The sequence below is a fragment of the Panthera tigris genome, chromosome C2, assembly GCF_018350195.1.
Source record: "Panthera tigris isolate Pti1 chromosome C2, P.tigris_Pti1_mat1.1, whole genome shotgun sequence".
Lineage (NCBI taxonomy): Eukaryota > Metazoa > Chordata > Mammalia > Carnivora > Felidae > Panthera > Panthera tigris.
The window spans coordinates 15,561,605-15,670,976 of NC_056668.1; the positions used below are offsets into that span (position 1 = coordinate 15,561,605).

Genomic DNA, 109,372 nt, shown 5'->3' on the forward strand with positions numbered 1-109,372 from the left:
TTCCATGGAGACGGGGAAGCCCATCAGTATAACAGTCTTCCACAGAGATTTCTCTAAGCTTTCATCAGTTGTGGTGCCTAAAAGTAGACATTAATCCCTCTCCTGAAAGTATGCAGGTGTCGGTAGGTAAGAATACATAGCAATACAAAAGTCAACGGAGAGGGGCGCCTGGGTGGCTCAGTCGGTTGGGCGGCCGACTTCGGATCAGGTCATGATCTCGCTGTTTGTGAGTTCGAGCCCCGCGTCAGGCTCTGTGCTGACCGCGCAGAGCCTGGAGCCTGTTTCAGATTCTGTGACTCCCTCTCTCTCTGACCCTCCCCAGTTCATGCTCTCTCTCTGTCTCAAAAATAAATAAACGTTAAAAAAAAAAATTTAAAAAAAAAACAAAAACAAAAGTCAACGAAGAAACATGCGTAACTTTTTCTCCTTATTTGAACACAATAACTCACCTTCTATATTCATTATATTTAATATATATTATATTATAAAATATGTATTTATATTATATATATTTAACATATATTCATTTAATTCATCTGCATCCCACATTTCCCTGCCTAAAACCAAATTGATTTTTATTTTATTTATAATTTCTAGTAAAGACACACAGATGTTTAGGTTTGTTCTTTTTACTTGTAATGGTCAATACAGCACTCTGTGCTTTTTCAAGTAATGAATACTAGCACCGCCATTATTTTAAAACGGCATTGAGAATACAGTCAATGATACTGGAATAGCCATGTAAAGGCACAGACGGTAGGTATACTTGTGGTGAACACAACATAAGGTACAACCTTGTCAAATCCCTAAGTTGTACGCCTGAAACTAATGTAACATTGTGTCTCGGCGGCACTAAAAACAAACAAACGAACGGCCTTGAAACAGATGAATGGGTAAACACAAGGTAGTATATAGATACAATGGAATATTACTCAGCCTTAAAAAGGAACGGAGTTGTGAGACATGCTACCACACGGATGAACTATAAAAACATCATGCTCCGTGAAAGGAACGATACACAAAAAGACAAATATTGTAATGTACCACTTATATGAGATTCCTGAAGTGGTCAAATCATAGAAACAGAAAGTCTAATGGTGGTTATGGTGGCTGGGAGGAGTGGAGAATTGTGAGTTATTATTTATTGGGCGGAAAGTTTCAGTTGGGATGAAGAAAAAGTTCTGGAAATGGGGAGCAGTGATGGTTGCACAACATTTTAAATACACTTAATGCCACTGAATTGTACATCTGAAAATAATTAATATTCTAAACTTTGTGTTATTCATATTTTACCATAAAAAAAATAAATTGAGAAAAACAAACCTATTATAATATATAGAGAGTCTCCTACCTACAAGATGCCTTTCTATCATAACAGCACCATCAAATTCAGGTTCAGCCATATTTCTCCAACTAGATCATAAGATCTTGAACAATCTTGTGAATAAATCTTTACATGTTGTCAAATCACCTCTCAACTGATAGTGTTCATTCTTCACATACCTGTTGCCACTGATTTCTGATAATCTTTTAAATCCTTGACTGCCAAACTCTAGTTTTATTTCAGCTTCTTCTGTTAATTAGTTGTGTTTGAAGATCTTTTCACACATTTGTTGGTGATAGCAGAGCAAGTGTTCCCTACACACACTGTTTTTGCTTTTCTGCCTCCCACTTATCAAGTCCCTTCCTCCCCCTAAACTTGGTCATGGTCAAGCTCACCCTGAACAACTCGTGACCAGTGAAATGTCCAGTCCTTCCTAATACCCCTCTTCCATATTTTTCTTGTCTTCTGATTTTCCCTCTCCTCTGGTGTTCCTTCTAATCTCCTTTGTGAGTTCTTCTTTCCTAACCATCAATATTCCCTTGGGGTCTGCCCTCGACTATCTTCTCTGCTCCCTGTACACACTGCACACGCATGGCTTCAAAAATGGACCATAGGTTGGGGCACCTGGGTGGCTTGGTCGGCTACACATCTGACTCTTGATTTCGGCTCAGGTCACGATCTCACTGTTCGTTGAGTTCGAGCCCTGTGTTGGACTCTGCACTGACAGTGCAGAGTCTTCTTGGGATCTCTCTCACCTTCTCTCTCTGCCCCTTCCCCACTCTCTAAATAAATAAATAAATAAATAAATAAATAAATAAATAAATACTGTAAAAAAGCTTAAAAAAAAGTGGACCCTATGTTAAATGGCATCAGCGGGAAGCTTTGACACAAATCTTCCTCCTGAGCCCAGTCTTATATAGCGACTACCCAACGGACATCTCCACACACAGGCACGCTTCGTCCTTCATGTGATGTATACACTACACTCACCATTGAAAGCTGCATCTCATACTCAAACCTGCTTTGCTCTTGTGTTCCCTACCTCACTGAATCCCAACATCTCCTACACCACTATTCAAGAAAGAAATCTGGTCATTGTTGTCCATGATTCTTCTTTTTTACCAGTCCGTCTCCTTACCTGAAATCAGTCACCTCTTTCCTAAATGTTTCACGGACCTCAGTCACCTCTTTCCTAAATGCTTCGTGAACCTGGCCACTCTTTTACTTTCCTCCTAGCACTGCCACCCAGGCTGGTCTCTTGTCCGACAGTCACCACAGTCTATTAACTGACCTCCCCAACACCACTCTTTCACGCCACAAGCCATTCTCCTCACCATAGCCAAAGCAAACTTCCTAAAACACAAGACTGGTCATATCACGACTTTCAAAATTTCCCAACGTCTTTAAGGTGTATCCCAAACTTCACAATATACCTAAGAAAATCTGGACTCTCTCGTCACTTCTCCCAGCTTATCTCATACCACTCCGCCAACCTGGAGCTGTCGTCACCTGTCCGCATACACCTCGCATTCAATCATGCTAACCACCTTTCAGTTATACGGATACGTGGGGCCCTCTCTTGTCCCTCAGCTTTTGCACCTGCAATCGCCTCGGCGTAGAACGCTCTTCCCCAAGCCTCTTTCTCAGCTTCCTGCCTCATCACTGAAATGGCCACTGCTTGGCTACTTGCGATTCCTCCTCATCCTCTGTACATGACAGTAAATCTCAGTTTCCTCTTCCCAAAGCTGCCTCACTGCCTGGCAGAAGGCCTCTTGTATAGGATCCCTTTGGATTCCACGCTGAGTGGTTGGACTCCTACACCACTCCTAATTCCTCTTCTTCTCAAATGCGACTCTCTATTCTGCTATCATAGGTGTTCCATCCACCCTTCGTCTTGTTTTGGGTTTTTATTTTCAGGAGCTAGGCACCAGTCCCTTGTGTCCCCCAAACTCTAGGTGACTCACGTCAAGGCTTCTCTAAGGAGCTTCTCAGAGCGCCCTCCCTAAGCTTAAGATTTGAGTCTTAATACCATAACCGCTTTTTTCTAAAGTGATTCTCTATCTTCCTTAAAAAGCTCCTCTCAGCCTTTTCAACCAGCTTTGCTGGTGGGAGTTGGGGGGTCACCTGAGGATTCTGAAACCAGCTCTTGGTCAACTCCTTTTCAAGTGCTGCACAGGGGACAAAGGAAAACTTTGGCACATCAAAGGGACAGGGAAGGGGTCTGACTGGAAGAGAATAACAGAGGAGAGGAGTGATGAGAAATGTAATTGGTGGGCTAGGAAATGATGGAGAACCACAGAGAGGAGTTTGTGGCTTTTTATTTTTTTACAGAAGGGAAGCCACTGAAGTGGTTTGAGCAGAAGAGAGACATGACCTGTTCCCGTGTCCTAAAAGTCATTCCCTTTCCTTTGTGTAGAATGGAATTCAAAGGGCCAAGAGGAAAACCAGGAGAACAGTATGAAGGCATCTTAGAGGCTCAGTGGAGAGATGGAAATGGCTCAGATGAGGTGTTGGCGTCAGGCAAGGAGACCACTCAGTGGGATTGAAGCTCTGGTTTGCCTCTCTGTTAAATTAAAGCTGTGTTTTGTGGTCAAACCAACAGGCGTTGCTGGTGGATTGGGTATAAAAAAAAAAAATTAAGGGAGAAATGAGAGATGACTCCAAGGATTTTGCCTGGAGCGATGCTGTAATTTGCTGAGATGGAAACGGCCAGAAGGAGAGCAGGGTTAGGGTCAGGAAAGAGTACTCCCAAGTCTCTTGGGGGTATGTGAAGTTTGCAGTGATTGTTAGACGTGCACATGGAGAGGAGAAGGCATTTGGAGTCTGGAGTCCACATGCTCTAGTGTCCTGGTTGTCTATTGCTATGTAATAAACCACCCCCAAAATTTAGTGGCATAACTATAATTTTTCTTCATACTCATGGATTCCGTGAATCGGGGACATGGATGGTTTATCTCTGTTCTACAATATCTGAGGCCTCAGCTGGACAGACTCAACCAGCTGGGCATGGCTTAAATGATGTGAAGTCTTCTTTAGTCATATAATCTGGCACTGAGCCTGAAATGACTGGAGGGCTGGGCTCAGCTGGTACTGTTAATGAGAGTGCCTACACATGGCCTTTCTCTGTGACTTGGGCTTTCTTACAGCCTGATGGCGTCCGAGTTGTGGGGCTTCTTAACGATGACTGACGGCTCCAAGAGCAAGTGTTCTGGAAATTTGCTTTTTCTTCTTTAAGTGCGAACCGCATGGCCTTTTGTGGCCTGGGCCCAAAAGTCGCAAAGAATCCCTTCCATAGTGTTGTATCTATTGGTCATCTATTGGTCAACATAGTCACAAGTCTCCTCAAAGAGAGGAGACCCAGATCCCACCTTATAATGGGAGGAGTGCCAGAAGAATCTGTGGCCATACCTAGGATATCCCCAGATGCCCTGCTCGATGGTGGGGACCCACAAGAAGAGCACAGAAAGGCACTTCATTGTGAAGTGAATTGTATTTTTATTACTTTTCTAATATTTATTTATTTTTGAGAGAGAGAGTGCAAGCGAGCATGAGCTGGGGAGGGCCAGAAAGAGAGGGAGACACAGAATGCAAAGCAGGCTCCAGGCTCCGAGCTGTCAGCACAGAGCCCGACATGGGGCTCGAACTCACGAGCCATGAGATAATGACCTGAACCGAAGTGGGATGCTTAACTGACCGAGCCACCCAGGCGCCCCAGTAAAGTGAATTTTAGAAGTCAGTTTCCTGAAAGACGGACAGAAAGCTCAGACGACAAGACCTGAAATAGGAAAAAGAGAAGAAAATGTCCATGTTTTCCTAGCAAGGGCCTCAGTGCCGCCGGATACCCTGGAGCCTGAGAGAAAACTAAGCCTGGTAGTTACAGATGCGGCTGTTGTGTTCAATGGGCCAAAGTCAGGAGACGTGATCCAGTAATGGTCTGGTTTTCCTTTCACCACTTCTGATCCTCTGTCCATGTCTCTTCCCTACCCGCCGGTGGTAGCCTGGGCAAATCCCAAAACTTTACCATCTTTTCTGACTCTAAGAATGGTTTTATTTTCAGGTATTCACAAGCCCAGAACAGGATCTGTGTGAAGCGTATTTTGCTTTTGAAACTCAGGTAGTTTCGCACAAACACCCAGCAGTCAGGCCTCTTGAAACCTCGCGGTTTCGGGTCCTGGGCCCTGCATTGCAGCAACTGTCGGGAGCCCAGGAGCACCTGACGCTTGTGAAAAAGGCGAGCAGCCTGTGGCCTGCAGCCCGGCTCCTCCTGTTTCGTGAACTGGCCTCATCTGCTTAGTCTCCGGCGCTGGGATGGGCCCTGGGTGGATGGCACACGGCTTCCCCCTTCGCGGCCAGGCTCTGCATTTCCCCTCGTCATCTGCTCCCATTTAGAGTTCTTGCTTTGCTGTTGACCTTTCGTCAAGGCAGATAACCAACCGGGGACCTATCTCTGGGCTCCTCACCCACCACCGGGACGTGGGTGAGGCTCCTTCCAACTGACATCTCACAAGCTCCGCCCAGACTTTGCTCTTCACCACACACAGACTTTGTCCCTTGTCATAAAGGCAGGTCCACATATGGCTTTAGCCTACCCACCTGCTATGACACACACCCGGCACCATGGTGGGCCCCTGTGTGGTGGCCAAAAGGAACAGGGCACAGGCTCTTGCCCTGTGGCTGTCTCTCCCCAGCCTTCCCACCACTAGACTCCGGCATTGAGAAGCAGGTGCATCTCCCTTCACACACACACACCCTCTTGCTAATTCCTAAGAACGCACATCAGATTCACCCAAGAACCTTTTCTTAACTCACCTCTCTGAGCAGCAGAGGGGGGACATAGAAGTTTCTGCAGCTCAGCCACACCCAGCCAAGAGTGAGAGGTCAGCTTCCGCTTCCAGCAGACAACTCCATCTCTGTGCAAGGTGCCCTTGGCGTCCCTTCTCTGGACTTTAGGAGGAGAAGTCCCCCGCCTCTGCTCCCCACAGCACTTTCTACTTTCATGAAGTCACTTGGAAGAATCTAATCTCTCAATGAATCATAAACTTTCTCTTATCTAAGCTGGAAACCAAAGGTGGTCTGGTTGAAGGGCAAGTTTGACAACCTTCGGTATGCCCTGCATGGAAGTGTCCATGCTGTCATTTCTCTAGTATGTGGGAGCATTTGTCTCCTGTTGTCCTCAACTTAGAGGCTTGATATTTTTCTTGATTTATCAGTGTTAGACATTCTATTTAGCACTATCCGGTAGAATTTTCTACAATGATGGAGATGTTCTATGTCTGCACTGTGCAAAATGGCAGCCACTAGCCACATATGGCTACGGAGAACTTGAACTAGGGCTAGTGAGACTGAGAAGTTGAATTTTTAATATTATTTTAAGTAATATAAGTTAAAATAGCCTCTTGTAGCTAGAAGGTACTGAATTGAATGGCACCATTCTATAGAATAAGATGGCTAAAACTTACTTGATGCTAGCTATGTACTAATTAATAACCGGTCTTCTGATAGGAACTTTTCCAAACATTGTTTCATTTGATCCTACAACTATACAAGATGGACATTTTCTCCATTTCTGCTTACAATGTAAGCCAGGAATAATTTGCAACTCACTGCACCTCCTCCAGCTCTTTTGTCAAATGTCATTTTCTCAGATGGCTTACCATTGCCATTCTAGTTAAAACTGCCACCCTTGTCCTTCCATGCTATTTTTCTCAGGTCTCTTTTCACCATCTAACATACTATATGCTTTATAGTTTTGTTAATTGTCCACTTACCCTAACTAGAACATAAATTCAGCGAAGGCATAGATTTTTTGTCCCCCTCTTTCTCTAACGGATGCCTGGAACCCAGAACAGTGTTTGGTGGTTCCTCCTGGGGCGTACTAGGTTTTTGCTGAATGAATGGATGATTTGCCGTCTAGACAGACCAGGTCCTGCTCCATGAACGCCGTCTGTTCTGTGGAGCCCTTGTGTGGGTTTGCAAGTGAAGATGGTCAAAAGCCATCCTCAGAGGCTGAGACTGGGCAGAAATGAACTGTTCCACGTGTTCCAGAGAGAAGAATGTGGGTCCCTCGGGCAATCAAGGAGTAGAAGGGAAGAGAAGAAGGAGCCAGCGGTATGGCATGAGGCTGAGACACAGCACGAGTTTGGACAGCCTGTGAAAATTCCCCACTGTGGGGGGTGAGGGGAGGATCTTAAGACAGGGCTAATAGTGTTTTCTTTGCAGCCACCTGCATTGCTGTTATATAAATACAATATTTAATTAAAGCCGACTCTACTCATAAAAGTCTAGAGCTGTAGGTATATTAATTAACTATTTATTTTGGTGGAACTAAAGGAAGTCATTGAGTTTAATGGCTCCATTGACAATGTGTAAAACCCAGCACACAATAACTGATCAACTGAACTAATCTGATGGAAGCAGGCACCTCAGAGAGGGTAACCATGAGACCGACTCTAAGCCAGTCCTACCACGAGAACCTCACTGACACTCCAGAAATCCAACTCCCTCACCAGTTGAAGGACAGTATTTAAGAAATACGTGTTGAAGAATCGATCTGGATTTTCACAGAGGGTGAATGGACATTTGAGTCAATCTTACTTTGATCTCAAGGGCCAGAAGACCCAATATGGACGATGTACAGATAAGAAACTGTGTCTAGGAGAAATTAAATTCCTATGGCTCTACAGTGTTTACGCGTCAAAACCAGCCTTCAAAACTAGGTCTGTCTTCTGTCTGAACTCCAGGCCCATGCTCTTTCTGTTTGCCCCCACAGCACTTTCTGAAAGGACCTGGATTTGTGCCCTGAGTCATTGCCTACATTTGTGCAATTCCTTTAGTCTTTAAGTGCATACTTCATCTTCACCCTATTTAAAGTATGTTTGCAGCTGTCCGAACACAAGGCCAGTCTATTAAGTGCTTATCCTAGCCAAATTCTCCTACCTTATCTTAGCAACTGGATCTCCTTAATTTATATGTGCTCCACTCCTCATTCTTATAAATTCCAAACCCCATCCTTGATTCCACATTAAGCTCCCTGTCCAGATGCTAATTCATTTATCTATTCAGCTGAAAGACAGCTGTTTGAGCAGATACCCAGAGTTCTAGGAACAGTATGGAAGACTTTATGGCAGATTGGATTTTCCACAACAGACCCCTCAAATGCCAGATGCCAAGCAGAGTAGGTGGGGTCTTCTAGAAACCAGAGAAGAAGCTCGAAGAAGGCCAAAACAGGGCGTTTAAAAATATTTTCTTCAGAAAAAAAAAAAATGATTTCAAAGGTACCGGTAGTGGTTCTATTCCCTGAAGGTTATCAATTATATGCAACCAAAAGCAAGCAAACGTAAGTATAGTTATTTTACAAAGGACAGCTATTTGAGATTTACAGTGCAAAGCAAAAAGACAGCAAGTTTCTAAAGTGTGCAAAGAAGTATTGCTTTAGAAAGATTACAGTATAGTGGATAGATACTTCTATATTTAATATAAGTACTCTGAGTATTAATGGGATCTCCTTGCACGAGATTAATATCACATCAGACACCTGCATATCAAGATGGTAGCTAGAAAATTCTTTAGATGCAGTCTCCTGAAAGAAGGAAATTGGCTGTTTAGGAAAACAGCTGGCTTTCTAGACAAGTGATGAAGTATGAGCCCAGAGGGGAGGGGGAAGACAATGTCTGCTGAAAAGATGGCTGTGTTCAAAGGAGAAAGAAATGTGCTGTGCTCAATTCTTAAAATCTTCTCCATTATCTTTTCATTTATACTTCCAGGACAAGGTAGAAAATAGAGGTGAGGGGAAGAAAAAAAAATGTTTGTGGTTAAGCACAAGGTCACACTTTGTAAACTTGAACCTGTGTTCCCACAGGCGCTGAAGGGAAGGTAGGGGGCGATGGGTGGAGGGTCCGTGATATTCAGTGGGGATGGCTTCTCTGTTTGGGTTTCTTGCTGCTTCTCTTGTAAACCTTTCAAAGGCCCCAAACTCACTGCTTCTACATGATTTCCCCGCCCTACCCACCCTCCCCCCTTCCTCTAACCTTCTGCTTCTGAGAGACGGATCTTAACCTTTTTACTCATTCCATCCCTGGAGAGGTGGTGACCTAGTTGGGTGACCAGTTTGGGAATAACTGGTTGTCATCTGCTCAGCCTGGTCATTCTTCCTCTTGGGATATGCCCATCTCAGAACAGCAGTGGTTGCCCTCTGCCCCCCACACCCTCCTACTGATGAGCAGAGGTGGTACAGGTGGGTCGTCCAGTGCTGCTCAGGGAAAAGTCTCTCTCTCATGGGAACCAGGAGCTGTGGGGGTGGGGGCAGCTACTTCCTGCTAATAGCAGGAAACAAAACGTGGCAAACTTACCTCCTGCTGGACTTCCCGATAGGCTCTCACTCTAAGCTGTTCCTTCAACTAACTATTCTTGATCAGTAAATTGAGGCTTTATTCTGGTTTTCCATCCACTGTTTTTCATTTCATTGCTCTCATTGTCCCTAATTCAGGAAAAGAATATTGAAATGCTCCTCTGGAAACCTGTGGACAGCAATGTTAGAGACAGAGAAATCAAAATCAGAATAGAATGTGGGTGGTAAAATACGTGTGATCTGGAACGTGTGGACCCATGATATATAGTGGAGGCCAGGGAATTTTTGATGGTGTGTGGAGGCTTATATTGGGCCAGGTGAGTGTTCACAGTTGAGAAGGTGGCCTGGGTGAGGGGTTTTAGACCAGCCTGTGAGTATTTTGAATCCGGAGGGTCATGGACCTTATGGTGCTTTATTCACAGAATGTGACTTTCTGTGGAATCCCAACTGCCCTCGTTGGGCCTTTGGAAAGGCTGAGTGAGCCCTTAAGGAAAAGGCACGAAACCTCAGCAGAGGTGTGGGTCACTCCTCACAGACAGTGTCATTCCTTCAGGGACTCAGAAGTTGTACTGGCCCGATGCCAAGAGTCTAACTCTGATGACTCAGAGTTCATAACGAGACACACAAGACCATCACCGCATTTGCGTCACCTGTTTTGAAAGCCAGCCAATCTCCAGCCATTGGAGCAGATATCTCAAAGTTCTATTCCCAGGACACAGTACCCAGCATGCCCAAAGGCTGGAGTCCACACTCAGTGATATCTGAGATAAGCACAGCAGATGGAGAGAATCCTTGTATCAGTTCCCCCACAATGCCTGTCCGTCACTGCCCACTTTCTAGAATCTACCACCTGTGAACTTAAATTCAACTGGCAGGAACATCCCCAAGAAGGACCCCTTTGGTGGACCACAAGGAGCACGAGAAAGCGGCAGCAAGGTGGCATAAATTAAATGAAGTTGCCCGCAGCAGGCCTGTGGATGCCCTAACACCAGCAGCAGGCCCTCAGCCCAGTGGGCTATCTCCGGGCACCACTGGGCATTTCCAGGGGAAAGGACTCTTCACAGAGCTTGCAGGCATACCTGGGAAGAGTAGTACGTGTTGCTTTCCAGCTCTTTCAAGGCAGCTAGATCCCAATGCGCTACAGAATGCTAGCCAGGTTCCAGCTCTTCACCAGTAGTGCCTGGCCAACGTCACGGGCGCTACATGCGTTGCCCCAGATGCCATTCTGCATTGGGGCCCAGGGAGGAAATGGTGGCGGGGCCAGCCTCAGGTGCACTTGTCTACAGTTGGCGCTGGATAGTTTAAGTCTGTGTAAGTAAGCAGCCATCCCTCAGAGGTAGCTTTCTCAGGCCTAAAAATTGCCAAGTCTGCCTCACTTCAGAGTTCGCTTGTAGTAAATTCCCTGGGCAAAGCAGCTATAAAGCTGTGTCCCACAACCCGGCCTCCATCGGCAGTGTGGACTTCACCTACCACCTGTTTCTTTCTCACATGGTCCAGACCATGCTCTGGATCGCCGGTAGCTCTGAGCAGCTGCTCAAAGCTTGATTACAAGGTCTGGTTGAAAGTTGGATGGAATCTGGTAGACGTGACTCAGTAGATAAGTCTTTAAAACATAAGAACTAATAACGATGGTAACCCCCCCCCTTTAAAAAAAGCCCTACATGGGGCGCCTGCGTGGCTCAATTGGTTGAGCATCCGGCTTCGGCTCAGGTCATGATCTCAAGGCTCGTGAGTTCAAGCCCTGCGTGGGGCTCTATGCTGACAGCTCAGAGCCTGGAGCCTGCTTCGGATTCTGTCTCCCCTCGCTTTGCCCCTCCCCTGCTCGCACTCTGTGTCTCTCAAAAAAAAAAAATAAAAACGTAAAATAAAAACTTACAAAAAAAAGAAAAAAAAAAGCCCTACACCTCTATCCAAAGACTGAGATTAAGTAAAACAGTAGCAAGGCTAAAATCTGTGCCTCCTTAACCATCTGAGTGATGGGAATATTTTTCTTCAGGCATGATAAAATAGGAGAGATTTTCTCATAAGTCATACTGATTTTGATCAAAAGACTAAAATTAGTAAATTCACATGAGAGGTGAGAAAACGGATATGGAGTGTACAACTCTATTCAATTAGAAGCAATTTTAAATAATTTTATTTATCTGTCAATTTATCACCAATATCTAACATTTATGGTTTTGCTACATTTGGATAAGCACATTAGAAAGAATGTAAATTAAATACTATGAAAGTTGCCTTTTAATGAAACATAATCTTAACAGGATCAGGATATATAAATTTAGTGGTTTTATTGCATTATTAGAAAATTATGTTATGAAAGATACAAAAAAAAATCAATAGATGTTATTATTTCTGTTTATTTCACCATCAGTATGCCATCTTTTACCATTATGGCTTTGTATTTTCAATCTGCCCAATAGATTTCAAAGAATAGTTTATTACATGCCTAATAAAACACTTAAAATATTTACAGATTCAAAATAGATGTTTCAAAACTGAAAAAAGTTGACCTGAGAATTCAATATAGCATTGCCATTTATTTGTTTGACTTTTTTCCCCAAGTTGTTAATGTGGCAAAGTGTCCACATGCAACCTGTATCGTCTACTGCAACAAATATATTTAATTCCTTATTTAAAATTGGTTAAGCATTAAGCTACGTTAGGTTATAAAATTTACAGATGGAGAACCAAGGTTTAATTTATAACCATATTTGTTTTGAATGTAATAATTTAACAACAAATTATTTGCTATAGTTGTAGCATTCAAATAACGAAAACAATTTTAAGGTAATATTATTTTATGGAGTTAGACGTAACAGTTTTTTAAAAATCACCAATCATTGAGAAGGCCAATTCATAAAATAAGGAACAATGATCATGTAAATATGCAATATACAAACTGAAAAAAACCTTTCCAGAATTCTGCATGAAGGAAAAGATATACACTGTATATACATAATCCTGTCACTTGTCTTCGGCAGCCAAAAAAAAAAAAATCATAACAAACTTTCTTAGAAAAAAACTTCTTTAGAAGTTAATGTTAAAATAGGCATAAATGTGTAATGCTATGCAATATATAGAAAATTTCCCTACCTTATGGCTGAAAAACAAAGATAAAATCCTTTATCTCTCTGTCCCTCTGTATTACAATTTGAAAATCATGTAGGTATGAGGTAGTGTAGTTACTTGTATTACATGCTGGCTATTAAAAGTAATGCTGTATTTTACAAAATATCACACTTGGCCAATAATCAGAATATCATCAAAATAAACCCTTAATGCTAAACTATTTATATGTAGAGAGAAATCTAAACCAAGTGTCTAAAAAATCATATTTAAGTTCTGAGACAACTAGGATGTATCATAAAATATTAAGTAACCTTTCAAAGCAGTTATTTACAGTAGCAGTTAAAGCAAAAGGTTATGTGACATTTGCACATACACAAACTGATATGACAGTTGAGTGGACACTGAGGTAGGAAATCAAGGATTCCATTGGTTTTGTATAAGATTTTACATTTTGTAAACCAGAAAAGTTTTTATATTATTTTATATTTTGGAGTTAAAATTTTAAATTACAAGTATCAAAGAGCTAGCTACATGGGGATATTATCTATCTACCTATCTATCTATATATATATATATATAGGTATGCACACGCGATTCTTCTGTAGTATGGGATGCACTATCATAGAATTACCCTCCCTGACAAGTTCTTAAGTACTCTTATAAAAGCTTCTAGAAAATAAACAAGCCCAACTAGTTTTGTCTTACAACTAAGTCAATAACAGAGATAACATACAAATCACTGAAAACATACTAGCAATTATCTCCCCCGCCCACCCATCAGAAAGGGTAACATTTGATAAATTACTCTGAAATATGAACTCTGGTCCCCATATGCTGTCATGACTAAGGTCTACTTGCTAGACTTGCTGCTGTGGATGCTGGACTCCCACGGTAGCTACACAGGCCCTTCACCAGACTCGGGATGCAGTTGCTAAGCCTCTCTCTCAGGTATCTGATCTTGGTAAAATTAAGTACTTTTCCAATCCAAACATGATAAATTACTCCTGTGCACCCTTTAAAACTAGGTTCTACCAATGTGAATATATGCAATTTTTTTAAAACACTGTTGACAAGGTTCATACTCTGTAGGTTTACTGGACTCTCAAACACCAGAATGGCTGAGAGCCACTGCAAAATGTTGGGGGGGTAAGTGCTGGGACTATAAAAGCTTTATTTTAAAACGGGACTGAATGAACACAAAGACCGATCACGAAATGCCCAAGTCAAAGTGATTTGTGTGCCCTTATACACCAGACCCGGGGAAGGGAAAGAGATTAAGTCTGGTTTCCAGATCCAAACCCACAATGGAACGAGACTGAACTTCGTCCTGTTTCACAAACCTGCACAGCTGTGTGTAGATACATTTTCCTCTACAATAATGCTGTTTACAAGTAAACCACAGGACTTCGGAAATAGGATGAAAAATGAACTGCCGCTCCTGATAAACGTAAGCAGTTTTCTTTCCCCACGAGGTCTGCTTTTCTTGCAGGGGTCGTGACCCGGGGCGGAAAGGCAGAGCGCCTGGTGTCTGGGGCAGCCCTGCGGGAGTCCAGGGAGGCCACGACAGGGCTGCGGGGTGCCCCCTCATGCCTGTGTCCCAAGTGGTACTTCTTCCAGAAGGGAAAGAATGTCAGGAACCAGAAAGATCATGGTGGACCCAGATGTGGTAGAGACTGCAGAGAAAGAAAGGAAGGGGGGAGAATGACACTTGTCTACTGTTGATGCCGCCAGCGTTTCTGAGGTCGACCCTGAGGAGGGAGGAGCAGAAGCCTCTGCCCGGGCCGACCGCGTGCCTCTGTGTCCTGCGTATTCCCGACGTAGCTGAGGAGTCGCGGTGCAGGCCACGCCAGCCCTGGCGTCGGTGGGAGAAGAGCAAAGCTCCAGGATTCGGGCGAGACACTGTCTTCCTCACCCTGCAATTCTGCACAAGTCTTCAGACGGCTGACATCCCACTTCAACACACGGCGGGGCTCTACCGGCCTCACTCGGGGAGGCATTTTCTTTGAAACCGCCGTCGTGCGAAAGGTCAGGTTCTGAAACTTGTGCAGGCCACTTCCTTAGCAGGAACTCTCTGCAGACGCTTCAAGCTGTTAAACTTTTGACACGCTGCAGTTTTCACTGTCCAATTCACTTTGCATATGGGAAGCGTTACTACCAATAGTGATTGTTCTTTCAAACGGAGTTTTTAAAGCCTTACGACATTTTCACATGTGAGTTTTCAGGATCCGGGAGGCATGTAATTTGTGCATCTCGTGGGAATCAGGGGAAAGTCAGGGTTGCCTTCAGAGGAATTCCCTTAACAGCAGAGCTAGCGGGGGCCAATAACCAATACTGTTAAGAGTCAGAGGCTGTATTTTGCTCTTAAGACGTCAAAACTGCAGCGGAAAACGAGACGGTGTGCCGGAAGTGAATGCGAGTTTACTCATCAGTAGTACATTTATCAGTCATCTGCTGGCAGAAGTCCGAGATGCCGCCCCCCTGCCGGCACGGTTCCGAAGGCCCGGCCTGCTCGGGGGCGGCAGGAAGCCGGGACTCGCCGGGGGCACAGCCCGCAGAGCCCCCGCCCTTCGGGCCGGGATGGGGATGGCGAGGGCTTGGCTCCCCGGCAGGTAGTGCCGCGGGGGGCCCCTCAGGTAAACTCAAAATCGATGGTAACGCAAGTTCGCCATCAGGAGTACTTTTTTCTTTCTCGGAAATTAAAAATGAAAGTGGGCAATCTGAAGCAGAGTACTTGGCGAGTATCTGTATTTGTTCTTGACTTAGAGCTGCTTCTTTACAGACTTGCTGGCAAAGTCCTGTTAGGTTCTGCTTCGTCTCACCCAGAGTTGACAAAATGTGATCTCTTTCTTTCAGCAAGCTCTCCTTTTCATTTTGCTGTGAGATGGGAAAGAGAATACAAGGACTTGTGTTTAGTAGCTCAGTCGACATTTCTGAAGTAACCAAACATTCGTATCTCCTGGGTCTTCTCATTAAATGAGACCACCAGGGATTTCTACTTCCAACTCAATTCAAAATTTTTTTAAATAACCCAGAGGCCCATAATCCCTCATCCAAAACTCTGATGTATCTTGGGGTTCAGAATTTTTCAGATTTTAGAAAGACAATACGGATGCACATGTACTCCCTCCAGCAGGGCCTGGGGCGGTACCCCACGGTCAGACATCTTCATGTTTCTAAATAAAACACATTAAAATACCAAATAACGCACATAGTAGGAGAAAGAAAGACTTGACAACAGCCTGGCGTCAGTTTTTTTTTTTTTTTTCCGGTCAAAACAGTTTATGACAAACTTGCCATGTTTTCAGAGCTTTTTGGATTTACAGATTGTAAACGAAAGTGGACCATACGTTTGCGATGGAAAACAACCAAAAAAAAGTACGAGTACACCGGGCACTCCACTCCCTGAAGGATTCTAACCATGACCAACATTTGTTGAGCATTTGCTTTGTCCCAGATATTGTGCTAAATGCTTTCAAATATGCAGTCTCAACCACATCATTCACACCATGACTCTGTTGATTTAAGTAATATTACACCCATTTTATAGATGGGACTGAGAGCTTAATATGCCCAGAGTCAGAAAGCTACTAAGTGTGTGTATTAAGTGTGTACTAAGTATGTACTAACTGAGTTACTAAGGTGTGAAGAACCTGGGGATGAACTTCGTGTCTCTTATTTATTATTTTTGTTCCTGTTATGATTACTATTTAAAGTTTTTATCCCTGTAGGAACGCCCGCCGCAGGATGTTTTCAAACTTTTCCTGGTTCCTACATTTCTGTCCACTGTCACTTGCTGCTGCTGCGGCTTTCTGCATCAGTGTCCCACCTTATCCTTCCTATTCTACCGCTGCAGTGCTGCTTACCTAGGATGAGCTAGGAAACCAAATAATCAAGCTATTTATAAACAAAGAGTAAATAAATGTTGGTAGACGGTCACAGGTTTCTCCCGTGAAATTTATGACAACTCTCTTGGCTTTCTGCCCACTGACAGGCTCTGGAGGAGAGGTTGCAAGCTAACACTGAGACAGGTTGTCTCAGAATGATAATGCACAATGGCCATCCTTTAAATAGATTCTTTTCTGGAACAAAAACAGCTAAAAGGGTAAAAGGAAATTTGCTTTATATAAAAGTGCTGCTACTGTTTTACATAAAAGTTTTTCTTAAAAAATTGTATGTGAACCCAGTTACTGAGAGTCAGGTGTTTAAATATCTCAAGGCCATCTACTATTTTGAGAAAATGTGTGGTGAATACAGAGTCCTATAGTAAATTTTACCTTATCAAATATTCTCCAATCTGTTCACATCTTTATACAACTGTTCTGTTTTGAAAATACAGGTATAGGTCAAAAATATATACAGTTTTATATACAAATGAATAAATAAGTAAAACCAAGACCAATGTTCTTGGTAACAGAAGAGAAATATACTTTTGGTAACAGAAAGTTTGTCAGTTGTAGGCTTCTAATAAAATGAGTCTGCAGGTGCCTAGAGGACACGACCTGTGCTTACTACTACCTATCCAAGAAGGAACACATTTACTGGAATCGGCACCCACTTTTTTTTATGACCTCCTAGAAGCCAATCCAAATGAGGACGTAAACAAAGCTTCCAGAAGAAAATAAGTATTTTCCCTCAGTCACAACAATACTCAGCCATAGACTCCTCTATCAAAGTTGGGATGAGTTTCCGTTCTAAATAGCGACAGACGAAATTTTAACTGCTGACTGGTCTTTTAAATTAAACGTGGTTAAGCAAATTAATGAAAATCTGAACTTTTTTCCAGAAATGAGAACTGCCACTTAATCTACAGATACTACGAAGATGACAAATATTTTATAACTTCTATCTCTTTAAACACCGATCATCTTGGGGCGCCTGGGTGGCTCAGTCGGTTAAGCATCTGACTTCGGCTCAGGTCATGATCTCGTGGTCCGTGAGTTCGAGCCCCACGTCAGGCTCTGTGCTGACAGCTCAGAGCCTGGAGCCTGTTTTAAATTCTGTGTCTCCCTCTCTGTCTGACCCTCCCCTGTTCATGCTGTCTCTCCCTGTCTCAAAAATAAAATAAACATTAAAAAAAAAATTTTTTTTAATAAAAAAAAATAAAATAAACACTGATAATCTTAAACATTCTCCCGACTTCCACCCCACTAAATAAAGGGTGACATAACTATACTCCTCAAGTACATCCCATACAAGATGTCTTGCTTCTTTCTTTACAACAACTAAAACCAACAGGTACAACCCTGCAATGCCACCATGATTAGTTCTATAAATTAAATGCCCCCAGCTGTGCCTCTGCACTTTTAACTCCTACACAGGTAAGTTTGTAGGCAGTCGGCTGATTTTTCCAGGCCACTCTAATTTTAAAACACAAACTGACTTCAGTAGAATTCAGTTTAATAACTGATTATTAAGGGGCAGCTGGATGGCTCAGGCAGTTAAGTGTCCAACTCAATCAAGAGTCTTCGGCTCAGGTCACGATCTCATGGTTCGTGAGTTCAGGCCCTGTTGTTGGGCTCTGCTCTGACGGCACAGAGCCTGCTTGGGATTCTCTCTCTCTCTCTCTCTCTCTCTCTCTGCCCCTCCCCCACTCTCTAAATAAATAAATAAATAAATAAATACTTAAAAAAATAACTGGTCATTAAATAAAAGTAATTCAACTTAATCACTTCGTGACATCTTTAATTAAAGACACCTCCTAAACATACGACCAGCATCCAGCTACCTATCTCTACAATGTATTTTCATTTTCTTAGAATGCAATTGTATAAAGCACAAGTCTGAGGTTCTGTGGCTTTAACCACAGATTTATAAGAAAAATAAAATTGGTGTTCTAGTACCATTCTGCATTTTATGACAAGTTTACATCCAAATCCACACTTTCAACAGTTAGTGTACAACATTCACTCAAATGTAAGAACTTAAAAATATTAAAAAAAAATTTTTTTTCAACGTTTTTTATTTATTTTTGGGACAGAGAGAGACAGAGCATGAACGGGGGAGGGGCAGAGAGAGAGGGAGACACAGAATCGGAAACCGGCTCCAGGCTCCGAGCCATCAGCCCAGAGCCTGACGCGGGGCTCGAACTCACGGACCGCGAGATCGTGACCTGGCTGAAGTCGGACGCTTAACCGACTGCGCCACCCAGGCGCCCCAAAAATATTTTAAATAGAACTCACCCAATAAAGGTAACGAGTGAAAGAATTTGGCACCCAAAGGGCTAGCTGACAGTGACAATGTTTTAGGTCAAAGAGTACTCACTACTAGAAAATGGTGATCAGTGGTTCCTTATGATGTAAAATCTCTGAACACACAGGTCAGGGAACTATGCAAGTGGCCCTTAAAAATATGAATACAAATGCTCAATTTCACTCATAAGAGAAACAGAAGCAAAAGCCACCCCGAGATACCAATTCTCCCTATCAGCCTGTGAAGAACCCAAAGCGGACAATAAACTTCTTGCTGAGGCTGGGGGCAGACACCCACATAGCTGGCAGGAAGGCAAAATGCTACGACCCCAGCAGAGCAGAATTCATTAATATCTAACAAAGTGACATAGCTATTTACCCTCTTCCAGGGACCCATCCTAAAGAGACACCTCCTTCAGCAGGAAAAAACAATGTGCAGTTATCCACTGCAAGGTCCCAAATGTCCACCAATAAGAACCTGGTATGATACTGCTCTGCAGTCACGGCCTAATATACAGAGCTGTGAAAGGAATGACAGCCTCTTTGAACTAAGAAAAATATTTGCTGGAAATCACTTCTTAAGTGAAAAGAGTGAAATACGGAAAAGCGCATACATAATTTGTTTACATAGCAGAAAGGATCCGAAGAATAAACATAAAATACTACCTGTTTTCAGAAAAGAAACACAAGAAAAAAATTAGAGACTAATGAAAAGAGTTACCCATAGGGCAGAGTTACAAATAGGGTACAGGGAGAGTCTGAGATCAAGGCTTCTGGAGTACAGCTTTCTCTAAACAGTTCTAACTTTTGAGCCATATCAATGTTTTGTATATTCAGAAATTACACAAAAAAGGTGAAGAGTAAATCGTAGTAATAAATAAACATTAATTTCACTGTATATTAAATTGCTAGCATAGAGAAAAAAAATCACTTCAAATAACTTTTAAACTTTAAACTTCAATACTCTGGAATATATATTTCTTAAGTCTTTTTTAATGTTTATTTACCTTTTGAGAGAGAGGGAGAAACAGAGCGTGAGTGGGGGAGGTGCAGAGAGAGAGGGAGACACAGAATCCAAAGCAGGCTCCAGGCTCTGAGCTGTCAGCACAGAGCCCGATGCGGGGCTCAAACCCATAAACCATGAGATCAGGACCCGAGCCGAAGTTGGACTTAACTGAGCTTAACCGACTGAGCCACCCAGGCGCCCCACTACGGAATATATTCAAGGACAAAAAAAGGCAAAGAAATCTTAAATTTTACTTAATCTGTTTCTTGTTACTAGTAGTTCTGACATTGTGATTTTGTAACTATTATATATATGATTACATATTTTAACATAATTATTATAACCATAATAAATATATTTACTATTTGCTTTATCTCAGCATATATAATTATATTTACTATTACTTTAATATCATATTTACTGTTTGCTTTATACTTATATACAAGCAATCATTACATTACAAATATATATTCACACAAAGCAAATAGTAAATATATTACTATAACTGAGAGCTAAGATTTTCCCTGTAAAGAGATAAAAAACACACATAGAAGCAAAGACAAGAGCTCTATACTGCTGAAGTTTGATTGAAAATATCTACCTGGCTCATGAGTTCCATTATACTTTTTTACTTGTATTTATCCAAGGTGATGTATATACTGAATGCACTCGTGAGTTACACAAACACACATACATTTCCCACTCTGTGCCCTCAAAGAGCCCAGAAGGAGTTAACACCAGCAGCAAGCATGCTAAAAGAAACCAGGGAATTTTGGATAATGATTCCAAATCTTGGGACAAGCAAAGTACAGGGCGAGCCTGTGACAGATTATTCTAGGCAGCACAGAAGCACTAATGGGGTCATGTCAAAAGGACTCAGCAGCTAGCCTGAGGGGCCTCTCTCTGGCCAACTTTGAAAAAATACCAACATCAAAAAGGCTAATGACTATTGTGGTTGTGAGAAATTAAATGAGGAAAAAAATCAATCCCTAAGTCCACAGTGCTACTGAAGGCATGGCATGGCGGGAGGGAGGCAAACAGGAGGGAAGAAAAGTCCCCTTTAAAAGAGGAATACCAAACAAACAAACGGATGCAAATAAAAGAGGAGTAACAAGCATGTGTGTAAGTGGAACAACAGAATTAGGTCACTATTTTGCAACACCCATTGTGAAGGCCACCAACATGTGCTGGAAAACAAAACATGTAGGAGTCGTGGGGAAGAGGCTATTCCTAAAGTGCCTAAGTAACACGTCACAGATTACTGAGCAATTACAGAGGCAAAAACCAGAATCTCGAAAATGATGTGGCAATCCCCATCTGCTCAGGTAGGACACCTGGCAGTGTGCCCTCCACCACGCGGCGTACCATGAAGGACACGACACCAGTTCAGGTTTCGTCTCGATTCAACAACTTGCACTTTCACAGTTTGTGCGAAATACAAAGGATGGAGGAGTGAGTTAAAACCAAGTGGAAACAGTCAGGTAAACATTAGAAGTAGGACATTTTATGAGAAATCTGGCCTGGACTCTTCAAAAAGTTATCATGATTTTAAAAAGGGTTGTGGGGGTCTCGGGTTGAAAGACTAAAAAGGCACAACCAAATGTTCTGTGATGAAAAGGACCCTAGTTTGGAGGGGGAAAAAAGCATATAGATGAAATATATTTGGGAAACTATTAGGGTAATCCAATAGGGAGTATATATAATACTGAGGATCTATTAACTTTCTCGGGTATGATAAAACTATTGGTAAAGATATGAGATAAATACAAGTAAGAATGTCTATTTTTAGGAGATGCATGTTTTAGTATTTAGGGGTAAAATGTCATAATGTGGTAGCTTTTAAATGAATCAGAAAATAAAAGCAGAGCAATAGAGACCGACTGAGAAAAGACACTGGGACCGAGATCGACCAACTGTGGTTAGAAAGAGACCAAAACTGACCGACAAGGAGAGAGACAAAGACGGACAGACCAAACAACGAGAGCAGGGACACACACGTGGCTGGAAAGACCAACAGAGAAGTAAAGCAGATGTGACAAATGTAAATAATTGTTGAGCCAACATGAGGTTGTTCATTGCACTCTTAACTCTTCTAAAAGCTTGAAGCTTTCAGAATGCAGGGGAGGAAGATGAATCTCAGGAAAACATGAGAACACGTAAATCTCTCTCCCTGTGAGAATATGAGCATTTTATTGGCAAGGACTGTATCTCAGTCATCTTTGATTTCCTGGTAACTCGTACAACATCAAGTATGCTCAGCAGACGTTCACAGAAAGAAGAGGAATTTAAAATACAACTACTAATATTTATTGGGCCCAGAGCACGTGCTGAGCAGTATAATGGCATGTGATCTTTGCACCAGTCCTGAGGGAGATACTATCCTTATCTCCGTATCACCAATAAGGGAATGTGGGTGGGGATTAGAGGTAAAATAATTTCCCCAAGCCACAAAGCTACCAAGTAGCCAGGGACCATTTCCAGATGTTTGACTCCAAAGCCTCCATCTGACCTCTGTGCCCTAGTGCAACAGGCTCTCAAATTTTAATGTGAATGAAGATTTACCCCGGAAATATTTATGAAACACATGCTTCTGGGACCCTCCCACAGGTGTAGGGTAGGATTAAGGAATGTGCTTTTATTTTTTTTAGTTTTTCTAGTATTTTTTAGGAACGTGTATTTTCAAAGGGAGCCTCCCAGATAACTCTGATGCCAACTGCCCACAGACCACATTTCAAGGTGTGCTGCTCAACGATATCACAGAGTGGCAACGGGCAAGTTCCAGAAGGGCTCACTGGGTGTGTTTGGAGACGGCAGTGTGCGTGTGCGCAGAGCAGCCAGCAGCACGTGGCTAGAACAGATTTATCTTTTTAATATTTATTTATTTTTGAGAGAGAGACAGAGAGAGAGAGAGAAGAGGAGGGGCAGAGAGAGAGAGGGAGACAGAGAATCCCAAACAGAGAATCTGCTGCATCAGAGGATCTGCTGTCAGCATAGAGCCCAACACAGGGCTCAAACTCATGAACCGTGAGATCAGGACCTAAGCCAAGATCAAGAGTACTGACTGAACCATGCACCCAGGCGCCCCAAAACAAGTTTATTTTCAAGAAAATAATACAATCTTCACCACAAGATGTAAAATACTAAGGACAGATGAGGTCTTTGTACTCCTATACCATCACAATAGATAAAAGCAATGAAACAAAATGATGTCTATATACCTCAAGTCTGAACCAAGTGCTTTTGTGAATACTTCTGATCACTTACACGTTGATACCAATAAATATTGGATAACATCTAAGAGAAATACACTTTGGTAATTTTTTTCTTTAAAAAGCTAAATTCCCAGAGTGCCTGGGTGGCTCAGTCAATTTGAGTGTCTGACTCTTGATTTCAACTCAGGTCATGATCCCAGAGTCGTGAGATCCAGCCCCACATGAGGTTCCACACTAAGCAGAGAGCCTGCTTAAGATTCTCGCCCTCTCTCCCTCTGCCCCTTTCTCCCACTTGTGCTCTCTCATAAATAAATTAATTAGTTCAAATTAAATTAAATTAAATTTTTAAAAAAGCTAAGTTCTCTTCATTTCAGAGTTACCTTTCCTTGAGGCAAAAATAGTATGAGAAACATACTAGTTCTTAATTTCTCAAGAAATGTTCAAGAAGAAACATGGACCTTGTAAAGAATCCTTAAAGACAAGAGCTTTGTAAGCCAAACATAACAAAAATTGAATGATTCTTGAACTTTATTGGTTAAAAAAAAAAGTCATGTTATTGGTCTATAGATTATTCATATTCAAAGTCCTTATAGTAAATGCAATGACAAATCAATGCCTAACCTCTAATACACCATAAATGTTAAACGTAATTACCATCAATTTACCCACCAAATAAATACACCTCTTTCTTTTTCTTCAAAGGTTCTATTAGATTCTGACAGGACTTCTTGTTGAAAAATACAACTCATTTATTTATTGAATTTGAACTAACATCACCATTGTCTTTCATAGCACATTGAGACTATTAAAGTGTCCTTTATACATAATAATTATTCTACAAATCTACCGTGAAGACATTTTAGAATCACTATTCTTACCGTGATCAAAACACTGTTCTTCATGTGTTTTTCCATCCAGTCTATTATGCCATTACTCTTACGACAAACTGCAAAAAGTTTGCAGCCAATAGCCACAGACTAAAGTTTACTAAAATATGGGCCCTTCACCTAATCACCAGATCAGGGCAACATATACTGTGAATTCATTTATATGTTAACCTAACCAGTTACTGGCTATATCACCATGGCTGTTTCATTACGAAACAAGTAATTTCCCTTAAGTAGGTTCACTAAAATACCACCCAGAATATAAATACTGGGAAATACTGCTTGTCTACTGACCATGTTTCCAGAAAGTACCCTCTCAATTTAAAAAATACAAATCTGTCGCACTCCTCCATATTCTCCACTCTACTGTTGGTCCTTCTCTCTTTACAAAAGACAACAAGACCCAAAACATCACCCAATAACCAGGGTCTAAATTCCAAGTAAATTTCTTAATGTAATAAAATAACTTAAGGCTCAAACTCTTTTACATCTAGGAAAAGGGGCAGCTTTCTTATTCCTGTTAGCTAAGAAGTAAAACATTCTGTGCTTATTTTCACCTGAGAGAGACATCTGTGGCAGGTCTGAACTTTACAAGTGCCCCTTACACTTTGCAGCTAGAGTGTGCCTGTAAAAATCACTAGAACGGAGAGTAGTATGAAGGACGGGACAGTGAGTTCAAGGAAGCTAAAACATAATGCAAGACACTCTGCAAAAAAGAAAAAGAAAAAGAAAAAAAAGCTAGCATGTTTTCTCTGGAGATATTGGGAAGTGGAAAGAGACTGAGCTGAGCTCAGTCAGCCTGGTGCACATCTGGATGAGCAGATCCCTGGCAGGCGATCTGCTCTGCCTGCCCAGAGGTGGGCTCCTGGCAGCTGGGCTGTAACTATCTGTCCCTTCTCTCTTGTCACAGAAAAGGACACCTGAGCTGAAGTAAGCCAATTAGATGCTCACCTCCTTGGGAATTTAGAACTAAAACTGTAGTGTCCATCTGGACTAGATCCTGGAAGAGAGAGAGAGACTATTCAGAAGCCACACTGCAGCTACCCTTCCCATCCGCATCTAGCAGCACAGTGCAGAGTGAGCAGGTGCATGAAGATGGGGTGACACAGAAGATTCTCTGAGTTTCTGGTGGCAGTTTTCCACTTTCTTATTCTATACTGTTTACGATGCCTGCTTCACTCTTGGGCTTCTAAATGAGACACGCCTGTATCCTCACAACAAATTCATTCCTTCCTTCATTCATTCATGCTTCAGATGGTTTCGATTTCTTACAGCCAGTGTCCAAATTAATACAACAGGTAAATAGGGTACTGACCACAATAGATGAATAATAAATTTTTATTTTTCCATTTTTCTGTATATAAAGGCACAGACTGGTTTTTTATTCTTTTCTTTTTTTCTGATGAGGGCAAAGATGAACTGAATGGAGGAAAACACAACATTGTCATTCATAACAACCCAGTACAGCACAAAATAAGAATGCATTTCCCCAGACAGGTTCTTTTTTCTAAAATGTTGCTGATTGGGGCGCCTGGGTGGCTCAGTCGGTTAAGCGTCCGACTTCGGCTCAGGTCACGATCTCACAGTCCGTGAGTTCGAGCCCCGCATCGGGCTCTGGGCTGACAGCCCAGAGCCTGGAGCCTGCTTCGGATTCTGTGTCTCCCTCTCTCTCTGGCCCTCCCCTGCTCACACTCTGTCTCACTCTCTCTCTTAAAAATAAATAAACATTAAAAAAATTTAAAAAAATAAATAAATAAATAAATAAAATAAAACGTTGCTGATTGATTGCTGTTCATAGCTAGAATGTTTGTGCTTGAGAACTTGCTACAATCACAATTTCAAACTTTCACCAATAATTAACAAAGACTCCAAACTAAATATTCCAAGAATGTTTTTGCTATTTCTCGGTGCTGGTTCCCTGCTGTCTCTACAGCTGCACTCCCATAGTTGTCTCTTTCATACAATGCTTTCTTCCACCAACCACTAGGGGAACAGAGAAACCTGGGTGCAAATTAATCCATTTTTCAATTAATTTGCGTCTTGATGCTGGAATAAATAACAAGATTCAATAACGTAAGCATTCCTCTCCCTCTAGAGTCTCAATAAATCTTAAATTTTCTATTCATATCAGCAAATGAGTTCTTTCTCTTAGACGAAAGATCCAAGTTCGTTTATTGGTTCCAGTATCGATCAAAACAAGTTATTCAAGTCTACCGTCAATTTAAATGAACAATTGTAACATTAGCTTTTATAGATACTTAAAAGAGATTAAAGTGTTTCCGAGTTTCTTCAATCTCTACTCAACCACTAAGAATTAGGTAGACAGTTAAAAACACACACACACACACACACACCCAAAAATAGTTCTCAGTTTACATATTATAGCATATCACACTAAAGATGTAGAATACTAGCATCAGCAAAATAGTCTATGAAAACTCTTTTCGTCTCCCAAGCTTTCTAAAAACATCACGTAACTTATTTTCTTAAGATGGTAATTGGTGAATTTTGAAATTAACATGTAACTGAGCATCGACTCAGGAATTGAAACTGCTATTTCCTCTACAAAAAAAAAAAAAAAAGAATAACTGAATGGATGTGGTGGAATTTGAGTAACAAGAAACCTGCACACTTACCAGCTTCTCAATTTCTGATTCCAGATTCTGTATACAGTCCAGTTTTCTCTTGCGACAGCGCTGCGCAGCAATTCTGTTTTTACTTCTCCTTCGAATGTCATGGATGCAGTCCAGTTGTTCCGGGGTCAGCTTGTGCATTTTCAACAAGGATTGAAAATCATTTCGGGAGAGTGAGATTATTCGTTGTGCATTAAATGGCAGTTTTACCTAGAATGTAAAATAAACATTAGTAATTGCTGCTGAGTAGTTAGACTCCCATCACGGAAGAGGAAGAGCTACATCTATATTTTCCAGAGAACTTCATTTAGACTTTAAAAAACAAAAAACGAAAAAAAAAGCAGACCTCTATTCCCAGTTTCTATATAATCCCTTATAATAAAGACTGATAATTTGATATTTCTAGCCTATTTTAGAGGGTTCAGAAGACAAGTCCATTGAGAAACAGATTTTTTTAGCAAAATAAAAAATATGAACACAAATATTCATGTATCTAAAATTAAAAAACAGAACTTGTTTTACTCAGACATGTTAATTAACACGCATATCTTTAAGCCTCTTTCTAAAGTGTTTTTAATGTCTTTAACCAAACAAAAAAAAAATCTATTTTATACTTTGATTGATACTGATCTAACACTGGTATAACTACCTAGTAATTTCTCGAGCATTTTAGAAAATTAATTTTTCTGTCAAGAAACAGTAGTGTCACATAACTCAACTTAAAAATCTACATGTTTCACTTTTTCACTTGTCAGTATAGAAATGGTTAGAAAAACCTAATGAATATTTTAATGTCACCTTCAACATACTTAAATTCGGAAAAATTTAGGATAATTTTTTTTAATGACAAAATTGTGGGACAACTTAATTATATTAATTATTCATATAAAACACTGAGCAGTTTCTCTGGCAACCTACTTACTTTGTCTTTCAAACTTACAGAAATTAGTTACACAAAATGTCTTACAATTGCTTAAAAGTTTTATTTTTAACATTCTTTTCACAGTTCCATTAAATTAAAATTAAAATCCATTATATGGATTTATAAATGTCATATAAAAATCTGTAGATGTAACTCACGCACATATATTACTTCTTAAATTAAATCACCAATAATCTCCTTCCAAAGCTAAGGAGGAAAGAAAACCTGTCACTCTTTCAAACCCATCTCATCCAACAGCTAGAAAACCAAAGAAAATGATAAAGAACCAACAAGGCTTTATTATCACTGGAATTATGGTAATGTTTTACAAAAAACCATCTATCAAATACAAACAAACATTTGTACACAAAGTACACAAATCAAGCTTGGTAAAGTTAATCCAATACCAGCTAACTCATGCCAAATTATTAAGACATTAAATTAATGGCTGAAATGGCTAAGGGAAACTAAGAAAAAAATTAATGGCTATGAAAAACTAGGGCAAAGAAAACTCTCCCACATTCCTATACCTAGTCACTGCTAAATCATTGCCAAGTAACTAATCCCAAATCCAGAGATCCTACATCAATGACTAAGATTGGAACGTATGTTGCATTTTTCCAGGAGTTACCATGTAACGATCACAGATTCTTTTTTTCTTTTTTCTTTTTACCTTTTGGGACAGGGCATTTGATTTAAACAGCCAATGTGTGAATACACTCCATGACAAAAATAAATACACCCGCTTGAAACATATGAACACAGAAGGCCTTCAAACACCGTCACACTCTTTTGGTACTGATCACAGTTTTAGAACTGTCTCCGGATTTCCCCCTCCCTCCCTCCCTGAGCCTGCGCATATCATCTCTAAAGGTGCGACAGGAGCCGACCCAGAGTAAATCCCGATTAAGTGGTCAAACAAGGACTTAGCAACACACACGTTTTCCCCTCACCTCACATTCTTGTTCTCTGGCCGAACAGGGTTCGCTGTCACCTTCAGTATCCGTCTCAGAGTCATCTCCCAGGCTAATCACGCAAGCATACGGGCAAGGTTCCTGCTGGGGTTCGGAAACATACTCATCGTTTCCAATTTCCAAGCTACTAGAACAGCCCTCGGTACTCAGAGTACTTATAAAAGGGCAGTTGACAGAACTTAACGTTGTAAAAGTCCTCTGACCCGGTTCCGGGCTCTCGCTGATCCTGATACCTAACCAGGGACACTCAGACCGTTTCTGGGAGTAGATCTGTTCTGAACCATCTTTGGCCACCGCAGGTGATAACTGCATCTGGCAAGGAGAGTCCGTGCTGCAAATGTCACTCCAGAAGCCTTTCGCCAGGTGTTCTGCCACTTCCCGTTCCACACTGCTCCGATCGCTGGAGGCAAGGCTACCATCTTCCCTGGGGCCAGAGTCTGACTTCAAATGTAAATCCTGACTTTCACCAAACGTTTTCTCTTCCCGAACATCCGTACCTGACAAAGGCTTTTCCGTTAACACTGCTGTGTTTTGCATTCCAGCAAAACTCACGTCACCGTCACCGTATTGGTCGTAGGTGTGTAAAAGAGACAGAGAATAGAGCCCGTGAGGGGCTGCAGAAGAATTGTGGGGGAAAGGAGTCATTTCTGGCTTTTCTGATGGGCACTGAGAAGCAGGATCTTTCTTCTTGGTTTCTTCATGTTCCATTGCTAATTTACCTTCTTCACATTTTAAAATCACCTGCAGATCTGCACAGTCCTGGATTCCTCCCAGACATTCATTTTCAGGAGTCTCATTTGGCTGGGCAGAAGCATGAACGTCTTTGACACTGGATTCCGCACTACGGACTCTGTCAGTTCCAAATGCTTTCTGGAATTTTCTGTATTTGGGACATAGAGATGGCAAAGCCAGAGCAGCATCCTTTTCTAAGCACATGGATTCACAGGTTTGACTGGCACTGTCCTGGAGAGGAGATGATACTTTTGCATTTCCTTGATACCTATGCAGTTTCCATTGAGGAGTCTGGACATTTTTATTTTCCAAAAATTCCTCCACGTCGTCAATTTCTAAATCCCTCTGGTCCAACAGTGAAAACTTAAGGTCTGCTTTCTGACAGTGTGATGGGATGCATTTTTTCCTTAGGCATTCTTGCTGGTCTGCAGTGGAGTCCAAAAACTTAAATTTGAGAAACTGAAAGCAGGATTCCTCAATATCACGTACACCTAGAAATTCCACACACTTGCATACTTCATCCACATTGTCCTTACTTAAAATCAGTTTGGCAGTGTAGGCAAACTGAATTAAAGGTTCAAATCCTTTAACTGTCACCTGTTAACATACAAAATAAAAACAAATGCATCACTTGAAAGTGGTCTAGTGGATAAATAAAAGTAGAAGGGGAATAGAGACATAAAGAACTTACTTGTGATCATTATAAAATGGGCATTTTAATTTGGTAAGTAAAATCATCCTTCTAGAAAATGTAACGCTAATTAGGAGTCTGGAAAAGCATGCTTATCACACCTCATTCGTTGGACCTGCACCCTCCACTTCATGGATTTCACGCTTAATGACACATGAATTACGGTCTGACTCACATGAGGTGAAGACATCAAACACTGCCATTATGGGATGTGTTGCTAATTTTTAAAACCAATGCTAACCCATAGTTGGCCCTTATCGTTTCATTGGCATTGTGTTATTCGTGCTGACCTCTGCCACAGAACTGACAAGCTGTTGATGCTCCAAACTGTTGATACAAGTTCATGGAAGTATGGATGCTGGGATAAGCTAAACTGTAGACTTAGTACCCGTCACAGAGCAGCCCACACCGACCTGCCATAAACAAGCTCTACATACTTTCTCCAAACGCCTCTTAACTTTAAAGGCTCCACGCTCTTCTAGCTGCAGTCACTAACTACCTAAAAGCCAGCTATTCTAGGGGCACCTGGGTGTCTCACTTAAGCGTCCAATCTAGGCTCAGGTCACGATCTCATGGTTCATGAGTTCAAGCCCCACATCAGGCTAGCTGCTGTCAGCGTGGAGCCCACTTCGGATCCTCTGTCCTCTCTCTCTGCTCCTCCCCCACTGGTTCTCTCTCTCTCAAAATGAACAAGCTTAAAAAAAAAAAAAAGCAAACAATTCTAATAAGAGTTCAGTGTAACCAGCACCTCCCGGTCTTGTGAAAGGGCTCTTGGAGTCAGGATATAACAAGGACAGAAATGTTTAGATGCCTGAGCTCTGCAACAGGCTGGTGGGAAAGAGACAGGTAAAAGCAGACTCTATAATTGTGAGACCAAATCAATTTTTTTCTACCAATGCACAAACAGTCTCAAGAAAGAAAAAAGGGGAAAGAGAACACTTACGGAGTGTTTTCCTACTTTCCATGAGGCCCTGTCTTATTAAGATGGATGATTTCTAGAACCCTAAACCCACTCAGTTTCTCATCACAGGAAAAGGTCCAAAAGGAGAGAATGAGACACAGCGTGGCCGCTCGGAGCATGACCTCTCCCAATGCCCAACCCATTGGCTGTGCCCTCCCTGCTTTGGTCATTTTCTCAAAAAGTCACATAACAGTGGGTCAAGCTATTCAACTGCTCAATAAATATTGTTAACTGACGCCCAAAACTAACAATTCTATGTATGACATGTCATCATAATTTCTAGGAAAAAAGTTACAGAAATGAGCTCCCCAGGACAAGAAGGGAGACTGTTTTATTTTTAACTTTATCACGTTACCTTTTATAAAGGTAAAGGTAAAAATAAAGTCTACGGAAAGAGATTTAATTAGGTTCAATTCAATGAAAACCAGGGTAGCCTCCAGAAGCATGGACCTCTCTCCCACCTCTTCCGGCAGAGTGATGCTAAGCTCTGCATCGGCCTGGCCGACGATTCTCGAGTGGAAGTAGCTGCTGCATGCCGCCAGCACAGACCGGTGGGCCCGGTAGCGCTGGCCCTCCACGAGGACGGTGACGTCGCACAGCACGTCCTTCTTCCGCTGGTCGTTGAGGCCAAGCAGGACGTTGGTGCTGTGCACCGAAGATTCATAGGCAAACACCGCGTTCTCACTCAGAGACATTCTGCATAACAAATGGGGTCGGGAAGGCCAGTGAAAGCATGCTTCTCGTCGTCATCAAACCTGCAGAAACACATGTAAGACCTCACTTAAATAAAATCTTGTTAAAAATATTTTTTTAAGTTTTTTTTGTTTTGTTTTGTTTTGAGAGAGTGGGGGCAGAGGGCAGAGAGAGAGGGAGAGAGAATCCCAAGCAGGCCCCACATAGTCAGTGCAGAGTCTGAAATGGGGCTCAAACTCGCGAACCGTGAGATCATGACCTGAGCCAAAATCAAGAGTAGGATGCTTAACCGACTGGGCCACCCAGGAGCCCCTAAAAATATTTCTTTTAATGACAGTGTCAAATATAAATTTAAAAAGCCATCGCAAAAATAAAAATGAAAACAAAAGTCTCTAGAGAACCTAGATACATTTATTCAGTTTATTGCATTTAAAATAGGTTCTTCACGGCAGTTTTTAGTTAGTTTTTCTAATTTTAGGAAAAAGGGTTCTCAGGATGAGGGAGGGAAGAACTCTTTGAACCAACGATTTCATAGCTCTCTGAAAGTGAGACATTTCACATTGAGAAAACACCTACAACGAGCAAACAGACCGGGTCCAGGAAATTTCTGGGTGGCATCCCAATCCTGTTGTTTTATGATGCCAATGGGCGTGTGTGTGTGTGTGTAGTTCGCCAGAGGTCACCCTTTGGGATGGAACTGACGGGACCAGGCATGTGGCCTTCCACCATTCTCCATGCTCCGTTCCCCAACATTTGACAGCTGGTAGGAGCCTTCAGTGCTTTGTAACAAGGGACACATGGTACATAAGGTAAAGTTCCTCCAACATAAAGAAGAAAATGACTTGAGAAAAAGACAAAATTGTCGAGCCAGATCTTAACAAGTCCTTTTTATATAACAAGTCCTACTTTACACTACAAAATACGGGCAGTAAGTACAACTACATCGTCATTAAGAACATGGTTTACCATACATAGAAACTCTTTTCCCCAAATGTTCAAACATAAGTTATCAAAAATGTATATATATTTAAAATACACACCAACATATAATAACTGCCAAACAATTTTTGATCATGTACACATTACAAGCAAAAAAGGAGAGCCACAACAGACATATGTCTACCTATTTCAGTCATGTACGACTGTTCTTATATACTACATGTTATAAAACACACGGAGACTGAAAGTCAGATTAGAACAGTTCTAGTATTTTCTTCCAGCCACCAGTGGCCAGTGGTGAGTAGCCCCAAGGTGTGTGTGTGGACCCCACTATGGCGTGACCAGGCTGAGAAGCTCCTCACAGGCATCATCCCTGTCGTTCGCTTTTTGTCCTTCTGAACTTACTCACTGCCTGAGACAACAAGGTCCTCAAAAGTTCAGTGACTGAATAAACGTTATTGTTTCCAGATTCGCTCTACTCCACAAACAAAAACAAAAGGACAAATGAGAACTACCAAAGGTCAGACACACCAGGGCCAGATCACAGGTGACTTCTGCCTCAAAGACAGGCTGTTCTAGTCACAAACACATGAAATGCCATCTATAAATTCTATTCTACTTATGTGTCTATCTACTTATGTGTGTACTTATGTGTCTCAATTTAGCTAAAATGGGAAGTTCCTCAGAAGTAGTCCATGAAAATGAAATGTCCCATTATGTGGTTAAACTCTACCCAAGGTTACGGATCACAACCTATCATTTACTGATTTGGCATACCACATAAAATCATGGCAACTTCAAAATTACGTACTAGAACTAATTCGACTTTTGGGTTGTGCCCATTTGAAAGAGTAGTATATTCCCTTTAGCAATCGGTCTTAATATTTCAGTTATCAACACAAGGGAATTACTGTTAAGAACAGCAAGGAAGAACTATCAAAGGAACTATGCACCGTGTGTGTGTGTGTGTGTGTGTGTGTGTGTGTGTGTGTGTTACAGACCATTCCACCTTCTCTGTACAACTTCCCCAGCCAAGCTGGACTCAACAGTTTGCCTCACCACATCCCTGCACCTAAGTCCCCAGCCTCTTTATTCTTTCCTGGCATCTGCCTTGCAAACCCTTAAAACTAGACTAATCTTACTTTTACATCTCGTCATTCTGCCGAACACAGCACAGCCAGACAAAACTGTAAAAACACGTAGGCCGTTGTCACTATAAATTAATGGTGTGCAATTTCAGGGTCTTAGCGCGGCTTATCCATTCTTTTGTGTGCCCCAAGGTTCCGTTGTCCCCAAGAACCTCCCAAGTGGCCACTTCTCTCTTCAGTTAGTGTCTCTCCCAGCAGACAACTATAGCTGGGATACAATCTCAGAAAATATTACCCTCCCACCCACCTCCACAGGCTCCCTTCTCCTGCTGAAAACGACCCCTTTACAGTCTGCCCTTGACCTCATACCATCCTTGCCTCTCTGGAATCCAGTCCCTTCTCTTAACACCCTCTCTCACTTAGGTCCAAACTCTGTCTGTATGCTGGCTTCTTCCCATTAGACTTTGTTCATAAATATGTTTAAGTCTCTTGAGAAACTGTCCTAGAAACAGTTAACAGCTAACGGCAAGTATTTGTTACGCTCTCATTCTGCACCAGGCGCTGGGCTGAGGTGCTGACACAGTTGACCTCATCTACCCCTCACCACAGCCCTCTGACATGGATGCTCCTGTATCGTCCCAACCATACAGATGAGGAAACTGAGGCTCAGGGAGAAGTATCTCGACCACGGTCAAAAGACCAATCAGATAAAGAGCGGGGTTCCATAGCAAGCACCTGACTATTCCATATCTGTCTCCAGTTAGTATCTGCTGAACACACAGTACAGAAAATCACTGCAGTCTTGTGGGGAGCCAGGCCAGGTATTACTAAAAGACTGTGCGTGAGAATAGGGAAAAGGGCTTTCCCAGAAAGCCAGGAGCAAATGAACTGGACTTGAACTTCAAAAAGAGGACTCTGGACTGTTTAACACTGCAGCCTTGCAACCTAAAGGTTCTCTGGCTCCCAAGGAAACGACGGCAAAAACAGGTTCCATACCTTCACTCTGGAGCTGCCGTCAGCCCACATGGGTGTCTGTGTGACCCTCACTCCTCACCTCAAATTCCACGAAGAATTGATTCTTGGCTTAACCCTCCTGTTTAGGCAGTGTGGGGTGACAGATCACTTCCTAAGTTCACAGCCAGCTTACAGATTGGCCGTGAGATGCGGATTTGGGTGCTAGGCCAACCCCACGCCCCGCGAGCTGCAGCCACGAGAAGCCAGAGAACCAGGAAGTACAACAGCCACTCAGGGGGACCCCTCTAAGAAGGGTCTCACTAGCGTGGACTGGGCACACGCACACCACGACTGTTCTTGCTCCCACCAGAACCCTGAAACTCACCCTGACACCTCCGTCAGCCCCTCTATCCAATCTCTTACCGAGACCTGGTACCTCTGAACACTGAAACCCGCTTCTCTTCATCTGCGCTGCCATAATGCCAGTCCAAGCCACCGCTGGCTCTCGTCTTGACAAATGCGCCCAGCCTTCTGTAGTAGCTTACAAATGCATGTATGTGCAAATACAGGTATATAAAATAAAAAGCGAAATAAAGTTTCATACTTCAGCATTTTATCCTTACTTGTGCAAAGTACTCTAATTTCTACTCTGTTCTATTAAAAAGAAAAACTCCAGTCGTGATCCACTCAATTTCAAGAACCACTAACGGACCATCATCTCACGTATGGGAAACACATGTCCAGTGGCTAACACACAGAGTCTAAAATCACACACTGTCGGGGTTCACATCCCAGCTCCGGCATTTACTAGCCATGTGACCTCTGGGCAAGCTGCTCAACCTTGCTGGGTCTTAGTTTCCCCAACTGTAAAACACGTACAGCAGCAGCACCACACTGGGTTGTCATGAGGTTTACACGGACAGTGAGGGTAAAGGGCTTAGCAGAGTGCCTGGCCCATAGTAAACAAATAGTCAAGTACCAACTGCTCTTAGTAATAACAACAACAAAATCTTCATCCCCTCAAGCCCTTCTAGATCCCCTTCAATTTATACTCTCGCACAAAGTGACTTCTTCCTTGCCAAAACTCTACAATGTCTTCCCAGTTTCTTGAGATCAACTCTAAATCCTTAGCCTGTCCTCCAGACCTTAGCCCTACTAATATAACCTTATCTTAAGCCTTTGTCTCCCTCTTTTGCTGTTCTCCAGCCTCACCCTCCTTCCTTCCAGCATAAGGCACTAAGCTCCTTCTAACCTCAGGGCCTCTGAGCACGCTGTGCCCGCCCCCTGCACTTTTCCTACTCCTTAGCTGGCTAACTCCTCACCTTTTAGGTCTCAGCTTAAATGTCAAAACCTCGTCTGACTTGTTTTCTGCCCTAATTCAAGCACATAACATAACCGTACCTGACTCAATGCAGGAACTTGCTTCTGAATGACTTCATGTATTTACTACAAATCCAAAACCTAGATCATCTACATTTTCCTCCAAACACAGTGCAATCAGCTATACTAGTATATATGAAAACAATGCCACTGAGCCAAGCACTCAGAGAAAAGTCCTTGGTTAGCTTTTCCAGAATCAGGAGGAGCAAAAGGGAGCCTCCACCTCTGGGAGCTGGAAATGTGTCTACAAGACAACTGGCCAGAGAAGAGCAAGGCTTGGCAACTATAAACACAGCCAATACAATGGACTTGTATGCACAGACACCATGACCTTGGTCTCATTAGTATGGGGTACTAGACACAGTTATTCTGAAAATCAATTTTCCTAATTCTGAAAACCATCCAAGTGGTCAGTAATCCATCTGCACCCAATAACATAATGACTAAATCAGGTAAAAGTGGCACACATACTTCTAACATTTGTCAGTGACCTAACATTTCTCAAACCTACAAGGTAAGACATAAACACCCCCCAGGGAACCTTCCAGACCTAAAATTCTGTTAGTTTAACACCAAATTTAGATTCCTATGTTACATCTGAATTTTTCTATATTCTTGGAAATATATGTTATTGTTATCATTCAAAATAAAGGCTTGCTGACCTTAGCAATTTGCTGATTCATTCAGTAATGCTGATAAAGGATGAACAAGCATTTTAAAGCTTCCTGTACTTCGATTTGGAAATACCTTCTGCTCTCTGCTCAATACATATCATAATTTACATTTTAATACAGTTACCACTGGATGTTTTTGCTTTCAAAACAATAAAGAAAATAAATAAAATGCTATGGCTTTATCACATTTTAAGAACTTTAAGGGTAATTTACTTAAAAAAAAAAAAAACTTAAAACAAACTTTTAAAAGCCTAAGGAGAATGAATATCTGATCATGGGCCAAGTACAATGCAGTGCTTCCTAACAGAAATACAGAAAGTAACTGTAGGAGGATGAAGTTCCACACATACAAGAGCTGGAATTTTATTTCCCTTAAGTCTTAGAACTCTGCTGTTTTGTTTTGTTTTTTTAATGTTTATTTTTGAGAGAGAGCGAGAGAGCAAGCTAGTGGGGGAGGAGAGAGGGAGACAGAGATTCTGAAGCAGGCTCCAGACTGAGCTGTCAGCATAGAGCCCGACGCAGGGCCTGAACCCATGAACTGTGAGATTATGACCTGAGCCGAAGTCAGATGCTTAACCAACTGAACCACCCAGGTGCCCCTTTAATTATCAACATAGAAGGGCACACAAAATAATCTCACACCAAGGATTCACTTAAAAGAAAAAGACTATTATCCAAACATTCGTGATGTTCACTGAACAACGGTGAATGTCATTTCTACAAGTATACACCTGAGCTACCCAACAGGTTCAATGCCATCAAAACACAAATAAAAGGCAGTCCCTACATTCAAAAACATAACCTACCAATGTTCACAATGAAAATGATGCCTTGGGGCAAAAGAGATGACAATGATCAGTGTAATCAATTGACACAGGGGTGTGAACATTCGTGACGGTATTTACTTGCAGTAAGTCTCCAAACAAAAACTACTTTCCGGTCTCATTTAACCATAATATTCAATTAATGAGAACAATTATTTCCAAAATAGTTCTGTTATATCCAAAATATACCTAACAGAACTATGGGTGTGTGGGGGTGTGTGTGTGTGTGTGTGTGTGTGTGTGTGTGTGTGTGTGGTTGGGCACAAAGCGATTAGTAACCTTGGACAGTCAATACAGCACAAAAGGCAACTGAGCACAAAGGTCCTTTGCATAAAAGCAATACTCTCTCTGTAGCCTGGAAGAATTCCTTAGGACCTCCTCCCCCTGCTCTAGTGGCCATCTGGAATTTCTACCTTTTCCTCCTTACTGCTCTGCCTGCCACCAATCTATCACCCTGTCAATTACCTTTGCCTCACTCAGTTTCAGGTCAGGGTCTTCAAAGGCTCAGAAGACAGGCAAATTCCTCTTGGCCTGCCTTCTTGGCTCCCTCCTAAGCTTCAAACTGTCCTAAGCCAGTTTCTGTTAGAATTTACCCAAGATACCCAGAGTTCGAGTGTTCTTCTGAATCAGGCACACCTTATCTTCTGTTGGTCAAGTGGGTGGCAAAGACCCAACAGTATCGTGTGTGTGCACCTTTAGTTCTCAGTCTTCCCTTTCAGGGCTTTTTTATATACAATATAAAATGTAAACATACATAACTTTACATATAACATTATAACACCTCACCTGCAAGGAAGAGCCAGGAAGAATAAATAACTTGGTGACCAAGATTTGCTATTTTCTTTAGCTTTTGACAGATCTTAAATATCATGCTTGCTTAATCATCATATCTAATCATCACATTTAAAAAATTTTTTTAATGTTTATTTATTTTTTAGAGCGAGCGAGCATGCACAAGCGGGGCAGGGGCAGAGACAGATGGGGATGGAGGATCTGTGCTGTCAGTGCAGAGCCCAATGCAGGGCTTGAACTCGTGAACCATGAGATCATGACTTGAGCTAAAGTTGGACGTTTAACTGACCGAGCCACTCAGGTGCCCCAATCACATTTTCTAAATCCATTTCCCTCAGCCTTATGAAAAACTCCTAAGTATGACTAGAGAAGGTACATGAATAAATATATATCGAGAAAAAAAAGCTGAATGAAAGCAGAAAAAACAAAAATTTGAATTAAGTAGGAGACCTTACAGCAGCACCAAAAACAAGGACACTGTTTTGTAAAGGACTTGTACAGTGACACATGGGAAAATGACCTGGAAATCTATGTTAAAACTATGTAACTGAAGATGCCACATTCTTTTTTTAAATGAGGTGTGGGGAATGGAGAAGGTGAGTGAATCACAACAATTTTTGCAGTTCATGGTTCACTCCCTGTTTCCATACAGGGAAAGTTGGACTTTTTTACTTTTCCTGACATCAAAAATTATCCATTTAATCATGGATATTTTTATTTACTTGGTCTAATTCCATATCTGAAAAGATGAAGCCAAAGTTATACATAGAAGGGAGAAGTCTGAATGGTTAGAGAAGTCTGAAGAAGGTCCTTACAGATTCACCAACTAAGAGGTCAGAAACAAAAGGTTTTTTACTTCCCAAGTCAGTAAATCCAACTTTGATAATTCCGGGTAATAAGTTTAAGACAGCTTGGAAGGGAGGAGCACCTGGGTGGCTCACTTAAGTCAACTCTTGATTTCAGCTCAGGTCATAACTCACAGTTGCTGGGATCCAGGATCAAGCCCCATGGAGCCTGCTTAGGATTCTCTCTCTCCCTCTCTCTCTGCCCGTCCCTTGCTCAGGCTCTCTCTTTCTCTCTCTCAAAATAAGTAAAAAACATTAAAAAAAAAAATCTTTAAAAAAGATAGCTTGGAAGGGAATAAAGGAGGGAAAAAAAAGAAGGAACGCAAGAAACCCGAGCTCCAGAACCAAAACAAGAATAACGGATTCCATGATTATACCTTCTTACTGAATTGAAGAAACAATGAAGTCTTTTATTTGCTTACCATATTTGGCAGCTACCTGATCCTTAATAGGATTGTTATAACTCACTTGAACTAGATGTTATGAAAATATGAACTAGAAACTAGAATTGGTCCACACTAATAAAGCTAGTTTACTGAATATGTATTTTTTATCATGCACTTGTCACGAATTTATATATCAACACTGAGGTATGATTTACATAGAACTGCACTGAAGAGTACAATTCAATGAGTTCTAACACTTATATATGTGCATGAAACCACCACTACAATCAAGATAAAGAAATTAAAAAAAAAAAAAGATATAGAAATTTCATCACTCAAATTCCACATGCCAGGGCACCTGGGTGACTCAATTAGTTAAGCGTCCAACTTTGGTTCAGGTGATGATCTCACGGTTTATGAGTTCCAGCCCAGCATCGGGCTCACTGGTGTCAGCACAGAGCCCGCTTCCCACCCTCTGTCCACCTTGCTCTCCGCCCCTCACACACACACTCGCTCACCCACTCTCAAAAATAAACACTTAAAAAAAAAATTTCCACATGCCCCTTTGAGGTCTCTCCTACCCTTTTCCCCTGGCTCCAGGTAACCAATGATTTGTTTTATGTCAATGTAGATTACCATGCATTTTGTATGATTTTTTATATAAATGGAATCATACATTATGTCCTCTGGTTTCCAGTTTCTTTCATTCAGCTGAATGACAATCACATTGCATACGTAAGATGTTTCTCTATTGCCAAATAATATTCCATTGCATGGCTATATCACTTTATCCATTTAACTAACAAAGATAGACACAACTTCCAGGTTGGGATCATTGTAGTAAAGCTTCTGTGAACATCCATATGGACATATACTTCATTTCTCTTGGGTAAACCAATACGAAGCGGAAGAACTGAGTGATATGGTAGGTTTATGTTTAACTTCTTAGAAATTGCTAAACAGTTTTCCAAAGCAATTGTATCATTTTATATTGCTACCAGCAGTGTATAACAATTCCAGTTGGTCCACATTCTCAGCAATTCTTGGTAATGCCAGTCTTTTTTAATCTTAGTTATCCTAATAAATGTACAGGAGTATCTCACTGTGGTTTTAATTTGCATTTCCTGATGGCTACTGATGCTGAGCATCTTTTTAGGTGCTTTATTGGCCATTTGTAGATCTTCTTTTGTGAAAGATCTGTTCAATTTTTCTGCTCATGTTTACTGAGCTGTTTTCTTATCATTGAGCTGTAAAAGCCAGCAGAATTTTGATTAGGACCGCAGTGAATCCATATACCAATTTGGAGAGAACCAATATATAAATTGAGTTTTCTCATGTACAAACATGATAAATCTCCCCATTTACTTAAGTCTTCTTTCAGCACTGTTCTGATGTTTTTAATTTTTATTTTTGAGAGACAGAGAGAGAATGAATGGGTGAATGACAGAGAGAAAGGGAGACACAGAATCCGAAGCAGGCTCCAGGCTCCAAGCTGTCAACACAGAGCCCGACGTGGGGCTCGAACTCACAGATGGCGAGATCATGACCTGAGCCGAAGTCGGACGCTCAACCGACTGAGCCACCCAGGTGCCCCTTAACGGTAGGTTTTGTAAGATGAGCAACTGATGGGCAGAAAAGGAGGTACAGAAGTTACCCTCCCAGTTAACTTAGGGCTCCTACAAGAAACTAAGAGAGGAAAATAAGCAAAGAGTGAAAATACCCCAAAATGCCCCCAAAGAGTGAAATTCCCAAACTCACTCAGCCTCCTTCAAGGGAAGCCCTCACTCCTATACTACTTTGGAAGTATTCACCCAGGACATCCAGAGATCCCCCAATCAGGGGCAGAGGGCAGTTATCAGAGAGCACACCTCAAACCGAAAGACTGTCAGAACCGCACCAGCACAGCACCCAGCTGCTCCAGAGACCACCAGGGTGGGCGGCACAGATCAGCAGCTGATAGCATGACCACAACTCGGCCAGCCGAGCAAGGTCCTTTACACCTCCGACACGCCCTCTGTTTTGGGGTAAAGTGGGGACGAGAATAGTACTTTCTGTTGAGAGGATCAAACGAAAGTATATATACAATAATAATTTTAATTGTATACAATAATATAATATTATACTAATTATAATAATATTAAACCGTTTTCACGACAGTGCCTGGCACATGATGAGTGCTCAATAATTGTTAGCATTACCTGAATTTGACGCTAGAAGTGTTTTTTGAGGGGCACAAGGCCACACTGAAACTCTAGTCAAAGAAGTACAAGAGCACACTCCTCAGCTTTCAGGTGCCCAACACTGACACGGGCATAATAATATGGACACTGGTCATTGGTCTTCAACTTTCAGAATGGACAGATAACAGAAGGCTTAACTACAGTTCTAAAATGGAATGCAGACATTATCAATCTTGACAAAATGCAAGTAAAATTGACACGCTAGGAGATGGAATCAGAACTGAAAGGAAAGCTAGTATTTCCATGCAATTTATAATGTGGAGTCAAAAGATACTTAAAAAAAAAAAATAGTTCCTTAGTGAGACCAAATTAAAACAAATTTTGGGGTTGGAGAGGTGACCAAGAACAGAAATAAAGAGATTATAAATATAAGTGGGATGATGGTGGGAACAACAAAATCAACGTCCATGGTAAAAGGAAGTCAACAGATATTGTCTTAGGTTCATAAACTCAGGTATAACCATCAAAGAGATATAGTGGTAACCAACAGAAAAAGTAAACTGCAGAAATGAGTAAAGATGAATATTATCTATGAAGCAAAATTAGAGGTAGGATGATGCACAACAGATGGGGTTGCTTTATGATATATCTTTCTGTATTTTTTAAAGCAAAAACATGTACTAGACTAAAAACATAAACATAAATTAAAAGATATTTAAATAGTAAACAAAAATATTAAAGTTTAGTTAAGTATAAATTGTTGATAACTTTTGTGAGTCTTAAATATTTTGAAGATTCTCCAAATAAAAAAGAAATTTGATAAAGAGAAAAAAACAACCTTTAACATCTTACATTATTTTGACAAAACCAGGAACGGGGAGGGTAAAGAAATATAGTTAAGATTTCTTTATTCCCAATATAACACTTGGAACAATGTTATACATACTGTTTAATATTTTATATTGAAAGTGATACTACTCCAAATAGATTCTTTAAAAAAAGTGAGGGTATCTTCTAAAGAAAGAAGTTGTTGAACTGCCAAACCACTAGGGCATTGGTTCTCTGCCTTACAAAATCTGATGAAATCTATTGTATTTAACCAAGAAAACCACTCACATCATAAAATTTTGCATTTGCTTTTGGCAGAATTAATTCAACCACGAGGTGATGCTTTCAGAAGACCAGTAAAATTGACAAACTTCTGCAAAATCTCACCAAGAAAACATGAATACGTAGCATTCCCATTTTCACACAAAACAATACTGTAATGGCTCTTCTCCCCATACCCTGCATCTACAATAAAATTCTCTGCTCCCCTTTATAACAGAACTCCCAAAAAGAGCCATTTATATCCATACCATCTTCAGTCCCTTCTCTTCCCGAATTCACCTGAGCCCACTAAAACCAGGCCTTTCCCCCTCCACTCCATGGAAACCACTTTGTGAGGATCAATGACCTCCACGCTGCTAAATGGCAGATTTTCAGTCTCCTTCTACAGCTTCTCATCAACATTCAACAGGTTGACCATTCTCTCCCTGAAATCCTTTCATCACTTGGTATCCAGGATACCACAATCCTGATTTCCCACCTCACTGGCAGCCACTTGTCAATTTTCTTTGGTGGATCAACCTCCTCTTCCAAGTCTCTAAATGCTGGACGGTCCAGGAATTCGTCTTCGGGTCTCTCCTCTTCTTTGCACACGTTCCCTAGGTGAACTCATGCAAACTCATGAACTCATGCAAACTCAAGGCAAGGATAGGATCACTCATGGACTTACTGTACACTCTCAACATTATATTTGGTCTAATTCTGACAGCTCTCTTGAACTTCATATTCATGTACTCAACTGCATATTCAAATTACTAATTATATGTCTAACAGGCATCTCACATTTAAATGTCCGGAAGAAACCTTGGTTCCCCCACCTCTAGTTAGGATATATCAAAATATTAACAACGGTTACATCTAGGTAATTGTTGTTTGTTTCTGCATTGAAATTCTGAACCATAAATACATTTTATTTTATAATCAGAAAAATGTTAAAACAGACAACTATAAACAAAACAATGTGCTTTCATTAAAAATGCAGTTGACATTTATTGCAATTGCCTTGAAGGCACCCAAGGAGTCCATTTCCAAGAATGTCAAGTACTTTTCCCCCTTTATAATATCATCAGTGGTACTGGCTTATCACTATGTGTGAAATTTATGGGCAACTCTCAAACACGGTAGCCTCCACGGATATCTTCATAGTAATCGCGAAAGGAGAAATGAAACTGTGTAGGACTCTAAAAATGATGATTTAATGGGGAAAAAGAGAACTGTGTTACAGGAACGTAAGGGAGAAGGATCCATCAAGTCAGGTCTAACCATCCGAACAAGGGCAAGCGTGCATCCATTTGACTTAAGTGGGTAGCTCCTGATCTATTTCATCTTGCAAAGGCTTTTAAAAAGGTTAAAGAGCGAAACAAACACACAGAATTATGAAATGCAAGAGAAAATCCAGTTTAGGTTATTTTATCAACTACCAGCAGGATAACATTGGAAAGAACAGAAGCACTGAGACACAATTAGAGCTTAGCCAGTATTACGAAGTATGTGATCTGTGAGGTACTGGACTTCACGCTCCAGGTTTCCCACGAGAAAAACAACGCTGCTTTACTCTAAGGGACAACTGGGTGGCTCACTCAGTTAATCGTCCAACTCTTGATTTAGGCTCAGGTCACGATCTCAGGGTTCATGAGTTCAAGCCCTATGTCGGGCTCTGTGCTGACAGCGTGGAGCCTACTTGGGATTCTCTCTCTCCCTCTCTCTGCCCCTCTCCTGCTCTCTAGCTCTCAAAATAACTAAGCATGAGAAAACATTAAAACTGGACAAGTACACCCAAGATAATTGCTGGTTTCACAGAATTAAAGAATTTCTAATTAAAGGAGCACATCCATCCAGTATGACCCACTTCCCACTTGTTACAGATGTGGAAACTAAAACCCTGCGAGGATAACTTAAAGGTCGAAGGGGTCCTCTGCCCCCAGATCCAAATAATACATTTCAATTCACATGCATGACCTTAAGTGGCAGGTGTGCACAGGTTTGTTTTGTTTTTTTTTGGGGGGGGGGGCAGGTGAAAGTGAAGAGGCATGGAAGAATAAGGAACAGAGAGAAATGCCTCAAGTATCCTATGTGAGATGAGAACAATGTTAGAGTAAAAGGGCATTCAAGGAAGAGCAAACTTCCCTTTATTACTCAACATTTGGTTCATTAATATCTGATTAACACTTCTTGGATTACATAAACAATCTCGTGTCATTAAAAGGGATCTGACATTAAACTATGTTGAACTTAAGTCAAAGTCTATACTTATACTCAACTATGTATGGACAATTCAAGGACAGAATGCTAGGAGATATTTCACTCAAAGTTATTTTTTTTATTGTTATTATTTTTTTAATATGAAATTTATTGTCAAATTGGTTTCCATACAACACCCAGTGCTCATCCCAACAGGTGCCCTCCCCAATGCCCATCACCCACTTTCCCCTCCTTCCCACCCCTCCATCAACCCCCAGTTTATTCTCAGTTTTTAAGAGTCTCTTATGGTTTGGCTCCCTCCCTCTCTTTTTTTTTTTTTTTTCCCCTTCCCCTCCCCCATGGTCTTCTATTAAGTTTCTCAGGATCCACATAAGAGTGAAAATATGGTTATCTTTCTCTGTATGACTTACTTCACTTAGCACAACACTCTCCAGTTCCATCCACGTTGTTACAAAAGGACAGATTTCATTTTTCATTGCCAAGTAGTATTCCATTGTGTATATAAACCACAATTTCTTTATCCATTCATCAGTTGATGGACATTTAGGCTCTTTCCATAATTTGGCTATTGTTGAAAGGGCTGCTATAAACATGGGGGTACAAGTGCCCCTATGCATCAGCACTCCTGTATCCCTTGGGTAAATTCCTAGCAGTGCTATTGCTGGGTCATCGGGTAGATCTATTTTTAATTTTTTGAGGAACCTCCACAGTTTTCCAGAGTGGCTGCACCAGTCTGCATTCCCACCAACAGTGCAAGAGGGTTCCCGTTTCTCCACATCCTCTCCAGCATCTATAGTCTCCAGATTTGTTCATTTTAAACACTCTGACTAGCGTGAGGTGATATCTCAGTGTGGTTTTGATTTGTATTTCCCTGATGAGGAGTGACATTGAGCATCTTCTCATGTGCCTGTTGGCCATCTGGATGTCTTCTTTGGAGAGTTATTTTCAATACAAAGTATTAAGTGTCCATGTCCTACATTTAAATGAAGTATTATAGATTCTTTATATGTCATTTTGTTTTCCAACTATAAAAAGTATAACCATGATCCAAATTATTTACTTCTGATTGCCTAGAGAAAGTGAAAGTCCTAAAACTAGATCAAGGTCAGATTGACTCTAGGTCTAAGAGTTAATACATATAGTATGCAAAGTAACTGGAAGGAAAAAAAGACAACCAAAAAAGTGCCTTCAAATTCCCAACCCTTCCTTAAACATCATCTTGCTGCAACTCATAATAAATCTGATAAAAAAAAAAAAAAGGAAAGAAAACAAAAGAGAAAAAAAAATTAAGAGTAAAAACGTCAAGGAATACCTTTAAATAAGGAAGCAATTATATAGCAGCAAGTTGAATATTGCATGAATCACAGATCTGAAATTTTTTTAAGTATTAGATTGAAATGCTTTATTTAAAAATAACCTAATCCAGCAATCCCTGATAGCCACCATAGTGCTACAGCAGCTCAATACACATAGCTAAAACTAAAATGTTTAAATCCCTTTCTTGTTATTTATTAAGTTAACTTGGCAGTCAACATTACCATCTCTAAATGGGGATTTCCAAGCTACAGACTTTCCACCTAAGCCCACATAGCTACTTTCCCAAATATATTTATTACAAGATTTTGTCAAATAAGTAAATATGAGGTCTGTTAAAAAAGAAAAAAGTTGAAACATTTCTTAGTGCAAATATTATTTAAGGAACATGGAGTAGACAAATACTATTGCTTTTTACCCGAGTCAAAAGTTCTTTTGGCAGTATAGTCTTTCTAAATTCTTTTTTTTTTTTAATTTTTTTCTAATGTTTATTTTTGAGAGACAGAGTGCAAGCGAGGGAGGGACAGAGAAAGAGGGAGACACAGAAACCAAAGCAGGCTCCGGGCTCTGAGCTGTCAGCAGAGAGCCCGACGTGGGGCTCGAACCCACGAGGCATGAGATCATGACCTGAGCCGAAGTCAGGCACTTAACCAACTGAGCCACCCAGGTGCCCCTAGTCTTTCTAAATTCTATCCAAAAAAGTAATACCATTTTGAAAACCTACCCTAACCGTCTATCACAGCCTCTTAGTTATTATCAAATGGGAAAAATTATTAGCAATGAACTGCTATTTTGTGGATTTACAACACTGTTTGTGTTTATATTATTTGTCTGCCTTTCACATAGCATACATAGCACCAAAACCTGGGATTGAAAAAAAGCAACAAGAATGACAAGAATAAAAATCGTTTAACATATCAAAATGCTCTACAAAGTTTGGGAGGCTAGACACTTACTGCATAAACTTAAAGTGGCATTATTCTGGAAGTCCAAAAGACCACTTTTTCTCCTAGTAGGGGAATGTGTGTGTAGAGAGGATGTGATGCTCCTGTCTGTATGTGTAATTTAAGAGGTTGGGTTCCAAACAATCCTGCCCATCCAAGTCAGTGAATCAACCATTCTATTCAAGCCAGGCTAGCCTTCCCGCTCGGGAGAGCCACAGACATTGCAGGTGGGTATGCCCTGCAGATTAAGACAGGGAATCTCCTGGTATAGATACAATCAGAAGCTACAAAATATAAGAAATGGCAGAGAACTTTAGAAGCGTTGAATACCGAAACAGTCCTCCCATTGGTCATTTTTTCGGTAAAATGGGCATTTTCAATTTTTTAATATTTTTAAATAAAACATTTACATAATCTGACTGTAAAAGCAAGACCTGATCATGTTAGGAAATAGAAGGTAAAGGGGGAAAAAGTCACCTAAAATTCCAAACCCAAAAAAACCCATATTTTCACTTTCTAGTCAGAAGGGTGGGTCTCTATACAGTGGTGGTGTAAGTAGCAGGCTAGGATGACACTGTTGGCCACCCCCTACTTTTCTAACCAAACTCTGATTGTGCTCACAAACCTACTCTCTACCTGAGGTCTTGTGTTTCTGGGGAAGCGGATCCCAGTCCCAAATGAAGACGAATGACCATACATTTAAGCTAATCACAATGGTCTCATTGCCCTTGACACTGACTCATTTAGGTAAGGGCTTATGCAAAACGCTGGCCCATGAACAGAGAGGAGAGGGTCAGGACAGCATCTATTACAGAAGTTTGGGGACAGATTTTACTTAATAAGAGACATGCCAGGAAAAAAAAAAAAATAGTCCTCTCCCAAGGAACTTAGTCACTGACTCATGACACGTGAACTTGTGGCAGCCATCTTGCAACAGTAAGAGGAACTAGCTAAGCACAGAAGAATGACAGATCCAACCTTTTCCCACTGACCTTATTTTTAAATACATACATACACAAACACACACTCTTCCTGATCCAACTTCCCCCTACTAAAATCCCTCTTCTCTACTCTTCTTCAGTGCTAAGCTTCTCAAAAGAGAGGTCAAAACAAGCTGTTTCCTCTGCTTGACCATGCATTCATCAATGACATTCCTAAGACTTTCCTGATTTCTTAAAACTTAGGCTTCCCGCATTCTATGGTTCCAAGGCACATTTTACACGTTGCTATTACAGCAATTAATACATGCTATAGTAATGGCTTGTTTCTCTATTAGACAGTAACTTCTGAAATGTTTTGTACTCCCAATGTCTACAGAAGTTCCTGGCATACAAAGGCATAAATACTTGCTTCATAAATCAAACGTAAACCCAAAACCTAATACAAAAGCATACCACAAACGTTTAAATGAATTTACCAACCCTACCATTTACACACACCAAAAGCTGAATATGTGTTTGTGTTTAAGTTTGGGGAGAGGAGCAGCAGGCACAAGAAGATAAGAGACCAGAGCGCCTTGAAACTCAAAAACACAATTATTCTTTACTCTCCAGAGACCAGATAGCTGTTCACCGTTAACTCAGCGGAGGGGCAGGGCAAGGGTCTGGGAAGCAAGGGCAGGGAAGCTGGTCTCAGGGTCCCTCTGCCACGGGTGAGCACTGCTACCTACCCATTCCCGAGAGGAAAAGGTGTTCCAGCCCTCCCGGGCTAGGGAAACAGACAACAAACCAGGCCGATGACAACAGGCAGGCCAGGGGAGGCAAAACACGGGTTTTAAAACCCCAAAGAACTATATCCAGAGTTTGAACAGTGGTTACGACACTCCTTTACCACAAAGAGACAATGAAGCAGGCCAAGCTATAGGAGCTACAGCCTTATCTATCATCTCCTTTGATTCCCCTGGATAACAGCTGGGAATAAAGGCAGGTGACACTATTCAGCTGGGCAAAATGCTTTTCTCCTTCAAAAGTCTACTAATGTGGGGAAAATGATTAAAAGAGCCAATGGTTTTTTTTTTCCTCTCCTTCTAATTAAGTGATAAATCCTATCTAGAGGACAATTCTGAGCCACGATGGGAATAAAACAGAGTAAATAAGAAAATGTTACATTCTTTGAAAATAAAAAGTGTCTTGGGCCAAGATTTGATAACCACTTTACATGTTTAATAAATTGTATTTAAGTGCAAAACACACACTAATGAAATTACTGATCTTACTAAAATTACTGATCTTACTTACTCCAAAATGACAACCTAATAATTATAACCTCATAAATTTATTCAAAGACTAATAAATCTTTTATAGACATATTTTACAACAAACTCTCTAATGGATAGTTTTCTTCACTGATTTAGCAGACTTCCAAGAGGTGCTGGTGCACTTTAAGGAAGGAAGAAGGCATTAGGAATATGAAGACACCAGCAACAGGAAGCTGAGTGGGTGCATATATCCATTTCTTCGGCGGGACCCTAAGAGTTGACCTCCTTAAGCCAAAATACTTCCCCTTGGAATCCTGGAGGCAGACAAGTCAGTAAAAAGATCAACAGAAAAAAACGGTAGGAGAGAGGAACAAGACAGTTCCCTCACCACACTATTTTGTTCGTTACCATGCAGGTAGGATATTGTCAACTTCCAGGCTACAAAGGAATCGAAAATGGACTCCATATATAAAAGCACTTTTTAGTGTAATTCCGCTTTAATGGGGAATGGAGAAATGGAGTATACATCTGTCTGCTATGACTCTGAGCCAATCTAAGAAAGAAAAAAAAAAAAGTGGAAATGACTTTATTGGATAGAAGCTGGGAATAATACCTTTATTACAAAAATATTCTTTTGAATGAGTTTCCTAAGGCATTAAGAAAACCATTTCAATTTATTTTTAAAAGAACATGATTTACACACAGCTTCAACTGCATCAAGGTAACATTTTCTAAATTGTGCCAGCACTGAGAGAGGAACCAGCATCCGCCCAACTTCACGGCATGCCCACTGTGCTCCTACAACAGTCATTAACAACCAAGATCCTGGCAACTACTATTTCTTCCTTATGTTCGTTTGGGGCAATTTTTATTATCCTATTAATATTCTCTAACCTGTTCCTTATCCTAAACACAACAAAAGATCTGTTCTAGAGGACTTAGGATATTAAAGGAAAGTGTTAGATATATGAGCAGTCTAACATCTAGATAATCCAAATTATATTTTTACACAGTTCAATTCTAAATCAATTAAGGGTAAAAAAAAAAATCACAAGACAAATATTCTATCTCAGGAGATAAACTAAAAGAATGACTTAAATCCAACTGCCTCCTCAATACTCATACCAATTATGAAAACGGAACGCAGAATTTTAAATGATCAAAAGAGCTTCAACTTGGTACACATTTAACGTAACTTAAGAGGTACAGCCCATAATGTTCCCTCCTTCACTCTTTGAAAAATCCCCAAGTTTGAAGACCACAGAACTAAAATGAATCTATACTATACCCACCAGTGCAGCAACCAGAAGTTGGCAGGACAAACACAGCCAAGGTACACTCAATGTTCCATGGGAGATAAAACAGAAGATATGTATCTTCATCATCAAGAAACTCCCACTCTGGGGAGCCTGGCTGGCTCAATCAGAAGAGCATGCAGCTCTTAATATTGGGGTCGTGAGTTTGAGCCCCAGTTGGGTGCAGAGATTACATACATAAATACATAAGTAAATAAAAAAAGAAAGTCACACTCTAGCCCAAAGGATGGTCAGAATGTTTGACACAACCTTTCGGAATGACCTACAGGTCTAAGAAGCCATATGACAAACATATCCACTGTTTATTGTGGATAATTTTTCTGTCTTGGAGTATGCATGTCATTTAAAGAAAATGCAATACTTAGAAGTAATTGGCAGGTATATTTACATTCCAAATGTTCCCAACAAACTGCTTGGGAATGAAAACTAAGAAATGAGTCTGTCTTGATGTTAATATGCCAGGAGCAAGTGGACAGGTTACTAAACCTGCCAGACCACAATGTCCTCAACTCTCACATACAGAATAGACTAGATGCAGAATAGAAAATGTTTTTATTTCTTCCAAAGCCAATTCCAATTAACTGGTAATGACCACCTCTGGGGCATTTGCTGAGATGGTTAGATCCTTTAAGTAAAAAGCCATATCCTGTGTTCCTTGCCCTCAGAAGTTGGGTGTTTGAGTTGCTGCTACTGACTTCCCATCAGAATGTTCTCTGCAACTGTTTTTTTTTTTAGTAGCAGCAATCTGATGCATATCCACACAATCTCTTCGGTCTCTCTTGTGATCAGTGGCTGCAATTCAGTTCAAAGAGGCTACAAAACGTGGCTGTGTAACTGAGCACTTCCCTGAGTCTGAACAGATAATAATACCTAACATGTATAGTAATGTTTAAGACAGAGCCAATACTGTTCTAACCACTTAACGTATATTAATGCTTTTAATTTCCAAATAGTCTCTATTATATACGTTCTACCATTATCATCCCCATTTTACAGATGAGAAAAGGAGGCACAACTAGGTGAAATAACGTGCCCAAGGGTTTAAAGCGGGTAGGTAATAGAGCTAGAACTTGATCATCGACTGTCCGGCTCCAGATCTCCCACTTTGAACCACTTTGCTTACTGCTTCTCTGTCAATTGCACGCTGACCAAACCCACAACTTCAGTCCTGTTAAACTATACACGGAGTAAGCCAGAAGTCCAGGTTTCACGGTGGTGTAAGTCTATGTTTTATCTGCAGTCCTGAAATATTTACTCTCCAAAGGGGCTTGGATTCTGGCAAATAGTGTTTAATTTACCCATTGCCAGGGGCTTTGTTAGACTATTGGGCAAATTTTTTTAAATCAAAAGTTTCATAAATTATCTATTCCACCACAAAAAAAATGCACACTCCATTTAGTAGAACCCTCAGGAAATGAGAGTTTTAGGGTTAAAGCAATGCTCCCATTAACAGAACATTAGTCAGAAAATCTGCACTGTGAAGAGAATTTATGACAACTGGTCATTTTGAAGGGCTTTGCCATCACTATTCTAAACATCATTTCTCACAAGACAGGAGTACAAAACGCATATGGCCAATGGGATTTAACTGAATGGTAAATAATAACCATCCCTCAGCATGCCTTGATTTTCTGAATATACACATTCTCCTAAGGGTAAGGGGGGAAATCCCACTTCCCAAGTGATTTGCTAAATATGTAGTCTTATTAATCCTTACTAAAGGAGATGTAAACTTGGCTGAAAAAAATGACAGCACCTGGTTGGCTCAGTGAGTTAAGCGTCCGACTTCAGCTCAGGTCACAGTCTCACGGTTGTGAGTTCGAGCCCCGTGTCGGGCTCTGTGCTGACAGCTTGGAGCCTGGAGTCTGCTTCAGATTCTGTGTCTCCCTCTCTCTTTACTCCTTCCCAGCGCGCTCGCTCACTCACTCTCTCTCTCAAAAATAAACATTAAAAAAATGACTTCAAGGAGTAACAGAAAAGGGTAACTTTTAAAAAAATTTGTTATATACAAGTTACACTCCAATGTGTGGATTATCTTCAGGGGCTCGCACTGCACACTTTTTCATATTATTACATTTCATCGGATCATATACATTAAACCAACCAACCACTTGGCTGGTCTCCAAATTCAAAATGCATGGTATCGCATGTAATGGGCAACTCTGCATTTTCTGTATTTCCATTCCTGATATCAACAACTGTGATAAGAAATTTACACTCATGCTTCTAAATTTTAAAGTACAGTATAGGGGTGCCTGGGTGGCTCAGTTGGTTAAGCGTCTGACTTCAGCTCTGGTCATGATCTTGAGGTCTGTGAGTCTGAGCCCATCAGGCTCTCTGCTGTTAGCACCGCGCCCACTTCGGATTCTCTATTTCCCTCTCTCTCTGCCCCTCCTCCACTTGTGCTCTCTCTCAAAAATAAAATAAACATGAAAAAATAATAATCATGCAGTATAAAAAGAAAACTACATACATAATAAAAATTAAACTAATATTAAGAACATTTTGAAAAAATGCTAGTTCTTAAAAGGAAATCAGAAGTTTAAACAAAAATATTCCAGTTGCTGAAAGAACGTTATTGGCAGCGGTGAACAAATTCTTTGTTCCCCGACAGAAAAAAAGGAGCATATGCCCCTACATTATACAACAAGCATGTGCTACTATTAATCTGTACCTTGAAGCTTTATTTTACATGAAAGTAACATTTTAAAAATCAGAGTCTTAATATTTTCTCCCAAATGGATCATCTTGCACCCCAACTTAGAGACCCTAATACCTAAAAAAGTCATGATTTCGAATCTCCTATAGTCCCAAACTTACAGCAACAAAATTAACCACTTTTCCATGTATGAAATGTTTGAAGTGAATTGTCATCAATAAGAATTAGTCATTCTTTCGACCGCAGGTAAGGGCCAGTCCTCCCGGCCTCCACAAAGTTTGTTCACAATGGGGGCTGGCTGGTAAGCTTGGGTCATTTTTAAAGCAAGAAGTAATGAACTAAGATGTAAAGACACTCCATCACCATACCTAAGAGAATGAGACAGATATATACGGTTTGCCCTTCATTAGACAGCTCTTTCTGGGCTTGACCCAAGGAGACCTGTCAGTTCCACTCACATTCACCTTACCCTTGCCCCTGCCAACAGAAACTACTAGCATATGCATGCAAAGCCAAGGGCCAATGGAAACCAAGAGCGAGTCTCCTTCTGTGCTCTCATAAAGTTTTTACGAAGAACACATTAAGCTGGCTTTTGACATGCAGAAACCATACAACAACAAAACCGCAAGAGGGGAACCAAAGACGAAGTGCAGGGAAGGTAGTCAATATTTTTATTACAATCTTGTCATTAGGTTACTCCTGGCTGCGGATTTCTCCCTCGGTGTTCGCTCTCTCCAGCGCAAATCTATTCTCAGGCAGTAGGTCATGAGGCCGGCCGCTCTGTGTTTACACACAACCTCAGCACCACTTGGCCACTTCCTCGGGCTGCTGGAGCACTTGACCCACTGATTACCTGTATCAAAACAGACGGTGCCCGCTGGGTCCCGGTCAGCCCTCCGAAGCAACCCCTCTCGAGTGCTCCTTGGCCTTTTATGGTGGAGGCATGTGATGAGAGTATCTGCACCAGCTGTTCTTAATTACCTCTCAGGCTGGGGTGAATGACTCAGCAACCCAACTTTTTTAAGGAGTCATCCTACCTTGTTATCCAACCAACATTCTGAACAACGGTAAACCACTAGACATGGCCCTGTTCAACAACAATATACACGAGGCCATGCAGTCACCAAACCAAAGCCATCCCACTCAAGCTGACTCACCAAGAGTCCCTTTTTCCCCCAAGGCTCCTTGAGCCAAAGGCAGAAGTGGCCAAGTGCCTTGAAGCCCAACCCACCCCAGCCCTTGCACCACTAGCCCACACCAGGAAGAAGCAAGCTTACCTCTTCCCATTTCTCGGCTTGACCATGTGAAGCGCTCAAGCGCTCGGTCACCAACACGTCCGGCGTTTCCACCCCTTATCTTTCTGAACCGCTTTAAATGCACAGCGTCCAAATATAAGGAGTGTTAAAGCAGATGAACAGAGACCTAGCAGTGGCATCCTCCATAGGTTAACAGTCCCAACACCGATGCGTTTCTCCAAATAGAGAAGCATCCCTACAAAACAAGCCTTTGTTCCTTCACGCACCACCGAGAAGCCTGTTTTTCCCACACACGTCTTTCACAATTACTACTACACTATACCTTCATCAACCCAAGTTTAACGCAGAAGGCTCACTGCACAAAGGCATTCCGCGCAGGGCTGCTCGGTGACATAAAACCGCCGCGCAAGAATGAGAAAGCAATGGCACTCGAGTTCCATAAAACCAGCACAAAAAGCTGGTGTCTCTATAAGCGGCACCCACCCTCACCGCACCGTGGGAGTCTTAATTACGACGTGTGGGCAAAACTCCAACAAAGGGAGCTCTGGGATGTCCGGTCGTCCACACCGATCTTGGCTAAACCCAGCCCCGCAAGGGGGTATTTTTGCTGCAGCCACGACCTCGGCCATTCTAAACGAGACTCCACGCGCGACAGACACCCAGGCCAGGCAGACCGGAGGCAAGCGGCTCTCGGGACGCGGCGGGTGCTGAGGGCGGTGGGAGCGGGCGGGAGGACAATACCGAGCCGGGGCCGGCCGCGCGGGCGGTGCTGATGTGTCACAGCCCGGGCGGGCCGCGGCTAGGAGGGCCGGGCTCGGACCCGGGCGCCGCAGAGGCGGGGGCGGGGGGCGGGGGGCGGGGGGTGGGAGCCCCGGGACCCCGCCGCCGCGGCCACTTCCCCGCCCCCCACCCCCGCCGCTCCCGCCCGCCCGCCCGGGGGTAAAGTGCAGCGCGGGCCCGTAAACAAGAGCTCTGGCCGCGCGCTCGGAGCACGGGGCACAGGCAGGCAGGTCGCCCCTTCCGGCGGACGAGGCCACTTCCAGGAACAGGGGCCGCCGCCGCCCCCCGCCCAGAAGACCGCCGCCCGGGTCCCCCTCCCCGCCTCCCCGGACCTGCCCGCGGGCGGCCCCGACCGCGCGCCGCCGCGCGGACCCTCCCGGGAAGGGCGCGCGGGACGCCGAGCCACTCACCAGAGCCGAGGCGCCGCGCGGCCCGACTGACGGCAGCGAGCGAGCCCGGCGGGCGGCGCGGGCAGCGGTCAGGTGACTCATTCCCTCCCCGCGGCCGGCCGCCCCCTTCCCTTCGCGGCCTTCCCCTCCCTTCCCTTCCCCTCCCCGTTGTCCCCTCCCCTCCGCCGCCGCCGCGGCGGCCGCCGCCACCTCCCAAAGCCTAAAGCCCTCCCGCCCCCCGGAGGCCCCGCCTCGCGAGGCCCCGCCCCGCCCACCCCGCGGCGCTAAGCTCCGCCCCCAGCGGAGACCCCGCCCCCACCCGAGGCCCGGCCACGCCGCCCGCGAGGCCTCAGTCGGCGCGCTCCGGCCGGCGGGACTCCGGGCGGCTGCAGCGGTTGTCGTGGCTCCACCCGCCCGAGGCCCACGCGAGAGGCCGCGGGGTCCGCGCACTGCGCCCCTTTGCGAGCACAGCCAGCTGCATGAACGGAAAAGCCACCAAGGACAACCTCCTCCTTCCCAAGTGAGGGCAGAAAGGAAAAGGCTGACGGCCTCATGGCCCCAAGTGTTGCCAGGACGCTCGGGATCCAGCAAAACTGCCGCGAGCCCGGAGTCCCGCGGACAACAGGAGGTCCCTCCCCAGACCCTCCTCCGCCATCCCTTAGGGACGCCTTAGACTGGGCGTCCAGGTTCGGAAAGTAGTGTTTGAGCTTGCTGGTAGGATGTATCGAGTGCATCCAGGATTTTGTGGAAAGCATCTGGCAGCCCTACTTCTGTCTGACAAAGAAAACACGGGCGTCTGGCTAACAGGTGTTCCCTTCAGGCTGTGGCTGCCAGGAAACTTGGAGCCAGGTTCAGCGCCCAGTGGTGTCGGCCGGCTCAGCTCAAGCCCTGCTCGGGCTTTCCTCCTCTGATGCTTATCCTGGTGTTTATCCAATTGTCAGTTTTAAAATTATGTTCCCCAGCCATTTAGCACCTCTGGGGTGCAAAGCACTGTCTCTGCGAAAAGATGCCCACGTGTCAAAGCCCAAGCTTACCAATCTAGAGAGAGAGAGAGAGACGCTGAGCACACCGGGTCTGAGCCAGCCAAACCGATTGGAGTTAGGTGATCTGTGCAAAGGGATTTTGCTGTTGGCTTTGAGTTTAAGTAAAGAGGAGATGGAGAGAAACTGGTAGCCGAACAGCCTCAGCATCGGGGTGTGCGGACTCATTCTGGAACACGGCAAGGCAGCTCTGGAGCTCACAGTGCAAACAAAGTTACCGAGATAATAAAGTCAGGTGTTACCACTAACATGACTGCGTTTGCACTCACTGGTTAGGGACTTTTGAGTTACATGCAGGATATATGAGAAAGTGACCTAACTGCGAGGAGTGACGTGAATCACTGACCTCAAATCAGGGCAGGAGGCGATATTTGCATTGGGTCTTAACTGGGAAGAATGGGGCCCCGCAGTCCCTGGAAGGAGCAGCATATGCGGTAGTCCAGAGTTAAGAGGCAGATGGCATTCCAGACCGCCAGAGTTCATGTGGGGTACAAATATTCACTGAGAAATGAGGAAAGGACATAGACCATGAAAGGATTTGGGTTCTTCCACACGTGAGAGAGTTTTTGAGGCTTCACTCTCCTTCCACCCTAAGCCAATGAAATTATAGTATGCTTCTTTCCTCTCACATGTGTACAGTTTCTTCTAGATGAAGAATAGATCCTCCCATTTGGGAAGAACTCTTCCTTCTTTACTCTAGATAATGGTCATACTTTCTAGCACAACCTCTGGTATGCTTCGTTATTTGAAAAGTCTTATACAGGTGTTGGGAATACAAAGGCAGCTAGGAATGACTCTCAAATTTTAGTGTTTCTAAGAATCTCTGGGGTGCTTGTTAAAATGCAAATTCCTGGGTCCTGCCCCCAAAATTCTGATTTCATAGGTCTGAATGGTACCCCAAGGTCTGCATTTTTAATAGTGATGCAGGGGGTCTTGAAACCACACTTGAGAAGTACTGAGTAAGAGCTAATGGTGTAGAGTAGGAATAGGGTAAAAATTAGAGAATGAAATAAAACCAAGTCAGAATGGGCCTCGTACACTGTGCCTAGAGTTTGACCTTTATTCCATGGGCTGAAGGGAGCATATGGTCTCTAAGTCATGTGATTGGTTTTAGAAGCTAATTCTAGAGAACTTCATTCATGCCATTTCTGTTGGTTTAGCTCTTTGCATCTTTAAAAATTCATGAGCTATCCAGTCAACAAAATTTGGGGTGTCGAAAAAAAAGGCTTTAAACTGTGGGTGACTGCCAAGGTAAATAAACATAAATTTCACCAACTTGAAAAACTACCAGTTGATACTTCTTCCATCAAAAGGGACTATTATTAAAGCCATACCTCCCCTGCCCATGGTTAGATGATTTTCATGGGAAATGAACATATTTTATTAGAAAACAATGAGGACTTCCTGGAGCAGCATGGGCGAACATACCCTAGTGTTTACCGGATATCTGATATGAAAGGGAAAGTGAGGGGAATGTAACCTCCAGTTGGAGATGTGCACAAAGTCTAAGATCCAAAAAAAAAAAAAAAAAAAAAAGGCAGAAAAGGAGAAAAAAGAAGACAGAAGAAGACAGTATTGGAGAAGAACTCAATGGGACAAGGGTCAAATTGGTGAAAGCAGTGCTTTCCAGAAACCAGATTTAATGAAAACCAAAGTGGCTCTACGTAAAATCCAAAAACCAGTTGAAGGCTGTGGTGGACTAAAGACAGCTGTGAAATTTGTGTCACTCTCCTCATCAAGAAGGGGAGTTTCTTTTTCATCCCCTTAAATCTGGGCTGGCCCTGTGACTGCATAGCCAAGAGAACACTGCAGAAGTTGTGCTATGCCAGCTCTGTATCTAGTCTTTAAGAAGCCTGGCGTCTTCCACCTACTCTTTCTTGAAATGATCTTTCTTGATGCACACCCTCTCAGAAACGAGGCACCATGCAGTGAAAAGCCCAGTATGGACCTCTCCAGTCAATAACCCCAGCAGGGCAACCAACCAGTGGTCAGCATTAAGTGCATCCTGAGAGTGAGCCATTGTGACATTCTGGTGTAGTCTAGGTTATACGACTAGCAACCCCAACCAAAAGAACCTTGAGGCTGAACCCCGTCAACTCATAGAATTATAAGATAATAAAATGAGTATTGTTTTAAGCTGCTAGGTTCTCAAGTGGTGTGGGCAAAGAAAATATCTGATGGTGACATAGGGCCTGAAAATGTAGTTACATTTGTAAGAAAAAGCACAACCCCAACAATCAGGACTTAGAGGAAAGTTCAGATCAATAAAACAAAATACGTAGAGGAGACTTTAATTGTAAACCTGTGTCAAGTTCCCTGACCTGACACTTAAATTTTCCCCACAATTACAGGTTGGTGGCGCCCCAAATTCCCCTCACTCCTTTGCAAATATTCATATAATGAAGTCGAGAAAATGTTATTCTCCCAGAAGCTAATGCTGGACATTGTACTTAAAATAACTAACTAACTAAATAGCTAACTAAATAAATAAATAACTGAAGTTACTAAATGTTTGATGCAAGTGCCTTCCTGTGGAGGCAGTGATGTTTGTGCTTGGTGCTGAGTCAGAAACAGCACGTACAGAGCCTTCAGCCAAGGTCACATGTCTGCACAGAACAGAGAAAAATCCAGCCCGATAGCTTTGTTGCGTGTATTCGTTGATGTTTTCATCAAGGATTGTGTAGCCTGCAGTTGTTGATCTTTTATCTTTAAAATTCATGCAAGTAGTAAATTCTACCCCATAGTGTATTTGTTTCAGTAAAAGTGTTCTCAAAATTATATATTTATTTGTTTTTTTGTTTATATTATTTTATATATTTTATTATATATATAATTTATATATTTTTATTATATTATCTATATAATATACATATTTAGTAAAAGTGACATAATTGGTAGAGGTGCTATATTTTAACTCACAGTTTAGCTCACCTCTGGCCTATACCACTTTATTCATCTAGAGCAGTGGTCTTGACAGAGGCCAATTTTACCCCCAGGAAATATTGACATTGATAAGGAGGGGAGGGATAGCTAGTGGATAGGGACCAGAGATGCTGTTAACATCCTGCAATGCACAATACAGCCCCCATGGATAAAAAAGCTTTATGAATAAGGACACTTCATTCCCCCTACACAGCAAAGAATTCTCCGGCCCAAAGCGTCAGTAATGAGGAGGCTGAGAAACCGTGACCTAGATGTACTCATGCTGCAATACAAGAAATGTGTATACTTCCTTGATAAAGATGCACTACCGAATTTTCTGTAGCTTCCTAACAGACAGGTAAAAAAAGGAAATCTGATTGGTCAGTAGTGGTAACTAGGTGTTGGGTTGAAGTGACCCACGGTGTGAGAAAGAAGTAGTGACACCCTAGAGAAGAGAAAATGAGCACAGGCTGTGGGGACCCCCTCCACACCACCGCCCATCACAGCAACCTGTTCCCAGGGCGGGGCTGCCGTATGTAGGAAGTACTTTGAAATGGAGTAGAATGATGACTGACCTCTGAGATTTTTTTTTAAATATTTATTTATTTATTTTGAGAGAGAGCACACAAGCAAGTGGGGCAGGGACAAAAGAGAGAGGGACAGAGCATCTGAAACAGGCTCTGTGCTGACAGCTTGAACTCACAAACCGTAAGATCCTGACCTGACCTGAAGTCAGACGCTTAACCAACAGAGCCACCCAGGCGCCCCGACCTCTGAGTTATAAAGGCTATAAAAGGAGACCTATTGGATCAGACGGCAGATAGGCATGTCACCATAAAGAGAGAGAATTGTCACTTGGGGCTGCTGGATTTTCACTATTGGCCACTCCAGATTCCCTCCCTAGCCTTCTCCACCATGCTCTGTGCTGCAGGAGGAAAGTATAGCATCCATGGGTTCCTCCACTTCCTTACTTCTGGTTGTACTTGGACAATGGGAGGCATTAGCAGGAACACAGCTGTTTCCTTGCTGGGCCATACGTTGGCTGTAACAATATTCCTCTACCAAAGACCTCAGCTCTTGTTAGACAGCCTTCACCTAGAGCTACAGCCAAAACAACATCATTCTTCCCACCTTGGTCAGCCCCAGGGTACACCACTGTCGCTTGGCAAGTTACCTGTCCTCACCCTAGTAAGTGGTCCCATATATTTCTCACCAGCTCCCTGACTGATTCACCAGGCCAAGACTTGGGGGATAGCCATAATGAATATATTAACACATATAAAGAGAGAACGTAACTGTCAAAAAGGGGAGTTCTTCAAAATCTGAAGCCAAGAAGCGGGAGAACAAGAGGCATAAACCCAGGCATGCGTCACTTCTGCTGCCCCCAGGAGGGGGGGTGGGGTGGGGAGGATGCATTGGCCAAGGATTTTCTTGCTAAGTACCATTCTACTCCTGAGTTCATTGAGGAAGAGAGGAGCTACACGCTACTGTGACTTGTTCTATTAGACTGGCCATCAAGGTCACCCCACTCACATGCCTCTTTGACTTCTTTCTAATGATTTGGCTTCACATACATTTGCCTGAGACTGTTTGGTTAGTGAGCGTCAATATTTGGTATACTTGCTGGCAATATTCTCATTGTGAACTAATAATTATCTTCGCAGTTTTCTTCCTGCCTCTGCAGCTTCGGGTGAGTGTGCATCCGAAAGACGGATCGACACCGATGTGTCGACTGTCAGGTTTTTGCATCTGGAAGTTAAGAATGGGGGAAGTGTGACAAGGCAAAGCCCAATGTGGCTTGATCCAGCTGGTACCTACTTCACAGAAACACTGTGTATTTATCATTAGTGGCTTCAGGACTGATCTTCAGACCCAGGGACACTTTTTTCCCACTCACTTTTCTGTCCCTAAATCCCCTTTTGGCAGACACTGCTAGTTTCCTACCCAATATCTAATCCCCTTCTTCCTTTCTAACATAATTCTAATTGTGCTCAAAAATGCTTAACAACACCTCCCCAGCCTCCATTCACTGTGTGACCTAGCCCTGTTCAACCAGACATAAGCAAATATGCACTCGATGGAACTTCCAGGAAAGCTCTTACTTTCCTGATAACAAAAGACCAAATCAGCTGCTGTGCACTTCTCCCCTCTGCCCTCCCTGCCAAGACTGGAACTAGAGCTCTTTTCTTTCAATCTTGAGGATGAAAACCACAGGCTAAGAACAGCAGAACAGGAAGCTAGAGAGAAGCTCGGGTCCTTGATGGTTTCCCTGCACAGCTGACCAGCCCTAGTTGTGGGGTTCACTTTCTAATCATGCCAGAGAAAGAAAACCCTATTCAGTTAAGCTTCAGGAGTTCAGTTTCTAGTACATGAAGCCAAACACAGTCTCAACTGATACCCCTTCTTCATCTCAAGGCTTTGGCAGGTCCCCCAAATCATTCTGTTTAAACGCATGCGCTGAGAACCCTCCCGGCTTGCATCCTAGGTTATGTGGGAATAAATGGATTGTTATGAGCATACACAACCCAAACATATGACCCTGAAAGCTGGCAAATGAATGGCAGTGAATAGCAGTGTAATAGTGTTGGGTGTAGAGAGGCAAAAAATAGATCTTATTATGAAATTATGAAAAATATTATTATTGACTTCAGGATTGCCATCTCCTTAGATATTACTAGCTCACAAATAAGAAAACAGAGATGCAGAGATGTTAGTAATAATACTCTGATAAAATTCCAGGAAATGGCTCTTTGAAACATGGGCCAGCTGCCAAAGGGGGGAAAAAAGAAAGTTAAAATCTTTCAAAACAATTTCATGGATTTAAGCTGTGCAAAAACACTCGGAGGGCAGAAGAAATTGCGTGGAGTCATTCTGATCATTTAAATTCTTCCTCTGTTATTATGCATTTTATAACTGAATAATCAAAAATCTGCATCATAATGAATAGATTAGAGGAATTAAAAGAGGCAGATCCACTTAAAGCAGCCAAAATAAAGAAATATACGTCAAATCCACATCTATGCAGTGGGAGCATTAGGAATGAAGAGACGTTGGAGTCCATTCAGTAAAAAGAAATATATTCTGTGTACAAATCATTTAAAAATGTTGCCTAAATAGAAGTCGGCTTTAGAATTAATATTAAGCTTAGAGTTCTAAAACATCAATTCAAATTGATTAGAACACTAGAAAATTGCCTCCTGGCTAAATAAGATTTCCAGAAGAAATACCATCGGGAATGTTTTTTATATCCCTTAGGATAAACAAGGAAAGGAAACCGAGGGCATATCTCTAATTAGCTACATGTGCCCCTTGGGTTTCCAAAAACAAGCTCTAACATAATTCGATTCTTTGTCCTCAGCAATGAGAAGTCAAGCATAAAGCCATTTGCAAGCACCACATGATGAGCCACAGACAGGAACAAAAATAATCATAGACCTTTTCCATCAGTCTGTCTATTTAGTAGACAAAAATCCATGTCTCTGTTATCAGATCCAGACAAATCAGGCTTTGCCTTTCTTACTTCTCTACTTGGTGCCTGAAATCCCTTGGAGATTAATTTGGGGGCATGAAAGTTTTATAGGTTCACAAGTTCTCTGTTAAAAATTGAAGTTATTTCAAAGGACAAATACATGAAACCACATCAAGGATGCTCATAATCACTCTAGAGAGAATAAGTTGATAAAACTACTCATGGCAGGAGTGCCTGGGTGGCTCAGTCAGTTAAGCATCCGGCTCTTAGTTTTGGCACAGGTCATGAAGGTTCGTGAGTTCAAGGCCCGTATTGGGCTCCTCATTGATGGTGGAGAGCCTGCTTGGGATTCTCTCTCTCTCCTTCTCTCCACCCCTCCCTGCTCATGCTCTCTCTCTCTCTCTCTCTCTCTCTCAAATAAACTTAAAAAAAAATTTTTTAATTAAAAAATAAAGATAAAAATACTCATGGTGAATAGGGTTCAAATACATTTTAATAGGAACATGGAAGAAAGTATCTAGATTAGGAAGTTACTCCCAAGGGCCATGACCTTTGGAGGGTCTTAAGATGGGTCTGGGGAGGGCAGTAGAAGGGCAGTGACTGCTAACAGTACGATCCCAATAGAGACTAATTCAGAATTGTTGCCAAGAACTGACACAGCTTTTGGAAACAGTGTTATCTATTAAGTAAGATTTTTACTGAAAATCCATCTTTAAGCATGATTTTGAAAATAAGAGCCTCAGGGGCGCCTGGGTGGCTCAGTCGGTTGAGCGGCCGACTTCGGCTCAGGTCATGATCTCGCAGTCCATGAGTTCGAGTCCCACGTCGGGCTCTGTGCTGACAGCTCAGAGCCTGGAGCCTGTTTCAGATTCTGTGTCTCCCTCTCTCTGACCCTCCCCTGTTCATGCTCTGTCTCTCCCTGTCTCAAAAATAAATAAATGTTAAAAAAAAAAAGAAGAAAAGAAAATAAGAGCCTCAGAAATTATAAATTCATCACTATTAATAGAAAAATAAGGGACAAATACAAAATACAAGCATCAGAAAAGATTCAGATACATCTATTGTGATCATGGTACATCTATCTATCAGTCAATATGCTAAACATATGCATGTATTTAATACTTGATCATTTACAAAACCATTTTCATAGATTTTTTTGATTTGATACACTTCGCTGTAAGGTAAATAAAACAAATTATCCCATTTTTGAAATGAGGAAGCTGGGACGCCTGAGTGACTCATTCAGTTAAGCATCCAACTTCAGCTCAGGTCATGATCTCACAGCCCATGAGTTTGAGCCCCACGTTAGGCTCTGTGCTGATAGCTCAGAGCCTGGAGCCTGCTTCAGATTTTGTCTCCCTCTGTCTCTGTCCCTCCTCCTCTCTCTGTCCCTCCCCAACTTGTGCTGTCTCTCTCTCTCTCTCTCTCTCTCTCTCTCTCTCTCTCTCTCTCTCAAAAATAAACATCAAAAACAATTTTTTTAATAAAAAAATTGAAAATAAGTAAAATGAGGAAGCTGAATTTTCAGGCCAACAGCTAGCCAAGGTTGCCACACAACTCTTTGAACTGCTGACCAAAAGCCCTTTCCTCTATCTGAAACTGTTTCCCTGTGAATCGTACAAATAAGTACAGATAAATAAACTGGAATCCATGGATCTCAATACTGTCCTATGATATTGAATTATATGCATGTCGAAAGCTTCCTATTATATAAGGTACAGTGATATTCTTTATTTTGTAGTAAGTATGACTTGTGATGCTTAAGCACAAATTTCTACAAAATTTGTCTGTCAACTCTCTAATTGTGGTATAATTTGTAGGGGATTTTTTTTTAATCACTTTTACCTATAATGGTCAAACACGGCAAAATCTTGTCCTCTCTGGAGCCCTGCTGGGAGGGACTACGGAGCATGCCAGGGACGGCCTAGAATAGAAGCTGCTATCTGGATCACCAAGTCCAGGGACTAAGTGTTTATATTAGTCGTGAGTACTTATTAGTCCAATTCAAGTTGACAGGGAGTCATTGATAAGAAAGTGGAAGGAACACAAATTAACACAGGCTGCTTTGGGAGGGAACTTTGTCCTCTCAGACAAGCATTTCAGCACAGTGGTGACAAGTAGGGGCCCTAAAGCCAGACTGTTTGAATCCCGGGTCTACTACTTTACCATTTTGGCTTGTTTCTTCAACCATAAATGGGGGTTATGCTAATATTCATTACCAGCATAGTTGTAAATATTACATGACTTCATACACAGAGGGTTATTTAGAATGGCACATCGTATAAGTTACATAACTATTAGCTTTGTCATTATGAAAGCCAAGAATATTTTAGACATGTAGCCAAATTAAAAGCAATGGAGGGGTGCCTGGGTGGCCCGGTTGGTTAAGCGTCTGACTTCAGCTCAGGTCATGATCTCACGGTTTGTGAGTTCAAGCCCTGTGACGGACTCTGTGCTGACAGCTCAGAGCCTGGAGCCTGCTTCGAGTTCTGTATCTCCCTCCCTCTCTCTCTGCTCTCTCTCTCTCTCTGTCAAAAATGAATAAATATTAAAAAAAATTTTTTTTAATCAATGGAAAGGCAGTAATCAGGTTCTGCCCAGCCCCAACTTACTGATTCTGCGAAGGGAATAGAGAGCATGAATTGAGAAGATAACAGCATGGCAGAATTTGTAGTTTTGCCGTTATGTAATGGGAATACTAATCATTTATCCATGTGAAACTACCCAAGAGCTCTTTACCCTAATTTAAATTTCAATTTAAATCTTAGTTATTAACGTGCATGATGCTGGGTTGCAGAATAGAGAATATATGTGTGCTTTGAAATGAGCATCTTCTGAAGTGAAGACAAAACCGTGGGAACAGCTTGATGGGGAGTAAGTTGGGGTTAGAGTGGACAATGCCAGTGATCCACTCTGGCCCTTCAGACCCCTTTGACCATGTTTGTGCCCCTCTCTAACTTTCATGTGCTTTTGTTCCCAATGGCCAGCACCTGCAGCCCTTCTGTAGAAGGGCTTTGTTCAGTCTACTGAAGCTAATCCTCCCATCTTCACCGCACATGCAGATCCCAAAATGCCTGTGAACCTACCTGCCCTGGGTGGTGGTTAGTAGATAGGCACAGAAGTATAAGAGCCACTCCCTAGCCTCAAGTCAGTACAGTTCCAGCCTCAGCTATTCTCCAAGCTCCCCCAGGGGAATCAGGCTGAGTCTACCTTCTGCAGGTTCTTGTTTGGCTCTTCCCCTTCCCTATCCTTCTTCCTCCATTTCCTTCCTGACTTTTCCTAGGAAGAAATAGTAGAAGTCAGGGTTCCTGGGTGGCTCAGTCAGTTAAGTGTCTGACTTTTGATTTCAGCTCAGGTCATGATCTCGTGTTCGTGGGTTCCAGCCCCATGACGGGCTCTGCGCTGACAGCACAAAGCCTGCTTGGGATTCTCTCTCTCCCTCTCTCTCTCTGCCCCTCCCCTGCTGGGGCTCTCTCTCTCTCTCTCTCAATAAATAAAATAAACATTTTTTTAAATAATAAGTAAATCATTTGCACATGAATCCTTGTCTCAAAGTCGACTTCCGTGAAGCCTAATCTAAGACAGAAGTAAACATACTTTTTGTCTTACTTTGCAATTAATATTGGTAATTATGGCAGGCTCTGGGGACAGAAGATGTGAGTTCAAATCTTTCTTTGCCACTTAGCTGTGCCAACCTCTATGTGCCTCGTTCCCATCTGTGATTAATTCAATTCTGCTTAACACAACCACAAACTATCTCAGATTTTGAGTCACCTAGGTAGAGGAACAAACCAATATGTAGTGAATGCTGGGCACAGGGCTTGATATCATTCTTATTATCTCATGTAATCTTCACAACAAAAGGGGCATGTAGGGCCTATCCCTATGTCACAATGAGGAATTTGAGAGTCAGAGAAGTTATTTGCCCAACATTACACTAAATGAGTATTTAAATTCATGGAAGTTAATACAGAATGTAGAATTATAAGAAGGCAAAAATAAATAAAAACATTTAAAAAGGGGGGGGGGGCACCACCTGGGTGGGTCAGTTGGTTAAGCGTCCAACTTCAGCTCAGGTCATGATCTCAGAGTCTGTGAAATCGAGCCCCGCGTCAGGCTCTGTGCTGACAGCTCAGGGCTTGGAGTCTGCTTCGGATTCTGTGTCTCCCTCTCTCTCTGCCCCTCCCCTGCTCATGCTCTGTTTCTCTCTGTCTCAAAAATAAATAAAAACATTTAAAAAAAAAAGAATTATAAGAAGGAATCACCAGAAAAGGTAAAATTGCATAATGTCCTTAGTTCTATAAAGATGCTCTTCATTCTGTTCTGTACAAGATAAGTTCATTGGAACGCCTGGGTGACTCTTGATCCCAGCTCAGGTCTTGATCTCAGGGTCATGAGTTCAATTCCTGCATTGGGCTCCCAGCTGAGCATGAAGCCTAATTTAAAAAATAAATTAATATATATATATTATTAATATATTAATATATATATAATATATATATTATATATATTAATAATATATATATATATTATATATATATATGCACATTCTCATAGACTGCAATGGAAAGTTGAGTATGTAAAGATATGTGAAGTTGACCCTAGTGAACATGCTGTTGAGGGAAGAGAGAGAAAAGGGGGCAGGTGAAAACTAGTCTACTAAATATAACTGGCAGGAAGGATATCAGAGAAGGGACAGGGGGATTTCCATATTAAAATATGGTGGGAAATTGAGTGAAGGAAAAAAAGGAACCATTGGAGAAATGGAGACAGACTTCTGAGAACAGTGGCGATCATCATTTCCCTGAGAGTGGGGCCAGGAAGCACCTCTGCAGGCTGTGATTAGCATAATTACCAGGGTAAACAAAACAAGAACTCAAGCATGTTCAACCAGGTCCTCCAAAAAGGAGACACCAAGACAGGATTAAACATCTGATTAGGAGGAGAACCTATAGGAAAGGAAGTAGGAAGGGAGCCAGAAAAGACTGGCAGAATCATAAGACTCCAATTCAAGTCTCAAGTAAAGGAAAGAGGGAGAGAAGGTGTCATGGAAGTGTCCTAGAAATGGAGTGCAGGCTTGGGGTGCCTGGGTGGCTCGGTCCAGTAAGCATCAGACTTCAGCTCAGGTCACGATCTCGTGGTTTGTGGGTTCGAGCCCCGCGTCGGGCTCTGTGCAGACAGCTCATAGTCTGGAGGCTGCTCAGAGTCTGTGTCTCCCTCTCTCTCCCTCTGCCCCTCCCCAGCTCACACTCTGTCTCTCTCTCAAAACTAAACAAACATTAAAAAAAATCTCTTTGAAAAAGGAAAAGTAATGGTGTGCAGGCTAATGAAAGGTCAGCAGAAGCATCAGGAAGTCTTTGAGTCTACATTGGCACTGGTAGGAGTCCTATGGCCATGTGAGGGTCTCCTTAGTATCCCTCACTGTACTCCGTCACTGACAGGGAGCAGCCCATGAGAGGGGTAGACTTGAACAAAGGTACCTTTGAATTTCAAAGTTTAGCAGCTGTGACCTTTAGTCAATTACAATTACTACTTGTCATAGAAAGTCTAGGAGGTACATTCTCATGGCTGCTTTATCAAGTTCCCAAAAGTCTCTGAGTGTTACAAAGTAACATCCTTTCTCATTCTCAAATATTCTCAGTGTTTCGCACTCTCAAATATTCTCAGTGTTTCACAGGAAAGTAATGCAACAACTCACCTTCCACTGAGCACTTATGTGTAGCAATCACTGTGCTAAACAGCTCACATCTTTTTTCTCTTGAAGTTCTCACAGCAGCCCTGTGAGGGAAATACCATCACTCCCCTTCACAGACAAAGAATCCAAGTCTTAGAGAAGTTAAAGAACTTCCCCACGGATACAAAATTATTAAGGGTTAATGCCAAGATTCAACTCAGGCATTCTGACTTCTGGTGCTGATTACCATACTGTAAATTATAATAATAGTACCAACTTCGGTATCAGATAAGGTTGTCATGAGATTTTAGTGGGCCAGTCCATGTAAAGGTCCTTAACACAGTGTCTGGCCAGGTAGGAAAGAGCCCGAGGAATGTTATTGTTTGGTAGTTGAGCCAGGACTCACGTCCAACTCTGATCAATGCTCGCGTCTGTACTCTTGGCCACCGGGACTGAACAGTCATGCGTGTAAATTCAGTATTTCAATCAGATAGCATGAGGAGCAGCTGAAGAGGCATTGAAAGAAAGAAAGAAATTAAGAAAGAAAGAAAGAAAGAAAGTAAAAGGAGGGCTGTAACTAAATCTTCTTTCAAGAAATAGTATCAGTCACACAGATAGAATTCAACGATAGGAGATAATAGAAATGTAAGTTATGCTTCCTTTGGTTCCCTAGGGAAGAAAGTCACACAGGTGTGGCCTTATTACTGCCTATTCATAAATAAAAATAGGTAAGATTTATGAGACTGCCAATGGGAAAAGGTTGAGACAAGCAACTCCCTGCATTCTTTTAGAAGAAAGCAGAAAGGGCGGGGAGGGGGGAGGGCGGGACGGAACATTTCCAAGAAAAGACATCTGGACTTCTTATGACCAAGATGGGGTAACAGAGACAAGATGTACCCTCCCACCAGAAACAGCCAAAAAAAATCATGAAATGATAGGAAACAATGGTTTTTAGACATTGGATTGTGCCAACGTAGGTCAGTGCTCCCTGAGAGAAGGGAAACACACAAGATGGGTCCTGTGAGTGCTCCAGACTACTGCCTGGAGTGAGGGAACCCAGGTGGGGCTGGTGATCAGCCTGAGGTGAGGAGACAGAGGAGGAATGGAAGATGTTAGTCTAGGGAAACCAAGGCAGCTGGAATTCACAGAGCGGAATGCTGAAGAGAGGGAGATGCGCAACGAGAGAACTCCAGCAACTTGCAGAGGGCCCCCCTTACATCCTCAGTTCAGTAATGATCAGTGTCTGTCTGTGAGGAGAATGCTGGAAGATGGGGTAAGAACCACCCAAAAGGAGCAGAGAGAGCAAATACTGGAACTCCTGAAGGCTAGGAATAGTTCAGGTTTCTACAAGCCAGAGTGGAAAAAATCTCATCATTCATGGGGTATTGGGTAGAATTGTCAGAAGGTTATTACTTCAGTAGTGAGACAAAATTTCCCCTAAACTCAAGGCTGCTCCAATTTCACTTGACAAAGCATAAAGCAAGACTTGAAACAATCATACTGTTGCCATAGCTGCATCTCAATAAAACTCAAGAATATTTATGAGAATAAAGAAATACCCAGCACCCCAACAGGTAAAACTCACAATGAACGACATCCAATCAAATATTGCCAGGTATACAAAGAAGCAGGAAAATATGACAACCCATAAAGAAGAGAAAAGCCAGGGGCAACTGGGTGGCTTTGTCAGCTGAGCGTCTGACTTCGGCTCAGGTTGTGATCTCGCGGTTTGTGAGTTCGAGCCCTGCGTCAGGCTCTGTGCTGAAAGCTCAGAGCCTGGAGCCTGCTTTGAATTATGTATTTCCCTCTCTCTCTGCCCTCCCCTGCTCATGCTCTGTCTCTCCCTCTCTCTCAAAAATAAACATTTAAAAAAAATTTTAAGAAAAGAAAAGCCAATCAATAGAAAAATATCCAGAAAAGCTAGGTATGCAAATGATAGAATTAGTAGACAAGGCCATTAAAACTGTTATTGCAACTATATTCCATACATAGAGGAAAAATTAAACGTTTTAAGTAGAGATGTGGTTTTTAAGACCCCAATCCAGCTTCTAGAGAAAAAAATATGATGGCGTAAGTGAAAATTCCATCATTTAGACGGGATTGACATCAGATTGGGTATTATAGAAGAAACAAGTTGTTAATTTGAAGACACAGTAAAAGACGCTATCCAAGATAAAATGGAATAAACAACTGGGAAAAGAAATAAACAGAGCACCAGTTAACTGTGGGACAGCCTCAGCAACCTAACAGAAATGTAATTGGAAATCTCAAAGAAAAGGAAGGGGAAGGAAAACATTTGAAGATATAATGGCTGGAAAGTTTTCCAAATTTGATGAAAACTGTAAACATACACACCCAAGAAACTCAAAAAATCTCAAGCACAGAGAGAAGCATTTTAAGTGTACAATGCAAACAAATTTAGAATGGACTGATTGCACAACCATAAACGTTGCCAAGATAAGGAGATAATACCTAAAATCATGTTCAAAACAGCTAGGAGTTCTTTTATTCAGCAAGTCAGATAAAGTAAGAAACCCCCATCCAACCAATTCAAACACATGTGAGGTTAAAGAATTTTTTAATTAAAAATAAAATCTACTTTGATATCAAAAAAAACATATGAAGTTATATATAAGGAAAGAGTAAGTAGAAATGTCAGATAAAGTTTATATATATTAAAGTGTAGAATGAAGTCAAGATGAAATCTACTAAAAAGGATGGCTTAAATACCTCATATGATAATGGTGAAACTATCTCTATCCCTAACCTATTTCTTCTTTTTAAAATTTTTTTAAAGTATCTATTTATTCTTGAAAGAGAGAGAGAGAGAGAGAGAGAGACAGAGTATGAGTGGGGGAGGGGCAGAGAGAGAGGGAGACACAGAATCCAAAGCAGGCTCCAGGCTCTGAGCTGTCAACACAGAGCCCGATGCGGGGGTCGACCCCACGAACCATGAGATCACGAAGTCAGACGCTTTACCAACTAAGCCACTGAGGTTCCCCTGTCCCTGACCTATTTCTAAGCTTTAGGTCTGTGCTATGACCTCCTGGTATACTCATGTTCTCAAAGTTTCTTAACTCAGTACCTCTGTCTTATTACCATACTACCCACATCACCCCATCTCACTCCTCACCTCTAACTCCTCCACTGTTTATATTGCAATCTCCATTAATGGTATCAACCGTCTTCCAAGAGTTCTTGTCCTCACCTGTTTCCTCTGGCTTCCTCAAAACCAATCACCAACTTCTATGGATTTTACCTCTGAAATATCCTTAATATCAAGTAGCTTTCTCTGCCTCTGTCTATTCCCACTGTCTCAGGCCTTCATCATTCCTTTTATTTTAATATAATATAAACCTTTTATTGAACCAAACTATACAGGGGTGCCTGGGTGGTTCTTCTGTTTGGAACCTCTCTCAAAAATAAACATTAAAAAAAAATTGAAGCAAGGCATACAAACAAAAAAAAATGTACAAATCATAAGCAACTTAAAATTGTTAACAAAGTAAAATACACCTGTTTAACCACCATCTAAATCAATGTATAGAATGTTTCCATTCCCCAGATGGCTCCCTGCTATCATCTCTCAATAATTACCTGTTTCTCCAAAAGATAACCACTATTCTAAAACCTCACACAACAGATTAGTTTTGCCTGTTTCGTGAACTTCTGTGTAAGTGGAATTATACAGTATATGATCTTGTATCTGGCTTCTTTTGCTCTGTTATTTTTGCAAAATGCATCTCTGTTTTTAGGAGTGGCAACCATATGCACATTGCATTGCTATGTATGAAGAATGTACCACAATGTATGTATCCATTTCACTGTTGGTAGACATGTGTTTCCAGTTTGGGGCTGCTATGAATAAAGTTGCCATGAACATACCTGTAAATGTTTTCTTGTGAACTTACCCACACATTTGTATTGGATATAAAACTTGGAGTGGGATTGTTAGGTCAACGGGTGTGTAGAGCTTCAACATTAGTAGAAAGTACCCAACAATTTTCCAAAATGGCTATTGAGTTTACCTTCTTGCTATTGGTACTTGAGACTTCCAATTGTTTCATTACCAAAACACTTGGCACCACTGGCTTTTAAAGTTTTATCCGTCCTGGTAATGTGTGGTGTTAATTTGCATTCCTATGACGATAAACCCCATTTAATAAATTTATCAGCTATTTATTTTTGTAATTTTTTTAATGTTTATTTATATTTGAGAGAGAGACAGAGTGCAAGCAGGGGAGAGGCAGAGAGAGAGAGAGGGAGACGCAGAATCTGAAGCAGGCTCCAGGCTCTGAGCTGTCAGCACAGAGCCCAACGTGGGGCTCGAATTCACGAGCTGTGAGATCATGACCTGAGCCGAAGTCAGACGCTCATCCAACTGAGCCACCTGTCATATGAAGTCTCGTTGGAGTCATTTGCCACTTTCTATTGGATTGCCTGTATTTTCTTAATGAGTTCTAGGAAGATTTTCAGGATACATATACATATTCAGGATACATATACAAATTTCAGGATACAAATTCATATTCAGGATACGTGTCTTTGTCAGTTTTCTCTCATTCTGTGGCTTGCTTTTTGAATCTGTCAGTTGGTTTTGTTTTTGTTTAATCAACTTTCTAGTAATAAAATTTATATACAATTAACTTCGCAGATTGTAAGTGTACAATTTTGTGAATTATGAAAAATGTATACACATGTGTACTCCACAATCATTTGGGGAACTAATTACTGGAGGTAAAAGCCAATTCAATAGGACAAGAAACATAAATAAAAGTAATGATAAATGGATAGAACCAAAACCTTATATTATGTAGAATATTGTAATATTGTATTTTATGTAATATTACAATATGTAATATTGTATTTTATGTAGAATATTTTAAGAAAAAAATTAACTTATAAAAATTAGTAAATGAATTTAGTGAGGTCACAGAATACAAGATTCATATACAAAAATCAACTGTCTTGAACACATTTTCTTAAATTTATTCTTACTATGTTATGATAGTTGATAACATTATAAATGGTATTGTTTTTAAATTTTATTTTCTAGTCGTCTGTTGATAATACAGAGAAAATCAGCTCTTTGCTTTTCTATCCACGATTATCTCACCCTCCACAGCATCACACCCAAAGCCATCCATTTACCTCTTCTTTGCTTATTTCTTACTTTTAAGACCCAGCTCGAAAACTGTCTTCTGTTTGGAACCTTCCCCAACCTTCCCAGAAAAAAATGAATGGCTCTGTGCTACCTGCTTCTCAGAATATCCAACATGAAAAATAAATTTTTAAAAAATTAGGAGTATTTTGTTAAAGTTACATTGACAGTCTCAACCTTTAGAAATTATATAATGACTATAAACCAATTATAACATTCAATATAGACATATCTTTCTAAAAAATAGAATCATTCAATTGAGAAAATATAAATAATTAAGAGTGATAAAATGGTATTTTAAATTTTAGGAGGTAGATTCATCTTTTATGATTTTTTATTTTCATGATAAATTTGTTCACTCATTAGCCAGCATTAATTACCAAACTCCAATTTTATTATATACTATGCTAAAAAAAACCAAAACTTAACCTTCACTGTATATTTGAAAATGTTAACACTATAAAGATAATTTTCAAACTTAAACTACAAATTCCTTATTAAGGTGAAATATGTTTTAAATTTAATGGGCTTGCTGCTAAATGACAAAATATCTTAAGTGTTTCAATAAGAAAAATGAAATATGAAATAAAAAGAAATATTTTAATGAAGCAGTATGAATGTTCTTCAAAGAACCACCAAAAAGAAGGAAGACTTAAATAATGCCATTTTATATTTCTTTCTCTCTTATTCTTTTTATTTTTGGTCCTGGTTTCTGAAGAAAACCTATTGGTGGTGATTCCCTTCCTTTCTATAGGTCTAGCTCTTCAAATTATTTTTTTTAATGTTTATTTATTTCTGAAAGAGAGAGAGAGAGAGAGAGAGAGAGAGAGAATCAGCGGGGGAGGGGCAGAAAGAGAGGAAGACACAGAATCCGAAGCAGGCTCCAGGCTCCTAGCTGTCAGCACAGAGCTTGACATGGGGCTTGAACCCACAAACTGTGCGATCATAAACTGAACTGAAGTCAGACACTTAAACGACTGAGCCACCCAGGCACCCCCTAATTCTTTTAATTAAATGAAGGAATGAATAGAAAGGTCTTGGCACAATGTCTACCATGGTAAGTGCTCAAAAAAAAAAAAAAAAAAAGACAGCTATTATTTATTATATAAATAACTAGAAACTGAGGCTTCCAGTAAGGCATAGCCATGAATAATTTAGAGGTTTTAACTTAATTCAAAAAATGAGAAATACAAAAACCTTTAGAAGTACTCACTGAAAATACGAGTTCAACAGTTTGTAGCCATTCTAAGTATTTTGTGATTTTGTTTTAAAATAAAAGTATTACTATGCCTAAGGAAAAGCTACTTGAGTTATAGTTTAATGTGTAATCTAAACCCTTTCATTTCCATTATCTGGCATACTGAAACTGCAAACCTCATTGTCATACTGAGATGTTTGAACAATGTTTATATCATACAAACAGTGAAACATAACAGAAGGAAAGGGTTATTCTGAGACAATTTATTATTACCATGTGGATAATAAGGTGCTTAGTATGAAGAAAATAACCACTGGAAGCATGACTTTAAAGAACAATAACAATTAACTTTGTATTACATATCAACTACATACTACAGTAATCAACAAATTACTGTAAACTATAGAAGCTCAAAACAATAATGAGCACTTATTATCTCAAAGTTTGGTCAGAACATACCCATGTTGTGTTAATCTGTTCCTCTCAGCGTATCCATAAATATGTGGATTTTAAGAAGAACAATTTAAGAGGTACAGGTACAAGTGGTGGGTATATCTCAGATTTTCTTGCACAGTCTCAATGTCCATCTTTGAAACAAAATAATTTCACATTGGAAGTATTTTTAAGCAACTGTTGCAAAAGACTTCTTGCATACCGCACGTTTCTTTTGAAAAGTAGGTGCTTTCTTATTGTTGAAATGTCATATTTACTTTGAAGGGATAAGTTAAGTGTGTTCGTCAAAAATATGTGCTACCCAGCATGGCTGTAATAGCCATTTATCTTTACAAGAAGAGTGAGCAAATTTGTATTGTTTGTATTATGCACGCCATCTTTTAATACATCTTTTAACTACGTTGGTTCAAATAAGCCAGGAATTTCTCCGCATTACAAAATATCTTCGTGATTTAATACTTTCACCCCTGTGATTGCTTGCTAAGTAGACAAATTCCGCCTGTCCCTGCAGTGTGATTTTGCAGAATTTCCCATCAAAAGGCAAAGGATTTTTTTTAACCTTTGAAGCTAGGCTTGGCCATGTGACTTGCTCTGGCCAATGGGAGATTAGCCAAGATGATGCAAGCCAAGACTTAAAAAGTGTCGTGCGTTGGGCTTCCCCTCTCTTTTCTGCTCTTTGCTCTTCACTAATTACCAGATGTAGAAGCCCAGACCAATCTGCAGGAGGATCGGGACCATGTGGAGCAGAGATGGAGTATCCCTGCTGAGGTTCCCCACTCCCCAGCCTGCCAGCTTGTAAGCCAAGGTATCCTAAACCATCCAACCCCGTATGAGTCAGCTCAGACCAGAAGAACCACTCAGCCTACCCACAGAATCATGAGAAAGAATAAAGGTTGCCGTTTTAAACCACTAAGTTTGAAGTGGTTTGTTACACAACAAAAGCTGATTAATACACTCCATCTCAAATACAAAGTATTACACATTCTATACTCAAAGGTCTTATTTTTCTAAATTAACACAAAAACGACTTCTTGTTGCATGTAACTAATAATATGTCTCCAGATTCTCAAAAATAGACCAATGGTGATAGGAACCACTCACTGTTGACCCTTGTTCCCTCCAGGGAGCACACATTCTCGAACATAATGACCCTTTGAAGACACTAGTATTAACCTGTGTGTTTCATGTCAGTAAAGCTCAGTTTATATTTTTCAGTTTCAGTAAAGTTAAATAAAAATAAAGGCTCTAATATCTTCTTAATTTACCTCTATTTTGGAGCTCAGTGGTCTAGTGAATAATGAAAGTTATGTTTATTCTTCTGCTTTCTTTTCGTTTCCTTCTCTCATGATATTGAGAAAGGCTAGAAGGATGCGGAAATTTCTATTTTCCTCTTCACCAAATATCTGTTCCTTTCATTTGATGCTATTGAATTAACATCTGATGCTATTTGATATTCAGTTTGTACTATATTCTAGAGTTTTCATTAAAAGTAGCAAAGTAAAGTACACTTTTATGCTCACGATTTTGTGATAATTATGTTGAAACTCGTTTTTTCTTTAATTCATCTTTAGTGACCTAGAGTGATCAACCCTTCCGGTTTTTCCAGGGACTGTGACAGTTCCTGGCATTTAAGACTCCTAGTGCCAAGTGAGGGAAAGTCCCAGGCAAACAGGGACGAGTTGGTCACCCTCACTGATGACTGTTCAGCTGGCTTTCAAAGGACTTGAGCACTTTGGTACTTCTTTGGCCCAGTGACTTCCGTTTGAGCTTTTCTGTGGAGAGCTCTGAGGAAACAGAGAAGGAAGTGGGAAATGTTGGATAGTGTTCCATTTTCTAAATGATTTTAGTAAGAAACATGCTGTAAACCTTTACTGAAATAATACCTCAGTATTCTGAGCAGTAATTTCTTTAAACCTGTAAGGTAATTGGGATGATTCTGAATGTTACTTGTCATGGGGAACTTTCCTCGGAGAGAAAGCCTGTATAACCTTAAATAGAATTGGATGGTCTATTAATGTGACACAGACAATTATGAATCTTCCCTTCAAAATGCAAAGACAATTATTTAATTTAAATATTTGTTTAAATAATGCTTATATCTGCCATACTAATTTAGAGCAGATTTATATTGAAGTTATATTTTTATATACTATATATATTTTTGCAGCAAATTAAAGTTCCTTACATAATTAACTTTATAGTATATTTCTATTCATTTTATTGGTATTGAAGCATTAAATTGCCTATTTTTAAAGGGGACATAGAAATTTTACTTACATCTTTTCTTTTACAATGTTTTGGTCAGAGTTATGAATCATTTATGAATCAGCAATATAACCCCCAATTATATCATTAGTCCTATGAGAAAATACTGTTTTTAAATGATGAGAAACTGATAATATATTGCAATTAAAAGTGGGAATGTTTTTATATTATAATATGATGTTCAAAAATGCAACCTCCATTATTTTCCACTTACATACATTTTACTTAGCGTGTGTGTGTGTGTGTGTGTGTATGAGAGAGAGAGAGAGAGAGAGAGAGAAGAATGAATCCTATCCACTAGCAACAGAAACTTCCAACACTGAAACTCTGATTCTCAGTGCTTCTTAAACTTTGATGTGCACACAAATCACCTGGGGAGCTTGTTAAAGAGCAGGTTCTGACTAGGGGGTAGGTTTGGGGTAGTTGCTGAGGTTCTGCCTTCCTAACCAACTCTCAAATGACATGGACCCTCCTAGGCTGCTGACCTCCCTTTAAGCAGCAAGTTCTAGTAAGTCTATCTGAAGCAGAATGCACTTCCCCACAGCCACTCCTCTGGCTTTACCCCGTGGTATATTCCTTTTTAAAAAAAAATGTTTATTTTTTGAGAGAGAGAGTGCAAGGGAGGGGCAGAGAGAAAGGGAGAGAGAGAATCCCAAGCAGACCTCATGCTGTCAGTGCAGAGCCTTGATGCAGGTCTTGAACTCATGAACCCTGAGATCATGACCTGAGCCAAAATCAAGACGCTTAACCAAATGAGCCACCCAGGTGTCCCAACTTTGTCATAGATTCTTAATATCATCATTACCTACCTGAATAATCCTATTTCCTTATTTGGAGTATTGTCTGTCTCTCTACCAGGTCCATGAGGACAGGGACATTTTTGGTCTCTTTCTCTCCTATATCTCCAGTGTCTACAACATGATGAGCTATTGCTTCTAAAGATCTGTTGGTTAAATAACGTATTTGCATGAAGACGTGGTATATGTACAGAGTTGATTACTGGACACACACCATGTATATATCAAGCAAGGTATTGATGGTTAAGAGCATGGCTCATAAGTGCGCTCCTTAGCTCTGTGACACTGGCAAGTGACGTAACATCTCCTGCTTCTCTGTCCTCATCCATTAAATAAGGGTAATAATAGCTACATTTACACCACTGTTGAAGGGGGGATACTAAATAAGTTACTATATGTGACATACTTAGAAAGGTGCCTGGCATGCAATAAATATTATGTAAATGTGAGCTCATGAGCTATAATGTTTTACCATAGATAGGTATTTTTATTTATGAAACCTAGAAGCTTCTGAAAGCAGCAGGCATGTCCTGTATTCTATCTGGAAGAGGTCAAGGCTAGATGGATGGTTTTCAAACTGTGCTTCTCAGAGAAACAAGGGGTCTGTGTAATCTCCAAGGCTATCCCTGAGGCGTGGGTAGACCAAAAGGTGCACAGAATCCAGAAATCAGGGTTCTGCCTCCATCACCACCATCACTCAAGCAAGGCAGCCCCACCCTCTCTTTTATTACACACTGACATTTCAAATAGTCTTCCTAACTAAAGGGATGTGTTGTTGCTTTAAAAAAAATCTAACTTGAGGAGCCCATAGGTGGATCAGTCTAATATGCATCCAACTGTTGGTTTCACTCAGGTCATGATCTCACGGTTCGTGAGTTCCAGCCCCACATCTGACTCTGTGCTGACAGTGCAGAGCCTGCTTGGGATCCTGTCTCTTCCACTCTCTCTGCCCCTTCCCTGGTCTCTCTCTCTCTTTCTCTCTCTCTCTCTCTCTCTCCTCTCTCTCTCTCTCTCTCTCTCTCTCCCAAAACAAATAAATAAACATTTAAAAATAAAAACTAACTTGAGAGGCACAGCACAAGGTAATCTCCAAATTTTTATTCAGCTGTATAATCTTATCAATTCCTAAATATGAATTCTTAAATAGCACTGCTTATGACACAGCACTGTTGGAGGGTCTTCATGTAGATCTTTGATATATTAAGGTTTTTATGTATTATGTATTGATTAGACTATGTTATCACATTATTATATATAATGTATTATGTATTGATCACCTATTAGTATATATCAGAGGAATTACTGATTGAGTCTTAGTAAGACCAGTGTCAGGAGGGTGGAGACCATGCCTGATTTGAGATGGATTGAGATGAGGAAATAGGTTCTACTCTTCTAAGACAAGTAGCTATGAGGAAAGGAGTTGACCTCTCAGGAGGGTTCAAGATCAAAGCAAGATTCTTTAGTGGAAGCTGGACAAATGCGGGCATTGATTTTTTTTTTTTTTAAATCCTGTGTACTCGATTCATTTCAGCAAGTATTTATCGTCCAGGTCAGTTATGTGCTTCTGCCTTTTCTTTAGACCAAAATCTCAGCCATGGCTACCTAATAGAATAACCTGGGGAGTTCTCAAACAATCCCAATTCTCTGACAGGTTGACACTCAATCCTTGGAAGGGAATCCTGTGGGGTAGTTATTGTTGCTGTTGTGGTCATTGTTGTCTTACGGCTTCCCCGGGCAATTCTAATGGGCACCCAGGTTTGAAACGGCTATAGACTCTTAAGGTTTGTTTCAAATCAAAATGTCTCAGATATACATCAATGAACTTTCAACTCAAAATTTATTAAATCCATATTTGTTAAATTTGCCTCTTAAGCAGTTGTTGTCTACAGTTTTGTTGTTGTTTGAATATGATGTTTGTTAAATCTTGTGGTCGGAATATTTGATGAACAGATTTCCAATTTTATGATGAAATTCTAGGAAAGATATATTTAAAGATATAGGAATTTGCTTTAATAAAAACATACTTGTCTTCAGGTGGGGAAAAGATGTATATATATATAAACACATACATATAGGTACACATCTAAGTACATATAGTATGAACTCCTGGTTATTAATCAATTTACCCAGATATAAAACCTGGAAACTGGAAGATAGAATATTTTTCAACGGGCCCCTCATACTTAACTTTGTTCAGCCTCCTTTGGAAGCACAGCAAGCGAGGAGTGAAAAGATGTGCCGGAAAGGGCTCACCCTGGCTTAGGTGCTGGCTCCACCCCCCACTCTCTCCTACACATTCCCAAACTTTTCAGACCCCCAGTTTCTTCATCTAGAAGTGATGTCACCTAATTCCCATGGTTTTTCTGAGATACAGATGTGATAATAATTATAAACAACCCAGAAAAGCATCTAACAATATTGCAAAGGCAAATACCTCTTGCACTAATGATAACAGAACAAATAATGTCCATTTACCATTTTCTATGTGCCGAGCACTAAGCTGTGTGGTCTTTATGTATCACCTCGGTTAACTGTAATACAACCTAGTCCCTCTTGTAGGACTTGGACTCTTGATCTCTTAGCAGGAGATAGAAAGAAGAATGGAATTATAAAGTAAGATAAAGCTTATATAGGCTCCCAGGACCTGGCAAGGTCTAGAGTCCACCTTACTGCCTTCTGGGAAACTACACAATACTTGTAACATATCACACAATTTTAAAATAAGTCCCATACCTAAATAGCCCCATGCACTTTAAACTTCCATTAAATACGAAGAGATCTGTCACAATTATATAAAATTGAGTGTGTTTATTGCCTAAGCTTAGCATTGTAACTATAGCATTAGGGAGGTTGGAAGTGTTCTTGAAGGTCATTGGCTTGCAGTAGAACCAGGCCCCCCGGGCCATCAACTCAAGGGCACTTAACCCCTGTCCAGCTGCCTCAAGCAAGGGCAGGATCTCCTACTTGCTCATTCATATAACTGGTGTTACATTGAACACTGCCTCCCTATCCAAAAAGCTGTTTCCTAAATAATTAAGTCCAAGAAAATGTCATACAGTATTATTTTATCATTACATATATTTTTACATTACATATTTACATTACATATATTACATTACATTACATATATTTTTACATTGTACATTACATTACATATATTACATACATATACGTACATATATTTATCATACATGTATTTTATCATTACATATATCATTACATACATATTTATCATTACATTATTTAGTGAACATTTTTCTTAAAATAACAAAAATGTACCTTTTAACGAAGGTCACACTCAAACATCCGGTGTCATCTATATAATTACCTGGGTGTAGTCGTCTCAGTTACTAACCTCTAGCATTTCTGAATTGCCGCTCACTCAAATCCTGGTTTTTCCCCTGGTCGAAGTAACTTCAATTCATGCTAAATCTCCTAATTTGGAGGTTAAGTTTCCCAGAACTTTTCTGGTTTCTCAGCGCCTTTGTGTCCAAAGACCCTACAAACACTTTCAACTACCTTTGATGTCCTTTGAAAGTATGATTCATAGGGGCACCTGGGTGGCTCAGTCGGTTAAGTGATGCTTGATTTCGGGCAGGTCATAATCTCACTGTTCATGGATCAAGCCCTGCGTCAGGTTCTGTGCTCACAGCACAGAGCCTGCTTGCTATTCTCTCTGTCCCTCTCTCTCTGCCCCTCCCCAGCTTGCTCGCTGTCTCTCTCAAAATAAATAAACATTAAAAAAAAAAGTGTGATTTACAGCCAGACCTTATGATTTATGATGAAAAATATTTCTTCCAAGTTTCAAGTTTCTCTCCCTCTTTCCCTCTGCCCCCATTCTCCCTCTCCATCCTTCCTCTCCCTCCCTCCTCTCTGATTTCTCTCTCATTTCTGGACCCAGGAAAATGAGAAATATTAACCACAGCATCACTGTTGACTTGAATGAAATATGATCTTCTTCCAATTTATGAGCTCCCTGACAGCTTTCTTCAAAGTCTTAATCAGTGTTTTCTATTTGAAAATTTCTGTACCTTTCTCTAGCCAATTTCTGATCAATATCTCAAATATAATTTTTTCGAGAAAGACCTTTATTTTTGTTTCCATTTTTACTTTTATTTGCATTTATTTTATGCAGAATTTACTCCCTGGCCATAAGTTTTTGTTTCTTCAGTTTCTTCTGGGATGTCTTTTTCTTCTGTGGAACTTCCTCTTCTGGTTTAGAAACAATCTTCTCTTTTTCAGTAAGCATCATCTCAAGGTGGCAGGGAATGCTCATGTGTGGATTCATCCAACCCCGAGCCCTAGAAGTTCTACACTGCATCTTAAGGGTTTTGTTCACCAGGATGTTCTCAATGACCAGAGAATCTACATCTAAACCCTTAAGTTCAGAGTTACTGTCTGCATTTTAAGCATGTGCAGTAAAAATTCAGTACTCTTTTTGGGCCTCTGACCCTGTGTCCAGCCCCAGTGTTTGGCCTGGGCATACATACCTACTCCACCATTATAGCGACAGAATGACATGCGTTGCTTCTGCAAAGTGACATCTTCCAGATACTTAATGGTTTTTCCGATACGCATACCCCTGATGGCCTGAGCAGTTTAATGCGTGTTCTTAAAGTGAACACGAAGATTTGAACCTCTTGATATGCATGATTTTGTCGAGTTTCTAGGTCAAATGAATAGTGAACAACTTTCAGAGGTCATCTCAGGCCGTTTATGACAAGCGCTAGAGAAAGACCTTTAGTATAGTTTCCTTTCTGTCACCAAGACCGTTGCTGAAAATTCAGCCTACAATAGATTCTAATTCCTTAAAACCTATTTTCCCAGTACATAGTAAATCTTAAGCAAAGATATGGGACATATACTCCACAATGAAATTATAATATTAAATTATAATACAGAATACCCACATCACACCTTACAGCTAAAAATCATTTACAGCATTATTGTCGAAATCCAGCATTTTATAAATCAATTCTTGAGAATATTTTTAAGGAGCTGATTAGACAACTGCTAATAGACCACACCCAAATGCTATGCCTTCTGCTTTGGCTACCAAGGAACCAGATGAAAGTTCAGGCAATAATAATTATAAAAGTTAACATGAAATTAAACAATATCATGTGCAGTCACCATTCAAACTGTTCATGTCGATTAACATTTAATCGTTATAATAATCTAAATGATGTTTGCCATTATTATCTCCACTTCCCCGATTTAGAAACTGAGGGGCAGTAATTCGCCAACGGTTACTCACGTAGTTAAGGGTGGGGGCAGGAACCAGGCCCAGGCCAATGGTTCCTTACTCACTGGGCCACACTGCCTCAGGGCACTGTCTTCTTTCGCTCACTCATTAAACAAATACTTATCTAGCGCCATCTCTTAAGTCAGGGTCCCTGCTCTGATGAACAGTCATCTAATTGGCAAGAGTATGGTAACATGACGAACACAACATACAGGAGTGATAGAGGAGGAGACAGCCCAGTCTCGAGGACGTTGAAGAAGCCCCCCACTGCCACTCCCACCACGAGAAGGGATGTCTAAATGGGTCCCCAATCACTAGTGGGAGTAAGCAGGCAAAAAGAAGTTGTGGGGAGGAGCTTCCCAAGGCAGGGAGAGTAACAGGCAGAGGGCAGAAGAAGCTGGAGACAGAAAGATTTTTAGATAACTCTTGACTCAGTAGTGCAACCAGGACATTGGTGTTGGGGGAAACAGCAGATGAGGAGGCTGGAGGGACAGGCAGGGGCCAGACCGTGCTACCCAGATCTGACAGTGCCCTTGAAAGATACTAAGCAGATATGACCAGATTTTCTCATCAGAAAAAGATTGCTCTGGCTTCAGCGTTTTAGAAGACTAGAAATTGAGGGCCCCAGACACTAGACAGGAAGCCAATCTGGTTGCTGGGGCAAGAGATTTTAATTGTCTGAACCAGGCTCACAGTGACTGAAGTAGCCAAAAGTTGCAGATTATTATTTTATAATATGAAGCAACATTTCACAAAAAGTGAAGCACAAATACTACATATATGATGAGAAATGCATCACACACACACACACACACACACACTACAGATATTTTTAAAAATAATTATTCAAAAGCACCCAAGAGAAAAACAGCCACAAACAAAGGAACTATATTTAAGAATGAACAAAAAAGAGGATAAATCAGGAAGAAATCCTCGAGATTTCATTAAATTGTAGTTACTGTAAATAATCATGTCCCAGAGGAAATCTCAAGGGATATGCTTTTCCTGCCAGCGATAAAGCAAAGGAAATCCTAACCAAAACAAACAAGAAACTATTGCACAATTTGCTGTAATTAAAAAAAGGGGGATGATTGATTTGAGGTATGCAACAGGCAAAATCACGTAGGCATAGCCTCCAGAAATTGGAAATACTGGATAAACACGTGCCAGGAGGCTGCACCCAAATTCCAACTCCTCCTTTTACACGAATTTTCTTCCACTTTCCCTTGGCTCATTCCAACAGAAAGCAGGGTTCCTGCCATCAGTCATGAGTTCTAGGTTCATCCCACCCTCTACCACCCATGTCTCTTCATGCCCCTTTTCTCTTAAACTTTGGAATTGTTATTTTAAGTACCAACTAAATCAGGGGCGCCTGGGTGGCTCAGGTAGTTGAGCCTCTGACTCTTGATTTTGGCTCAGGTCATGATCTCACGAGTCGTGGGTTCAAGACAGCATTGTGTTCTGTGCTGACAGCTCAGAGCCTGGAGCCTGCTTCAGATTCTGTGTCTCCCTCTCTCTCTCTGCCCCTCCCCTGCTAGTGCTCTCTCTTTCTGTCAAAAATAAATAAACATTAAAATAATAAGAAATAAATAAATACCAACTAAATCATGTTGTTGGGGAGGGTGTCCCATGTTTCTGAATGTCTCTGAACATCACTTTATGTATGAATAGTCAAGTCCCCGCAAAACAGGATTAGCTCTTAACACTTTTCCTATGGTCCATGCTCAGCCTTGTTTGAATGTCTCAGTGTTGATGTGCAAAAAGAAATTTTTGCAACCAAATTTGTGCACCAACATTTCTGAACATCTCCAACTCACGAGGGTCTAAGACAGCTGGTCTTCATATATCATCTTATTGTTTCTATCATCAAATCTCACAAAAGAGGTGATATTACTTCCATTTTACAGCTAAGGCCCTATTCCCAAAACTCAGATCTTCAGGTGCAAAGTCAGGTTTAGAACCTTGGTCTGAGTCCAAAGTGTCCACACTTCCTACTACATGATGTTCTAAAGTCCTATGGTCTAAAGTCCTTGGGGAAAAGAATGATATTTTCTTCTTTCATCCATTATAAGGACATCGTGAGGATTAAAGAGAAATTTAGAAGAAATTGACCCCACAAAAATGGCAAGATAGAAACTATTTTATGAAGGTCAGTTCCTTTGGAAAATCCCGAGAACTCTGCTTTTTGTCCATATTGCAATTTAAGTAAAAAGGAGTTTTTAAAATTTTCATTATGAATTTATTAAGGCATTTAAAAAACGATAACTCCTATGCAAGAGTGTTGCTATTCTTGAACAGAGGCAGTGGTGGAGAGAAATGGCAATCGATTCCATAACCAGACACAAAGCCCACAGTCCTGACTTTGCAACTTACGAACTACATAGCATTGGGCAACTTATTCAACCTCCCAGACCATCAGTATCACCTGCTATCTTATGACCTCACCTCGGAAATCATATATGGCATTACTTCTGTGGGTTGTTTTTTGTTGTTGTTGTTTTTGGGTTTTTGTTTTTGTTTTTGTTTTTGTTTTTGTTTTTGTTTTTTGATGATTCAAGCAGACCCAAGTTCACCCAGATTGAAGGAGAGTGAACAACAAGCTCAAGTCTCAATGGTAAAAGAGTCTCAGAGAATTTTCAAATACCTACCTGGGTCTGACCTAATACCTAGCATGATAGGAAGTCAGAGACTCTGGCCAAAATGTCGGTAAGAGACAAGATACCCAACTTGTTTACCCTAGGATTACCCAGGAGATGGTTAATATAGTGCAGCTGGGGAAGAAGAAGTTATCGACACAAAAGTTCTATATTCATGCCATATCACACTGAGAATCCCCAAGAAGACATTTACAACAATTTTCCATATGCAAGAGTCTGAGCACTTAAGTGAAGACCAAGACAAAGAAATCTATCACTTAAAGATGACCCATCGTCACATGCTTGCCCTCCTGCTTAAGACTCAGTTTCTTTTGAAACATGTAGTAAGTAAGAATATTTTGAACAGAGTAGGTAAGAATATTTGAACTTTTCAAAGTTAAAATAGAAGGAATATATATCTGGTGAGAATTTTAGATTCATAAATATCTTTATAAATCTCTTTAGTACATAATTCTGCCAAATATACTGTAATGCACTAGGATAATTTACTCCTTCTCAAAAAATTTTTAAATATGAGCTTTAGGAAAACAAATATCTCACTCAAGATCACAAAATGAACTTACGCAAGCCTCATATTTTAGCATATGGCCCAGGGTTCCTAAGGCAGATGCTACCTAGAGAGCAGTGGAAACTTCCTGAAATAATACATCTTGCTAAAATACACTTGAAACAGTCCTTTACACCTAGAATAGATGGGGAAAGTAAGTGCGTGCCCTCCCCTACAGCTGGTAGCTCCAATCTGCTACCCTCTTTTTCCTAGAGAGATAATGACTGTGAATCATACCAGCTCCTGCTTTGAAAACAGTCCACAGACCCTAGGAGCGGATGGACTTTCTGGCAGCAGAACACCTCTTCCCTGTCAACCACAGGTGAGTAGTAGACACATCCTTAAATAAACCACAACTGCTAATTCAGGGACTAGCAGGTTACAAAAGTGATAGGCAACTCATGACCGCACGCTATATACATATAAAGAAAGTCTTTGGACTTTGTTTAGAGGAGTTCACACATACTTAAAAATAGTAGCTAATCCGTCTGTTAAAGACCATGCCAGTTTTCGTAACTGTATATCATCTAGAAAGCAAACCAGGAACCTTTCTTTCAGGTAGGCAAACGTTGCAAATGAGATTATGAGATGTTCAGGTATGGCTAAGGGAAAACAGTGTGCCACAGGGCAACAAAGGGGGCACTTGGGAACATGAGAAAACACAGATTCAGAGAGACAACAGGCCATCAACTTTGGCCAAGTGTATGGGCAGAACTCCAATCCACATACAAGATTCCTCTTCAACATCAAAATCCCAGTCAGGGATCAAGTAGACAGTTCAAACTATACCCATGGGGTGTGTGCACATAGCGGGTTGGAGTCAACGATGGGAGAGAAGAGAAGGAAATGGAATCATCGCTCATAGACCCCACCGCCCCTAGCTTAAAAGACTTCTGGAGGATGTGGGGAAGATGGCCTTCCACGAGCTGCTGGGACTAGAACATGGTTTGGCCACTTTGGAAAAACAGTCTTGCAGTTTCTTAAAAAGTTAAACATACACTTAACATACGCTTACCACGTCCACTCTGAGTATTTACCCAAGAGAAATGAATACTTCTATGTGAATGTTCATAGCAGAATTACTCTTAATAACTCTAAACTGGAAATAACCTAAATGCTCTTCAAGTAGCAAATGGATAAACAAAATTTGGTATATTATTATGATGGACTACTACTCAGCAACAAAAGGAATGAACTACTGATATGTTGAAAACACTTGAAGAAAACTCAAAAATGTTATATTAATTTTTTTAATGTTTATTCATTTTTGGAAGCGAGACAAAGAGACACAGTGTGAGCGGGGGAGGGGCAGAGAGAGAGGGAGACACAGAATCTGAAGCAGGCTCCAGACTCTGAACTGTCAGCACACAGCCCAATGCGGGGTTCGAACTCGATAACTGTGAGATCATGACCTGAGCCCAAGTCGGACACTTAACTGCCTGAGCTACTCAGGCACCCCTCAAAAATATTATATTAAGTAAAAGAAGTTAGACACAAATAGTTACATATTGTATGATTCAATTTGTATGAAATTTCTAAGGAAGACAATAGAGACAGAAAATGGGCCAGTGATTACCTGAAGCTAGAAGTAGACAGGAAATTACTGTAAATACGCAACTGTGAAGTTTTTGTTAAGATTTTACATATCCAGGTTTTAATCAAAAATTGCTACTCATACCAAGAACCAAAAAGACCTCAAACTAAATTTGAAAGGCCATCAATAAATGAAAACACTAATGTAGAGTCTGAAAGCATCATTTAAAAATTTCAGGAATAACATACATTCTTACAGGTGAATTTTGAAATTAATAAATCACTTTGGATGTATACCTCATTAACACCAAGCTTCTACTGTAATTTAGTCAAGGCGGTGTGGTATCCATGGGAGGAAAGACATATTTTATGCTTCCTCATTTACCCAAGAGAAATGAAAACATATGTCCACAAAAATACATGTATACAAATGCTCACAGCAGCTTTATTTGTAACAGCCAAACACTAGAAACGCCCTAAGTGTCCACAAGGAGGTGAATAGATACACAAATTATGGTGAATCCATACAATAGGACGCTATTTATAATCAAAAAGAACAAACTAATATATCCAACAATGTGAGTGACTCTGAAAAACATTATGCTGAGCAAAAGAAGCTGGACCTTAAAAAAATGCATACAGGGCGCCTGGGTGGCTCAGTCGGTTAAGCATCTGACTTCGGCTCAGGTCATGATCTCGCGGTTTGTGAGTTTCAGCCCCGCGTCAGGCTCTGTGCTGATGGCTCAGAGCCTGGAGCCTGCTTCAGATTCTGTGTCTCCCTCTCTCTCTGCCCCTCCCCTGCTCTGTCTCTCTCTGTCTTTCAATAATAAATAAATGTTTTTTAAAAAAAATTTTTTTTAAATGCATACGATGTGATTCTATTTACCTGAAATTGTAGACAGGAAAACTTATCTTTCATGATAAGAGAATATCAGTGGTTCCCTGGGGCCACGAGGGATAGCGGGTGATTGCACAGAAGCTGGAAGACACTTTTTGGTGTGATTGAAATGTTCTGTATCTGACTGTAGTGGTGCTTATTACCTAGTTTGTGTCTAGGCCTAGTGGGTCTGGTTTGCATCTTGGCTCCATCACTTACTTGGCCAGGTTATTTAATCTTTCTGTGCCTCAGGTCCCTCATGTGTGAAATGGGTATAATAATAATGCCTATTTTATAAGGTGGTTGTAATTGTTTTAAAAAATGAGCTAATAAATATGAAGATGTTAGGCTGAGAGAGGAATTTCCATATGTGTTAGCCATTACTATTGTTAGCAAAGGACGAACAATCATCATATATGTGAGGATGTTTGTTAAAGAGGTGGTTACAAAAGCAAAAACTGGCTTGCATAGAAGTGGAAACTACAATGCCTTCACCTAATGGAATATTCTGTAGTCATTAACTGCATTGTTGAATGTTAAAGAATCTGTTAGTATAACTCATAGTATTAATAATTCACATGAAAAAACTCAGGTGAACATTTCAATAAGTGCAGAAATGATATAAAATCCAACATCCATTCTTAATACAAAGCAAAATAGATCAATTACTACATTTAATTGTATCAAAAGCCATCATCAAATTTGATTATAGAAAGTTCAATTTTCCATTCAAATTTACCAAAAAAAAAAAAAAAAGTGTTGTCACTACTGCTAGAATCCATTGTTCTGGAAGGAAAATCGAATGTAATCAAATAAGAAAAATAAACAAGGAGTCTACATGTTGGAAAGGGAGATGCATAATTGTCATTATTTGGAGATCACATATTGCATAAAAGGATTAAATAAAGTAGCTAGTTAAAAAAATGTCATTTATAAAAATGAATAATTTTCCTACATACAGATCATAACAAAAGAGAAAATAAAATCTTACAATAACAGAACAACAACAACAAAAAAGAATTAGGAATCATCTTAATAGTGAATATGTAGAACAAATATGAATAAAATATTCCAGCTCTACTAAGGACACATAAAAGGCGAATTGACTAAATGTTCCTATATAGATCAACTTAAAACTATAAATGTATCAAGTCGACCTTCAAAAAAGTTAATTAAAAATGGAACAAGACTTTGTGAGGTATTTAACAAAGCTATATTAAGCTCATCTGAAAGATCAAATATACCAGAATAGCCAGGGAGGATAAAATCCAGAGAAAATAAAATGAGAAAGGACTTTTTTAAATCAAATATTAAAACATAAAACTATAGGAACTTTTTTTTTTTTTTTTTTTTTTTTTTTTTTTTTTTTTGCAGGACTGGTATATTAGCTGTCTATTGTGGTATAACGAATTTTCCCAAAACACTGGCTTAAACAACAGAGGAAGTTCATCTCATAGCTTTTTGGGGTGATGAATCTGGGTTTGGTTTAGCTGGGTTTTGTGACTCCGGATGTCTCACAAGGCTACAAAGTACCAGCTAGGGTTCCAGTCTTCTCAAGTCTCAACCAAGTAGGACCTGCTTCCAAGGTCAAGCATTTGCTTGTTGGAAGGATTAAACTCCTCACAGACTGTAACCTAGAGATCTCCCTCATTTCCTTGCCACATCCCCTCTACAGAAGGCAGCTCACAACATGGCAGCCCATCAAAGCAAACAACTGAGAGCGAGAAAAAGAGAAAGAGAGGTAGGGAGAGGGAGAGAGAGAGGAAGAATGGGCCCCAGTAAGATGGAAGTCATAGATTTTGTAATCTAATTGCTGACGTGACATCCCATCACTTTTGCAGCAAATGACTAGGTCTGGCCCACACTCAAGAGGAGGGCATCACACAAAGGCATGAATACCAGGATCAAGGGGGGCCTTGATATAGGATATTAAGATATAATAAAATAGGATTCCATATTAATGGTAAATGGTAAAGAGCTCTATTGATTACAATGTCTTTGCCAAATCAAATCATTTCCAAATCATATTTTCAAATAACTAGCCAGCCATCTGGGGAAAAAATCTGGGCCACACACCTACTTCTTCCATACAAAAATTAATTCCTGATGGGTTGAAATTGTACATGTAAAAAGAATAATAAATGCTAGAAGTAGACATCAGATTTTTTAACAATTAATATGTTAGAGTAAGAAAAGCATTTTTTGACCTAACACAAAATGCAGAAGATATGAAAAAAAAAAATCTGGTATCATTTGCCTATATAAAAACTTTTAAACATCCATATGAAATGAAAAAAAAATTTAAAAATAAATATTTGCTACACATATGACAAGAAGCTATTTCCTTAATATGAAAAATAGGTCCTTTTAAGTAGGGAAGGAAAATATTAACCCAATAGAAAAGATACCCACCTGAACGTAATTAAAGAAACGTGATGTCAGAGAGAAAATGAGATACCATTTTACCAAAAAGAAAATGGTAAAAATTGTAAAGTGTTATAACCTACAGTTGGCAAAAGTACAGACAGGATGTAAATTCAGGCTATCTTTGGGATAACCTTTTGACAAATTCTTTCAAAGTTAAAAAGTGTGTGTATAACCTTTGACCCAATTCTACTGTTCCTAATCTATCCTGTGGATTTCATGAAAGTACACAAAGATAACACACACACACACACACACACACACACATACAACCATCATTTGGATTGCAATCTAGGCTACCATGTATTGTCTACATTGTGCCTGCCCTGGGCACCCTGACAAAATAGCAGGGAGTAGAGGGTGGGGGTGGTAATCACCTGCTCTAACAAACATCCCGGTTTGGGGCTCAATCTGTTGAGAAAAGTGAATCGGTTAGGGTCCTAGTAGGAATGGATGGCACATTCACTTTGGGCAATGTGACCTCTGCCTACTTACAAAGGTAGAGCACAGTGTAGAGAAGCCAGAGAGGATAGTGCAGTGTCCTAGGACTAGAAAGACAAAAAAAAGAGAGCAGCTCTCAGAAAAGTGAGGTAGGACCTCAAGAGAGAAAGTTTAAGAGAGGAAACCAGCCCTCGGCAAGCAGGCAGAAAGGGCCTAGGGAGTAAATACCCCAACCTCTCCTTACTTCCTCCTTCCAATCTCCCGCAGCTGCTCCCATTGGCCAAACCCCACAAAAGGAAAAGAGCATATTGATATGATCTGTATGCAGATCAGCCTCCCAGGGAACAGAGCAAGGTGGGGAATGATGGAGGGTGACACTGGAGGGACTCATAGAAGACATCCTTCATAGAAGAGTGTCATTTTCTAACCCATACAAAGGCATCATGGAGTAGACAGCTGCCTTAGTGTCCATATTTTATAATTACACACCAAAAAGAAAGAATTTAGGAGTACCTGGGTGGCTCAGCCGGTTAAGCATCCAGCTCTTGGTTTTAGCTCAGGTCATGATTTCCCAGTTTGTGAGTTCGAGCCCCTCATCAGGCTCTGCACTGACAGTGTGGAGCCTGCTTGGGATTCTCCCCCCCCTCTCTGTTCCTCTCCTGATTTCTCTCCTCTCTATCTAAAATAAGTAAATAGGCTTTAAAAAAAAAAAAAAGAAAATTTAAATGTTCATCACTAGAGGACCATGGACCAAATTACTGTACATTATACAATAGAATGTTATCGAGCTTTAAAAAAAAAAAAATAATGAGAAAACTGTACAGGGACCAGTCTGCAAAAGAAACCACTGAGACATTTTATTAAGTTAAATAAAGTATGAATGATTTTCTAGTGAACACATACTTAGATAACATGTAATATAGAAAATGTTACATTATGTAAGAATACACTTTTATATACCTGAAAATTTCTGGAAGGATACCTGAGACTCTTAAAAGTGGTTATCTCTAAAGGGGAGGGGAGGCCGTGGGAAGACCAGTTAAGAAACTTTAGGAACAGTTAGGAGACTTTATATTCTCATTTTATATTACTTTTATAATAAAATAAAAATAATTTAAAAGGTTACTTTGACAAAAACTATTTTAATATTCTCTACCAGAGATACAATAATACTATGGAAAATACACATGATGTAATATTTAGACATGGAAAAACTAATATGCGATATGATTATAAAAATATAATACAGGCAGCCAGGTGGCTCAGTTGGTTACATGTCTGGCTTTGGCTCAGGTCATGATCTCACAGTTCATGAGCTCAAGCCCTGCATTGGGCTCTGTGTTGACAGCTCAGAGCCTGGAGCCTGCTTCAAGTTCTATGTCTCCCTCTTTCTCCGCCCCTCCCCCCACCTCCACTTGCGCTCTCTCTCTCTCTCTCTGTGTCTCTCTCTCTAAAATAAACTTTAAAAATATTTTAGAAAGCATATATTGGGGATAAAGCTGAAAAAAAAAGGAAGCACCAGATGTTATCAGTGGTTGCATATAGGTGGAATTATTGGCATATTTTAACTGTTTCATATTTCTTAAATGTTTTTAAAGAAAATATGGTATTTTTTAAATTTTATGTTTATTTATTTTTGAGAGAGAGAGAGATAGAGTGTGAGTGGGGGAGGGGCAGAGAGAGAGACACACACACAGAATCCGAAGTAGGCTCCAGGCTCTGAGCTGTCATCATAGTCTGATGTGGGGCTTGAACTCACAAACTGCAAGATCATGACCTGAGCTGAAGTCGGACTCTCAACCGACTGAGCCACCCAGGTGCCCTGGTATTTTTTTAAATGTTTATTTATTTATTTTGAGAGAAAGGGAGCATGAGCCAGGAAGGGAAAGAGAGAGAGGGAGAGGCAGAATCCCAAGCAGGCTCTGCTCTGTCAGCATGGAGACCAGTATGGGGCTTAATCCCATGAACCCTGACATCATGACCTGAGCGTAAATCAGGAGTCAGACACTTAAGCGTCCCAGAATATGGTACTTTTTTTAATGGAAAAAGGAAATATTCTCAAGTGATGGCTCCAAACTTTTAAAAGAAGTAGAAATCATTTTCAGATGAATTCTTCCAATGATAAAGAAGACATTTAAATATTTTCTGGATGACTTTTGAATGTTTAAAGTTGAAAATAGTTTATTTGGGAACCCCAAATATAATAAGATATTAAAACATCTTCATTCTCATTACATAAAAACTACAGAAAAGTGGATATTGTTCAGTCATCACTGAATTTTTTTTAATGTACATATACATTATTAGCGCTTTACTAAACCAAGTTCTGGTTTCTTAGTTTTGTTCTTCATTGGACAAAGAACCAGATTACAGGAAAAATTTGAAAGCTGGAAATGTTGACTTTAAACATAAAAATTGTAGTCCTAGCTCAAACAGAAGAGGGAATTCTATTCTAAAAATCTCTCCACATAGCCTTCTTATCAAAAGAGGAGAAACGGGTATAAATTTTATGATTTCAAGAGCTTGGATGGAACCCTAGATTTCCAGAATCTGTAACAGGAGAAAGACAAAGGAGCATTTGTCATTTTTGTTAGTGATGCTGACTCCCACCCACCGTGCTCACCACACTGAAGGAAAGTCATGTTGTAAAAATTCTGTTTCTCATTTGTAACTAAATGAAATATTGGAACATTGCTGTACAATATAACTTTTAAGGGAAGGTTAGCCAATTTTCTTCTTGGAAGAAGAAATGAAATCATCCAAAAAAAGCACTTTGGGAAGTAGGAAGAAAATGGGGAAATAAACCCTTCCTCTTGTGAATAAAGACTCAGTGTTACCGTATCCAATAGTGAATAGAATGAAAATAGAAAATGTTTAATAGGGATCTTAATGTCTGTTAAAATAAGCAAGAGAAGTCAAACAAAATTTGCTTACTACTCAGATTAGAAGTTCATGTGACTAAAAGACAAAAATTCTACTGGACAAAAAGCAACCATTCAATAATATGCATTATGCTTTCTGCTGAGTATTTACTCTCTGTAAACAAGAATCATTATATAGCAAAGAGGAAATGGCTGCATGAAATATCATTGAATAATTTTTATTTCTAATTAACTCAAGAAATGTACAGTTAAAAGGAATTGAGATTGGGCATAAACCAAAGTTTTTCCATTTTGAAATGGTAAAACCACATTCCTACCAGGGGCTAAATCAAAATTCATTGCCTACATATCCTCACTTTCTTTACGGTATGGATTTTAAAGTATAAGAAATCTTCATGTGGACATTCTTTTTAAAAAAAATTTTAATGTTTATGTATTCTGAGAGAGAGAGAGAGAAAGAGAGAGAGAGAGAATGAGTGGGGGAGGGGCAGAGAGCAAAAGAGAGAGAATTCTAAGCAGGCTCTGTGCTGTCAGTGCAGAGCCCGATGTGAGGCTTGAACTCATGAGCCAAGAGATCAAAAGCCAGATGCTTAACCAACTGAGCCACCCACGTGCCCCTCACGTGGACATTCTTAAGACAGACGAAAAACTCTTTCCCATTTTTCATCTTATACATCCAATTTAAAAGGTAACTTTTAAATGTAAAATATGAATTTGACTATGATTTTCAGTGTTATATCTTTTTTTAATTATTTTTAATAGACTTTTTTTTAGAACAGTTTTAAGGCTCATTGCAAAATTGAAAGGAAGGTGCAGAGATTTCCCATATAGTCCCTGCCCCAACTCATGCATAACCTCCCCCATTATCAACATCCCCCATCAGAGGGCTACATATGTTATAACCAATGAATGATACTGACACATCATCACTCAAAGTCCATCTTTCACATTAGGGTTCACTCTTGGTGTTGTATATATTATGGGGTTGGACAAATATATAATGACATGTATTCACCATCAGAGCATCATACAGAATAGTTTCACTGTCTTCAAAATCCTCTGTGCTCCATTTTTTGTCTTCCCCAATCCCTGGCATCTGCTGATTCTTTTATTGTCTCCATAGTTTTGGGTTTTCCAGAATGTCATACAGCTGGAATCATATAGTACAGAGCTTTTCAGGTTGTCTTCTTTCATTTAGTAATAGGCATTTAAGTTTCTTCCATATATTTTCATGGCTTCATAACTTTTTAAAAATGTTGAATAGTGGGAATGCATGCTGGTGCAGCCACTCTGGAAAACAGTATGGAGGTTCCTCAAAAAACTAAAAATAGAACTACCCTACGACCCAGAAATTGCACTACTAGGCATTTATCCACGGGATACAGGTGTGCTGTTTCGAAGGGACACATGCACCCCCATGTTTATAACAGCACTATCAACAATAGCCCAAGTCTGGAAAGAGCTCAAAGGTCCATCGATGGATGAATGGATAAAGAAAATGTGGTATATATACAATGGAGTATTACTTGGCAATCAAAAAGAATGAAATCTTGCCATTTGCAACTATGTGGATAGAACTGGAGGGTATTATCCTAAGTGAAATTAGTCAGAGAATGACAAAAATCATATGACTTCACTCATATGAGGATTTTAAGAGACAAAACAGATGAACATAAGGGAAGGGAAACAAAAATAATATAAAAACAGGGAGGGGGACAAAACAGAAGAGACTCATAAATATGGAGAACAAATTGGGGGTTACTAGAGGGGTTGTGGGAAGGGGGGATAGGCTGAATGGGTAAGGGGCATTAAGGAATCTACTCCTGAAATCATTGTTTCACTATATGCTAACTAATTTGGATGTAAATTTTAAAAAATAAAAAATAAAATTTAAATAAATAAACAAACAACATTAAAAAAAATGTTGAATAGTATTCCATTGTCTGGATGGGCCACTGTTTACTTATCCATTCACTTCCTAAGGGATATCTTTGTTGCTTCCAGATTTTGGCAATTATTAATAAAGCTGCTATAAACATTTTTGCGAAGGTTTTTGTATGGACAATTTTTTGATTCCTTTGGGTAAATACCAAGGAACACAACTGATGGAATGTATGGTAAGAGTATGTTTACTTTTGTAAGAAGTCACCAAACTGTCTTCCAAGTGACTACACCATTTTGCATTACCACCAGGCAAGAACCAGAGTTCTTCTTCCACAACCTCGCCAGCATCTGGTGTTTTCAGTGTTCCAGATTTTGGCCATTCTAATAAGCGTGTAGTAGTATTTGTGGTAGTAATTCACTGTTGTTTGGGACGCTTGTGGCACGCAGACTCCTGGAGCTTTGGGTGGCCAACTGTTAGGGATCTGGTGTGCCAGTCAACCTCTAAACCTGAGGACTTGCTGTGGCCATGCGCGCCGAAGTTCGGCCTGCTGGTCGACCTCGAACCTGAAGCATCTTTTCACGTGCCTACTTGCTATCTATATGTCTTCTTTGGTGAGGTGTTCAGTGTTATTTCTTGATGGGAAAAAGTATTTCTCAGAAGCCCATTCTGCAGAATATTTCTGCAGAAGCATAACCTTGAGAGTGGCCAACCTCAAATTACTATCTTTGCATAAATTTTGCAAAGCTGCCATGTGGAAGAACTTGTTTTCTTTTGGAAGAGAACCAGGGATTTGCTGCAGCCAGCAAATGGCTAGAAACAAGAAAACCTGAGTTTCAGACTCTGTTCATTCTTAGAAGTTCAGGGCGATTGCTTCATCTGTAAAACATCAACAGGTCCCAGATGGTGATAACACCCTATCATTCTCATTGGGCAGCATTGTGTACTTATTCTTACAAGTCCAAGCTCAAGTGAAGATTGCTTTACAGCCTGGCTGTATGTTTCCTTTCAAGATCTCTCCTGTCAAGATGGCTTATTTAAACATTTTAGCTCAGTTGAGATAATACCCTTTAATAAACCTGTAAGATAATTACTTCTGTCCTAAGCAAACATTCTAAAGGATGGATACCCTGTAGCCAACAAAGTGTCCTGCATACAGTCAGTTCTTATAAATATTTGCTGAAATATATTAAAGAGTATAGTCTACACATTCTTTTCGTCAGTTTTTTTTCCTTCATAATTATTAAAAGACATCAAATAAAAATGTGTGCTACACTTTCTCTTCCTTAAGCCATTTCTCATGAATAAAAAATTTAAATTAGGTAGAAATAACAAATTTTAGGCATATTCACGGAACATGTCTCTAAATCATCTGCAAGTACCACATTATTAATCTTTGTATCAATTGCTCAGATGTAATAACACAACATAACCATTAGAAGTAATATTCTTATCATAAAACTTAAGTACATTAATACCCACAAAAAAGCTCAAAATCTTAGGTTGAAAATAAAAATTTATAGAAATATATTTTTTGCGCTTGTTTTTACATTTGATTGCCACTGGAATGGAATGAAATGAGTAATGATGACAAGTAAAAAATGAAATGGAATAAAAGAGTAAAGAATTCAAGGCTCCATCACTAAGCTGTACCTTCGGGCAATTGATTTTTACCCTGGCTTTCTTTCTATAAAATGGCCATCAGGACACCTGGGTGGCTCAGTCGGTTAAGCGTCCAACGTGGGCTCAGGTCATGATTTCATGGTTCATGAGTTTGAGCCCCCGGTCGGGCTCTGTGCTGACAGCTCAGAGCCTGGAGCCTGCTTGGGATTCTGTGTGTCCCTCTCTCTCTGCCCCTCCCCTGCTCATGCTCTGTCTCTCTGTCTCTCAAAAATAAATAAACATCAAAAAAAATTTTTTAATCAACTCTGTGCCCTATATAAAAAAATAAAATGGCCATCATTTTATGACAGATCTCAGTTTGTTGTGTATGGAGAGTGGAAAAAACACACACAACTCCTGCTTAACGACTCAACTGCTGGTGCTGATGACACAAGAAGCCTGGTTCATCTGTTCCAGTTAGCTCGATGGCTCTGAGAAATAGCTTAGGAATGGCACTCAACCACCCACATTCATTTTGCTGTAATGGTGGTGGAGGTGGTTGTGGTTTTTGCAGTTGAATCTGCAGAGAGTGAGCAGTTCACTGAAATTTATCTGACCAAGATCTGCTATAAGGTGAAAGTATGTAGCTTCTCAAGTTGCAAAAGTGAAACGATTTACAGCCACAACATTGTTGGGTCAGGTCTATGCATATAACAGTGGATCTTTCTGTTGTTTACAGCCTATGCCCAGATGAGTTCACCTTCTTTGGCTGCCAGGATTAATGCTCCTGCGGAGCGGGTCTGAGCTGTTTTTAGGAGCATGGCTCGGGCAAGCTGTTGAGAAACGTGGCCTAGTGCGCATAGGTTTCCCGACATAGGTAATTAGAGCCGATGGTCCAGTTTCCAGAACTATCCAAAATTACAGAGGAGACTCGTGTGGGGTCTGGGCTTGCCCGGCTCTGTCATCATTGTTTCCTGTCTCTCCAGTAAAGGCCTGAGGAGACATTTGCCAAGATGATCACATGGAGACACCAACCTACCCTGGTAGTCGGCAGATCAGAAACAGAAATTCAGTTGCCTGACGTTTAATCTGTTGTGTATTTCCCAGCCACAGTAGGGGACAATAAATAAACCATCACTATTTTAACCATTTGACTCTGAAAACAACATTTCAGCCCTCCTCCTGGATAGAGGAATGCATCAGAACAGCACCTTTTGCCATATGTTCTGGTTTGTGTGCAGACTGGCCATGGACTTCTTTGGGGGGCTACGAATTTGTCTTATTTTGATTTACAAGATACCCACACGAAGGCTCATGAGGAACAATGTGTCAAAATATGTGAAATATCCTAGGCCTCCTCTTCCTAATCTTTACCTCACCATCTTCAACAAAATTGATTTATATTTTTCAAACATGAAGATATAAGAACTCAGTGTGTTTGTAGGTTCTGGAAACCACGGTTCCTGAAAATGCTTAGTTTTTTTCCCTCAACTTTTTATTTAAATTCCAGTTAGTTGACATAAAGTGTACTATTAGTTTCAGGTTAAGAATGTAGTGATTCATCACTCACATACAACACCCAGGGCTCATCACAACAACTGCCCTCCTTGATCCCCATCATCCACTTAACCCATCCCCCACCCACCACCCCAACAACCCTTAGTTTGTTCTCTATAGTTAAAAGTCTGTTTTATGGTTTGCCTCTCTCTCTTTTTTGCCCCCATGTTCATCTCTTTTGTTTCTTAAATTCCACATATGAGTGAAATCTTATATTTGTCCTTTCTCTGACTGACTTATTTCACTTGGCATAATACATTCAAGCTCCATCCATGTCATTGCAAATGGCAAGATTTCATTCCTTTTGATGGCTGAATAATATCTCATTGCACACATATACCACATCTGCTTTATCCATTCATCGGTTGTTGGGACATTTGGGCTCTTTCCATAATTTGGTTATTGTTGATAGTGCTGCTATAAACATTGGGGTGCGTGTATCCCTTTCAATCACTGTTTTTGGGTAAATACTGAGCCGTACAATTGCTGGACCACAGAGTGGTTCTATTTCTAACTTTTTGAGGAACTTCCATACTGTTTTCCAGAGTGCCTGCACCAGTTTGCATTCCCACCAACAGTGAAAAGCATTCCTCTTACTCCACATCCTTGACCACTTTCTTACACCATACACAAACATAAATTCAAAATGATGAAAGACCTACATGTGAGACAGGAAATCATCAAACTCCCAGAGGAGAACACAGACAGAAACCTCTTTGACCTCAGCCATAGCAACTTCTTATGAGACATGTCTCCTGAGGCAAGGGAAACAACAGCAAAAATAAACTATTAGGATTCTTCAAGATAAAAACAAAACAAAAAAAAAAACCTTCTAGAAAGTGAAGGAAAACTATCAACAAAACAAAATGTCAACTTTCAGAAGGGGAGACAATATTTTCAAATGGCATATGATAAAAGGTTAGAACCCAAAATATATAAAGAACTTATAAAACTCAAAACCCCCCGAGATAATCCAGTTAAAAAATGGTGAGAAGACATGAATAGACACTTTTCCAAAGAAGGCATCCAGATGGCCAACAGACACATGAAAAGACACTCAACATCACTCATCATCAGGGAAATACAAATCAAAACTACAATGAGATTTCACCTCACACCTGTTAGAAAGGCTAAAATTACTTTTTACTTAGTACTTAAAATATTCAAAAACAACAAGTGACAAAATCCAACTGAAAAGTAACAGGATACTGCTCTTGTTCTCCCCACAATGTGTGCATTTCTCACTCTTTCGTACAATGTATAATTGATTAAAAGAAGAGTCAATTGACTATCTAGCTTTTTTTTATTAATAAAGCATGAAAGAAGTGTTGCCGTTAATGATGAATCCAAACCCTTAAAGAGATGGTAATTACGGGCAGAGACATCATAAAAATGGAAAGAAATGATACCCTTCTACCTTCTCAAGTTCACGACACATGGAGTGGAACCATCTCATGTTACAACAAGAAGGGACTTAAAAAATATCTACCTCCCAACTTCTCATTTTATAGAGACATGAAGAGGAGGAGTTTGGCCCATATCAGAAAACCCTTTGAGACTACTGTAGAACCCGAGGGTAGACTTCCTGTCTCTTTCCATTAAACCAGACCTTCATCGCCTCAGTCAAGTTAAGTTCACAGGGTTCTAGAAGAGAATCTGCATCAATTCCACTTTTCTGCTAATAGCACCCAATCTTCGGCTGTTTCACAATGGAGAAAGAATAAAAGGGAGGCCAAACGAGGGATATGTATGGAGGATCAAGGACTACTTCCTTATTGCTTTGAGCATAAAAGTAAAATGCAAGGTGTCCCACAAAGTCAAGAAACAAGATAAACTCATTTTCATCCATGGATCATATATATGTCAAAAATAGTCTGTATTTCTTCAACTTTCAGGCCTTTTAAAAAGTATAATAATTATACTGTTTCCTGCACTTCCAGAATTTTTGGACAGTCAGTAGTGTCTTATAAGAGTCTTTCCCCGCCCCCCAGCCCTCAGGTTAGCAATTAGGTCCATTGCTTTAAATGGCAAATCCACCTTACATGAAAGCATTTTGAGCCTATTATCTGAAAATGTAGCTAACACATTGTTTTAATTGAAGTTTATCCTGTGTTTCCTGACTTGTAAATACATTACAGAATGGAGACTGAAAGACAAAAGCAAGAAGTTATTTGTCAAGAAATGCAGTAAATGAATAATGTAAGCTGGCTTAGACAAGTGCCTAAAATTTATTTTAAGACAGGCTTGATATATGAATCTACCATCAAATACTTTTGAACTATTTAACCCTTAAAAATTACCAACCACATTTTTCAGAATGTGTCGTTTTAATACCTAATGCTGGAGTGTGAATCTCCCTAAGAGCAGGGGAACACATCAGTTTCATTCCCTGGGAGTCCCCAACACTTGTAAACCTGTCTGGCACATAGAAAGCATTCAATACATATTTTTAAATAAGTGATGCCATACATAGATAGAGAATTAACTTGATTTGGCTACCTAAGCAATCAACTCATCTGAACGTTTAGCGGTTGAGCAAAATCCCCAGTGCCTCTTGCTCAAGTATGGGTTGCATAATGAGAATATCTCTGACCATGTAAATTATCTGGGAATTATATCAAACATGTCAGCCTAACAAAGACACCTCAGTGAGTTAGCTTGGGAATGCATCGTCTTCTGCACGTCTGCGGAGATACAGCACATTTGACAGAGAGCCACAATTCATGATTTCATGATATAATTGACATAATTACAGCACTTAAAATAAATTGTCCTTTCTTTTCAATAGATCTTGCCAACTGCTAATGCACAGTGTATCTTTTTAAAAAGAGGATATAAACAGCGAAGAACAAATACATCAAAATTATGTAAAGTATGTTAGCATAATTCTTTCTAGAGAAAAATTTCCACATGGTAAGTGTGTCGTTGTCAATATATTTATTTTGTATAGCTCTAATTCTAAGATACTATCTCTTTGATTGGTAAGGTGGAAGGAAAACTCTAAGGGAAGTGATGATTCATAGAGAAACTGAGAAAATGGAAAATGTTGGCCATCAAGATGAGACAGACCAATCAAGCGGGAGGTTTCAATGCTATCCATAACCACCATTCTGCAGTTAGAGATGGAAACTCCACCTGCCTGCCATACGTTCTGGAAAAGCTTAGGTTGATGAAGGGTGTGAGATATATATGGGCAAGGGCACCAGAAAAAAATTACAAACTAAAAGAGCTGTGTTCATTTTGAAACAAAACACTGTGTAGATGGTGGCAGGGCTACTGGGGAGGCATGGGCACAAACCCCAGGCAACTTGAGTGTAAAAATGCCAACCCAACAAGGGTCTGCAAGGCAACTCACTGATTCTTAAGAAAGGGAATTTTGTGCTAAGTCAATCTCTCTGGTGCATTAAGTAGAACCATTTCACTTAGCAATATCTTCTTTTTCAATCATGAGCTACACAATCAGATAACCATTGTCCTCATATGAGTTTCACCACCACTGGCCAACTGTGGGGCGTTGGGCAAGCAGTAACTTTCTCTGAGCCTCAGCTCCACGTCTCCAGTATGGAGAGCATGGTCCCACTTCTCGTGTCTGCAGAGACCTTGGCACAGGGTCTGGTGTGCAGGAAAAGGTCAGTAAGAGGTAGCTATTGTTTTTCAAATTTTGTATGCAGGGATATGAAAATTGTTTTTCATTTTTCTTTATACTTTCCCTTAGTATTTTAATACTTACCCAATCAACCAATCATCAGTTAAAAATAGAGAAACTGATGCATTTGTTTCTATGTCTCACTCTTCTGTCATCTTCTACTTCTTGAACCCGTCTTGGAGTTAAGACACCCTGGTCTCTGCCCATGCTGATTCCTGCGTCTTCTGGCCTGGCTTCAGATCGCAGTGATGTTATAGCTGCAAAAGCACTATTTCAGAGTCAGCCAGAAGAAGAGCAAAATGAAATTCTATTAACACCAAAGCCACCAAATGAAATCAAAAGGTGAAGGCCAAAAAATGGAAGCAACTCACAGGAAGGGAGATACAGTCTAAGGTAGGAATCAGTGAACCTCAAGGGACTTAGATCAAAACCAGACTTCATCTCATAAAAGGAACATTGGTAGAGGGCTTCCCAGGTGTGAAAACCAAAGAGGTCTTCCCTGTCTCCTTCACATGTCAGCACTCAGGGATAGGAAAGATGGAATTTATGGGTCTGAGGCTTCTGCCGAGAGCCTTGCCTTTCTCACGAAGTTACATGTCTGGCATGTCAGCCCAGAATGATAGATTATGTTATTGTTCCCAATATTGGCTCTCTTCCCTAAGGTGACTGCACATCCCAGCCCATTTCCAGGTTGCTTGTAGTGCCTTTCTACGGGTGGAGTTTACTGCTCTGCCACACTTATCGGGTTTGGCCATATGACTTGTCTGAGCAAATGAAATGCGGGCAGAGGTGACAGTGGCCCTGTTCCAAGGAAGCACTTAGATGGATCACATTTTTTAGCCAATTCTCTGTTATCCCTCTGCCGCAAAAAACAACATGTCTCAGCTAAGTGCTGCTCTTTTGCGGACCCCTGAAAAGAGGAGACACTTGGAGTAGAATTGCAGCAACTGATTCACAGTTACCACCATATAATGCAAGTGGGAAGTGAAAACTTGTTGGCATGAGCCCCTGAGATTTGGGGATTGTGTGTTACTGCAGCTAAGCTGACCAATACACCTGATACCACAAAGCAGTAACACAACTGCGTTGGGATATGCATTCCGTCTCTAAGGGCATCTCATCGCTTAAGGGGTTTGGATTTTAATCTACACATAAGCCAGAGATTAGCTAGGATTGTTTCAAGGTCTATGTTTTCTGTAATCAGAGGTACCCAGGATAAAAGAACAATCGTTGTACCATCTTAGAAGAGCTGGGTTGCTACAAGGTAAACCGTCATTAACCTAGAGGGTCATAATTAACAATTCCACAATCCTGGGAGTGCCCATTATATAGATCAGCCTTGAAGCAGTCAGGGAAGCATACGTTTATATCTGCCCCACTGCAACCCATTTCTTGGAATTCATAGCAAGTTAATTTGTTCTCCACTCTTGGAGTCTGTGGAACTGACACACACAGTCAGGGCTAAGAGGGAGAAACTGCTTCTTTAAGCTTCCAGTTCTGCCACTGCCTTCATGGTCCCACCTCTTCCTTTTAAGTTGTTTATTTATGGGCCATTCAACAACTCCACTGCTAAGCCAGTGGCCATGGGGTTCACTTACAAATACTTTAAAACTCAAAGTTAGCATGTTTTTCAAATCAATTAAAAGCATTTAAAAATATCTGGGGAAGAAGTCAAGAGCAACCAAAGTCCTGACCACCTGGACAGGCCCATGGGGACGTGCAAGGCCTGACAAATTCAGTCTTGCCAGCACTGGCAGGGAAGAAAAAACCGTGATTCAGAAAATGAGTTGGATAGAAGGAAAGCAGACTGAGCAGAGGGCATTTGTTCCTAGAATGCTGCTGCCTAATCCAGGAAAGACAGACGGGGCTGGGAAGCAGACCTCAAGCATAGCTGTGGGAGCTACGCTCCAATCCTTGGCAAGCTTGGCTTGGTGGTGGGGCCCAGGCCTCATGAAGACAGCCAGCAGCAAGCTGACTGGTGCACTCAGGGATGAGGTCCGTTGTCCCTGGAATGAGTTATTCTTCAGAAGATTAGCAGCAAAGGAGATTCACTCTTTGGCTAGACCAACTTGAGGAGATGAGTCACCCTCTAAGACTTTTGAGTCTGAGAAAAAGAATGAGCAGAAAGAATTCATGAAAGGCAAAGCTCAACGGCACCAAAACAATGATTGCCCAAGGACGTCTTACCACAGAGCAGCCATAGCTGGAAAGGATGTTAGAGCCAGTTTCCCCCATCAGGCCAGGGTCCTTCTTTTATAGATGAGGAAACTAAGTCCAGAGAGGTTAAATGACCCACCTGAGGCCACACAATCAGTGAGAACATGGCAGAAGCAGGGCAGGGCTAGGGACTAAATTTTCCTTCTGGTGGTGATAGCTCTTCCTTCCACACTGGCCTGTTCCAAAAATTATATAAGGGCCTTGCAGGAATTCCCAGTGTCCACCCCAAGTCAACAGACAGAAGGTGTGACTACAACAGCAAGGACTTCTGACTCTTGTTGTAGTTGACAAGTGATCAGCCCAGGGCATTGACCTTTCCACTCAAGGTTTCTATACAGAATAGAGGTATAAGATACTGCTGGGTAGATGATATCTGCATGTGTGCATTGGGAGGGGGTGGGGGATCAAACCAGGTGATGTCCCCAAACCACTGAAACCATCTTTGAGAATTCCACAAGTCAACCATATTGTCAAAGGTAAGGATCCTCCCTAATGAGAAGTGTGTAAAGCATGAGTAAAATGCATCACTCCCCATTTGAGACTGGGGACAGGAAAGGCAGGTGGGCAGAGTGGAAGGGACCCAGAAGAGGTAGGAAGATGAGGAAATGCTCAACAAAAACACTTACTGACAAATAATGAAAACAAAGAACTTGGCCAGGTGGGTGAAGCTAAATTAGGTCTTCACATGAGAAACAGAGGAAAGAACTCATGTAAATGCTTGTAGGTAGACTGGAAGTTGTTTCAAAACACTAGACTGACATAAAGACTTTAGAAATATACAGAAAAGGCAAATTTCTGTAGATTTCCTTCCCCCTTGCCAGTTGTCATGCTTTCATTTCCTCCCACAGCCAACCCTAAATACCCACTCAGCAAAACAACGCATGGCATCGTCGACAGACATCTTCAACTGTCAGGAGAGCAACCTAACTCCATTCTGTAAATATTGTCAGGCTCCAGTGGGAGATGCTCTTTCCTTTATCACTCAGTTGCACTTGGGCTTCACAAAATGATGAACTTCTCAGGAGGAAATGCTTCTCCAGTACTTGGTGGATTTCTGTTCTCATTTCTGACAGTACCTGTTTTTGCTACTTGGAGCAGATGATGGCCAGAGTTCCTCCTTGCATAAACCGTACAGTAACCATGACCTCAGGATAGCTTTCCGGGATGACTGAGCTGTGACACAATTCAAACAGTGGGGGTTCAAGGTTTCAAAGAATCATGGAGACATCTGAACCCTACTGAAAATGGGTTTTCTATCACCTGGTTATCTAATAGGGATTAACACCTGCTTGAAAATCAAGAGAGAAAGAAATTAGATGGCAATGGGATTCCATGCAACTTGGGCTCTTCCTCTGCAAAGTAAGCCAAAGCAGACACAAGAGGGCACTTGAGCCCATATTCATGTTAGAGGCAAACTCCTTGTGACTCCCTCCACCCTCCTACTCCCCCCACCTTGGGTCCCCACTCATGACCATGAACCTGATCCTTAAAGGAACTAAACTCTACCTACAAAAGGGAAAATATTAAGTGGATTGATTTTAAGCTTCACACAATCATGCATTATGCATCAGAGCAATAGTGGTGTTAGGAGTGATATTAGAATGGAAATTTGGTCTTTGCCCAGAGCAGTAATTTTACGGCCACCTCCTGATCACAAAGCATGGGAGGGGTCACAGAGAGAGGATGACTCACACAATCCAAAAGCCTTTCTAGTCTGTAGTTTCAAAATTACCCTCCCCCAAGAAGGGTGAGCAAAGTTGGTGTCAGAGAAACCAAATAGGCCAGCTTGAGTTTCATTTCCCTCCACTTTAAGAGGTAATGATGAAATCTCACAAAAGTAACTGCTTTAAAAATCACCTAGGTTCCCCAGGTTATTTTAGATTACCTCATGGGAAAGAGCAGAGAAGACAAATTTAAAACTCTACTCATCTTTTTTCATCAGTTAAGACCTCAGGTAGGTACATGCTGTGGGCTGAATTGTGACCCTACCCATCCCCAAAATTTATATGTTGAGGCCCTTATCCCCAGTACCTCAGAATGTGACTGGGGAGATAAGGCTTTTAAAGAGGTGATTAAGACAAAATGAGATCTTTACCATAGGTCTTAATCCAGTATGACAGGTGTCCTTATAAGAAGAGGAGATTAAGACACAGATACACTCAGAAGGAAATGACATGAGGACACAGAGAGAAGATGACCATCTACAAGCCAAAGAGAGAGGCCTGAAGAGAAACCAAGCCTGCCGGCACCTTGATCTTGACTTCTGGTCCCTAGGACTGTGAGGACATAGATTTCTGTGGTTTAAACCACACAGTCTTTTGTATTTTTGTTATAGCAACCCTTGCAAACTAATTCAATATATTAATTTTTCCAGTTTAAGTACATACTCCAGTGAATAAATTACTATATTAAAAAATTACCGCTAAAAAGTCACTTAAAATATAATCTGCCTCTCGTATCTAATGTTTTGTTGATATCCATGTTTCATCAGAGACATGTCTGAATAACCAAAATAATGGCCTGGTCAGCCTCGAAGTTTGGGCTCTCAAGTCCATAATACTTGTTTCAACTACATGGACATCAACATTCACAGTTTGTTACTACCATTTCCATTTGACAGATGTGAAAAATGAGGCCTCAACAGGCTAAACAACTAGTTTAAGTTGTGCCACTGGAAGAAGAAAGGGCTTGGGTTTGAACCTAGGTAGCCTGAATCAAAAACTGTGCTCTTCACGATCATGAGACATCACCTCTATAAGCAAGGAGCAGAGGGTGTGAGCTTTTGTGGCTGAGAGAAAATTTGATCACTGGCAGAAACAGAGAAGATGCCAAAGTTTCATTTTGAGGTAAAAACAAAAGCTGCTAAAGTTGGATCTCAGATCTGTCACTCCAGTGGAGAGCCCTCACCAGGAGCTAGAGAGCCAGGGCATGGCACGTGGCGAGAATAATGGGGCTTCACCATGGAAGGCATGGAAATAGGTAAGACCCCAAAGCAGAAAATCCTAAACAGTCAAG

At 40.8% G+C, this 109,372-nt stretch overlaps 1 protein-coding gene and 1 pseudogene across 3 annotated transcripts; both read right to left on the reverse strand.

Annotated features, from left to right (window-relative positions):
• Nucleotides 1-11,504: 11,504 nt before the first annotated feature.
• On the reverse strand, nucleotides 11,505-55,980 carry BACH1 (BTB domain and CNC homolog 1). 3 transcript variants are annotated; one of them, XM_042998537.1, is made up of 6 exons: nucleotides 55,890-55,980; nucleotides 54,721-54,934; nucleotides 31,411-31,704; nucleotides 28,545-29,894; nucleotides 26,673-26,879; nucleotides 11,505-15,617 (listed from the first exon to the last, which is right to left on the reverse strand). In XM_042998537.1, the coding sequence occupies exons 3-6, from the start codon at nucleotides 31,642-31,644 to the stop codon at nucleotides 15,162-15,164; spliced, it is 2,247 nt and encodes a 748-aa protein (XP_042854471.1). In that variant the 5' UTR covers nucleotides 31,645-31,704; nucleotides 54,721-54,934; nucleotides 55,890-55,980; the 3' UTR covers nucleotides 11,505-15,161. The 3 variants fall into 3 exon arrangements, with proteins under 3 accessions (XP_042854471.1, XP_042854473.1, XP_042854472.1); XM_042998539.1 differs by having other exon boundaries at nucleotides 54,721-54,811; nucleotides 55,890-55,967; XM_042998538.1 differs by lacking the exon at nucleotides 54,721-54,934.
• Nucleotides 55,981-82,985: 27,005 nt separating this feature from the next.
• Nucleotides 82,986-84,226, reverse strand: LOC107180877 (annotated as a pseudogene).
• Between the last annotated feature and the right edge of the window lie 25,146 nt (nucleotides 84,227-109,372).

Excerpts from the sequence above, each read along its gene's own strand:
- BACH1 (XM_042998538.1), bottom strand. The coding sequence starts at position 31,644 with ATGTCTCTGAGTGAGAACGCGGTGTTTGCCTATGAATCTTCGGTGCAC. Across the intron at positions 26,880-28,544 it reads CCAGAGAACAAGAATGTGAG|GTAAAACTGCCATTTAATGC; the intron begins GTGAGGGGAAAA and ends TTTACATTCTAG. Across the intron at positions 15,618-26,672 it reads AATCAGAAATTGAGAAGCTG|CAAAATGAAAAGGAGAGCTT; the intron begins GTAAGTGTGCAG and ends CCCATCTCACAG.